At 40.2% G+C, this 138,988-nt stretch overlaps 2 protein-coding genes, 3 long non-coding RNA genes and 1 other non-coding gene across 6 annotated transcripts in view; all 6 read right to left on the bottom strand.

The window, feature by feature from the left end:
- Positions 1–1,875, bottom strand: part of LOC137045500 (uncharacterized) — a 10,992-nt gene extending 9,117 nt beyond the window's left edge. Inside the window, exon 1 of the long non-coding RNA XR_010898783.1 lies at positions 1,346–1,875. This is a non-coding gene — a long non-coding RNA (uncharacterized lncRNA). The remainder of the gene's footprint in view (positions 1–1,345) is intronic.
- A 26,042-nt stretch (positions 1,876–27,917) lies between these two features.
- irf2bp2a (interferon regulatory factor 2 binding protein 2a) lies at positions 27,918–30,791 on the bottom strand. The gene is made up of 2 exons (XM_067420874.1): positions 29,782–30,791; positions 27,918–29,054 (listed from the first exon to the last, which is right to left on the bottom strand). The coding sequence occupies exons 1-2, from the start codon at positions 30,566–30,568 to the stop codon at positions 28,339–28,341; spliced, it is 1,503 nt and encodes a 500-aa protein (XP_067276975.1). The 5' UTR covers positions 30,569–30,791; the 3' UTR covers positions 27,918–28,338.
- A 2,949-nt stretch (positions 30,792–33,740) lies between these two features.
- LOC137045434 (uncharacterized) lies at positions 33,741–118,975 on the bottom strand. The gene is made up of 3 exons (XR_010898772.1): positions 118,730–118,975; positions 118,591–118,627; positions 33,741–33,836 (listed from the first exon to the last, which is right to left on the bottom strand). It is a non-coding gene; the product is annotated as an uncharacterized lncRNA (long non-coding RNA).
- LOC137045091 (uncharacterized) lies at positions 42,060–51,236 on the bottom strand. Its single transcript, XR_010898685.1, has 3 exons — positions 51,143–51,236; positions 50,242–50,359; positions 42,060–43,147 (listed from the first exon to the last, which is right to left on the bottom strand). It is a non-coding gene; the product is annotated as an uncharacterized lncRNA (long non-coding RNA).
- Positions 118,976–128,999: 10,024 nt separating the features above from the next.
- On the bottom strand, positions 129,000–135,927 carry tomm20a (translocase of outer mitochondrial membrane 20). The gene is made up of 5 exons (XM_067421731.1): positions 135,719–135,927; positions 134,971–135,017; positions 133,961–134,042; positions 133,730–133,872; positions 129,000–129,452 (listed from the first exon to the last, which is right to left on the bottom strand). The coding sequence occupies exons 1-5, from the start codon at positions 135,840–135,842 to the stop codon at positions 129,408–129,410; spliced, it is 441 nt and encodes a 146-aa protein (XP_067277832.1). The 5' UTR covers positions 135,843–135,927; the 3' UTR covers positions 129,000–129,407.
- On the bottom strand, positions 130,371–130,504 carry LOC137045743 (small nucleolar RNA SNORA14). Its single transcript, XR_010898836.1, has one exon. It is a non-coding gene; the product is annotated as a small nucleolar RNA SNORA14 (small nucleolar RNA).
- Positions 135,928–138,988: the final 3,061 nt, after the last annotated feature.

Here is a 138,988-nt window from a genome sequence, read left to right as displayed (position 1 = left end):
CTTCATCATAATTTAAGTATCACAGATTTCAGTATTACTCAACTTGGTTGTGTGCCAGTCAGAATTTAATATAAAATGGCTTTTAAATTTTAATTCAATCCCTGAATGTGAATTGAAGTTGCAAATACAATGTGATTAAATGTTTATCTAAGAAAGTAGAGTTTAAATTATTGGAAATTTGAAAGAAATTCAAAAATGGATGGTTGGAAGGAATGGACGGGCGCGGACTGGATGAATGGCTAGAAAGACAGACAGATTGGATGGATGGATGGATGCATAGGCGGAAAGAATGGATGGATAGGCAGACATGATGGGTAAATGGATGGAGAGACAGACAGGATAGATGGATGGATGGATGGATGGATGGATGGATGGATGGATGGATGGATGGATGGATGGATGGATGGATGGACAGACAGATTGGATGACTGGATGGATACAGATTGGATTAGTGGATGAATGGATGGACAGATTGGATGATTGGATGGATGGATGAATGGAAGGATGGATGGATGGACAGATTGGATGGATGGATGGATAGATGAATGGATGGATGGATGAATGGATGGACAGATTGGATGATTGGATGGGTACAGATTGGATTAGTGGATGGATGGATGAATGGAAGGATGGATGGATGGACAGATTGGATGATTGGATGGATGGATGAATGGATGGACAGATTGGATGGATGGATGGATGGATGGATCAATGGATGGACAGATTAGATGATTGGATGGATACAGATTGGATTAGTGGATGGATGGCTGGATGAATGGATGGATGGATGCATAGGCGGAAAGAATGGATGGATAGGCAGACATGATGGGTAAATGGATGGAGAGACAGACATGATAGATGGATGGATGGATGGATGGACAGACAGATTGGATGATTGGATGGATACAGGTTGGATTAGTTGATGGATGGATGGATGGATGGATGGATGGATGGATGGATGAATGGATGGATGGATGGATAGATGGATGGATGGATGGACAGACAGATTGGATGATTGGATGGATACAGGTTGGATTAGTTGATGGATGGATGGATGGATGGATGGATGGATGAATGGATGGATGGAGGGATGGACAGATTGAATGATTGAATGATTGGATGGATACAGGTTGGATTAGTTGATGGATGGATGGATGGATGGATGGATGGATGGACAGATTGAATGATTGGATGGATACAGGTTGGATTAGTTGATGGATGGATGGACAGATAGACAGGATGGATGGATGGCTAGATACATTGGATAAACAGATAAACAGAGAGATAGATTGAAATGCTATTCATTAAGTCCCATTCCTGTGGTGTGTGACCAATTCAAACTCACTCTGATGAACTGAAAGGAAGCCGGCTCTTCAACTCTTCTACTTCACCCGTGAGATTTTCCAGCACAGGACATCTCTAAAACTCCACTGGAGAATTTGCTGGCCTCCCTGATCTCTTCTCCCTGCCGTGGAGTCAGTTTTCCAGCATGCCTCTCCGTCTCACACGGAAAGTATTCCCACCGCTCCGAGAATGCCAAAGGAATTTTCGACAGAGACACACAGATCTGGTAATCCTGGAGTTAAGACCGTCTCAGGGCCAATATTGTGTTCGCTATCCTCCTCCTGAGGCCTTAAAATATCCCGCCGCATCAGCAGTTTCATCTGCGTCTCTTGGCAAGTTTAGACATCGCAGCAGCTGTTGCTCCGCTCACAGTTACCGCTCCGTCTACAATCTCCCCCTCAGATCAACCTGGATGTGACTTTAATCATGTAGGATGTGACTGGAATATCCCGGAGCCCCTAAAGGGACAAAAACTATGAGATGAGAGGAATATATTTCGACTCTTTTGTGTTTTCCAAGTGAACGCAAAGATTCTCAGGCGAACGCAAAACTATACCTCATAATTTTTTCCCTTCATGTGCTGTAGAACAGAGGTTTTCAAGCTTAATGATGCCAAGGACCCCCAATTATGATGAACCTTTATGAGAGACACCTCTTCCTAAAACCTATCTCTATATTTTTCTTTATGAAAAAACAAACAGTAAGTCATAGTAAGTGTGACATTATCAATACAACATATTGTTTCCAAACTTAAACTGGCTATATTTAATGCTGGATGTATAAACCTGAAGAACATTTTCAATTAAAAATGATTTGTATCAAATCTTTCGCAATAAATGCATGTAAACAAGCTTTCATACTGCGTTAGGAACTCTGCCTTAGTGAGATAAAGGGAGAAAACTCACTATAAAAGATGCAAGACAAACATATACAATTCTGGGAAGCGTGTATATGGCAAGAAAGGAGAGAAACATTTAGAAAATGAAATAGTTTATCCATTTTTGCTTAGCCTTTTTATTCCCAGAAATTTTCTGGGGACCCCTTAGAACCTTCTGGAGGACCCCTGGGGGTCCCCGGACCCCAGTTTGAAAACCCCTGCTGTAGGATATATCCTCTTACACTCCAGGGCCATTTTTTGGGGATTTCTGTCTGGATTTGGCCGACCCAAATCGAAAAGCCTCCCATACACACATACAGTGGTCTAGGTTCAAAATGTTGGTGTCATTTTACAGGAAACCCTTTGAAGTTACATAAAACACTGCTAAAAGTGATAAACATGTAAGTATATGTTGTGTAAGCTGTAATATATATATATATATATATATATATATATATATATATATATATATATATATATTTTTTTTTTTTTTTTTTTTTTTTTTTCATAAATTAATTTTTGATAGTGTGTAACTCAGCCCTGTGTGCTCTATGAACCTAAAAACAGTTTGGGCTGTTTCCACTAAATTACAGAAAATAGTGGAAAAAAGAAGTTTGTCTGTGTCATGTCGTATGACAGATTAAATCAAATCAAATGGGTCTGAAGGTATGACCCCCCCCCCCCCCCCCCCGACCCTGCTACCCCCCTCCACCACCATATACAGTGATATAAATGCAATATCCCAGTGTCATTAAATTAATTATACATGCTTGAAGCAGCCCAAAGAGTCTGCAGGGTCCTAGAGCACACATGGTCTGAGTTACACACTTTCAACAATTAATTTATATAAAAAAAATCAAAAAGCGCCAAATTTTTTGGGGGGTTATAACAGCTTAGACAACATATACTTACATGTTTATCACTTTTAGCAGTGTTTTATGTAGTTTTAAAGGCTTTCCTGTAAAATGACACCAACATTTTGAACCTAGACCACTGTATGTGCTTTTCAATTTGGGTAGGCCATATCCAGGGGGAAATGACATCAGAGTAATTTAGTGTAAATACATTACTTTGTGTAAAACAAATGCCAAAGTGATGCATATCTCCAGAAAGTAGACTCTAAGCTTTCAAATGGTACCACATTGACATCATAGCTCCTCCATAAACATTTCAAATGGAAAGTATATACAGGACGATGTCATTCCCGTCCCTGCACAGGGTCCTCTGAGTTTAGGTGGATATAATACATCAGTTCATTCCAGACCAATTATTTAATTGGAGAAGCGGCATAATCAGCATCTTTATCTCTAAAAATATCCTTCAAACAACATGCATTTACCTGAGAAGCAAATCATATAAGAAAAGACGATAAGAGACAGATAAATGCCTTTGTCAAGTGCATTATTAGACTAACAAAGTGTCCAAGTTGCATGTCTAAAAATAAACAAAATGGCTGTAAATAAAATGGCAGAATATCCTCCGGATCCCTGAACATCTGACTTGAATAACAGCACAGGGGAGACATCGATCCGTTAAAAATGGCTCAGAGTATTTTTACAAATCCAATAAACGCAGCAGAGAAATGCACGCGGCGTGCCAAACGTCTGAGCGCCTCACTGGGGTCTGGACGTGTCAGAAAAGAGCAGCCATGAATAGCCTGACGAAACCGGCTGAGAACATAATATAAAATAACCAGATAAAAAAAGTTTGTCTCAACAAACTTTAAGTTGGCTCGAGAAAGCCAGACCAGAAGGTTTGAAAGTTATAAAATCATGGTTTTCAAGTTTGGAAGTAGTTTAAAGTTAGATTAATAGAAAGATTGCTAGCATGTTTTAACACATTGTTAACATTAATTAGCATTTTGCTAGCCTGAATTAACACATTGTTAACATTAATTAGCATTTTGCTAGCCTGAATTAACACATTGTTAACATTAATTAGCATTTTGCTAGCCTGAATTAACACATTGTTAACATTAATTAGCATTTTGCTAGCCTGAATTAACACATTGCTGGTGTGAATTGGCATTTTTTTCAAATTGGAAGCATAAATTAGGAATTTCCTAACATATTTTAACATGTTGCTAACATAATTTAACATAATTTATCTAGCTTGATTAGCATGTCACTAGCATTGGTTTAACATGTCATTAGCATGAATTAGCACATTGCTAACTTGAATTTACAAATTGCTAGCATGATTTAACATGTTGTTGGCTTGATTAGCATGTTGTTAGCATGATTTAACACTGCTAGCATGTTGCTAACACGATTAAACATGTCAATAGCATTATTTAACATGTCAATAGAATTATTTAACATTTCGCTAGCTTGATTAGCATGTTACTAGCATGATTTAACATGTCACTAGAATTAATTAGCACATTGCTAGCATGATTTAACATGTTGTTAGCATGGTTTAAAATTGCTAGCATGTTGCTAACATGATTTAACATGTCGTTAGCATTTGTTAACATTTTGTAAGCTTGATTAAGCACATCACTAGCCTGATTAGCACATTTGCTAGCATGTTGCTAACATGATTTAACAAATTGGTAACATGTCGCTACAATAAGTTAGCATGTTGATAGCATGATTTTGCACGGTGCTAACGTGATTTTACATTGCTAGCATTATTTAACATGTAGATAGATAGATAGATCCCATTGAATTGGACCCATTCAAACAAACCAATTACTGGGTTTGTCTATTTTCAACCCAACTTGAGTTGTTTTTAACCCAGAGTCAGTTTCCCTACACTCTAAAGAATGCTGGGTTAAAAACAACTCAAGTTGGGTTAAATATGGACATACCCAGTAATTGGGATGTTTCAATAGGTCCATTCATTGTGGGTTCAAACATCCCAATTCCTGGGTTTGTCCATTTTTAACCTAACTTGGGTTGTTTTTAACCCAACATTCTTTAGAGTGCCGACAACTTAACAGAGCCATTCCTCGATCGTTCACTCTAAAAAATTCTGGGTTAAAAACAACCCAAGTTGGGTTGAAAATGCACTAACCCAACAATTGTTTTAACCCAATGGCTGAGTTGTTTTAACCCAGCCATTGGGTTGTCTTAAGCAACATTTAACCCAACCGCTGGGTTAAAACAACTCAACCGCTGGGTAAAATCAACCCAATTGTTGGGTTAGTGCATTTTCAACCCAACTTGGGTTGTTTTTAACCCAGCATTTTTTAGAGTGTTCCGGTCAGGCTTTCTCAAGCCAACATAACATTTGTCTTGACTAACTTTCTTATCGTTGTGCTTTTATTTTAACCTGGACAAGAGATTAATCTGTTTATGTCCTCTAGTAGTGCACTCTAAAAAATGCTGGGTTAAAAACAACCCAAGTTGGGTTGAAAATGGACAAACCCAGAAATTGGGTTGTTTGAACCCACAATGAATGGACCCATTGAAAATGGACCCATTTTTAACCCAACTTGAGTTGTTTAACCCAGCATTCTTTAGAGTGTAGAGAAACTGACTCTGGGTTAAAAACAACTCAAGTTGGGTTAAATATGGACATAACTAGTAATTGGTTTGTTTGAATGGGTCCAATTCAATGGGTTCAAACAACCCAATTTATTTTTAACCCAACTTGGGTTGTATTTAACCCAGCATTTTTTAGAGTGTGTGTAAATCTGGTGTGTGATAGAGTGGTGTCAGCACAGGGTGAGGACAGGCATCTCTGCTGCTCTTGTAATGCGTGTCATGCATACTGGGGCAGGGTGCAGAATTTTCCAGAAGCAGCTGCACACACAGGGAATCTCTCGCTCTCCTTCTCCTCTTCCACTGCATTGTTGGCAGCGAGCCGAGGCTTACTAGAGCAAAACTCGTCCAGACCCAGTGACACCAGCCATCGCTCAACACACGCCCTCATCTGACCCAACACGCAGGCGCCGCTGAGGTCTGATCCCTGAGCATCAACTGAGCAATCGCACAGAGATCCGCAGCTCTTGGCCCGGTTCATGTTACTCATAGAAGGGAGGAATGAAAATCCATCACATTCTACTCATCATTCCGATCACGCATTCGGCAGCTATTCCGTCCAACACAAAAGGAAACATTTGAATTTAAAACTCTAATTTAACTATTTAAATGTCTGCAAAGTTCTTCTCTATCCACTTGTTAAAGGGTTAGTTCATCCAAAAATGAAATTTCTTTCATTAACGACTAACCCTAATGTCGTTCCACACCCATACGACATCCGATCATCTTCACACACAGTTTAAAGGGGGGGGTGAAACACTCAGTTTCAGTCAATCTCATGTCAGTCTTGAGTACCTATAGAGTAGTATTGCATCCTTCATATCTCCGAAAAGTCTTTAGTTTTATTATATTTATAAAAGAAATATGGGCTGTACCGAGTCTTTCCGGAAAAAAACGAGCGCCTGGAGGCGTATCAAGTGGGCGGAGCTGAAGAATGATGAGCACACACAAAGCGGTGACGTCCTCAAGCGTGGAGAAGAAAACGCTACCCTAAATAAACCATGGTGGCTATCAATCAGATTCAACTAATACAGATATGATCCAGAATCAGATCCGGAGGCTGAAATAAACTGAACAGGAGAAACAACAGCAGGACATCCGTCTCTGTGGTATGGACTGTATTTAGTGGCCTGTCAACATTTGTGTGTGTTTACTCGCAGTTTATGAGGACATGATTCGGTTTTTGGACTATTGTCTGCGACTAAACCTTAGCAGTAGCAAGCAAAACGGTTTTGCACGTCAGACTAGTGTAACGTTATACAGAGAACAACAAGAACGAGAACGCTAGGTTTATGTTTGGGTGGTTTTACAATAATCAAACTGACACCTATAGTGGTCAGCTAAACAAATGTATTTAAACACACACCATAGATTGCATGCTCCATTGATAAATTAACTGTAACGCTATACAGGATCGTGTCGTTTACTGATGTTTACTCACGCGACGATAGCCAACAACAGACATTTGAAGCAGTTTTACTCATCGCCTGCTTCCAAAGCATGACCGTGAACCTTTATCGCTGGGACCGCTCCGTCAAAAACACACTTCTTTGGTAACTGTTGATTTCGTGAAGTCCTGAGACAGCAGTGACTGTGGAGATCCACTTTTGCGACACGATTAAAGCGTGATGTTGTGACGCTTCCCGTCATTTCTGCGTTCAAATCGGTTCAAATGCAGCGCTGCCTTCCCGGAATGCTGTGCTGAAGCGCTGAAGTCGCTCGACGTCACCCATAGGAATAAAGTGGAGCGCCGGCGTGACAAGTGTTCACAAAGTGCTTTTCGTTTTATTTCGAGTCTGAAGGGGAGTATGCTAATTATGTACAGGAGCTCAATCTTTATCATGGCCGGTTCTGCACTTACTTTCTTAAGTCTGTGAGACAATTTGAGGATCTCATCCCGAGATGGCAGCGCATCTGACGAGACAAACCGCGCACTTCAGGGAACCATTCGATCCGGTCTGTTTCCAGTTGAGTCACAATCTAAACATTTAAGTGCCACAGACATCCTGATGGCAACACATTCACTTTCCATAATCGCGGACATACGGTTAAAAAAACGATTTATAAAAGGTTAACTTAAGTTACAGCTGCAGATGCACAGCTTTGACTAGACCTACAGCTGTAATCTCATGAGATATGCCATACCTGGCAAAGGTTAATGTTGAGTGAATAGCTCGTGACATCAACTGGACATTTCGTCACCTTTGTTTCCTTGTATTTTATTGATTGAAGCCGTTTTTGACGCCGCTAGAGTAAAAAAAAATCGAAACTGAAATGGAAAAAATAAATGTCGCAGCACATTCGCTTTCGGTGTGGAAGCGCGCATTACACAAACAGCTGACCAAAAAAATAAAACCATCGTGCAAATTATTCGTGCGTCAAAATCGCTTCCAGTGTGAAAGGGCCTTTAGTCAGAGGGCTTTCTGTTCTTTGAATGTAAGTGTATGCACACTATACTGTCCATGTCCAGAAGGTAATAAAAACATCATCAAAGTAGTCCATATGAGACATCAGTGGGTTAGTTAGACTCTTTTGAAGCGTCGACAATACATGTTGGTCCAAAAATAACAAAAACTACGACTTTATTCAGCATCGTGTTCCTCAAATAAAGATTCAAACTGTCGTGAATCATGATTCAGATCGCCAAATCTATTTGAGGAACACGGAAGAGAAGACAATGCTGAATACAGTCGTAGTTGTTCTTATTTTTGGACCAACATGTATTGTCGACGCTTCAAAAGAGTCTAACTAACCAGCTGATGTCACATATGGACTACTTTGATATTTCATTACCTTCTGGACGTTTCATTACCTTCTGGGGTCTACGGAAAAAATGGTGTTTGGGGGGTAAAATGTCTGTTATTTTGGCATGGTTGTCTGCTAAAATTCGCATTCCTGGGTCTATATATCCCATAATTGAGGTCACTTCAACCCGCGGACATGGAAAACAACCTGCTGGAAAAAAAAACGCAGACTTGGCCACACAGTGCAGTTGAGAATTTCAGTTCAAAACATTTGACAGCTAACATTATGCGTCGTTGAAGTCTTTCCTAGGTCAGTTGAAACACGCCCCATAATCACAGCCCAATCAGACTCATATTCTGACTATAGTTGAGTATAACCACATCAGGCTAATTAAAAACAGCAAACAGGTTTAGGGTTTTTGGGATTTTGGGCTTAATAAAGACTCTCACTGATTGTTCCAGGTTTTTTCTCATTTAAAAAATGCGAAACTCTGAAGAAGTGACTCAACCAATTCCAGTGAAAGCACCGACTAGCCTGTGATCTCAGCTGTACTGCGGCTCTCTGAACTCACACACCTGCGAGGCTCCGCCCACACGCCGCTATTTTCAGTTCTCTTCATGCCTCGTGATTGTGTAATGCTCTTGAGGCTTCTTTTGAGAGCACACCTGTTAGTGGCATGCGATGACAGAGCTCGACGAGGGCCTATTTTTGCTCTGAAAACTGAGCCGGGTACAACAAAGCGAGGGAGGGGAAACATACAGCAGAACCCCGGCGACCCCGAAGGGAGGAGCGGCAGATGTAGTGTCTTTGATATCTTGGCTGTTGCGGCTGCTCAGTTGATCCTAGTGGGTTACATAACACAATGCTGGCAAGAAGAGTGTCTTTTTTTTGTTCTACACTTCATTCTTTCTCGCCTTTTGATGCTTTAAAGCACAACTGCAACTGATACTTTGATTTGAGCGACAAGTGTACTGTTTTTAAGCATTTAAACGGACAGTGTGTGTCAGAATGAAATACATAGCCGGAGGGTTGAACATGGGCGTCTGAACAATTGTGTGTGTGTGGGACAAGACCCACCCACTTTTTACGACCAATGATATTTGACCCACTCACTTTTATCATCTCTTATACAGCACATGTCTGTTTACCCACCTCTAACTGATAAACACTTATTATTAAACACGTTAGATGCTATTTTCCACTTTTCTAATATTTTCTTCATTTTTATTAAAAATAAATGCCTTTCTGAGATTTGTGATGGGAAAAGGGAGTAGAGCGAGTGTGGCAACAGGCGGATTCAAACTTTGGATCGATTTGCATCAAAATTTGATGACATGTGTCTTACCCCAACAATGAAAAAAAAAAGTTTGTAAAAATAGGGCACAATGTACTGTATAAATATGAAGGAATCTTCCGTATTGGTTTTTTACAGGTGTTTTACCTGTATTTGGAATTACACATTGTATTAGTTTGTGTTTTAAGAGTTAACGGAAATTTCAGTAAAATTATTGGATAATGTACTGGCAGAAAATGACCAGAACATTTTCCGTTTTTATTTTTTACAGTGTACACTATAGCCACGTAGCCTGGACGCCAGCCGAACTTAGTTAACTTAGAAATTAGAAAGTTAGAACTTAGAAAATGTTTAGGTCGGGCAGTTCGGTCTGGCCTCGCTCCATAGAGGAGTAATTATCCACGAACAGAAACGGTTCAGACCAATAAAATCCTCAGGGCGGGCTTTAGACGATGATGGACAGATGATCAACAGTAACATAATCATCACGTCATCAAAGGGGCTTGGGTTATATTTGTTCGAATCCTAAACGGAGAGCTTGTTTGTATCTGCATCACCTTCACTATTCCTCTCAGAAATGATGATCATGTTGGGTAAGTACTCTGAGTATCATTACATTCTTTAATTTTTTTACAAAACCGTCAAAGATCGTTTATTTCAGCGCGTGTGCAGACAGGGTTGCCAAGTTTTTACAACAAAACCCACCAACTACTAGCCCTAAACAATAGCTCCTGGGGGGTTCTCCGGGGAAAAATGGTGTTTGGGGGTAAAATGTGTGTTATTTTGGCAAGGTTGCTGCTAAAATTCGCACTCATGGGTCTATATATCACATAATAGTCTCTTCAACCCACGGACATAGAAAACAACCCGCGGAAAAAAACGCGGACTTGTCAACACAGTGCAGTTGAGCTCTGTTGACATTTGACAATGCGTCGCTCCGCTGCTCTGATTGGTTGTAGGTTCAGAGCCGACCCAAGCCTTCATGGGGCCCTAAGCAGAATTTTATTTGGGGACCCCTTGGTACCGATTGACTATTGTCAATTCTTAATAATAATCGCACACCCATTATCAATTTTATTAGTTGTAGCTGTGTTGCTTACATCATTTCTGTCTGTCATGTTTTTACCCTTATACGGTTTTTAATTGTAAAAGTAGCAAACCCACAAGAGTGCTCAGATGTTCATTTTTACTTTAATATTCAAAGTCTTACAGTACAGTTCAGACTGGGATAGTTTTTTTTTTCACCTGTAAGTCTAATGATAAATATGCTCACAATTCTTTACCCCAGGATTCTTTGATGAATAGAAAGTTCAAAAGAACAGCATTTATCTAAAATAGAAAGCTTTCAAAGAATCATAAAAAAGACGTTTACACAACTGTTTTCAACATGACAATAAAAAATAAATGTTTCTTGAGCAGCCAATCATCATGAGAATAATCTGTGAAGGATCATGTGACAGCGAAGACTGGAGTAATGATGCTGAAAATTCAGCTTTGATCACAGCAACACATTACAATTTACTTGACACATAGCACATATTCATATCAAATATGAATATCATATATATCATAGAAACCAGCTATTATATATTGCAACTGTTTTCACTGTAGTTTTTTATCAAATAAATGCAGCCTTTGGTGAGCATAAGAGACTTCTTTTAAAACAAGAAATGGTGGATTTCTTTCAAATATTAAGCAAAGCTTTTATTTTGGCGGAAATTCACGCAGATGACATTAGTACTTCTATTTGTTGACAACAACATATAAATGATTCTCTTTACGAATTTGGGAAGGTTTTTTTGGGAAGAACGAATTTGCATTGCCTAAAAAAAAAAGAAGATATTTTTGAGCGACTCAAACTACAGCACTTGCAGAGAAGCATATAGAGATGCTTCTCTGTAGAAACTGGAAGCTAAGCTGTACTCCGTCCAAAACATGCAGCCTGTCAAATAAGATATTTGCACTAAACCAAAGCCATTCCCAAATCCATCCATTCATTAAAAGGTTACAGTGCAACTGACGAGTAACGCCGTTTCAGCGCCGATTTTTTTCTCGCACTGTTGACTTTGAACCCTGACGAACAAGCTGTAGCAGTCGATGGCACCGCGAGCTCGTGCAGCGCTGTCTGAATCAATCCGTGCATATATTAGAAAACGTAACATTTTGCAGTTTATTTAGCCTAGTAATTGTTTTAAGGCCATTTTGCGATATCAAACATAAAGGAACATAGCTGCAGCAAGAAGTCATTTTAAGTGCTCTTGGGGGCCCTCCGGTGGCCAAGGGGGCCCTAAGCAGCCGCTTAGTTCGCTTATGCCTTGGGCCGGACCTGTGTAGGTCTATCCAATTAAAGTCTTTCCTGGTTGGGTTGAAACACGCCCCATAATCACAGCCCAATGGAGCATCAGACTCATATTCTGACTAGAGCTGAGTATGACCACGTCAGACTAATAGCCACGGTGAATAACTCAGTGATTTCCGTGATTTTGTCTGGCCCAATCACTCTTTTAGTAAACGGCGGTATATTTGGGTTATTTAAAGTAAATAGCATCTAACGTTACTCCAGTAAAAAAAAAAAATCTGAGAGGACCCACTCACTTCTAAGCCCTGTCCACACGGAGACGGGTTCAGCTGAATACATATACATTTTGTACCGTATCAGTGTTTCGTCCACACGGATCTGCCGTTTTGGAAGCATAAATCCGATATTTTTTGAAACCGGGTCCAAGAGTGGATAAATCTGAAAATGACAATCTTCCGTTTTCATGTGTACAGCGAATCCGTATATTTTCTGAAACGGTGAGGTCATCACACTACGTCCAGCACAGTGAAAGAGTTAAGGGACACTGGGCATGAGCACATCAATATCGCGTCATTTAATTACCGTATCTGCATTATTGTAAGGGTATGTTTTGGGTTGGGGTAGGTGTAAGCATTAATAAAACACATCTGTTAAGTAGCAAATGTATTTATTGTTATTTTATTGTGAGATTTTGCCTCACCTCCGACCACTGCTATACCCCTTCTAGCCACAACTCTTCTTCTCCGTTTTTAGTGTATTTCTGTGGCAGAATTACAGCGCCACACACTGGCCTGGCATGCAAACTACTTCGTTTTTAGTCGGTTTCAGTAATCTCATGTGGATGCATATGTTTCTTGAAACGAGGAAATAAAAAAGATCGGATTGGGAAAGCTCTGGCTTCGTGTGGACGGGGCCTTAATTTGCTTCTGACGCCCATGGTGTTATGTATCCGTGCTCATGATATAAGAGGATTAGCAATCTCTCCCGTATATCCGTACCTTCTCTTAGGGTGCCGTGTGGCCCGGAGCTGATGGACAGGAATAGCTCGTCTCCAATCCCAGGCTCCTTCACGGCAGTGTTATCTGACATCAACAGCAAACGGCCCGCGGCTATTTCAGGACACGTTCTGAGTGTTATCTCGTCTGTCCTAAATGGAGTAGACAAAATTAGTGACATCAATCTTCTGGCATCAGTTTTGGTCTAACAGCAGAATGAGTAATCATAATGATCGAGCGTTAATCAAAGAGGCTGTTTGCATGATCAGATAAGGGCAGTTGTGTTTTGTACAGACTCAGACGCTGTATTCATATCAAACCTTAATGACATCCCTGCATCCACATATTCCAACAAAACTGGAAATAAAAAAATACAAAAATGTAAAGTCAGCAGATTCTTTTCCAAAATGGTAAAAGTAAAATGTGCTAAAATACAACAAAAGAAAAAGATGTAAATTATGTCATATGGATGAAATATTTATTTTTAATAAACTAAATACATTAAAAACAAATTTCTAACAATAATACTTGTATATACCGTATATATATATATATATATATATATATATATATATATATATATATATATATATATATATATATATATATATATATATATATATATATATATATATATATTCAGATTTATATTCAGATTTACATTTATATATTCACAAATTACATATTTCCTGTTTTGCCCTTTCATTATATATATGCAAATATAAATATTTTATATGAATAGAATTTAAAAAAAAGCATATTAAAAACTTTATATATAGAAAATGCACTTACTTTTTACTTAATACTATATGCTTTATAGGTTTAAATTAATACATACGTATACACACAAATTGATAAATATATACAAATTAAATTAATTATTATTAAATATTTATATCTATATTATTTTGTCATATGGATTTTAGCAAAAAAAATAAAGCATTTATTTGTAACAACAACACAACTATATATATATATATATATATATATAAATTGCAAATAAAAATATTAATATACGAATAAACATTAATATATATATATATATATATATATATATATATATATATATATATATACTTTTTATTAATGTTTATTTTTTAATGTTTATATATATATATATATATATATATATATATATACACACACATTCAAATAGATACAATTATATATATATATATATATTTTTTTTTTTTTATATATATATATATATTTTTTTTTTTTATACAAATTGTGGGAAAAAATGTATAATTATGGTTGATAAAAAATATTTATCAATTGGAAATGGTCTCCATTCACCCACCATTGGGCTGGTGTTGCAAAAAGTAAACTAGTCGGACCATTTTCTCTCTCTTCCAGTTTGTGTGAAATCCTCATCAGCACTCTTTTATCCAGTGACACCTCAGCTCAAGTCGAGCACTGATGCTCATAACAGCTGCTCTGAGCGGGACGGCTTTGGATCTACTCATTCAGAGCTCCAGGTTTCTGATTTGGCAGCAGCTCGAGATTCAAAATGGAAACAGTGGAAGCACGCGGGCGCTTTTGATGTCCACAAAAAGAAGTGTGGCGTGTATGGATGGGCTGGAAGACGGAGCTCTAATTTCTATTTTTAAAGGCCTGGTTTTCTAATGTGGTTATAGATGAACTGACAGAGCATTAGAGGTCAGTCCTTATTATAGAAATAGAAAGCACATAAGAGTTCACGCCAGTTCTGCATTCATCACAATAAATGTGTGTAAAACAGAGCCGTGATCAAGTGCACTTCAGTTAAGAATAAATAGATTATACAGTGCAAAAGAACAAAAGTGTTTTCTCCATTCGACTTTAGTGAGGAAAAGAACTACAATCCTATGAAGCATTGCCAACAGCATAACTGAAATAAAAACCATATACATGTGGATTTTTATATATATATACATTAGCAACTCTATCTATCTATCTATCTATCTATCTATCTATCTATCTATCTATCTATCTATCTATCTATCTATCTATCTATCTATCTATCTATCTATCTATCTATCTATCTATCTATCCATCATCCACTCATCCATCCTTTCATCCATCTATCATCCACTCATCCATCCATCCATCCATCTATCCACTCATCCATCCATCATCTACTCATCCATCCACTCATCCATCCATCATCCACTCATCCATCCATCATCTACTCATCCATCCACTCATCCATCCATCATCCACTCATCCATCCTTTCATTCATCCATCCATCCACTCAACCGTCCATCATCCACTCATCCATCATCCACTCATCCATCCATCATCCACTCAACCATCCATCCACTCATCCATCCATCATCCACTCATCCATTCTTTCATCCATCCATCATCCACTCATCCATCTTCCACTCATCCATCCATTATCCACTCATCCATCCATCCATCCACTCATCCATCCATCATCCACTCATCCATCCTTTCATCCATCCATCATCCACTCATCCATCCTTTCATCCATCTATCATCCACTCATCCATCCATCCACTCATTCCTTCCATCATCCACTCAACCATCCATCATCCACTCATCCATCATCCACTCATCCATCCATCATCCACTCATCCATCCTTTCATCCATCTATCATCCACTCATCCATCCATCCACTCATCCATCCATCCACTCATCCTTCCATCATCCACTCAACCATCCATCATCCACTCATCCATCCATCCACTCATCCTTCCATTATCCACTCAACCATCCATCATCCACTCATCCATCCATCCATCCATCCATCCACTCATTCATCCATCCACTCATTCATCCATCTATCCATCTATCCATCCATCCACTCATTCATCCATCTATCCAACCATCCATCCTATCTAGTTTTTAAAACTACTAAAATTTAAACCATTTACAACTAAAAACCTTCAAACTTTAAGCTTTTAAAACTACTTTCTGGCTAGACTTTGTCAAACCAACTTAAAGTTTGTCTACAAACTTACTTTCACAAATAAACTGCAAGACAAGTAACAGATTGAATTAAACATGACGTTTTGATGTATTTTGGATGCTATCTCAGAGTTTTTTCTCAACATGTTCCTTTTAATTCAGTGTGTTACTTGCCATTTCTTTGTAATTGTCTGTGAAATGTACTACTTTCTGAGTGCAAATTGTTTCCGCACCAGTGTAGGTTTTGGAGCAGAGCTAATAACAGAAGGAAAAACCCCAGCTCCTTTCATGTGCACTCTTCTTTAATGTTTAGCAAAATTACTGATTTGGGGCTTCAGCTCTTTTGCCTCATGTGGCAGAGCGGCTAAATACCCGGGAAGGACCCAGCCCAGCTCAACATCCTTGTCCAAGCCTGCAATCAAAGGGGAATTTCTTACATATGCCCCGGATCTAAGCCCACACAACCTAATTGCCAGTTAAAGCTCCGGGAGGAAAAGACTTCGTTAGAGCTCGTCGTGCAGAAGTGGGGCCGAACTCTAAAGGGATTGATGAAAAGCGACGGATTCCAAGGTGTCCTCGATTCGGAATTTGCGGGCGACCTTGTTTTTCCCTTGCAAGCCTAAATTAACCGATGCATCATCTATACTGGGATTTGGTGGATGTGGACCAGATTTTATTTTTGGCGCAGTCGTTCCTCTGCCTCTGTCAATGGATTTATCATGGGCCGTACTGTCACATATATGTCTGCTCGCTCGACGTGTGAGGCGTGCAATAGTTGTGCTCTCTTTCATATCAAAAGAACTATATAATGGCCTAGATTGGACAGAATAGGTGGCCTAGAATTATCAAAATGGATGGCAACAGTGGTGTTGATAAAAGTAGGTGAATGAGCGCAGACAGAACGACGTACATTCATCGCATTTCATGCAATGCATTTGTTTTACGTGTCAGCATTTCCACAAGGGACACTAACACAAACAACCCGTTATGCTGCTTGATATTGCAAATTGATATTTATCATCATATTTTTTTCTTATTGTAATCATAAACAAGGCATAGTTTTATCGTTTGGTGCAGTTTGAGGAGTAAACGGAAACATTATTGCTTTGTCCAGAACTGCTTCACAGCTGAATCGACATTAGCCCTACTCGGACAGCAATTGTTTCTCGTGGGATCATAAGGTATTTTCATCATTTACAAGGGCTAGTCTGTGATTTTATTGCCGTCCGAATCCAGAATGTCAGTGTTTTTCTCCCTAAAAATCCTCGGACGAATGACCTCCTGTTTTTTGACAAACACCAAGGTCGTGTGGTGATTTAAAGCTAGCCTGTGTGATATTTTCCCCCATCTAGCGGTGAAAATGTATATGACTTTCCGGTGAATATTAGTTTCTGTTCCTCTCAATTCTGATTTCGTTTTAACTACGGTGGCCGATTTAGTCCAAGATTAAAATGGCTTCCAGTTCGACCTCGTCCAGGAGTGTTCCTTCAAGTGATGAGGTTACTTTTGAAAACTATTATAATTTGCAGTTATTTAATTTGTCAGTTAACATGTAGGTTATGAAATCTATGTAAAATGAATAATAGTGTTACGTTTCTGTTATTTTTGCGAAGCTTGAATTTACGGGTATGTCCCTCTTTGGCTAATGTACTTTCAAGATGGAGGAGCAACATGGCGACCGGCATTCGAACCCCTCACCCGTATGTATTTTCAATGGCATATTATAAACTTACTAGAATACTTTATTACTTGAAAGAAGTAAATATACATTTATAAACACATATATTTTTGAAAGAACTAAGTGTTTTTAGCTAAGAATAAACTAAAAAAGTTACACAGTGTAGCTTTAATGGCCGTCTGAATCCACGTTTTCAAGAAAAGATCGCTTCAAAATGAAATGTCTATATCCTTTTTGACCACAGCGGAGCACCGTATCGTGCGTTCTGCTGTAATTTGGATGCATTTTAAAGATCTAGCCTACACATTTCTTATTTACAAAAATAAGCTTTAATCATCGCTCAAAAGAGAAAGAAAAAAAAACACAAATATTTGAAATTAGCTGTTATTACGGCAGTAATTAACATTATATATAGGTTAAATTTGCATCATTATATTAACTTATTTCCACTCATTTCCACATTTTTAAAATGACATCTTCCTAATTAATAATTTCCTATTATTAAATGAAATATAATTTTATTCTTATTATTCCAAGCATATGACATTTTTACCACACACAATCATTTGCCTGGCCACGTGAGCAGACGTCTCAGGTGTGCAGGATCACAAAACTCACTCCTCCACCGGGAATAAATCACCATCCGAATGCACGAGTTTTATCACTGAGGTGGCATGCACATTTATTTTTACGGATGTCCACATGAGAATCAAATAGGGCTTTTGTTTCATAATTGAGTAACTTTGCAACACTGAACTGAACTGAATCAACATTGAACTGACTTGAGCTGAATAACGACACTATTAGTGGTGGGTGATATGACCAAAATCTTATATCATAATATGAGTAATTTTATCTCACGATAATGATATATATATATATATATATATATATATATATATATATATATATATATATATATATATATATATATATATTAGGGGTGTCCTCGACTAAGGATTTACACATTCGAATCAGAATTTTCGAATCTCTCTATGGTCGACCAAAAGTCGAATCATCTACGTGTGTGTAAACCATAGACTGGAAAAAATAAACAGTATAAACGGGTTAGGAAGGGCAGGACACTAGTCAGCAGGAGGCTAAGACTATTTTTTATCTTACTTTACACACGGCACACAGCCACCACTTTTAATAAAGTGATCAAAAGTAGGCTACACTACACATTCGTAAATGAACCGTTCTAAATGGTAAATGGACTGCATTTATATAGCGCTTTTATTCAAAGCGCTTTACATTTTTGCCTCACATTCACCCATTCATACACTGATAGCGATGTCAGCCATGTAAGGCGCCATCCAGCTCGTCGGGAGCAGCTGGGGTTAGGTGTCTCGCTCATGGACACTTCGACACTTGGTCAGGTGGAACCGGGGATTGAACCACCAACCTTCTGGTTTGTAGACAACCTACATGAACCACTGAGCCACTGCCGCCCCTTCTCTCATAACATGTTAAAGCCGCGATCGAAACACAGAACATCACACAAATATATAAAAGAACATTTTGATAAATAAACCTAAAACAATACCTGCCTAGAGAGGAAAAGAACACTTTGAGTGCGTTTATATGCACGTTCTTAAGCCGATTGAGCCTAAAGGGGGTCGCACACCGGACTGAAGCTCAGCGCCGTGTCTCAGGATCTCACACCAGGCAGATGTGAACATTATATTATACACGCAAGCTCAATTTTGAATCGACTTCTGACAGAAGAGCTGCACGATGAGTGTATCTTGTAGCACAGGGTGAAATCAGTACATTCACGATTTCAGGGAATTATACATTTAATCGCTGCGGACAGGCGTCGAATGCCGCCATCGGTGTGTTTTCGAATTTTAAAGGTGCGGCGCACCCGGTGCGAAGCTCAGTGCCCTTAAAGGGGCGATCACTCAGCGCCGCGACACGTCTTTATAACACTGATATTGAGCACTCCCATATTGCCAAAATGGTATGATCCTCGTTTCATAACACCCACGAAGATTCGAACATGAGATCAGTGGTCGAATCCGGTCCTGCATATCGATGCATCGAATCTTCGACTATTAGGGGTCACCCCTAATATATATCATTGTTTATCTCACAATATAGTTATTTTTGGTTTTTATATCATCCATTTTTTTTATATATATATTTTCTATAAGTTCTTCCTTTTTGTTAGTGTGTGTTGTGTGCCTGATCGGCTGTGTGCTGGGAATACCATTAAAACTGTTCATTTGGATTTATTATCTTTGTCTGCGTCTGCATTCCTGCAACGACCGTGACAGCCATAGAGATGCTGTTTTCCCGAATATCAGCATGACTGCAAATGTGACAGCCTATTGATTTAATACAACAGTTCAATAAACATGAAGTTATTGAAGGTGACTTAGAGCATTGTCTGTTATTGCATTGTTTCACCAACGAAAATAGTTCTAAACAAGTCCACAGAGTACGTGTGCATCTCGAGCAACACAGTGATGTTTCATTACTAAATTAATGTTGTGGTTTTAAGCCAGTTGTTTGACTAAATGATGGGGTCTAAACTTTTTTATGAAATGGGCCCCCGGATTGCTCTAGTTCATTGTATAAAGCGCTATAGAAATAAAGGTGACGACTTTTATTCTTCTAAATTATTGCAGCTAATGAATCAGAAGCCTTGCACATTCCCTGAAAATATCTTCTGTTTTCTGTTGCATTTTCATAACATTTCTTCTTCAGCGATCTGATTTGTTTTGAATAGAACTGCACGGAGGAATTGCTGAAGTGTGTAATACTTTCTTTCGTGCACTGAACACATGATAAACAACAGAAACACACACTTCCATCGCCTTGGTTAAGAATTCTGCATTTGCCGACTTTTGAGCCGATAATTATTACCTGAGCAGCATAAACAGGAATGAGATCAGATGCATCTGATGTTCGGTTTCACAGACTTTGTGGGGATTTTCCAGGATCAAAAGTTCAGCCCATCAGACGCTTGCTTCCTGTTATCGCCTGAAAACAAAGATAACCTCAATTTGAAGGTTAATGACAAGCAAACTGTTATTAAAGGAATAGTTGTTGCAAAAATTACAATTTGGTCTTATACTCAAAATGTTGATTCAAAGCATTTTATTTCTTCTGAGGAACACGTTTTCAAAGAATATTAATGCTGCTCTTTAAACAACTTATATTTCTGACAGAAAGCTTCAAACGAGCCATACTGACGACTGATATGGTAGTTGTATGCATGTTTAGAGTTTAACAGTGACTTTATGGTTTCAATGCAAGGAAAAGAGCAGAATGCACTTTCGTCAAAACATCTTTTGTGGTGCACTGAAAAATCATATAGATTTGGAATGAATAAACAATACATTTTACATTTTGGGTGAACAATTCATCTTTTGGTTTGCAGTCTCAGACAGACCAGTGTCGGGCAAAATCTGCACAGTAACTCAAGCAGAAACAACAGAAATGTTAATAGCACAACAAAGAGAAAAAGCACCGCAGGACAAAGAAGTGCTGTCCTCTTACGAGACGCTGCCTCACCATCAGCAGCTTCAAAGCACACATGATGGCGGTGACGTGTGGACGAGTGTGGTGGGAATCGACAGATAAAACGGTACAGCTCGTCTCATCCCTCGTTTTTACAAAACAAACACACACACATAAAACCCACCCTGCCCTCCTGTCTGAAGCTGAGTCCTTTGCAAAAGATGCACCGTTGCTTGAGATAAGAAAAATTCATTCTCTTAGGAAATTACACTCCAACCCATATTTAAAGGCCATAAAATGTTTATAGCTGTACCTAAATGGATGTTATAGTGATGTGATTTTAGTGCATTTATCAGGCCCAGAACACCTGCACTTCACGGCTCACGTGGGAAAAATAAGTGGTGCTTTTACAAAAGCTTTGCAAATAGTGTGCATTTTTATTTTTATATTTACAATCAAAAATATCTTTTTTTTAAATTATTAAATGAAGAAAAAAAATACATATAAATAAAAATGTCAATTGTACACACACACACACAAACGCACGCGCACACACATTTATATATATATATATATATATATATATATATATATATATATATATATATATATATATATATATATATATATATATATATATATATATATATATATATATATATATATATATACACACACACATATACACACACACTCACCCAAAGTATTATTAGGAGCACACACTAATACTGTGTTTGACCCCCTTTCACCTTCAGAACTGCCTTAATTCTACGTGGCATTGATTCAACAAGCTGCTGAAAGAAATGTTTCTTTAGAAATGTTGGCCCATATTGATAGGAGAGCATCTTGCAGTTGATGGAGATTTGTGGGATGCACATCCAGGGCATGAAGCTCCCGTTCCACCACATCCCAAAGATGCTCTATTGGGTTGAGATCTGGTGACTGTGGCGGCCACTTTACTACAGTCAACTCATTGTCATGTTCAAAAAAACAATTTGAAATGATTTGAGCTTTGTGACATGGTGCATTATCCTGCTGGAAGTAGCCATCAGAGGATGGGGACATGGTGGTCATAAAGGGATGGACATGATCAGAAACAATGCTCAGGTAGGCCGTGGCATTTAAACGATGCCCGATTGGCACTAAGGGGCCTAAAGTGTGTCAAGAAAACATCCTCCACACCATTACACCACCACCACCAGCCTGCACAGTGGTAACAAGGCATGATGGATCCATGCTCTCATTCTGTTTACGCCAAATTCTGACTCTACCATCTGAATGTCTCAGCAGAAATCGAGACTCATCAGACCAGGCAACATTTCTCCAGTCTTCAACTGTCCAGCTTTAGTGAGCTCGTGCAAATTGTCGCCTCTTTTTCCTATTTGTAGTGGAGATGAGTGGTACTCGGTGGGGTCTTCTGCTGTTGTAGCCCATCCGCCTCAAGGTTGTGTGTGTTGTGGCTTCACATATGCTTTGCCGCATACCTCGGTTGTAACGAGTGGTTATTTCAGTCAAAGTTGCTCTTCTATCAGCTTGAATCAGTCGGCCCATTCTCCTCTGACCTCGAGCATCAACAAGGCATTTTTTGCCCACAGGTTTTTCCCTTTTCACGCCATCCTTTGTAAACCCTAGAAATGGTTGTGCGTGAAAATCCCAGTAACTGAGCAGATTGTGAAATACTCAGACCAGCAGTCATCCAGTTCCAGTCATAAATTACATGATATTATAAATGATTCTAGTGAAAGAATGGGACTTAATAAAATAATGTAATTACAAATTGTGCGTTATTGTATAAAAGCACTCCAGGTTGTGCTGTATATAATTCTAGCTCTGACTATATTCACAATAAGCATGGCCTTTTGTAAATTAATTATAAAATTAGAGATATATAAAGATCATTATCCAGGCCAATCTCATAATTTTGTTTGCGATATATGCGGATACATTTTTTTGTGCTAACATTACTCATCCACCGCAGCACAGACATTACATCAATTCAATTAAAAAAAGTCTTGATTTAATCTCACACAATTTATTTGCCACAACATCCCAAACCAGCATCAATACAGAGATTATTGAGACTAGCAGGCGAAGGCGTTTCACAACACAACAGGCAGATGCATGCTGGGAGCGTCTTACGGGCGGCGGGCCAAAGACGGTGGCGCGGCACTTTTATGCTGAGTTGCGAAATGCAAATTGGTTTATAAAATACGTCTCGCTGGGTGACAAAAAAACGGCGGCTGTTCAGGAAAGCAACATTCCTGCATGAAGAGTAAAGTTTTGCCACAGTTACAGAAAGGAAATAGGAAGCACAATTAGTCAGTTGACTATTTTTAGGCTGTTATGACAAGATACCCACATGCATCTAAATAAAAGACTTATTGCAACAATCAGATCTGTGTTAACCAGTTACATCAGTTCTTTAAAAGGTCACTCACGGTTAACCTTTACACCGCTTTGAGCTCGTCTAAAATATCAATGATTTATTGCATCTCAGTGGCTTTCTGAGCAGATAAGAACACAACATCCGGGTTCAAAGGACAAGTCTAGTTTAATAGCAGACATGAGTGTGCTTTCCTCATTACAGCATGCTTTCGGAAACCTGACACTGATTAACCACTGAACACAGAACCTTATCCGCCTAATGAAGGACCACTAGGAAGCTCAAAACGCTGCCAGTCAAGTTGATTTCACAGCTACATTTGAACGAGGAAATCTAGCATTTTGGTTACTGGATAAAAATACAGCATTGGTTGCGTTTGTGTGTCTTTATTTATGCTGTCAAAAGGCGGTAAGGCTCAGAGGATTGATGTTTAACCGTATTGAAAATGCCTCAGAGCACCAGGATACGTTGTGTTTACTACACAACTGTGAAACCAAGCAACGAGCTCCTGGGTTGGAGACAGGGATCAGGGATGCATGCAGGACTCATTAAACACACTCACAAAGGCCAACAGATTTCAACAGCAAATATTCATGCAAAACAGGTTTTTGAATGAAAGCGCATCTGATTAATCACCCGTGCAAACCTTGGCCACCGCGAAGTTTTGTTGCTTTTGAGTTACTAGGTATACTAGTTTACCAACATTTAATACTTAGAGTCATTTGCTCAAGCAATTGTAAAAGCGATGCTTGCCTGAGCAAACAGCAATAACAGCTGGCTGGATGTGTGTATTTTTAGGGATGCACTATATATATTATTATATATAGGCCACCATATCAGTATCAGTATCGGCCGACATGTTCATTTATAAGTTTATCGGCCCAATTAGAAAATTTGGCCAGTATTTTAAAGCCCATAAGTAGCTGAGATAATGGTTTTGAATTGCTTGAAATATGATTGGAATATTTCACTCCAAAAAGGAAAAGATGGTTAATGTGCGGCTACATAAAATTATAATGAGAATATAATTGTGTGCTTGGGACATGGGACTTAAATGCTGAGACTTGTTTTTGTGATCAGGCTCTCAAAAATTATATAAAATATGTAATTAGATTTATCGGCTAATATAGTATTGGACAAAATGTTCATATCTGTGCGTTCCTACCGATTTTGTTTGTCTGCTCATCCCATTTTTAAAAAAATGAACTAGATCTTTGTTGCATGCTTTTGGTTTTAATAAACTAAACTTGTTCATCCAATTGATTTTGTGTATTTGAAGTGAAAATATTAAAAAGGTTATATCATCTTTTGGGAAGTAAGTAAATCTAGGGATGTATGATTCATTTTTAAAGATATCGTTATCGGCCCGGTAAGAATATTTATCTGATACCTTAAAGCTGATAAATAATGGAGTATTTCCTTCAGCTGAGACACTTCAGATGTTCAACGTGGTGGTTTTGAATTGCTTGAATTATGATTGGAATCATTTCAAAAGAGGAAAATAGAATTAATGCAACATGTGAACATAATTGTGTGTTTAGGACATGGCTTTAATGGTGAGACTTTAGTTTTTGTAATCAGGCTCTCAAAAATGACATACAAATTTGGATTCAGATTTAATCAGCAGATATATCGGTTATCGGCTTTCAAATATAAAAAAATATCGGTTATTGTATCTGCCAATATGTTGCATGCCTAATCTTTTGGGAAGTAAAACTCAAAGCCCAAGCGAAAAAGAAACAAAATATGAGTTGAGATTTTTTACAGTGCTTAAATGCGTTACAATAACACCGTTGAAGCAATCCCAAGATGCTAATTGGATTACAGAACGATTAGATTTATGCACGCACTTTAGTTCTGTTTACTTGCACAAAGAGCACCAATAATAATGAAGACACATGAGTGGAAGGAAACTCAAAGCACAGGCCGACTGTGGGGGGAGGAGAGCAAAGGTCACGTCAACACTCACGCAAGACGCTGATCAAACACACAAGCAGCTGTTTATCTCTCAAAGTTGCAAGCCGTGGAAAATATTTCCATTGGCCAGACCGCAGCTGAGAGCACCACAAGTTATTTTGAGACTTTCCCAATGCTTCACGCTCCCTATTTCTCATCTTCCTAATTCGGCATTGTCATGCCTCGACGAGTCAGGGTTGCATGATCTTCCCTTTGCCGTTCCAATTACAATATCCATCTGTGGTGGAGACTGTACGGCTTCATCTATGCATTCCTAATAATCCTGCACTAGATAATGAGCGGTTTGTTATCCAAGCGTGCATTTCCAGTAACAGCCCCTGCTGAAACCACTAATGGCGTTGATGCATCTCTAAATTGACCTTACTTTAGGTTTCTTTCGGGTCGAGAGATGTTACTGTTGAAAGGCTGGATGAATATGCAATATCCAGTAATTTCTCGTTGTGCTTTTGTCACCCTTTCAGATCGATTGCATGAGATTATTAACATGCTAAAACAACCGACAGATAACATGCATGCCATGATAGATGACTAGTCAGGATACAAAACAAGAGGAAGCACTGACCCGGCTATTCCACAGTTGAGCAATGTGTTGTCATCGCATTTCTTTTGAGGCTCAACACGTGTTGGGAGAGATTTATATTCATGCACTCCTCTACATTTTTACCACTTTGCATTGTTGCACCGCTCTGTTTGCATTGATGTTTTACAGCAAAATATGACGCACGTATGCATTTAAAACTGCTATAAATGAATGCATTGTAAACTATTTGAAACATGCTAATTCAAACTAAATCACCCTACAAGTCTAACAAACATAAATCGCACTCTTTCTTTTGAGGCTCTGTGCATGTGAGATTTATATTCATCTAAGCCAATCCACGTCAATTGCATTTGTGCAACTCTCCTGTTGTGACCACGTGTATTGATATTTTGCACACTGAAATATGACGCACTCAAAACTGCAATCATCCTCTTGCGAGCATTATTCCTGCTCATTTGCAGGGTCTGCTTTCACACACTTAAAACTGCAATAAAAGCATTGGTGGATATTTTTAAGAAGCTAATTCAAACATAAATCACCCTATATGCAAAACTTATATGTTACGTTAAATGACAAACTATAAGGTATCATGCTCATCGCGTGGGATTTATATTCACGTACGCCAATCTACTCCTGTTATGTAACTGCTTGCATTGATATTGCAAAGTAAAATACGATGCTTGAAAGCATTCAAATGGTTATATATTAATGCATTGGATGATATTTTAACATGGCAATTCAAATACAAAACCCCCTTTAAAAAAAAAAAAAACATGCATACCATGTTAAAATACTATAGTCAAGATAACAAACAGTGACATGGAAATACCAGAGTTGGGCATGTGTTTTTACAACCTACCACATTCATTACATTTCTTTTAAGGCTCTGTGCATGTGAGATTTGTATTCATGTACGCCAAATCACTCCATCGCACTGCTCTTGTTATGCAACTGATCACATTGATATTGCAAAGTAAAATATGACGCATGCATTTAAAACTGCTATAAATGAATGCATTGCTTGATGTTTTAACATGCCAATGATGCCATGTTAAATGCTAGTCAAGATCACAAACAAGACGCGGGAACACCATGTGGTTTGACACGCATTCGTCGCATTTCTTTGGGGTCTCTGTGCACATGTCGGGAGAGATTTATATTCATGTACGCCAATCCACTGCTCCTGTTATGTAACTGTTTGCGTTGATATTTTGCATGTATTTACAGTTGCATTGATTGAGATTTAAAAAAACCTAAACAGTGTTAAAATACCATAGTCAAGATAAACATGAGGGGACATTTAGGGATCCCAGAGTTGAGCATGTGACCGTATGCTGTTTTACAAGCCGTCGCATTTCTGTCGAGACCCTGCACGTGTTGGGAGAGATTTATACTCATGCCTAACCATTGTTGCACTGCTCTTGTTATGCAACTCTTTGCACTGATATTGCGCAGCAAAATATAATGCATGCACGGGAAAACCGGTTTATACGATTCAAGTGAAAAAGTCATTTGAGTAGCTGATGTGACGTATGCAGATTTTTCAGCATTAGTCAACACACACACACCATTTTCATTCAACTCCACCCATGTCTGACGAGGCAATTTCCTGCAACACACAATGCACAAAGCCCTCCTACCTAACGCACCCAAACACGACCCAGATAACCGGTTACGGTAATGATTTACATGTCAGTGCACATATTACATGTCTCAGATCCTCCAGGGAAGTGTTATATATTAACTAGGCTGCATTCTGATTTTTAGTACTGCAACATGAACACTGGAACTTAAAGTAAATGAATAATTGATCAGCACATCCGAGAGGACGCACGTTGGCCCTTCATAACACGTCCCAAATCAAAAAAGCTCAAGCACTCGGACCCTCAGAAGAAGCAAGCAGAGACTCTCCATTAATACAAGATCAGAAAATGTATTTGGCAATTTTAAACAAGTGCATACAAGTACAGCTAGAAGCGTTTTCCAATGTTTGCCAAGTGCTCGTAGAGTTTGCATTAGTCACATTCTACGTTTAACAGGAACTGCCACCATACCTAAAAGTACATCAAGAATCGTTAAACATCGACAAAGAAGAACGTAGTCCGTTATAATGAGTACATACCTTTTATCTTCAAAAAATATAGAAACACAATGTATTCAAAAATCAAAAAATGTACAGCAATGTTTACGAAGTATGCATGTCCCTTATGTCCATTATATACAAGTCCATTAGTTTCTGTCTGGATGTATGCATGTGATATTCATATGTATATATTTATATAGACCAATATTTTTGAATATGTTCAAAAAAAAAGGGCAGGAACAAAAATGAAATCAAGGGTCCCTCTCCTTTTTTACTTTGACGTCTCCGGCGAGAATGGTGGCGATTTCACCTTGCATGAAAGCCCATGGTACGTTCGAGCCCACCAGGGGGCATTTCTCCCCGCTCGGACAGTACACTTCTCCGGTAGCGCCCTGTTGTTTGATGCTTTCCCGGGAACACGGGAAGCAGAATTTGTGTGATGGCACGGAAGGGCACTGCACAAAGTGTGTGTCCTCAAGCCTTTCGTGGCAAAGTGTGCAGCACAGCGGGATGCTATTTGGAACCGACGAATCCGGAATGCTTTGAGGATGCACCGGATCCATTCCCGGCACATGAGGCGTTCCGGAACCTTGAGCCAGCCGCCTTTGGTTGGGCGAAAGCGGGCTGCTGCTGTTTCGGCGCGTCGTCGAGTGGACCTGATTGGCGTCCTTGGGCGAGCTATTTCCGCCGGCGTTATCTGCGGCCATGATTAACGCGGCCATTGGAGAATGTCCGTTTTGAGTGGCGGCGGCGCCCGAGCTGGGCTCTGGAGGGGTGGTGCGGGGGTGTGGGGATATCGTGGAAGGCGGGGAGGTGAAACTAGGCGGCTGCACCGGGGGCATTTTCAAACCTCCTTCCGCAGCCGCGGGGAGCCACTGTCCTTCTCCGTTAATCTTCCCGCCGCTGCCCTCCCCATCCGGCTCCGGCGAAGCTTTTCTCTTCAGATTCTTGGGATGTTTGCCTCGATCTGCAAAAAAGCATGAGTGTGCATGAATGGGCTGCACTATAAAGCGCCTTTATGCAACAACAATGTAGCAGACGCAATGATGCATTGTAGTGCCAGACGTAACAATGAGGCTGACTGCAAATGCACCACATGCAAATACACGTTGAGCTTTGATCAGCGGAAATTTTCTTGCAGCTGACTCATGCCATAGGGCTCCCATTCAAGCCAGACCATTTAAGAGACTATAGTGGCATTCTGCTGTATACATTACATAGGCCTATATATAAATTGTCTATATATATATATATATATATATATATATATATATATATATATACACACACACGTTCTTTAATTATTTTTACACACATTTCACTATGCATGGTTGAAAATTCTAAATATTATATAGTGTACCAAAATACAAATTTGTATTGCATGCATCTAGATACACACTGTAGAAAACGCTGGGTTGTTTTCAAAGGTTAAATACAACCGTTGGTTTACATTTTTAAATTACATTTTTTAAACCCAACGGTTCAGTTTGTCAACCGTTGGTTTAAAACTTTGAATGATTACATTTTAAAACCCAACGGTTGGTTTTGTCCATATTTGACCGTTGAAACAACCCAGCATTTTACAGATATACACATATTTTACCATTCAAGATTGACAAAATTACATTCCCTAAATGCAAGACATTCTATAGCCTACAAAACATAAATTAGCATGTATATTAATTTCCACATACCTGATTTGGAAGCAGGAGCGTTGGTCTCGTACATGACTCTCTGCTGCATGTGCTCCTTCTTGTATCTGCTGTCGTACGGGTTGAGCGTCATTAATTCCCGGACCGTTTTGTTCTTGTTGATCCAGTCGTCCGCCCGGGTCTTGTGGCTGTCGCTGATGTCCGGCGTCATGCTGTCCGGTCGGTGCTTGTCCTTGTCGTGCTCCGTGCTGGAGACCGAGGCTGGCCGTTTATTTCCGCCGAGGTCAGCAGGGCTGAGACCCGACATCTGTCCCGGTCTGCCGTTGATCGCGTGCGCCATGCTGCCGTTCACCAAAGGCACTAGATTAGGCGGCACACCGCTAGTCCTCCGCGGGTTTGGACTCTGGCGGTTGAGCTCCGGCGGATCGTCCGGTTTTGAGAATCCGTTCGGGACCGGGATGCCGTTGGCATGCCGCGCGGACTGGTATTCGGGTCCGAGCCTCGGAGGACGGTCGGAGGAGAGCGGGTAACGGTCAAGGGGCTGCGGTGGGCGCGAACCCGGGTCTCCAGACGCGTGATTTAACGCCTGGATCTCCTTCCCCGACAACGGTTTTCCCGGTCCCGCCGGTCTGCCGTCCTGAAATCCATGGGCTCTTTTGAGCTGCCGAGCGGTTTCAATGACAAACTCGATCCTGTCGGCTCCTTCGTAGTTCACACATCCTCTGCAAACGGGTTCGGTAAAATCCCAGATCATAGCCCACGGCATGCGGGGCAAGTCACATAAATAACACGACTGCCTCCTCGAAGCAGCAACCGCCGCGGACGACATCGCTCTTTTTGGTGAAAACCCCTCCGAAAATCAAGCGCAATCCTCTTTTGAAACGTCCGCGGATGCTCTGGAAGAAGAAAAAAATTCGGTAGGCTCCTCTCGCGCTCACACAAGTAATAATTAAGTTACAAACAGAACTTCATAGTAGCGTGCGCTTTACTACGACGTGCGCGCGATCTATCTCACTCACTACTACCGCGGCCAGGCTGGAGCTCAATGTGGAGCAGTGACGTCACCGGCCGCCCCGCTCTGACTCTATTTACTTGATTCTTCGACAGAACTCCCCCTCCGGCGCATGCGCGCTGACGGCGCTCTCTCTCTGCGCCCCGCCCCTACCCGTTTTTCCTTTATTCAACTATATTTGAATCGAGGCCAGAAGCTGCGACGACGACGACGGCGAGAAGTAGGAAATATGCGAAAAGCGCTTTCGATATCATCGCCGCGTTGGAAACCATTCGAAGTCGCAAGTTCTGTTTAGACTCGCTGACGCACGAGGACGATATATGCAAATCAGGCAAATTCTGGTGAGCTGTCAGTCACCATTACATCTTTTTTTAAGCGAATGTGGTTCCCAGGATCAATGAGGGAATTGCGATTGACAGGCACGGGGGAAATGGAAATTAATGAAATGTTAAAAAGTCGTTTGTAGTGGATATGCAATTTCTTGTTATCTACTAGAAATTCATCCATTAAAATCACAAACGACTGGGGCAAGTAAAAGGTGTGGTTATTTATTTATGTATAATTTAGGTTATACAGTGCCTGATAGATGTGTAATTAAAACGATGTCATTTTATAATTAAATGTTCGAATGTATTATTAGAAATTGAGAGTATAAATTCAGAATCTAAGATCAGCTTGTGTCCGCTCATGCATTAAAAATAGCAATAAAGTATGTCAGGCTTTTTCTGGAGATCCCCTACATTCCACTACTTTGCCATTTTCCTACAGCCTTCAGTTGTGTAAACATGTAAATATTAATCATTTCACAATATTAAGAATATACATATTCTATTCGTCATGCTCAAAAGATTTACACTTTCGTTTATACCACACTATACACACATCAAATCACATTTCCCCCCCTTCTAGTTTATATGGTCATACACATGTGATCGTGTCTGGTTACTGAGTACATAATGTCCACAGTGTGAGAAGAACCAACAAATAGCTTTGCAGGTCCTTCCCTTTTGTTTTGGATCTGTTCCAAATGAGTGCAGCTTCAGGGCTCTTTGGGTGAAGCAATGCGTCTGAAATCTGCAGACACAAGGCAGGATGTGTTTGTGCAAGCCCTCGTGACGTTGGAAAGAGGAAGTAAGATGTTTAGTCACGTACCCACAGCTTGCCTCGCCCTTCTCAACGAACATCAAATCTGTTGGCCCAAAGCCAGGGCGTATGATCTACCCTCCTAAAGGAATTGCAGCACTAGGGCGTGTTTTGTACCCGAGTAACTGTAAATACCGTCTTTTCTTTCCGGCCTGACGACTAATTCCTAACCCTTTGCATTCTGAGCAGGCCGATCGGATTTCACAAGATTGTGTCACTCAAGGTCATGTTGTTTTTGTTATATCAGTGGCTCTCAACTGGCGGTCGTGACTCAAAAATGGGTCACAGTTTGGTTCAGTCAAAAAACAAAGCTGAATGGAAATAATAGAAATGCTTATATAATCATGCACAGTTGGGAAATCAAACTATACTGGAAAAAAAAAGTCCAGAAGGAGGATAAACAGGGTTTGTATGCAAGCTTGTTTCTGCCACAATAATAATAATAAAAAAAAGGTAATTGCAACTTTCTCACAATTCCAACTTTTTTCTCCGATTTGTGTGATATAGTTGCAAATGCAAGTTACAAAGTCAGAATTGTAATATAAAGTCAGAATTATGTGATATAAAGTCAGAATTGTGTGATATAAAGTCAGAATTATGTAATAAAATCAGAATTATCTTTTAACATGTTTTATTCTGTGGAGGAAACATGCTTCCATAGGGTTGTGTCGACCACAATGTGTTTAATGATGTGAATTATTCAATGTCTTAAAGGGTTAGTTCACCCAAAAATGAAAATTATTTCATTAATTACTCCCCCTCATGTCGTTGGACACCCGTAAGACCTTCGTTCATCTTCAAAACACAAATTAAGATATTTTTGATGAAAGCTGAGAAAGGCTTCAGAAAGGCCTCCATTGGCATTAAAGAAGTCGTTAACAAAGTCCATCTCACTACAGGGGCTGTACAATAATTTTACGAAGCAATGAGAATAGTTTTTGTGCGCCAAAAAAAAAAAATCTAAATAATGACTTTATCCGGCAAGTTATTGTCTTCCGTGTAGGTCTCTGACGTGAACTCAGGCGATAGCGGCTCCTCCTCTTCTGGGTCATGTATTCGAACGGCGGAGCTGCCTCATATTCTCACGCATGCTTCGAGTTCAAGTCAATAACTTGGAGAATAAAGTCATTATTTTGATTTTTGTGCGCACAATAACTATTCTCGTCGCATTGTGAACTTATTGTACAGCCGCTGTAGTGAGATGGACTTTGTAACGAAGTTTTTAGTGCCTTTATGGGTCTTGTGAGTGGAAATGTACTGAATGCCAATGGAGGCCTGTCTGAAGCCTTTCTCAGCTTTCAACAAAAATATCTTCATTTGTGTTTTGAAGATGAACGAAGGTCTTACGGGTGTCCAACGACATGAGGGTGAGTAATTAATGAAATAATTTTCATTTTTGGGTGAACTAACCCTTTAATATTAAAAATGTGCAAATAAATATTTTTTACAATTTTGGTGCTTTATTAGGTCACCTCCACCATATAAAATATGCCACTTAAATTGAATAAACTTGACCAGTCTTGGCTCTTGCAAATGATTCAGCTCCACTCAGACTTTTTGATTTCATCATAATCCAGGAAATAAAACATTTCAGTGTTTGGTTTACCTTCGTATGATTTGCAATGTTGCTCAACACATGATGTCAAAATAAAATTCCACGTCCTGGAGCAAAACCAGTTGAGAAACACTGATCATGACTCAGCACTTCTTAAGCAATGCCTCATTAAAATAACACTTCAGAAGGAAACGTATTGCAAGGCTTAAAAAAAAAAAAAAAAAAAACCTTTTCAGTGGTTTGTTTGTGTTTAAGTCCATGCTTTATTCATCACCAGTGTGGTGCATTTACCTCTCGTGTGCTTTTGGGTTTTAGTCTGTCTTCCCTTCCATGAGGTGGCCCATTTTCTACGTTATATAACTCACACAGATGTTCAAGGACGTGGTACTGTACATGAAAACAACACAAATCAAATATTGATATGGTTATATAAGGTCACATATGCAAATATCACAATCTCTCACTCTCATATAAAATGCTTCACATCTTGAAGCATCATTAAAACCGCTGCTAGTGTTCATTTCAGGACTCGGAAACCCAGCCAGACACATTAACAGAGACGCAGACAACATAAAACAACACTAGCCTCAACTATAAAACGAGCATGCTTTCTAAAGCGTGTGCCGTGCTTTTGGGTTCACCGAAGTGTGTGAGGTGAACCCACTGACACAATGTCACTCTGCCCAGCGTTTCCAAGTGCAGACAGTCTGTAAAATCTCTTTTCCTTCTGTTGATTGGCTGTAAATTTCTCAGGAAATGGTAACTATGGCAACCCCTGCGCTCACCAGGATAGCCCCGCTGACAAGCAACATCCTGTTTACTGTGTTGCTATTTTTTCTCTGCCTGGCTCACAAATTCAACTGAGAATGTTTTTGTTGCGAGTTACGAGTCTGTTGTGCAAACCGCAGTAGTGTGATTACGAACACAGCTACAGTCTGTGCATGTTGTACATAAAGTATTCATTGCACACACTTAAATATTACATCCATTCAGCATTGATTTCACAAAGAGGAGCATGTGCACTCCCAAAACAGCCAGATGTCTGAATTATTTGCATACTACCCCACTACTGTAACGTGTAATTTATGCATTTAGCATACGCTTTAAGTGACTCAAAAGCAATCCGTACATATTGTGTATTGACATTGATTTTTGACAAAAATAAATATAACATGTTTGTATGGTGAACCTGAGTGTGTGTATAGAACTTATGGGTAACACGTTTATTAAAGCATTTATTTAACTTTGTTAATGTTAATGTCACCATTTATTAATTATTAAAATCTTGTTAACATTAGTTAATTGACCGAGAACTAACATGAACAGCTGTATTTTTATGAACTAATGTTAAAGATTAACAAATACAGTAACACATGTACTGCTCATGGTTAGTTCATGTTAGTTATTAATACATTAACTAATGCTATCTAATGAAACCTTATTGTAAAGTGTAACCAACTTAGGATAGATGCGATTAATCGATTTGACAGGACTAAGAGATATATATATATATATATATATATATATATATATATATATATATATATATATATATATATATATATATATATATATATATATATATATATATATAAGATAGATAACTCTGATTAATCACATTCACCATAAGTTTGTAAATATAGAGTATATGGGTGTGTGTGTGTCCTGTCATATTGATTATTCACATCTAACATAAGTTTGTAAATATAGAGTATATGGGTGTGTGTGTGTCCTGTCATATTGATTATTCGCATCTAACATAAGTTTGTAAATATAGAGGATATGTGTGTGCGTGTGTCCTGTCATATTGATTATTCACATCTAACATAAGTTTGTAAATTTAACACACACGAGATGGAAGCGATTAAATCGCAATTAATTGTTTTGCCAGCACACACACCAACTTGTGTTTGATAAATTACCAATTAAATACTAATAAATTACTATGAACAGTAAGACATATATTCATCTGGTTGTTATGAACCGTGCATGTTAGACTGACAAAAAATACTGCAGCATTCTCACTTTGTCGGTGCAAACAGTAAACATTTCGTGACATGGGGAGGTAGAAGAGCAATTATAAAATGGAGGAATTTAGTCAAAATGGAGGGCCTGAGAGAGGAGCAGAAAAAAAATGTGCTCGGCGTCTGGAATCTGGGGGCTGGAGGCTGCAGAGGTGATGTCATTGGAGCAGAGGAGCTGGGAGAAAAACAAGTCTCTTTCTTTATTCAGATCCTCTTTGCAGTCCCAGCAGGGGTAGGAGGGGAGGAGAAGGGAGGGCGGCTTGGCAGGCGGCCGTGGCAGGGGCTGCTGGGAAATGGTAAAGGATGCCAAGCAGGCTCTGCAGCCAACATTAGTGGCTCACATCTTTGTTCTCTGAAACCTGGTGTGCTGCCAAAAGCCTCATTTCAGTTCCCCGCCATGATTACACTGGGTGTAGGCCAATTCCTGAGAGCTCGCAATCCTCTCTGTGGCTCTCGCTCTCCTTCAAAGGCTCGCTGCCAAACATGCAGCAGTTTCCATGGCGACGGCGAGTGGAACATAAAAAGTAAGTAATGATTCAGGCAGAGAGCCAGATGTGCCACATGTGCAACAGTTATAAAAAAAAAAAAAAGGCATGATGAAGTAGAAAGGGCCAGTCTAGTCTGGTAGTCGTGCCTTACTTAGGAGAGTCGAAAATGCTGTTAAATCAAAGCTAAATAGAATTTGGAACTGCACTAGATTGCTACATTTTTGAAGGAGAAGAAAGAATGTTGTCAGCGAACATTCCAAAGCCTGGATACTAAGTAACAACACCTCGCAACACAATACATTTAAATATATACTATAAGTGATGCACGCTTTAGTTAACATGAGCTTATCTGGGAAATACCAACGAATACAAGTGAAACTTTCTCCTTAAAACCGGTCTGGCAAGATACATGTTCTCATGTTGTCGTCGCAGTAGCTCATGTAAAGCATGCTGTCATTGACAGACGAGAAGAGATGTGGTTTCCTGTCAAAATCCCCTGTCATTTGCACACACAGCATGACATACCCTCTGAAAAAAGCACATTTAAATATTAGAATGGACAGACTGAAATAGCCAAAATAAGGCCTCAGTCAGCTCAGTTAAGGCCAAGATTTCGGCTGTTAAACCATAATATATGCTATTTAAGGACTCATACGTAATAGTAAAGAGTCATGAGTTTTATATTAGTGCTGTCAAGTTGATTTATTGCATCTAACATATACATTCATACATATACACAAACATAGGTATTACACTTACAAACGTTATATGCAATTAATTGATTTGACAGCACTATATTGTGTATATACACAAAATAAATAAGTACATTTACACTATAAACACATACATGTGTATATATGCAGACACACAACGTATGTTAGATACCATTAATCGATTTAACAATGTATTGTGTGTGTGTGTGTGTGTGAGAGAGAGAGTGAATATAATCTATCTTTACAGTCTTATGCTAGATGGAATAGATTTGAGACTAAGCTATTTATACAGATAGATCATTGCAATTAAATAGCCTCTAACATAAAAGTTTTTGTGCACACACACACACACACACACACACACACACACACACACACACACACACACACACACAAACTTGAGTTAGAAGCCATTAATTGTGATTAATAGATTTGACACGCACACACAAAGATATACATTGTGGTCAAATCAATAAATTGTCTCTAACATAAAAGTACGTAAATGTAATGCTTGTATATGTATATATGTAGGTTACATATAAAAAAAACAATACACACACACACACACACACACACACAGACACACACACACACACACACACACACGCACAGACACACACACACATACATACACATACATACACACACACACATATATATAAACAAACAGGAAGCAACATGATCAAACAACACACACAATTTTACAGATATTTTGTCACATTTAAAAGTGCATCAGATCTAACCATGAACTGTTGTTCTGAATGTCACATGACTCTTGCACATCTAACATCATGAGGTCTGTGAGTTGGCAGGTGTGTGTGATGACATACAGCGCTATGTAAATGAAGTGTGGGTGGTATAGTCTCTTTCACACTTTTGCTTTCACATGCATTAATGGAACAAGCCTGTTTTTAGGGAACAAATCACTAGAAACCAGTTCACTATTTTTGCCCGATAAATTGCAGGGACATTTTGTAATTTGCACAATCATATATTTCATAATAACATCAGGGCTTTTTTTCTATAGTTTTAGTTCTCATACTTTCCAAATGTTAATAATTACTCAAGCCTCATATGACTCAATGAATGAGTGCATTTATTTTACAATGAGTATGTCTGTCAACGTGTCAGTCACACCTATATTTCTGTCCAATTGCTGTGCATGTAAATAACCTGATAATTCCAAATCTCATGTAAATATGCCCTGTCTGGCTTTTCCGTTGATTTTAATCAGTGTATTGTTATGCATGGACACTCAATAATGCTCATTTACCACTACTGAAGAACACATGATATTACCGACCACATATCAGTTCATGCCTAAAGTCATGATATAACCAGCTTACAGTGTAAAAGTTAAAGAATTTGAAGAATGTGCTTATTTTATATTAAAATGACTTGTGAAAACTGGTAATTCAGAGGTAAATAGAATTATAAAATACCCCAAAATTCATAAATATAATGTTTTTATTTTAAATTTGGCATGAAATGGCAGTTTTAATGTACATCGATCACGCATATTATAATAACCAGCTTCCTAATATTGTGTTGGTCCCCCTTTTGCTGACCCATCGAGGCATGGCCTCCTCTAGACCCCTAAAGGTGTGCTGTGGTATGTGGCACCAAGATGTTAGCAGCAGATCCTTTAAGTCCTGTAATTTGCGATGTGGGGCCTCCCTTGTTTGTTCAGCACATCCCACAGATGCTCGATTGGATTGAGATCTGGTGAATTTGGAGGTCAAGTCAACGCCTCAAACTGGTTGTTGTGCTCCTCAAACCATTCCTGAAAGCATTTGTGCTTTGTGTCAGGAGCATTATCCTGCTGGAAGAGCCACAGCCACCAGAAAACATGTTTCCATGAAAGGCTGAACATGGTCTCAGCAATGCTTAGGTAGGTGGAGCGTGTCAAAGTAACATCCACATGGATGGAGGACCCAAGGTTTCCCAGCAGAACATTGCCCAAAGCGTCACACTGCCTCCGCCGGCTCGCCTTCTTCCCATAGTGCATCCTGGGGCCATGTGTTCCCCAGGTACGCATATCCATGGGGAATTGATTGGATGCACGGGTGGCCAAGGCTCATTGATGCACGTGGGGAGCGAAGGCTGGCCCGTGGGGACTGGTCAAACAGATGAGCTACTGGAGCTCAAATTGATCAAGAAGTTAATGCTGGTTCTGATAGAAAGCTGTCAGAATACACAGAGCATTTGTTGCGGTATAGACCAGTCATGGTGCCCATGCTGACCCATGACCCCGCCGAAAGCACCAACACTGAGCATCAGAACTGGACCATGGAGCAATGGAAGAAGGTGGCCTGGTCTGATGACAAGGGCGGGGCAATCCATCACTCAAATAAGACCAGCCAAAAGCAACTACAATATCACACATTATCATCTTTATGATCGACTGAATTCCTGAAAGATCTCCAATCATCCATTTCACCTCACATAAAGTGAACGTGGGTGAGAGGGCATTAGTATGGCATTAGTAAGTGGGATACTGGCATTAGTAACCCACTTTCAATTGTGTCAAAAAGTACTGGAAACCATTGTCGCACCAGCCACTGATATGACTGACACATGTTGAGAAAGAAATGGAGAGGGAAGATGTGTCAGAAGCATCCGGATATGGCTGTTAGCGTCTGCGCCCCTCTTGCTTGTAGACTTCAAAGTGTGGATTTTTTCAAACCAGATTTCTCTCGGAAGCGAGTGACAGAATGAAATTGAGGGAGACACTTGAAAGGGAATGTTATGGTGTGTGCGATACGTGCTTGAGCTCTCTGAATAATCTCTCTCTGGGCCGCTTTCATCTGCAGCCACGGCTGTCATTACCCATGCTAGTGCCGCTAACTAGCGTTAACCCACTTTACCAGAGCTGGTAATAAACGTCTTGATTAAAATGCCAAATGTGATTGTATATAGTCAGACTTTGGACCTGCAGCACGTCTGATCAACTGTGAAGTAAGATGGGAGATTAAAGATCAGACACATAAGACACTTTGATCTGTCATATAAGAAATGCCATAAAGATAATAATAATATAGCCAGACTTCAGAGCTTAAGAAGTGTCATGCACGATTATGATCTACTGACATGCATTCCCAGATAGCAAAATTGCTCTGGCCCAGATCCGGCCCACACTTTACACTTTCATCTGGCCCACTACCCGCGTGGAATGATGGCACTTGGGCGGTCCGCTCCCGTTTGCCAGATTTAGGCCGCAATCAAGCCATAGCAACGCCGCATGTCAGCCATGAACAAAACGCATGAAGCAGAACTGGCCCACATCTGGCCCAGATAGCAAAATTGCTCTGGCCCAGATCCGGCCCACACTTGACACTTTCATCTGGCCGACTACCCGCGTGGAATGATGGCACTTGGGCGGTCCGCTCCCGTTTGCCAGATTTAGGCCGCAATCAAGCCATAGCAACGCCACATGTCAGCCATGAACAAAACGCTTGAAGCAGAACTGGCCCACATCTGGCCCAGATAGCAAAATTGCTCTGGCCCAGATCCGGCCCACACTTGACACTTTCATCTGGCCCACTACCCGCGTGGAATGATGGCACTTGGGCGGTCCGCTCCCGTTTGCCAGATTTAGGCCGCAATCAAGCCATAGCAACGCCACATGTCAGCCATGAACAAAACGCATGAAGCAGAACTGGCCCACATCTGGCCCAGATAGCAAAATTGCTCTGGCCCAGATCCGGCCCACACTTGACACTTTCATCTGGCCCACTACCCGCGTGGAATGATGGCACTTGGGCGGTCCACTCCCGTTTGTCAGATTTAGGCCACAATCAAGCCATAGCAATGCCGCATGTCAGCCATGAACAAAACGCATGAAGCAGAACTGGCCCACATCTGGCCCAGATAGCAAAATTGCTCTGGCCCAGATCTGGCCCACACTTGACACTTTCATCTGGCCCACTACCCGCGTGGAATGATGGCACTTGGGCGGTCCACTCCCGTTTGTCAGATTTAGGCCACAATCAAGCCATAGCAACGCCACATGTCAGCCATGAACAAAACGCATGAAGCAGAACTGGCCCACATCTGGCCCAGATAGCAAAATTGCTCTGGCCCAGATCCGGCCCACACTTGACACTTTCATCTGGCCCACTACCCGCGTGGAATGATGGCACTTGGGCGGTCCGCTCCCGTTTGCCAGATTTAGGCCGCAATCAAGCCATAGCAACACCGCATGTCAGCCATGAACAAAACGCATGAAGCAGAACTGGCCCACATCTGGCCCAGATAGCAAAATTGCTCTGGCCCAGATCCGGCCCACACTTGACACTTTCATCTGGCCCACTACCCGCGTGGAATGATGGCACTTGGGCGGTCCGCTCCCGTTTGCCAGATTTAGGCCGCAATCAAGCCATAGCAACGCCACATGTCAGCCATGAACAAAACGCATGAAGCAGAACTGGCCCACATCTGGCCCAGATAGCAAAATTGCTCTGGCCCAGATCCGGCCCACACTTGACACTTTCATCTGGCCCACTACCCGCGTGGAATGATGGCACTTGGGCGGTCCACTCCCGTTTGTCAGATTTAGGCCACAATCAAGCCATAGCAACGCCGCATGTCAGCCATGAACAAAACGCATGAAGCAGAAATGGCCCACATCTGGGCAACAGTTTATTTGAAATCTGGCCCAGATCCGGCCCAGATGTAATATCTTGCTTTGGCCCACATACTGTGTGAAATGATGGCACTTGGGCGGTTCGCTCCTGTTTGCCAGATTTGGGCCACAATCAAGCCATAGCAATGCCACATATCAGCTATGAACAAAACGCATGAAGCAGAACTGGCCCACAACTGTTGCCCAGATGTGGGCCAGTTCTGCTTCATGTGTAGGTATTAGATCCGGCCCAGATCTAATACCTTGCTCTGGCCCACATACCACATGGAATAATAGCACTTGGGCGGTCCGCTCTTGTTTGCCAGATTTGGGCCACAATCAAGCCATAGCAATGCCACATGTCAACCATGAACACAACACATGAAGCAGAAATGGCCCACATCTGGCTAACAGTTAAATTTAATTCTGGCCCAGGTCCGGCCCATATCTAATACCTTGCTCTGGCCCACATACCGTGTGAAATGATGGCACTTGAGTGGTCCACTTTTGTTTCCCAGATTTGAGCCACAATCAAGCAATAGCAATGCCACATGTCAGCCATGAACAAAACACATGAAGCAGAAATGGCCCACATATGGCTCACAGTTAAATTTAATTCTGGCCCAGGTCTGGCCCAGATCTAATACCTTGCTTTGGCCGATATAAACCAGAACTGACCCTAATGTGGGCCACAGTTGGTCTTTTACACAATCCTCATGTGGCCCACATGCTGTTTGCCAAATCTGGTCCACAATCGGGCCATTGCACAATTCAAGTTACCTTTCTTTGTTAATGCTTTATAAAGTTTCAAAGCAGATTTACAGGAATAAACATGAAAATAATTATTTAATTATTCAAACAGAGTTAAATTCTGCAGTAAAGCAGCCCTAAAAAGAAAATAGTGTCACAGCTGAAGTCAGGTCAGTGTTGATTCAGTTCTGTTCAATAACTGTGTAAGGTTCATCAATTATGAAATCAGTTCAATTTGCTATAAAGCAGCTTTGCAGAAAACATGATCCAGCGCAGTTCAGTTCTCCTCCAATAGCATCAGTGCAATTAAATCAATATTATATAGACATTAGAAATACCATAGACATTTTGTAATTCTTGCTGCCAATGATACAAAAAAATTGTGCTTAGAAACAGTCTCTCTGACAGCGTGCACATGTCGTCAAATGAGGTGTCTTTCACTGCTTACTGCACTTTAGCAGTTTAAAATCCCTTGTTTTTTAACCATAATGCTTAAAAATGCAGGCAGATGATAAGATTTCATTACCACACAAGCAGAACAGCAACGTAACTACGATAGAGATGATGGTCCAAAATCAGTAGCAGTTGATACATTTCTACCAGTTAATCATATCTACCAGTATATAGCCCACCCCTATTGTAGAATATTAAGCGTCCCAAACTAAGCAAGCCTAAGGCGACAGTGGCAAGGAACCCAAAATCCATCAGGTGACAGAAATGGAGAAGAAAAAACCTTGGTAGAAACCAGGCTGAGTTGGGGGACCAGTTGTCTCTGGCCAACGAACATGGTGTGAATATGATTCAGGCTGCATTACAAGTCAGACTATGGATTGCAATAATTCAGAATATTTCATCTAGATCCACCAGCTTGAAGATCAGGATACAACATGCCGACATGGAGTTGAAGCTGGCCTTAGGGGTCTGTGCAGAGGACAGAGGATCTGTGTTGATGGCTGTTAGCAAGTTCCTCACAGGGGATCCGTCTCTAGGAGTTGTCTAATTGACATGTTATCTGTTGACATTTAGGGCTGCGTTGATGTCTAGGTGCAGGTCCACCATCTGATCTGGATTTGGAGCAGATCCAGCTGACAATGGTAACCTCGGGATAAGAATGAAAGATTGTTAGCAAAGAATACACCAAATAAAACCATTACTGTACCTTATCGCTGCCATATTTATATAAAAATGTGTATGTCACTTTTATGTATATAGATTATAACATCCTAAACACTAAAATTAGGGTTTTATTGACATGATTTATTATTTTGTGCAAAAAATACTGAAAATTTGGCTTCCCAAACGTTGATTTTAATCGTGTCTGGATTTACTTTCAGTGCAGAAACAACTACTGATCCTTGTATCATTTGGTTAATTTCTACAATTCAGAAAGATCAAACAGATCTTAATATTAATCTGCACAAGCGACAATCAGGTCAGTTTTGGGAAAGATCTTGGGACATGTGGTCTTCACCTCACAGCCGGTAGGAAAAAAATCGGGATAGGACTCAGAAATCATGTTCATGGAAGTGATTATTAACGTTTAGGGGTGTAACGATACACTCGTGTCACGATTAAATATGTATCTCGATACTGAACTCCCGACACGATATGTATCCCGATACGATATGTATCCCGATAAGCCGAAATAAAGTTTTTATTTTTATTTTGTACTTTTTTATTGTTATTATATTATTATTTGTGTATTATTATCAGGACCCACAAATATTCCCCCATTGCATTATTATTAATTATATTTAACATTATGTTTTGTCATTGTATGATTCTATGTAATGAGATTATTAATGTAATAGTGTCACTGAAACTCTGTAAATTAAAAAAACAAAAATCCCTCACGAATTACTCGCACTTTAAATGCAGGCAGCATTGCTCATGCTCACTATGTCCTGCTGTTCCTGCTATTAATGCAGTATAAGAATGAACCATCTAAACTGCTTTGAATAATCATACTACTAAAACTAAATGTGATCTGGTGATTTAAATTATGTTTGCGCTTTCACTAAGGATTGCCGCTTTAAATGGTGTTTGCGCTTTGACGTTGGAGGAGTGCCACTTTAAATAATGTTTGCGCTCTCACTTTGAAGAGGGTCATTCCAGCAGTGCATGCATTTCAGATGATCAATGCAATCAATCACAGTTCTAATCGCAAGAAAGTGTGTCAAAATGGCCGCTCTCAAACTGTAAATGTTTAGCTCATCCAAGAATTTTACCTCACTTTCATGTTGTTTTCGCACGTCACGCAATCATTTGAACGTCTGTGTTTACTACAGAATGTTCACTGTGTTAAAGCTACACTGTGTAACTTTTTTAGTTTATTCTTAGCTAAAAACACTTAGTTCTTTCAAAAATATGTGCTAATTAATGTATGTAATGTGATGTAATGCACTTCTTTCAAGTAATAAAGTATTCTCGTAAGTTTATAATATACCATTGAAAATACATACGGGTGAGGGGTTCGAATGCCGGTCGCCATGTTGCCCCTCCATCTTGAAAGTACATTAGCCAAAGAGGGACATACCCGTAAATTCAAGCTTCGCCTTTCGCGTTTTAACACTCGATGGCACTCATGGACGAGGTTGAACTGGATGCCATGTTAATCTTGGACTAAATCGGCCACTGTAGGAGTTAAAACAAAATCGGAATTGAGAGGAACAGAAACTAATAATCACTGGTTGGTCAAATACCTTTTCACCACTAGATGGGGGAAATTATCACACAGTGTAGCTTTAAATATTTTCACCACATAAAGCCATTGGCCCTCATTTATCAATCTTGCGTAGAAACGGGTGTATATGTTGGTGTAAGATTATGCGTACACTCCTCTCACCGCCTGATTTATGAAGCTGTGCGCACCTCTGCAATCCAGGTGTACGCAATACCTGCCCTTGATAAATGCGGCGGCTGAAAACGATCGTCATTAGAATAACACGCCCCTATATATTCAAGTCTCCGCCTCCCCCACGCCCTCATTTTACGCCAGGGACAAACAGAAGACGGCAAAGAAGCGAAACTTCTCCGACGTGGAGATCAGGCGCGTCTCAGTCATCTCACGAGTCCACTAGTCAGGGCACTGATTAGGGCATAAGTCAATGGGCTGACTCCCGGATCAGTGCTCTGACTACTGAACTAGTGAGATGATTGAGATGTGCCCATTGAGACCATCACCAGGGAAGTGGAAAAAAAAACCCCGAAATTGTTTTATTTGAGAGTTTAAAGAGTGGGAATAAAGGCACCTACAAAAACAAAATATTGACACAAATAACGAGTACTGTTAATAGTGTGGGGGTTGAGAAGCGCACTCCAGCAGTTTAAATAGCTGTTCGATGATAGATAAAGCACCATCACAATGCATTATTTTACAGCACGTTTTGAAACAATTAGCATTTAATTTCGTATCACGGCACATGTATTGGGGTGTACAATAGTGATGATGATGTGATGTGGAGTCAGATTCATTCACATTAATAATTACATGACAATTAGTATGATTCTTATTCTTATTATTCTTATTCTTAACGACGCTTGTTATTTAGAAGAAGAATGTCGTTATTATTGATTTTAATATTATTGAAAAGAAGAAGGTAATTTTTATTATTTTGTCAGTCTGAATTATTATTATTTTATTATTATTAAATTATTATTATCTATATTATTATTATTATTTTAGTCCCAGTCCGTGCGCAGCTGCCGGGCCAGGCGGGCCTGAAACGTCAGATAAAGCGCTCAGGCTCGCGACTGGAAGAATACATATGCCTACAAATCAAACGCTTTGGTAAAGTCACACAAATTAAACATTGACGTTCATGTTGCACAAAAATAAACACTGAATGTTGTTGGTGTGGTTTTTAACAGTGGGTCATATAGCATATCTTGTCAGTGCGTTTTGTGGTGTTAGGAATTGTTTTTCTGCGCATTTTCCCACTAACTCAAACGTGCGTACACCACCTCCTGAGCTGGCGTAGGATTTGATCGTGCCGTACGCCAACGTCCATATTGATAAATCTCAAAGTCACCGTGGGTTTGGGTGTACGCAAGGTGTACGCTGGAAATTTGGTGTACGCACTTTTGATAAATGAGGGCCAATGTGTCTATTCAGAAGACTTGAAGATTTCAGAAGATTTGGATTAGACCACTTGATTACTTTATTTTTTGCATCGTTTAAGTTTGAGAGTAATGGACTTTAAAATGGGTTTCATAAAGAATATCTTCATTTGTGTTTGGAAGTTAAACGAAAAACGACATTATGGTGAGAATTATGACAGAATTTACATTTGAGGTACATTTGTAAATTTGTGTCTGGGTAAATTGTACCTTATAAATAGGCTTACTACAGCAAGTTGAGCCTTGGATAAAACAACTATATTGCAAATCATATCGTTTCCATCAACGATACATATAGTCACATTTTATTAATGCGATATAACAATTTATCATTACATCCCTATTAACGTTACTGCAGTGTGAAGCAGAGCAGGAGCGAGTGTTGTGGAGCTGAGCAAGGCTGCTGGAGTGATTGTTAATGAGATGAACAACACAAGCCTCACGAGCAGCGCGAAAAACTTTGATTATGCCATAGTCGCCGGCACTATTTCTGCTTTTCTGGTAATGAGTATGAGGTAACGCAGCTCTGTTTATCATATAACACATTTGAGTGAGTTTTAAATTATGTTATGACGTTACTCTGTGCGTTCACTCAGCGGCTGCTGTGACACTTGTTAACACTACAGTCGGAGTAAAGCGCATCAGCAGAATAAAACCAGAAACCGAGGGTTAAGAGATATGATGACATCATTAGGCGACGCCCTCACACGTCCCGGTTCCTTGGTTAAAATAGCAATTTTCTCACGATTTACAAATAGTTGGAAACATTTGGGATATTGAAGGTTCTCAACTGAACAAAATATGTAGTATTGGCCTAGTGGTTTTGGGATATCTTACTGCAAATGTTACATAATGCTATTTTACAAATCTAGACGCACCCTAGCGGCAGCAAATCTAATTTGCCATGAGTTTAGTCTAGCAACTCTAAATACACTTCTGAGCTGTAAAAACCAAACTCTGGTCAGGCCAAACACATTGTGTGTAGAGCCAGTGGGCGGGGCTTAACATAATGACGGCAGAGAAGGTTCTGAGAAGGTTGGTTGTAGCGCTATCCTATCGCGTGCAGAGGTAGTTTGAAAGACAACGTTTATCCCGCCCCTCGGACTGAGCCCTGTCAATGGTGAGTTCCCAGAGCTAACTTCCTGATGTGGCTCTGGCTTGTCAGGCTAACTTAATGCAGTTTTAAGTGAACATTTGGGGAGCAGTTGGGGAAATGATGTCTAACATTATATTAGATCTGTGAATTAGGTCTTTATATTTATGTTAATGAAACAATAAAAGAAAAAAGGTAATCACTCACTGTTCTTAACTGAACTACATTTGTAGCTTTAATAATGATCAATTCATTTGTAATAAACACACTAAAGACTAAACATTGATTTTTATTTTATTTGATTATTTGTTTTTCTTCCCTAAAAAGTTTAGGTAAGTAAAACACTAAAATATATCTATACAGCTCTGGGAGGAAAAAAAATTAAGAGACCACTGCAATTTTTTTCTTAAATCAGCATCTCTACAAGTATGGAAGCCTGCAAGTATATTCTGGCTTTACTGGCATAGGGATACAGTGAGCGTCGGGTTGCTTCCATCCTTAAAATTTTAAAGACAGCGGTTCATAAGAACAAGGTCAAGCAGCAGACATTGGGGACAACAAAGTTACAGACTGGCAGAGGGCGAAAACGACTCTACACTGACTGGAATGACCACCAACTCATTCGAATGTCACTCAACAACCATAGGATGACCTCAGGTGACCTACAAAAAGAATGGCAAAAGGCAGCTGGGGTGAAGTTCACGGCGAGGACAGTTCGAAACAGGCTCCCAGGGGACAGGGCTGAAGTTGTGGAAAGCTAGAAAAAAGCCCTTCATCAATGAGAAGCAAAGAAGAGCCAGGCTGAGGTTTGCAAGAGACCATAAGGATTGGACTGTAGAGGACTGGAGTATGGTCATCTTCTCTGATGAATCCAATTTTCAGCTTTGTCCAACACATGGTCTTCTGATGGTTAGACGGAGACCTGGAGAGGCCTACAAGCCACAGTGTCTCACACCCACTGTGAAACTTGGTGGAGGATCGGTGATGATCTGGGAGTGCTTCAGCAATGCTTGAATTGGGCAGACTTGTCTTTGTGAAGGACGCATGAATTAAACCACGTACAAGGTTGTCCTACAGTCTAAAAAATGCTGGGTTAATAACAACCCAAGTTGGGTTGAAAATGGACAAACCCACACATTGAGTTGTTTGAAAAGGTCCATTCACTGGATTCAAACAACCCAATTTCTGGGTTTGTCCATTTTCAACCCAACTTGGGTTGTTATTAACCCAGCGTGTTTAGAGTGTAGAAGAAAACATGCTTCCTTCTGCTCTGACAATGTTCCCCAACTCTGAGGACTAGTTTTTTTGCAGTGGTCTCTTAATTTTTTTCAGAGCTGTATATATATATATATATATATATATATATATATTAGGGATGCCACAATACTCAATATAATATTGAACCGTTAGGTACGGCATTCATGGTTCAATATGCGCTGGTGAATTGTGTTTTTTTTTTCTTCAGTTTTGCATTTAATTATTTATTTCCATTTCCCCCCGTTTGAAATATTCCCATAGACAGTAAAAGAAATGGACAGAGCTATCCCATTGACTTCAACGGCGGAAAAATGAGGCCAATCAGAGGCACTCACTTCCTGATGGCTGAGCGAACTGCGCAGACTCAGACTGAGCTTGAGGACGTAGATGTGACGTGAGCCTCCTGTCTGACAGCTGTGAGTCTTCTAGTAGTTAGTTGGGCTGAATCCTACTAGAGTTCGGTTCCTCTTTGGTGCGGTTCGTTTGGTCAGGTCTGAAAGCAGCGATCGCACTGTGAGTCTTCTAGTAGTTGTGGAAAGTGAAATCTGAATCACATTGTTTAAATATTTTCTCCCATTGCTTTTGGCTCACTATGGGCTTCTCCCCATTCTTCCCCCTTGACTTTATCAGACTTTATGTCTCCACGTCCCCCCGACTGTCTCATAGACAGTAAAGATTGCCTGCGAGCGTCTCCTCAGGTCTATACGGTAATTTCTCAACTGTGTGACAGAGTCGCGTTGGTTATGACGCAATAGTTAGCCTATTTTTACAAAAACGTATTCTGCGGGGCGATAGTGTAAGATAAAGGTAATGGAGCCTTTTATGCATCGTCGAGTTTCTTTAGAAATAAACAATGGACAAATTGAGTCTTTAAACGCCTCAGATGTAAAGTTATTCACTGTCAAAGACGCAAAAATGAATGGGAGTCAATGGGATGCTAACAGCAGGTTATGGCTTGGTTAGCAATGGTCTGATCAAGTCAAGGGAGAAGAATGGGGAGAAGCCCATAGTGAGCCAAAAGCAACGGGAGAAAATATTTAAACACCCTATGGGTGGAACGCTTTCCGAGCGCTAGATTACCCCCTTGAATATTCCTCTTTATTTATTCTGCTCTTTTTTTAATGGTTTGCCTGAGTCTATGCGCTGATTTGAGCAAATATCCAATCATATGCACTAAAGTTAAGGGTGTTTACCCGCATTTACGTTTATACTCTACATTTATTCATTCAATTTCATACTTAAATGCTACTGTACATCTCTGAGCTGCCACTGTAAATCTTTATATATATTTATTTTATTTAATACAATACACTGGGAATGTATACATTTTTTTATGTAAAGTTTAAGTAAGGGTTTTCAAGTCTTTTAAGTAAAATAAAGAAAGAGTATTGCAATAAAAACCATTTTCTCCTTAACCTTTTTCTGTTCCTGTCACCTAAGAATAGAAGAGCAAAAAAAAAACCCCGAACCGAACCGGAAAACCGTGATTAAAAACCAAAGTAATGTTATGTATTGAACCGTGGACTAACTGTATTGTTGCATCCCTAAAATATATATATATATATATATACAGTTTCTATTACTGTTTTTTATTGCATATTTCTTCTAATTTTTATTAACAAAGATGAAATAGATGAGATAGACCTAACAAGTGAAGTGAAGTGTAGTCCCGGATTTACTCCAAATGATTACAAACAATTAGTAAAATAGACTGTGTAAATTACTTGCGTGTCCATTTTCGTTACTCCTTTTCTCTTCTCCCTCTGTCTCACTTGCAATTTGAAGCCATCTGTTGAAGTGGGATTCTACAGCTTACTCGCTTGCTCTGTGATCCTGTTGTTTCTGTAATACAAGTAATACAACTAGTTAGTGCAGTTTAATGTCAAATTTATACATAGATGAATTTCAAATTATACATTATAATTATAACATTATAATTGGGAAAATACGTTGACCATACAGAACTGACTGCAGGTTGGTATACAGTGAGTGAAAGTGAAATCATGCTGGTCTATGCTTTTTTTTCAGCAGAAGACAATGTGATTTTCAGTTCGAAGGACTTCTTTTGGGAAGATCAGATCATTTTACTGACTTGGATCTTTAAATCATTTAGCAATCACGTCAAGTAGCGCAAACTTTGATAACAACTTCATATTTAAAATAAATAATAAAATAATGATAATAAAAACTATACATATTGCAGGCAAAATAACAAATTATGAGAAACAGATGATTCATTTAGGTTATTCTGGTAACGTTAGGCCTTGTTCATACTTTTGTCACGTGAGAGCCGCATAGACTAACGTTAGTACAGCAAACAGACAGAAATTAATATTTTATCAGCATTTATTTAGCAGTTAGTAATTATCAAAAATCACGTGACAAATGTATGAAAGAGAGGTGAACTAACGATAATCAACTTGAATTGCTAACGTTATGTCACTTACAAAATCCTTCAGGCAATGGCAAAAGTTTTGAATTGACAAAATAACTAATGTTTGATAGCTAACAATTGTAGCTTTCATTAGCTAACGTTTTAATATCACAACATGCAGTAAGTTACTCCAACTGAATATAACGAAGCAATCCCCAAAACGAAGCAATATTTTTTTTATTAAATCTTACCTTAACTTTCTTTGCCGTTTTCCACCGTCAAATCTCCAAACAATAATCCCCCTCTGCAGCTCCGTCTTTTGGGCGCCTTTTCCGCGGCTATTTTTTAAATTTAAAGGGCCGGAAATAGGAACTCGAACCAGTTGATTTTATATATATATATATATATATATATATATATATATATATATATATATATATATATATATATATAATATATATATATATTATATTATATTATATTATATTATATTATATTATATTATATTATATTTATTAATTATATTATATTTATTAATTATATTATATTTATTAATTATATTATATTTATTAATTATATTATATTTATTAATTATATTATATTTATTATATTATATTATATTTATTATATTATATTATATTTATTATATTATATATATATATATATATATATATATATATATATATTCTAGCAAGGGATAAAAAATGTTTTTTGTAATGAAAGCATAACAAAAAAAAAAGGGTTGAAAAAAGTTGGCTTCAAAATAACAATAAAATGTTCTCATAGCAGGTTTTGCTGATTTGTCATTCATTTAGCCTACTCTTAAATGCATATCTCAATTAATATACTGACAGGTTATAGGACAGGACATATATGATATAGATAATATTCAATATTTAAGTCAATATTTAGCAAAAATGAAAGACAAATTGAGTATTTTATTTATAATAATTTAGAATATCAGGGTCACTTGAAGCGGTTTATAAGATGACACTGCCTGTCACGGTTCATGGATTCCCTGTCTCACTCTTGGGTGCGTGTTGAATGTAGGTGAGGGCGGAGCCTGGGATTGGCTCATCACGCACCTGTGGCTGATCACCTGCACCAGCTGCAACTCATCACCTTCACCCTATTTAGTCTCTCTGTTTCTCTCTTGTCTTTGTCAGAGCGTTGTTGGATGTTCCCCTTGTGTCTCCGTGTTGGTTGTCGTTTCCCCCTTCTGTGAAACGCTGGATCCCTTCCCGGATTACCTCAACCGCGCTCCCGAGTCACTGCTGCTCACAGTCTGCCCGTGTCGCCAACAGAGTCTCTCTCACTGCTCCGTCTTATCCGGACTTCTTCTGTGTTCTGAGTTTTGGCTTCTGTGACACTTCTGTCAATAAACTGAGTTACTTGCAATTGAATCCTGCCTCTGTGAATCCGTTACAGAACGCTCTGACCAACCATGGATTCAGCGAGTATCAACGCCCTACTGACCAGCAGCAACGAGAGACTGGACCAGCAGGAGGCGAACTTAACTGCCACAGGACAGGCAGTACACACCTTGGTGGCACGGGTGGCCGAGCTGACCCAACAGATGCAACAACTCGTCGGTCCCACTGTGCCCGACCCACCGCCGATTCCCCACACACCATCTGCATCGTGGCAACCGGAACCACGTCTGCCTACCCCCGAGAATTATGCCGGTGAGAGCAATTATTGCAGAGCCTTCCTTACCAAGTGTTCCTTGTTTTTCGCTCTTCAACCGCAGACTTTCAACACAGAGAGATCCAAGGTGGCATTCGTCCTCACCCTGCTCTCCGGACGAGCCGCACTTTGGGGAACGGCGGTGTGGGAGAACCAACATCCTTGCTGCTCCTCGTTCCAGACGCTGGCGGCAGAGATGAGAAGGGTGTTTGACCGAGCGGTGACCGGAAGAGAAGCGGCACGTCAACTCGCAGAGCTCCGCCAAGGTAACCGCTCGGTCTCGGATTATTCCATCGAGTTCCGCACCCTGGCCGCCGAGTGCAAGTGGAACGAGGAGGCACAGTGGGACATGTTCCTGCATGGGCTGGCTGACCGCATCCAGAAGGAGATATTCGCCATCGACCTTCCGGAGAAGATTGACGGTCTCATTGATCTTGCTTTGAGGGTGGACGCTCGTCTGAGTCGGCTGAGGTCCAGGATGGAGCCTCAGCATGGGAGTGTCGAATGCCCTCAGGCCAGCGCTACGGATGCGGCCAGCTACACCTTCGACCCGGAGCCCATGCAGGTGGGTCGAGCTCGGCTCTCCCGGGAGGAGAAGGCGAGACGGAGATCCCGTGGTCTTTGCCTGTACTGCGGCGGGAACGGACACCTGCTAGACTCCTGCCCGGTAAAAGACCACGCCCGGCGGTAAAAGGAAGGCTACTGTCGGGCGGGATCTCCGTGGAAAAGACCTCATCCTCCACTCTCCTCCCGGTGAGATTGCTGTGGGCAGCTCAGGATTATTCCAGCCTCGCCCTCCTCGACTCGGGAGCGGAAGGTAACTTCATTGATTCTGCCCTTGCTCACAAACTTAACATACCCACCATTGCACTCAAGAACACCATCTCTGTCAACGCACTCAACGGACAAGTTCTCCCTGACATTTCATTCACCACTGAACCACTTACACTGATCACTTCCGGCAACCACACCGAACGCATTTCATTTCTCATCCTGGACTCCCCTTTGGCTCCCGTTGTCCTCGGTCACCCTTGGCTGGAGTTACACAATCCAAGGGTTGACTGGGGACAAAACTCTGTGTCTGCGTGGAGTGATAAATGTTATGAGTCTTGTTTGGTGTCTGCTTGTTCGTCTGTTTCTCGTTCTGTTTTTCAGAGTGAGACGGTGAATCTGTCTAACGTGCCTCCGGAGTACCTCGACCTGAAGGAAGTGTTCAGTAAGTCCCGAGCTGCTTCTCTCCCTCCGCATCGTCCCTATGACTGTGCTATAGATTTACTCCCAGGTAAGTCTCCGCCTAAGGGCAAACTATACTCTCTTTCTATTCCAGAGAGGGAGGCCATGGAGAAATATATTTCTGATTCTCTAGCCTCCAAATTCATCCGCCCTTCCTCTTCTCCAGCGGGGGCGGGGTTCTTCTTCGTGGGGAAGAAGGATGGTTCTCTGCGACCTTGCATTGATTACCGAGGGCTGAATAACATCACGGTAAAGAATACCTATCCTTTGCCGTTGATGTCTTCAGCTTTCGAGAGGTTACAGGGAGCATCCGTCTTCACGAAGTTGGACTTACGTAACGCTTATCATTTGGTTCGCATCAGGGAGGGGGATGAATGGAAAACCGCATTTAACACCCCCAGGGGGCATTTTGAATACTTGGTCATGCCTTTCGGCCTTTCCAACTCCCCAGCGGTTTTCCAGGCACTCGTCAATGATGTGTTGAGAGACATGGTCGACCAATTCATATATGTCTACCTGGATGACATTTTGATTTTTTCTTCGTCTCTCCAGGAACATGTTCGACACGTCAGACGAGTGCTTCAGAGGTTGCTAGAGAATGGGCTTTTTGTCAAGGCGGAGAAATGCGCTTTTCATGCACAGTCTGTTCCTTTTTTAGGGTACATCGTGTCATCGGAGGGAATGCGCATGGATCCCGACAAGGTTAAGGCTGTGATGGATTGGCCAAGTCCAGATTCCCGTAAGGCCCTACAGAGGTTTCTGGGGTTCGCCAATTTCTATCGGCGTTTTATTCGCAATTTCAGCCAACTAGCCGCACCTCTGACTGCCTTGACCTCTCCCCGAATGACGTTCAGGTGGTCCGATACAGCCGAGGCTGTATTCGCCAAACTGAAAAGCCGCTTTGTTTCGGCTCCCATCTTAGTCGCCCCTGATCCCACACGTCAGTTCGTGGTAGAGGTCGACGCGTCAGAGGTGGGGGTAGGAGCGGTTCTTTCACAGCGCTCTCCCTCAGATGACAAGATGCACCCGTGCGCGTTTTTCTCCCATCGTCTTTCTCCTGCCGAACGCAATTATGACATTGGTAACAGAGAGTTGTTGGCCGTCAAGTTAGCGTTGGAGGAGTGGCGTCATTGGCTGGAAGGGTCGGGGGTACCTTTTATTGTATGGACGGATCATAAGAACCTTGAATATATTAGATCTGCTAAAAGACTCAACTCCAGGCAGGCTCGGTGGGCACTTTTTTTCGGACGTTTTGACTTTGTTCTCTCGTACCGCCCCGGGTCTAAAAACATCAAACCCGACTCTTTATCTCGTATTTTTGATGCTTCCGAACGCCCGGTTACTCCCGAGTGTATTTTGCCAGAGAAGATAGTTATCTCTACACTCACATGGGAGATCGAATCGAAGGTCAAAGTGGCCTTAGAAGGGGTAACGCCCCCGCCCGGCGGCCCACCGAGTTGTTTATTCGTTCCGGAGGGGTTAAGATCCGAGGTCCTCAAATGGGGTCACTGCTCCAACATTGCCTGTCATCCAGGGGTAAACCGCACTTGCAGTTTAATAAAGCAACGATTTTGGTGGCCACTTATGGCTCGCGACATTCGCAGTTTCGTTTTGGCTTGCTCGGTCTGTGCGGTTGGTAAGACATCTAACCAACCTCCCCAGGGGTTACTTCAGCCGCTGTCTGTTCCTTCGAGACCCTGGTCCCACATCGCTCTAGATTTTGTTACCGCCCTCCCGCCCTCCCAGGGCAAGACGGTCGTTTTGACCGTCGTGGACCGATTCTCGAAGGCAGCACATTTCATTCCCTTGCCCAAATTACCCTCAGCCAAGGAGACAGCGGTATCTGTAGTAGATCACGTCTTTCGGTTACATGGCCTCCCGATGGACGTGGTCTCCGACAGAGGTTCCCAATTTGTGTCCAAATTTTGGCAGGAGTTTTGTAAATTACTAGGAGCCACGGTTAGTCTGTCTTCGGGTTATCACCCCCAAAGCAACGGTCAGACCGAGAGAGCCAATCAGGATCTGGAGAGAGTGTTGCGATGTTTGGTATCCAAGAATCCTTCATCCTGGAGCCAGCAACTCTCTATGGTTGAGTACGCTCATAACTCGTTACCAGTGTCATCTACGGGCCTTTCGCCATTTGAGTGTAGTGTAGGTTACCAGCCACCTATTTTTCCTAGTCTGGATTCCGAGGTCGCGGTCCCCTCTGTTCACGCCTTTATCCAGAGGTGTCATCGCACATGGACCAGAGCCCGTGAGACTCTGCTCCAGGTGGGAGCGCGCACCAAGGCTAAAGCCGATCGCCACCGGTCTAAGCCTCCCGTTTACGTCGTCGGTCAAAAAGTGTGGCTTTCTACCAAGAACATTCCTCTCCGCTCCGTATCTAATAAACTTGCTCCCAAATTTATCGGCCCGTTCACTGTCACCAAGATCATTAGTCCGGTGACAGTCCGCCTCAAACTCCCTCCGGCGTACAGGAGGATTCATCCCGCCTTCCATGTATCCAAAATCAAACCTGTTTTTCACTCCCACCTTAATCCGCCAGTCCCGGTTCCCCCACCGCCGCGACTCGTAGATGGGGAACCAACTTATTCGGTTAATCGCATTCTGGATTCTAGACGGAGGGGACGCGGTTTCCAGTACTTGGTGGACTGGGAAGGTTACGGTCCGGAGGAGAGAAGTTGGGTTCCTGCTAGGGACATTCTGGATCACTCCCTTATTGATGATTACAATCAACAGGTAAGGTCGGCTGGGAGCGTCAGGGGACGCTCCTAGGGGGAGGGGTACTGTCACGGTTCATGGATTCCCTGTCTCACTCTTGGGTGCGTGTTGAATGTAGGTGAGGGCGGAGCCTGGGATTGGCTCATCACGCACCTGTGGCTGATCACCTGCACCAGCTGCAACTCATCACCTTCACCCTATTTAGTCTCTCTGTTTCTCTCTTGTCTTTGTCAGAGCGTTGTTGGATGTTCCCCTTGTGTCTCCGTGTTGGTTGTCGTTTCCCCCTTCTGTGAAACGCTGGATCCCTTCCCGGATTACCTCAACCGCGCTCCCGAGTCACTGCTGCTCACAGTCTGCCCGTGTCGCCAACAGAGTCTCTCTCACTGCTCCGTCTTATCCGGACTTCTTCTGTGTTCTGAGTTTTGGCTTCTGTGACACTTCTGTCAATAAACTGAGTTACTTGCAATTGAATCCTGCCTCTGTGAATCCGTTACACTGCCTTAGTTCCATACATTTACAGGTGAATGTGATTTCAACAAGACTGTTTCTGGATATTTATAACATTGTTAATCCTGCATTCCAATCAACAAATCATATTTCAGTGACAAGCTTAAAGTTTATGTCAAGTTTATGTTTAAATGCAGGGTTTGGTGCTAGTTATTTACCTATCATTTCCCTCTGGGTTAGGTTAGGGTTAGGGGGTTAGGACTATGTTTCATGACAGGAATTGTGTTCCAGGATAAATATATACATATGTTGACCCAGGAATATGTCCTGCTTAAAATCATGACAAAGATTTTCACATACAGCAACTCAAAATGTATCTCAGCCAACTATTCAAGTCAGGAACATTAAAAACAGTTCACAAATTTGACCTGTTGCAAACAATTCATAATCAGACACACACACACACACACACACACACACGCACACACACACACACACACACACACACACACACACACACACACATGTTGGTCTATGTGGTTTACAGGGACTCTCCATAGGCGTAATGGTTTTTATACTGTACAAACCGTATTTTCTATCCCCTTACACTGCCCCTAAACCTACCCATCCCACACACACACACACACACACACACACACACACACTGCCCCTAAACCTACCCATCCCACACACACACACACACACACACACACACACACACACACTGCCCCTAAACCTACCCATCACACACACACACACACACACACACACACACTGCCCCTAAACCTACCCATCACAGGAAACATTCTGCATTTTTACTTTCTCAAAAAAACATCATTTAGTATGTTTTTAAGGCCATTTGAATTATGAGGACATTTGATATGTCCTCATAAACCACATTTATAGTGTAATACCAGTGTAATACCCATGTAGTTATACAAATTTGTGTCCTCATAAACCACATTTATAGTGTAATACCAGTGTCATACCCATGTAGTTATACAAATTTGTGTCCTCATAAACCACATAAACAGGCTCACGCACACACACACACACACACACACACACACACACACACACACACACACACACACACACACACACACATTTTCAACCTACTGTAGCTGTCTGTGTGTACACAGTATACACACAAACATGATTTTTATACTGTAAAAACTGTATATTGTATCACCCTACACTAAACCTACCCCTAAAACTTCTACCCTTCACAGAAATCTAAACTTTTTTTTTAAATTTCAAAAAGCATAATTTGTAATTCAGTTTTCTTCATAGAGACCAAAAACATCCCCACATGGACAAGGATTTCAAATATTGCCATTTTTGTGTCCCCATAACATAGGGTTTACCTAGACCACACACACACACACACACACACATTGTTTTTTGTGTGAATTGTGGGGACTTTCCATAAGCGTAATGGATTTTACACTGTACATTATATCCCCCTACTCTGCCCCTACCACTAATCACAGGAAACATGCTGCAGTTTTACATTTTCAAAAAACATAGTATGTTTATGAATCCGTTTACATTGTGGGGACCTGGTGATCTCAGGTTTATATGACATTGTTTGGTCCCTACAATATAATATAAACAAGTACACACACACACACACACACACACACACACACACACACACATTGCCCCTAAACCTACCCATCACAGGAAACATTCTGCATTTTTATTTTCTCAACAACAAAAAAAACTCATCCTGTATGATTTATAAGCATTTTGAAAAATGGGGTCATGGGTAATGTCCTCATATTTCACCCTCTCCCACATGTGTCATACCCATGTCATAATACACATTTAATCAGTGTCCTGATATTTAACAAAAACATGCCCACACACACACACACCTCACACACACACACACACATACAGACACACACACAATTAAAGTTATGTACTTTTTTTATCACAAGGCAGGCCAATCCACAACTGATATAGTCTTTTTGTCCAGATTAAACTGTACAATTAAGAGTTGCATCCTATCAAACATAGCCCAATTTCGTTACAAAGTATTATGCCATATTTTCAAATGTGGGCATTTTTAGCTATACATCTAAATTAACTGTAATTATATTTATGGCATATTTTCCATGTCAACTAGCCTAGAAATCTAGACACACCCTAGCGGCAGCAAATCTAATCTGCCGCGAGTGTCGTCTAGCAACTCTCAATACCCTTCTGAGCTGTAAACGCCAAACTCTGGTCAGGCCAATCACATCGTGTATAGAGTTGGTGGGCGGGGCTTAAAATAATGACGCCAGAGATGCGCTTGCGTGCTTCTAGTAAACACAGAAGCTGGCGAACGGCGGTCTTTCGAATCAGCTTTGACCGCGACTCTGGAAGACTTGGAGTTAAGCTTTTCTCTGAGAAAAGAACAAAGAACAGCACTGAAGTCATTCTTAAGAAGGGATGATGTGTTCGGAGTTTAGCCGATCGGATACGGCGAATGTTTAATCTATCAAAGAGCTCTGCTTCATCTTCGTTGCTCTGGTTGGTTGTAGCGCTATCCTATCGCGTGCAGAGGGAGTTTGACAGACAGCCATTTATCCGCCCCTCTGATTGAGCTGTCAATGGTGAGTTTCCAGACCAAACATCTTGATGTGGGTCTGGCTTGTCAGGCTACATGTCAACTGTACTGTATATTTGGCAAACATGGCTGTAAATGTTATTAACTATTAACAGGCTCACACCCTGGTTAGCCAGTGCTGACTTTGCTGTACATTTACCAAATGTGGCCCAAATTTGGTGTAATGTATTCGGGCCATACTTGCTATGCCATGTCTGGGCCACTTTAGGTTCACATTCAGATTTGCCAGTGATTACTGTCCCTCACCTTTGCCAAAACTGCCCCAGATATGTTTTAACATAATTGGGCCTCAATTGCTGCACTATTTATGGGCCAGTTTAGGTTTACAGCCTGGTTAGCCAGTGCTGACTTTGCCATATATTTGCCAAATGTGGCCTAAATTTGGTGTAATGTATTCTGGCCATATTGGCTATGCCATGTCTGGGCCACTTTAGGGTGACAATCAGATTTACTGTCCCTATTGGCCAAAACTGGCCAAAAACACATTTGCTGCATAATATGTGGGCCAGTTTAGGCTCACGCTCTGGTTAGCCAGTGCTGACTTTGGCGTACTTTTGCCAAATGTGGCCCAAAGTTGGTGTATTATGTGCAGGCCATATTTGCTATGCCATGTATGGGCCACTTAAGGTTCATATTCAGATTCACGAGGGATTTCTTTCCCTCACCTTTGCCAAAACTGGACTGGATATGTTTTTAAGAAAACTGGACCATATTTGCTGCATTATATGTGGGCCAGTTTAGGTTCACACCCTGGTTAGCCAGTGCTGACTTTGCTGTACTTTTGCCAAATGTGGCCCAAATTTGGTGTAATGTATTCGGGCCATATTTGCTATGCCATGTGTGGCCCACTTTAGGTTCATATTCAGATTTGCAAGTGATTTCTGTCCCTCACCTTTGCCAAAACTGGCCCAGATATGTTTTAACATAATTGGGCCTCATTTGCAGCACTTAATGTGGGCCAGTTTAGGTTCAAGCCCTGGTTAGCCACTGGCCAGTGTTGACTTTGCCATATATTCCAAATTTGGTGTAATGTATTCGGGCCATATTTGCTATGCCATGTCTGGGCCACTTTAGGTTCAAATTCAGATTCACCAGTAATTACTGTCCCTCACCTTTGCCAAAACTGGCCCAGATATGTTTTAACATAATTGGGCCACATTTGCAGCACTTAATGTGGGCCAGTTTAGGTTTACACCCTGGTTAGCCAGTGTTGACTTTGCCATATATTTTCCAAATCCGGCCCAAATTTGGTGTAATGTATTCGGCCCATATTTGCTATGCCATGTGTGGGCCACCATAGGTTCACATTCAGATTTGTTAGTGATTACTGTCCCTCATCTTCTCCATAACTGGCCCAGATATGTTTTTAAGAAAACTGGGCCACATTTGCTGCATTATATGTGGGCCAGTTTAGGCTCACATCCTGGTTAGCCAGTGCTGACTTTGCTGTACTTTTGCCAAATGTGGCCCAAATTTGGTGTAATGTATTCGGGCCATATTTGCTATGCCATGTGTGGCCCGCTTTAGGTTCATATTCAGATTTGCGAGTGATTTCTATCCCTCACCTTTGCCAAAACTGGCCCAGATATGTTTTAACATAATTGGGCCACATTTGCAGCACTTAATGTGGGCCAGTTTAGGTTCAAGCCCTGGTTGGCCAGTGTTGACTTTGCCATATATTTTCCAAATGTGGCCCAAATTTGGTGTTATGTATTCGGGCCATATTTGCTATGCCATGTCTGGGCCACCATAGGTTCAAATTCAGATTCACCATTAATTACTGTCCCTCACCTTTGCCAAAACTGGCCCAGTTATGTTTTAACATGATTGGGCCACATTTGCAGCACTTAATGTGGGCCAGTTTAGGTTTACACCCTGGTTAGCCAGTGTTGAATTTGCCATATATTTTCCAAATCTGGCCCAAATTTGGTGTAATGTATTCGGCCCATATTTGCTATGCCATGTCAGGGCCACCATAGGTTCACATTCAGATTTGTTAGTGATTACTGTCCCTCACCTTCTCCAAAACTGGCCCAGATATGTTTATAAGAAAACTGGGCCACATTTGCTGCATTATATGTGGGCCAGTTTAGGCTCACATCCTGGTTAGCCAGTGCTGACTTTGCTGTACTTTTGCCAAATGTGGCCCAAATTTGGTGTAATGTATTCAGGCCATATTTGCTATGCCATGTGTGGCCCACTTTAGGTTCATATTCAGATTTGCGAGTGATTTCTATCCCTCACCTTTGCCAAAACTGGCCCAGATATTTTTTTAAGAAAACTGGGCCACATTTGCTGCATTATATGTGGGCCAGTTTAGGCTCATATCCTGGTTAGCCAGTGCTGACTTTGCTGTACTTTTGCCAAATGTGGCCCAAATTTGGTGTAATGTATTCGGGCCATATTTGCTATGCCATGTGTGGCCCACTTTAGGTTCATATTCAGATTTGCGAGTGATTTCTATCCCTCACCTTTGCCAAAACTGGCCCAGATATTTTTTTAAGAAAACTGGGCCACATTTGCTGCAATATATGTGGGCCAGTTTAGGCTCATATCCTGGTTAGCCAGTGCTGACTTTGCTGTACTTTTGCCAAATGTGGCCCAAATTTGGTGTAATGTATTCGGGCCATATTTGCTATGCCATGTGTGGCCCACTTTAGGTTCATATTCAGATTTACGAGGGATTTCTATCCCTCACCTTTACCAAAACTGGCCCAGATATGTTTTAACATAATTGGGCCACATTTGCAGCACTTAATGTGGGCCAGTTTAGGCTCACATCCTGGTTAGCCAGTGCTGACTTTGCTGTACTTTTGCCAAATGTGGCCCAAATTTGATGTAATGTATTCGGGCCATATTTGCTATGCCATGTGTGTCCCACTTTGGGTTCATATTCAGATTTGCGAGTGATTACTATCCCTCACCTTTGCCAAAACTGGCCCAGATATGTTTTAACATAATTGGGCCACATTTGCAGCACTTAATGTGGGCCAGTTTAGGTTCAAGCCCTGGTTGGCCAGTGTTGACTTTGCCATATATTTTCCAAATGTGGCCCAAATTGGGTGTAATGTATTCGGGCCATATTTGCTATGCCATGTCTGAGCCACTTTAGGTTCAAATTCAGATTTGCGAGTGATTTCTATCCCTCACCTTTGCCAAAACTGGCCCAGATATGTTTTAACATAATTGGGCCACATTTGCAGCACTTAATGTGGGCCAGTTTAGGTTCAAGCCCTGGTTGGCCAGTGTTGACTTTGCCATATATTTTCCAAATGTGGCCCAAATTTGGTGTAATGTATTCGGGCCATATTTGCTATGCCATGTCTGGGCCACTTTAGGTTCAAATTCAGATTCACCAGTAATTACTGTCCCTCACCTTTGCCAAAATTGGCCCAGATATGTTTTACCATAATTGGGCCACATTTGCAGCACTTAATGTGGGCCAGTTTAGGTTTACACCCTGGTTAGCCAGTGTTGACTTTGCCATATATTTTCCAAATCTGGCCCAAATTTGGTGTAATGTATTCGGCCCATATTTGCTATGCCATGTCTGGGCCACCATAGGTTCACATTCAGATTTGTTAGTGATTACTGTCCCTCACCTTCTCCAAAACTGGCCCAGATATGTTTTTAAGAAAACTGGGCCACATTTGCTGCATTATATGTGGGCCAGTTTAGGCTCACATCCTGGTTAGCCAGTGCTGACTTTGCTGTACTTTTTCCAAATGTGGCCCAAATTTGGTGTAATGTATTCGGCCCATATTTGCTATGCCATGTGTGGCCCACTTTAGGTTCATATTCAGATTTGCGAGTGATTTCTATCCCTCACCTTTGCCAAAACTGGCCTAGATATGTTTTTAAGAAAACTGGGCCACATTTGCTGCATTATGTGTGGGCCAGTTTAGGCTCACATTCTGGTTAGCCAGTGTTGACTTTGCCATATATTTGCCAAATGTGGCCCAAATTTGATGTAATGTATTCAGGCCATATTTGCTATGCCATGTGTGGGCCACTTTAGGTTCACATTCAGATTGGTTAGTGATTACTGTCCCTCATCTTTGCCAAAACTGGCCCAGATATTTTTTAAGAAAACTGGTCCACATTTGTTGCATTATATGTGGGCCAGTTTAGGTTCACACCCTGGTTGGCCAGTGCTGACTTTGCCATAAATTTGCCAAATGTGGCCCAAATTTGGTGTAATGTGTTCGAGCCATATTTGCTATGCCATATGTGGCCCACTTTAGGTTCACATTCAGATTTGAAAGTGATTACTATCTCTCACCTTTGCCAAAACTGGCCCAGATAGGTTTTACCATAATCGGGCCTCATCTGCTGCACTCAATGTGGGCCAGTTTAGGTGTACACCCTGGTTAGCCAGTGCTGGCTTTGCCATATATTTGCCAAATGTGGCCCAAATTTGATGTAATGTATTCGGGCCATATTTGCTATACCATGTGTGGGCCACCTTAGGTTCAAATTCAGATTTGTTCGTGATTACTGTCCCTCACCTTTGCCAAAACTGGCCCAGATATGTTTTAACATAATTGGGCCTCATTCGCTGCACTTAATGTGGGCCAGTTTAGGTTCACTCCCTGGTTAGCCAGTGCTGACTTTGCCATATATTTTCCAAATGTGGCCCAAATTTGCTGTGATGTATTCGGCCCATATTTGCTCTGCCATGTGTGGGCCACAATAGGTTCACATTCAGATTCGTCAGTGATCAATGTCCCTCATCTTTGCCAAAACTGGGCCAGGTGTTTTTTACTTAATTGGGCCGCATTTGCTGCATTATATGTGGGCCAGTTTAGGTTTACACCCTGGTTAGCCAGTGCTGACTTTGCCATACATTTGCCAAATGTGGCCCAAATTTTGTATAATGTATCCAGGCCATATTTGCAAATTCCATGTGTGGCCCACTTTAGGTTCATATTCAGATTCGCCAGTGATTACTGTCCCTCACCTTTGCCAAAAATGGCCCAGATAGTTTTTAACATAATTGGGCCTTATTTGCTGCACTATGTGTGGGCCAGTTTAGGCTCACACCCTGGTTAGCCAGTGCTGACTTTGCCATATATTTGCCAAATGTGGCCCAAATTTGATGTAAAGTATTCGGGCCTTATTTTCTTTGCCAAGTGTGGGCCACTTTAGGTTCACATTCAGATTTGCCAGTGATTACTGTCCCTCATATGTGCCAAAACTGGCCCAGATATGTTATAACATAACTGGGCCACATTTGCTGCAACATATGTGGGCCATATTTGGTTTACACCAAGATTAGTCATTGTCGGTTTTGCCAGATTTTTCCCATAGGTGGCCCACATTTGGTTTGTGATATTTGGGCCATATTCATTAATTATCATATGGGCCACTTTAGGCTCATATTCAAATTACACATTGCCATGAGTGCCGCATCTTTGCCTAAAAAGGCCCACATGTGATTTAAAATATTTGGGCCATATTTGCCATTTTACTTGTGGGCCACATCAGGCTCACATACATTTTATCCGGGCCATAAGAAGGCCTGCAGTGCCGCATCATTGCCTGAAGTGGCCCACATCCGCTTGCTATCTGGGTTGTGGCTAAAATATGATCAAGTTATTATGGTTTGACGTCACAAAAACACGGCGCACACAGATATCTGTTTACATATGATGCAATATTCAGACAATTGCTACCAATAAAGCAATAAACGCAATTGCACACTGCATTTACCCGATTAAGAGACACTCCTAGTTACTTGACCTTTGCCTTGATAGTCAAATATGCAGGGAAAAACAACGCTGAATGAAAATGATAAAATGCTACTAGCCGTATATTAGATAAAGAGATTTTATTTTTTTAAAGAGAGGAGAAATGTCTTTTCTGTTTCCATCAATGGTCATATAAATCAAACTCTATTGTCTTGTTAATAGTGATTGCTAATCATTTTCTTGAGCAGCAAATAAAATCTGAAGGATCATGTGACACTGACGACTGGAGTAATGATGATAAATTCAGCTTTGATCACAGGAATAAATCACACTTTACTATAAATTCTTAGTTATTTTAAATTAAATGTTATTGCCATTTTGATCAAATAAATGCAACTTTGGTAAGCAGAAGAGACTTGATAATTATATCAGGGTTTCTGCAGGTTTTATGACGGTAATATAAGTCATTTTTAAAACCAGTTTAAGGAATAAGTTGAAGGGAACACAACACATCAAAATGTTCCCTAATGTAAATGTCTAAGCACACAATGAGTTGTATTAGTGACACTTATACAAGTCTGTTATGGTAACAAATCTCCATAACTTTCTAATGATTTATTTTTTACAAAAAAATAGCTTAAAGTTTGAGATAAGAAAAGTGTGTTTATGCTTAAAACCAGAACAAATATCTGCCAAAGAGTTCATAAAAATAATCTTAATTCAAAAGAAAGCAATTTTCATACCCTAGGACAGATATTTGTTCTTGTTTAAAGATAAAACTCACTCAAATTCTCAGAAAACAAGACATAAGTTCTTCATTTTGCATGTCAAGTTTGTACTTGTTTTAAATTTGTACTGGAAAACAGAAAACCTGAGGAAGAATGTGTTTTGCAGTGCCTGCAGTTTTTTATTTATTTTGCAATTACATTTAGGGCCCTATGAAATCTGCTGTTTTGTAGTTTATTGTTGTTGTTTTTTCTGGACTCTGCTTTAATGGTTAAAATACATTTTACTGATTTTCGTTCATATTCGAAACACAATTAAAGATATTTTAAAGGGGGGGGTGAAATGCTGTTTCATGCATACTGATCTTTTTACACTGTTAAAGACTTGGAATCCCATACTAAACATAGACAAAGTTTCAAAAGTTAAGGTGGACGTTTGATGGGAGTATTTCTTTGTCAAAAATACTACTTCCGGTTAGTCATAAGTTTCGGCAAGTTTTTTTCGATCATGGGTCCCCTTTGACGTTAATGGGGGCGGAATTTCCTTGTATGGGCCGTACGGCCAATTCTACCGGAAGAGCGTGAGAGAGAGAGAGGGAGAGAGAGAGGGAGAGAGCGAAAGCAACAGGCTACGCCCATCAAAGCGGGGCTCGTAGGCTGCGCTGCACAGGTGATGTGACTTCAAGAAATTAACAATGTCACCAAAAAAGTGCGTTAAGGCAACAGTGGATGTAATTTGCTTTTCCGGATCAGCAACTGAGTTGCGCGAATGTTTATATCTGTTCGCTGCATTTCGGTGCCGACTGTTTCATAAACAAGGCCCAGCTCGACGCCGGATTTTCCGATCGCCTAATGCTGAAGGATGGAGCAGTCCCAACGTTAGAAGGGTGAGTGAGACTGCTTCAAATGTCTGTGTTTTTGCCTATGCTCATCAAGTAGCCCAAACATGATCACGTATAGTTAATTGATCAATGGAGCATGCGATGTGTAGTGCGTGTACATTTGTTTAGCTGGCCACTATATGTGTAACTTTATGTTTGTGTATTGTAAAAGCACTCCAAACAACAATACACAAAGAGGGGGGAAATATGTTAAACTAAATAAGCACGCTTCTTCATTCAAATGCGCTACTATTCCGTGTCTTTCTATGTAAACACTAACTTAACCTGCCGTGCAAAACCAGTCCGCTTACTAACGTTACAATTGTCTACACAAACCACGCGTAAACACACACACACGTGCACAACTGCACTTCCCACATGTACACCTTCAAAGACAAAAATACGACGATATAATTCAAGTATAAATATGTAAATAACACAAGCCGCTAAGCATATTATATAGTTAGTGTATAACTTGTACCACATAGAGACGTCCTGCTCTAGTCGTTTTTGCTGCTGCTCCTGTTCAACTGCAGCCTCTGGGTCTGATTCCGGATCATAGATGTATGGCTGTATCTGATTAAAAGCCATATTTTTATTTTGAATAAAGTTTTTTCCCGCTGTTAGGGATGACACAGCTTTACCACGCACTCAACACAATAACAGCGGCGCGCACACGTCATTATTTAGCTCCGCTCACACGATACGCCCCCACCCGCTCGGCTTTTTTTCGGAAAGACTCGGAACAGCGCATCTTTCTTATATAATTATAAAAAAAATAAAGACTTTTCGGAGATATGCAGGATGCAATGCTACTCTATAGGTACTCAAGATTGACATGACACTGACTGAAACTGAGTGTTTCACCCCCCCTTTAATGAAACCGGAGCGATTTCTGTCCCTCCATTGACAGTCTAAGCAACTTCCACCTTGACGCATCAAAAAGTTAATAAAGAGATAAAACTAATCCATATGACTCAAGCAGTTTACACAACATTTTCTGAAGAGACTCAATGGCTTTATATGATGAACGAGAGTCTTACGGGTTTGGGAACGACATTAGGGCGAGTAAATGATGACAAGATGTCCTTTTTGGGTGAACTGTCCCTTTAAGTGAACTGACCTACTCTTGATTTATTCATCCAAACTTTGACAAATTCTGTGACATTCTGCATTACACAGTAAATAACATTTTTATGAATGGATTCTGCATCACATGAACCATAGGGCCCTAATTTAATGCCATGATATTGAATTTAAGACTTCCTGCTTCAATTTAAGATATTAAAGCCTTAAATCATGGAAGGTCAAATTAAGACTTTTTAAGGAAACCCTGTATATGGACAATTTCAGACAAAATCTACAAGAGTTAAAAGGTTTAAATGCATGTCCTGTCAGACTATTACCTTCAACCTATATAAATTATATATAAAATGAATGAATAAATATGCCATTGAGGAAGGTCATGTGACATAAAACAGGTCTGCAGCATTAACCGTGTTAAGCATTAACAGCAGTCACCTTTCTCCCAGGTCTCCGGTCATCACGTTGGTTTATCTAACCTCATTAGACGTACATGCAAGTCATTTGACCACAAAGGCCACGAGGTTGAACAAAGCAGCCCTTGTTCGAGCATATCAGCCGATCGGCCACACCCAGAGCAGTGAGAGATGCAGAGCGGCGGATGAATGAATGGCCACATCAGCACAACGGAGGATGTATAATGGGCGTTTGCAGGTTTGCTGTAGATCTCCATTTGACAAAGCTGGAGTTCAGCGGGAGTTCAAGCCGCATATCCATTATTCATGCGACCCATGTGCACTTTTTGTGTAGGACGGTGGCTTATCTTGATCTCTACGGGAGAGGGAAATGATGTGTGGAAGCACAAACAATAGTATTTGAGTGTACAATAGTAAAATGGCCCAAACACACGTTTGCCACCAAAACAACGCTCCAGCTCTGATCACGAGGAAGTTGTTAGAGTGCAAAGTGGGTGAAATGTACAGGAAGACCCTGTCAGAGAAATGACAAATGTTACAGTACATTCAGTCCTGGACAATATCAATGCAACTGGAATGTACAATGCTGAATGTTTTTGCATCAGACATTCCTGTACAGTGTAAAAAGTGGTAAAGATCTGTTTTTTTTACTTGGTTTAACCCTTAAAACAGTGGTTCCCAACCACATTCCTGGAGCCCCCCCCCAACACTGCACATTTTGCATGTCTCCTCAATCAAACACACCTGATTCAGGTCATCAGCTCATTAGTAGTGACTCAAAGACCTGATATGGGTGTGTCAGTCAAAGGAGATATGCAAAATGTGTAGTGTTAGGGGGGCTCCAGGAATGTGGTTGGGAACCACTGCCTTAAAATACCAATTTATTGTCATAAATTAGGGATGCACCGATATGAAAATGAACTGAAGCCTCCAAACATAATCAAAAAATATAGTTTTTCTAAAAATGACATGTTCGTGTTTTGTTTGACTGATACGATAACCAATATTTCTTTATATTTGAAAGTCATATATAACCGATATATTGGCCGATAAATCAAAATTCAAATTTGTATATATTTTTTTGAAAGCCTGATTACAAAAACAAAAGTCTCACCCTCATTATAGCACATAATTATGATGTTCTCATTATAACTTTATGCAGCCGATATGACAGACTTGCGCTGCACGTGTTGCATTTACTGCATTTTCCTTTTTTTAAGTAATTGCAATCATAATTCAAGCGATTCGAAACCATTATGGTGAACATCTAAAGTGTAAAATAATCCATAATTTATCGGCTTTAAGATATCAGCTAAAATTTCGTATCAGGCCGATAACAGTAACGTTAAAAATGAACATATACCGACTGATACCGATGCGGTGGCCAATATATATTGTGCATCCCTAATATAAATGAATGCATTTAGGTTAACAGCAATATTAAATAATTTTTGTACAAAATTTTAGCACCCAAATCATTGAACGAATTCTGCAAGTCTGGTAATAGTAAAATAAATTGTACACACACACATAACTGAACTTTAATTTTTGGGTGAACTTTCTTTTTAAGTGTCCAAAAAGTTTTTGGTGCTATAAATACCGGTATGTGTTTATCTTTGCGGTTTGCTCTCTGATAAATGAGCAGTTATGGGTGGCATTCACGTCTCATCGTTGTAGCTTAACCGCAGCTTTTACAGTTGCTGTGAAAGTGAGAATGTGAGAGAGCCAGAAAAACTGGGCCAGCAGTAGATATATGAGCACATTAAGGGAAGTCCAAAAGAAAAATCCCCACCCAGTTAAACCACAGGGCCTGCCAGCAACTCATGACCTCATGGAAGCATTGCTTTGTTATCGCTCAAACATTTAAAGCAGCACATTCCCCTCCCCCTCAAACACACTCACACACACACACACAAACAAACCGCCGAAGGGTTTCAGTGACTGTTGAAATAGAACATAAACAAAAGACATGCATGGTCGCTGTAAAGAAACAATTAAAAGGCAGACGGCATTTAACACTTCTACTTTACTCAGATGATCAATGCTTCAATGAAGCATCAACTCTGTCTCAAATGTTTCTCCTGAAATTCATTAGGAGTAGGGCTGCACGATATTGAAGAAAAACACGATTTAACGAGTTAAATATAACAATATGGTGATGCGTTAAGTGTGTAAAATAAATGTAATGCCACAATCTCAATATAATGCTATAAACACATTTCACAATTAATTAATCTCGACTGCTCTAGCAGTAAAAACTTACTAAAACATTTCAAGAGAGTTCCACACGTAATACTTATTTCATATGTCAGCCAATCACAGCAGTGGGAGTTTACACTGAAGCCTCACAGCGGCCAATCACAGCAAGTGGGCGTTTACACTGAAGTCTCACAGCGGCCAATCACAGCAGTGGGCGTTTACACTGAAGCCTCACAGCGGCCAATCACAGCAAGTGGGCGTTTACACTGAAGTCTCACAGCAGCCAATCACAGCAGTGGGCGTTTACACTGAAGCCTCACAGCGGCCAATCACAGCAAGTGGGCGTTTACACTGAAGACTCACAGCGGCCAATCACAGCAAGTGGGCGTTTACACTGAAGTCTCACAGCAAGTGGGCGTTTACACTGAAGTCTCACAGCGGCCAATCACAGCAGTGGGCGTTTACACTGAAGTCTCACAACAGCCAATCACAACAAGTGGGCGTTTACACTGAAGTCTCACAGCGGCCAATCACATCAGTGGGCGTTTACACTGAAGTCTCACAACAGCCAATCACAACAAGTGGGCGTTTACACTGAAGTCTCACAGCGGCCAATCACAGCAGTGGGCGTTTACACTGAAGTCTCACAACAGCCAATCACAACAAGTGGGCGTTTACACTGAAGTCTCACAGCGGCCAATCACAGCAGTGGCCGTTTACACTGAAGCCTCACAGCGGCCAATCACAGCAAGTGGGCGTTTACACTGAAGTCTCACAGCGGCCAATCACATCAGTGGGCGTTTACACTGAAGTCTCACAACAGCCAATCACAACAAGTGGGCGTTTACACTGAAGTCTCACAGCGGCCAATCACAGCAGTGGCCGTTTACACTGAAGCCTCACAGCGGCCAATCACAGCAAGTGGGCGTTTACACTGAAGTCTCACAGCAGCCAATCACAGCAAGTGGGCGTTTACACTGAAGTCTCACAGCGGCAAATCGCAGCAGCGGGCGTTTACACTGAAGTCTCACAGCGGCAAATCGCAGCAGCGGGCGTTTACACTGAAGTCTCACAGCGGCCAATCACAGCAGTGGGCGTTTACACTGAAGTCTCACAGCGGCCAATCACAGCAGTGGGCGTTTATACTGAGTCTCACAGCGGCCAATCACAGCAGTGGGCGTTTACACTGAAGTCTCACAGCGGCCAATCACAGCAGTGGGAGTTTACACTGAAGTCTCACAGCGGCCAATCACAGCAGTGGGAGTTTACACTGAAGTCTCACAGCGGCCAATCACAGCAGCGGGCGTTTACACTGAAGTCTCACAGCGGCCAATCACAGCAGTGGGCGTTTACACTGAAGTCTCACAGGGGCCAATCACAGCAGTGGGCGTTTACACTGAAGTCTCACAGCGGCCAATCACAGCAAGTGGGCGTTTACACTGAAGACTCACAGCGGCCAATCACAGCAAGTGGGCGTTTACACTGAAGTCTCACAGCAAGTGGGCGTTTACACTGAAGTCTCACAGCGGCCAATCACAGCAGTGGGCGTTTACACTGAAGTCTCACAACAGCCAATCACAACAAGTGGGCGTTTACACTGAAGTCTCACAGCGGCCAATCACATCAGTGGGCGTTTACACTGAAGTCTCACAACAGCCAATCACAACAAGTGGGCGTTTACACTGAAGTCTCACAGCGGCCAATCACAGCAGTGGGCGTTTACACTGAAGTCTCACAACAGCCAATCACAACAAGTGGGCGTTTACACTGAAGTCTCACAGCGGCCAATCACAGCAGTGGCCGTTTACACTGAAGCCTCACAGCGGCCAATCACAGCAAGTGGGCGTTTACACTGAAGTCTCACAGCGGCCAATCACATCAGTGGGCGTTTACACTGAAGTCTCACAACAGCCAATCACAACAAGTGGGCGTTTACACTGAAGTCTCACAGCGGCCAATCACAGCAGTGGCCGTTTACACTGAAGCCTCACAGCGGCCAATCACAGCAAGTGGGCGTTTACACTGAAGTCTCACAGCAGCCAATCACAGCAAGTGGGCGTTTACACTGAAGTCTCACAGCGGCAAATCGCAGCAGCGGGCGTTTACACTGAAGTCTCACAGCGGCCAATCACAGCAGTGGGCGTTTACACTGAAGTCTCACAGCGGCCAATCACAGCAGTGGGCGTTTATACTGAGTCTCACAGCGGCCAATCACAGCAGTGGGCGTTTACACTGAAGTCTCACAGCGGCCAATCACAGCAGTGGGAGTTTACACTGAAGTCTCACAGCGGCCAATCACAGCAGTGGGAGTTTACACTGAAGTCTCACAGCGGCCAATCACAGCAGCGGGCGTTTACACTGAAGTCTCACAGCGGCCAATCACAGCAGTGGGCGTTTACACTGAAGTCTCACAGGGGCCAATCACAGCAGTGGGCGTTTACACTGAAGTCTCACAGCGGCCAATCACAGCAGTGGGCGTTTACACTGAAGTCTCACAGCGGCCAATCACAGCAGTGGGAGTTTACACTGAAGTCTCACAGCGGCCAATCACAGCAGTGGGCGTTTACACTGACGTCACACAGCAGCCAATCACAGCAGTGGGCGTTTACACTGACGTCACACAGCGGCCAATCACAGCAGTGGGCGTTTACACTGACGTCACACAGCGGCCAATCACAGTAATTGGCGTTTACACTGAAGTCTCACAGCGGCCAATCACAGCAGTGGGCGTTTACACTGAAGTCACACAGCGGCCAATCACAGCAGCGGGCGTTTACACTGAAGTCTCACAGCGGCCAATCACAGCAGCGGGCGTTTACACTGAAGTCTCACAGCGGCCAATCACAGCAGTGGGCGTTTATACTGAGTCTCACAGCAGCCAATCACAGCAGTGGACGTTTATACTTATTTTATTTTAACAGAGCATTGTAGTGTCACTGAGGAAAAATTACACTCATTCACTACTATAGGAGGAGAAGAATTGGCTAAACTTGTAAAATCATCAAAATCAACAACATGTATGCTTGACCCTATACCGACTAGGCTATTAAAAGAGATACTTCCAGAGGTCATAGATCCTCTGCTTAGTATCATTAATTCATCTTTGACATTAGGATATGTACCGAAAACTTTTAAGTTGGCTATAATTAAACCACTTATTAAAAAACGCAACTTGATCCTAATGAATTAGTCAATTACAGGCCAATCTCGAATCTACCGTTTCTATCAAAAATACTAGAAAAGTCTGTGTCTTCACAATTATGTTCCTTTTTAGAAAGAAATGGTATATGTGAGGATTTCCAGTCAGGATTTAGACCGTATCATAGCACTGAGACTGCTCTAATTAGAGTTACAAATGATTTACTCTTATCATCTGATCGTGGTTGTATCTCTCTATTAGTGTTACTCGATCTTAGCGCTGCATTTGATACTATCGATCACAATATTCTTCTGAATAGAATCGAAAATTATGTTGGCGTTAGTGGAACTGCTTTGGCATGGTTTAAATCGTACTTATCTGACCGTTATCAGTTTGTAGCATTAAATGAAGAGATGTCACACCAATCACAAGTTCAGTATGGGGTACCGCAAGGCTCAGTGTTAGGACCGTTGCTTTTCACCCTGTATATGCTACCACTGGGAGATATCATTAGGAAGCATGGCGTTAGTTTTCATTGTTATGCTGACGATACTCAGCTCTATATTTCCTCACGCCCTGACGAAACCTACCAATTCACAAGATTAACGGAATGCATAGCTGATATAAAAAATTGGATGAATAGTAATTTCCTGCAACTTAATTCAGATAAAACTGAATTTTTAATTATTGGACAGAAAAGCTCCACAAGTAGTAACCGAGAATACTGTCTAGCACTTGATGACTGCTCTGTCAAGCCCTCATCGTCAGTGAGGAACCTGGGTGTGCTCTTTGATACCAATCTTTCATTTGAAAGCCACGTTTCTAGCATCTGTAAAACCGCATTCTATCATCTTAAAAATATATCTAAATTACGGCACATGCTTTCAATGCAAAATGCTGAACAGTTAGTACATGCGTTCATGAGCTCAAGGCTAGATTATTGTAATGCTCTACTGGGTGGTTGCCCTGCTCGCTTAATAAACAAACTCCAGCTAGTCCAAAATGCAGCAGCTCGAGTTCTTACTAGAACCAGGAAGTATGATCATATTAGTCCAGTTCTGTCAACACGGCACTGGCTCCCTATTAAACATCGCATACATTTTAAAATAGTTTAGCTCCCCGGTACTTAAGCGAGCTCTTAACGCATTATACTCCATCACGTCTATTGTGGTCTCAAAACTCTGGCCAGTTGATCATACCTAGAATATCTAAATCAACTGCAGGCGGTCGATCATTTTCCTATTTAGCTCCTAAACTGTGGAATAGTCTTCCTAGCATTGTTCGGGAAGCAGACACACTGTCAGTTTAAATCTAGACTAAAAACACATCTCTTTACTATGGCATACACATAGAACATTTTTAACTTTCATTATTCAATTCAATTGACTGATTGTTAGGCTGCATTAACTAGGTCAGCCGGAACCGGGAACACTTCCCATAACACCTGATGTACTCGTTACATCATAAAAAGAGTGGCATCTACGCTAATGTTGTCTCTCTGTTTATCCCGAGGTTTATCCCGGATCTGGGCCGTGTCCGGATCGGATGGTGGACCTGCCTGGACATGACCAGCTCATCCTGGAGTGTCTGCTGAGCCGTGTCAAATGGTGTCTCCTCCAAATTTGCCTCACTGGCACGACATGCTCAAAACCCGTCTTCGGCGCTATAATTCCGATCTTTCATGTATTCATACTCTTGTGTAATCGACGCACCATCCCATCATTTATTTCCAAATAAACCCGTCTCTTCCGTGATACCCTGAAATTTTGAATATTCCAATCTAATATGATTTCTGACCTGTAAGGTTGCCAGAATAATAATCTTACACGGTGTGTTAATAGGCCAGAGGAGAACTGGCACCCCGACTGAGTCTGGTTTCTCCCAAGGTTTATTTTTCTCCATCACGCCCTGATGGAGTTTTGGTTCCTTGCCACTGTCGCCTTTGGCTTGGCTTGCTCAGTTGGGGACACTAAAATATGATTAAAGTTATTCAACTTATTATACAAATAAAATGTATGAATTAGGTCTTATTTAATTCTATAAACTTAAAGGGGCGGTGAAACACTCAGTTTCAGTCAATCTCATGTCAATCTTGAGTACCTATAGAGTAGTATTGCATCCTTCATATCTCCGAAAAGTCTTTAGTTTTATCATATTTATAAAAGAAATATGGGCTGTACCGAGTCTTTCCGGAAAAAACCGAGCGCCTGGAGGCGTATCGTGTGGGCGGAGCTAAAGAATGACAAGAGCGCAAAGCGGTGACGTCCTCAAGCGTGGAGAAACCCATCTATCTCAGCTAATAATCTCGATAATAAGTTATCGGCGTCCGGCATGATGTTGGGATGTTCCGCTTCTCGGCTGCGCCGCTGTTCCGTCCTGCATTGCGGCCGTGGAGCGGCTTGGACTTCTGCGCCGGCCCCGGTGTGTCCACAGAAGTGCCCGGAAAAATGTTCTGCCTCCTGCATGGTGCTGCGGCGATCCCCATCGTTTGAATCGTCATGAAGACCCATCATCTGGTCTTCAGCTGTCCTGCCTCGGCGATGTCATCAGGACACACTGCCGCTGGGAGAAATTTAAAACATGGAGTGGACCACAGTGTGCTGCGGAGCTAACAGAGACTTCCACCATCAGCTGTTTTCTGTCCACCATCAGCTCTGTTTCTGTTCACCATCAGCTCTGTTTCTTTTCACCATCAGCTCTGTGTCTGTTCACCATCAGCTCTGTGTCTGTTCACCATCAGCTCTGTTTCTATTCTGTTTTCTGTTGTTGGTTGATTGTTTGTAGTATTCTATATTTTTACTTTTTATTCATTTTTTGTGTTATCCCCCCCCCCCCTTTGTTGCACTTTGAGATTCTTCGGAATGAAAAGTGCATTATAAATAAAATCTATTATTAATCTATTAATACAGATAATGATCCACAATCAAATCTGAGGGAGAAATAAATTGAACAGGAGAAACGGCAACAGCAGGACGTCCGTCTCTGTGGTATGTAAGTTACTGTATTTAATGGCCTCTCCACATTTCTGTGTGTTTACTTGCAGTGTATGAGGACATGATTCGGTTTATGGACTATTGTATGCGACTAGACCTTAGAAGTAGCAAGCAAAACGGTTTTGCACGTCAGAATACTGTAACGTTATACAGAGAACAACAATGGAGTAACCGTTAGCGCATTTGAATGACGAAGCACGCGATCGTGTCGTTTACTGATGTTTACTCATGCGACGGTAGCCAATAGCAGAGACATTTGAAGCAGTTTAAGTTAACTCACCGTCGAAGCTTTATCGCTGGGACCGCTCCGTCAAAAACACACTTCTTTGGTATGATTTGGTAAAGTCCTGTGACAGCAGTGGCGTGTAAATCCATTTTGAGACGCAACTGAAACGATGTTGTCAAGCTTCCCGCGTTCAAATCGGTTCAAATGCAGCGCTGCCTTCCCGGAATGCTGTGCTGAAGCGTTGAAGTCGCTTGATGTCACCCATAGGAATAAAGTGGAGCGCGGCGCCGTTCACGGACGACTGGATCTGCAGCTGAGAGACTGTTTACATCGTGCTCTAGTCACGCGCGCGCGCACCCTACCGGGAGAAGAGCCCGTACGGCCCATACAAGGACCTTCCGCTCTTATTAACGTCAAATAGACCCATACTCGAAAAAAACTCGCCGAAACTTGTGAGAAACCGGAAGGAGTATTTTTGACACAGAAATACTCCATCAAACGTCCAACATTAGTTTTTGAAACTTTGTCTATGTTTAGGATGGGAATCCAAGTCTTTAACAGTGTAAAAAGCTCAGTATGCATGAAACAGCATTTCACCCCCCCTTTAAATACTGATCTGCCAACATTGTTGCTATATGATAAATTAAAATAACCTGATAACATCACTGTTTTCTCCAGTACGACTGTGCAGCCAAATCTAATTTTGTCGCAATATTATCCTGTTTGACACTGTGAAGCTGCTTTGACACAATCGTGATTGTAAAAGCGCTATATAAATAAAGTTGATTGATTGATTGATTATACTGAGTCTCACAGCGGCCAATCACAGCAGTGGGAGTTTACACTGAAGTCTCACAGCGGCCAATCACAGCAGTGGGAGTTTACACTGAAGCCTCACAGCGGCCAATCACAGCAGTGGGCGTTTACACTGAAGTCTCACAGCGGCCAATCACAGCAGTGGGCGTTTACACTGAAGTCTCACAGCGGCCAATCACAGCAGTGGGCGTTTACACTGAAGTCACACAGCGGCCAATCACAGCAGTGGGCGTTTACACTGAAGTCTCACAGCGGCCAATCACAGCAGTGGGAGTTTACACTGAAGTCTCACAGCGGCCAATCACAGCAGTGGGAGTTTACACTGAAGTCACACAGCGGCCAATCACAGCAGTGGGCGTTTACACTGAAGTCACACAGCGGCCAATCACAGCAGTGGGCGTTTACACTGAAGTCACACAGCGGCCAATCACAGCAGTGGGCGTTTACACTGAAGTCTCACAGCGGCCAATCACAGCAGTGGGAGTTTACACTGAAGTCTCACAGCGGCCAATCACAGCAGTGGGAGTTTACACTGAAGTCTCACAGCGGCCAATCACAGCAGTGGGCGTTTACACTGAAGTCTCACAGCGGCCAATCACAGCAGTGGGCGTTTACACTGAAGTCTCACAGCGGCCAATCACAGCAGTGGGCGTTTACACTGAAGTCTCACAGCGGCCAATCACAGCAATTGGCGTTTACACTGAAGTCTCACAGCGGCCAATCACAGCAGTGGGCGTTTACACTGAAGTCTCACAGCGGCCAATCACAGCAGTGGGCGTTTACACTGAAGTCTCACAGCGGCCAATCACAGCAATTGGCGTTTACACTGAAGTCTCACAGCGGCCAATCACAGCAGTGGGCGTTTACACTGAAGTCTCACAGCGGCCAATCACAGCAAGTGGGCGTTTACACTGAAGTCTCACAGCGGCCAATCACAGCAAGTGGGCGTTTACACTGAAGTCTCACAGCGGCCAATCACAGCAGTGGGTGTTTATACTGAGTCTCACAGCAGCCAATCACAGCAGTGGGCGTTTATACTGAGTCTCACAGCAGACACGCCCCTTCAAACGGAGTGTTCAAGTCAGAGGCTAATCAGGGTAGGAAAAAAGCCTTTTTATTTCTAAATTATGACAATTTTCAATGTAAAAATCATACTAACATAAGCGCTTCACAGGAAACATTATATAACAATGCAGTTCATGACCCTTTTAAATCTTCGAACTGCAAACTGTAAAGTACTTTGGCAAAACTGCTGTTTTGAGTTTAATGATAAATGTTTTATTTGATAATCCATGAGATCTCTCTTGATCTGAGAAGCATCTGAGCTGTTAGAGAAATCTCAATCATTCCTAAGTGCCGTCTCTCAAACAGGGCACTGCTGCATGCAGATTAATATTTCCATCAGATCATTAGGTGCTAGACGGGAATAGAGCGAGTCCAGGAATCCGATAAAAGCAGTAGTAGAAATATGTTAGGAGACGTCCTTCACTCCCAAAGCACAACTGACCTAGAAAACATGTGCTTATTATTGGTGTAAAAAAGGTTAACCCTCAATTTCCTGCCAGTGTGTTGATATTAACCCTCTTCTACATACGCTAGTCATATGACCATTTCATAAGCTCAGGCATATTAATCAGGATAATGGATTAAACAATCCTTTAAACCAAGCATGAGTGCTCCAGTCCAGTTCCGGAAGTAAAAATCTCATTTAGTTCAATTGATTTTGAACGATAACCTTTCAAAACGACGAGGTTGTTAATCGATTGTTAAAGCCAATGGCCCGCATTGATTCAACCTGTTTTTCTAAATAATCATGGTCATAATTCCTGATTAAAAACTACATCAACCACGATTCTGCAGAGAAATCATCAGAGGAGTGAAACACTTTCAAGCCCATTTCCGAACTCAGTTTTTTTTAAATTTATAGTTCTTTCCATGCATAATAACCTTTTGAAATCAATAATTTTATATAATCAAAAACATTTTCAGTGTATGTCATCTGCAATTCTTCATACAGGCGTAGTTCGTTCCCATCTTTGTCTTTTTGTCCAATTTCAAAAACTATAGTTTGTAGTAGGGATGTGCCGATACGATAACCGATTTGAAAGCCGATAACCGATATATTGGCCGATATATTTAAATCCAAATTTGTATGTATTTTTTGAGAGCCTGATTATAAAATCAGAAGTCTCACCATTAAAGCCACGTCCCAAACACACAACTATGGCCCCATTTACACTGCATGGTTCAAGTGACCCAATTCCGATTTTTTCCATCTCATGAGGCACAGGTCGGATGAGACATGTGAACGTGTAAGCAGGGAAAAAAAACGTATGAATTACGATATCCTCAGATCGGATTCAGGCCTCACTCATATGTGGTAATAAATCCGATATGATTCGGATGCGTGCATTAGCGTCTGCCATGTAAGCGGTCGAATCGGATATTCCCCTGTAAATACGAGTCGTACGTCATTGAAAAAAGGAAGGAGGCGAATGATGTCAACTCAGGTGGACACAAACTGCGATCAAGGCCCAGTGTTGCCAAGTCCGCGGTTTTCATGCAGCATTGGGATACTTTAACACAGTTTTGAGTTGCAATTGGGCGGGTTTTGTTGTGAAAACCTGGCAACCCCATCAAGGGCTCTCCTCTTTTTCTCCGCCTTACGAGAGAAATGTTTTGCCGACCTTTAAGGATGTGTGGAATAGGGATGCGCGGTATACCGGTACTGGAAAAATACCGGTATATATTTTATTTAAAACGGTACGATATCATGATTTTGCACATTTCGGTATATGCTGCTTTTCCGAAGTTCACCGCTAGATGGCAGCGCTCTACCCAAACTGACCCGAAACAACCGGCAAATGAGACAACAACATAGACGGACAAAATGGATAAAGCAGTTGAATCTCACTCAAGATGCCCAAAACGAATTAATAAAGAGAGGAGTAGAAGGGAAATTTGTAATTACTGCTTATAAAACTGATGAAGAACCATCAAACCTAGCCAAGAAGCATCTGTCACTATCCTGACTTTAAGACTTCTGAAGAGATCGACAGGTCAGTGAATCATTCAAACCATCTCATTTAGACATTTATCTTCTTTTTACACTAATTAACGCACACACACAGCCTAACATAAGATCGAATATCACAAAATCTCCAGCGTTCGTTTCAACCAATGACATTTAGATCTCACTATATTTGCACGCGTACTATTGCACTACATTCGCGTTAGACACAACCGACTGTGTTTATGAATACTCACTAAAGACTGACATTTGCACATAATTCTGTGTATTTGACTGTTTAAGGAAACTTAATGTGTAATGTGTGAGCTCTAAGTTACATGCGTGTGTGTGTGTGTGTGTGTGTCGTTATGAGCTCATATCTCCTCTAACTGTTATTACGAAATGCTATAAAATCTCTTGCGTGTTCAAATGATTTCCGTTCTCCATCCCGAGACCAGCGTGAAATGTTGAATCGGATTATGCAGATTGCTTTAGTGTAGTGCGACGTCTTTTGAAACCAGAAGCAATTTGCTAATTTTGAGAGATTTTTGCTGGAATTATTTCTCACAAAGTTTTCAAATGACTGATTTGATGTGATAAGATTTGCTGATTAATTTACTAATAAACATTTGTGGTAATTTCCCACTTTATAAACTCAAAACTTGCATAATTGTTCTCGTTCTCATGCAATATACCCGCGCTAATATCAGACCTTGTGGTATCGATTTAATATCGGTACTTCGGTATTAGATTGTGGTACCGTACCGAAGCCAAAATTGTGGTATCGAGCCATCCCTAGTGTGGAACAGTGCAGACAGCAAAACATTGTGCAATCATTTTGTCTGCGTCCATCGCATATCGCGGAAGTTTTACTTCCTTTTCCGGTTAAGAATGTCTTGGGCTGTTTTGCCAGTGTACAGTGTAAATGCAAATATCGGATACGGGTCGCTTTTGAAAAGATGACGTAAGTGGGTCGTCAAAAAAATCGGATATATTCAACAAATCGGAATTGTGCATCAAGACCTGCCGTGTAAATGCAGCCTATGATGTTCTCATTATAACTGTTATGCCTGTGTGACAGACTTGCGCAGCACATGTTGCACTTAATCGTATTTTCCTTATTGTAATGATTTCAAACATATCAAGCTATTCAAAACCATCATGTTTAACATCTGAAGCGTCTCAGCTGAAGGAAATAATCCATTATTTATCAGCTTTAATATATCCAACACATTTTCTTAGCGGGACGATAACATAAAAATTAAAATATATTGGCCGATACCGGTATGGTGGCCGACATATCGTGCAGCTCTAAGTTATAATGTTGTAGCTAGTTGGTTTGGTTCATGGTTTATAACTCTTAAACGAAGACTTTTAAAAATCCCTTTGGAAATAATACTTCTGAAACCAAGGCTGCGGAGAGTGGAAGGCCACTGTTATGGTTATTCTCAAGAAATATCGGTCATTTGTTTAGAAAATATTACATATGCTTTAAAATGCATAGTTTTACAGCTAATAGCCAGTTTGTTTCAGTTTCACTTCTATGAATAAAACAAACTTTTAAAATTCACAACTTAAGGGATAGTTCACCCTAAAATGAAAATGGAGTCATTGTTTACTCACCCTAATGCAGACGTTCTTTCTTTTTCAGACCACAAAAGGAGATCTTTAGAAACAAAAGTCCCAGTCAGGGCTTAACCTTAACACCCGCCAACCTGCCAAATGTGTGTTTTTTCAGCAGTGCTGTGTAACACAATGACTATTAGACACTGAGGGGTTGAATTTGATAATACTTTTTTAAATTGTAGTCTTTTAAAAAAGGCATCTGAAAAATATCAAGCTTAATGCAATGTAGTGTACAAAAATATAGATACACATCAATACCGAAATACTTCATAACACTCATTTTCCACAGATACATGATGCCAGCTGCTTTCTCTCCCTAACCCTAACCCTGATCCTGGGTCAGACGTAACAACCCAGTGTTTGGTTAGTTTCGTGTAGCCCTGATCCTGGGTCAGACGTAACAACCCAGTGTTTGGGTATTTTTTGTGTAACCCTGATCCTGGCTGGGTCAGACATAACCCAGTGTTTGGTTAGTTTTGTGTAACCCTGATCCTGGCTGGGTCAGACATAACCCAGTGTTTGGTTAGTTTTGTGTAACCCTGATCCTGGCTGGGTCAGATGTAACAACCCAGTGTTTGGTTAGTTTTGTGTAGCCCTGATCCTGGGTCAGACGTAACAACCCAGTCTTTGGTTAGTTTTGTGTAGCCCTGATCCTGGGTCAGACGTAACAACCCAGTGTTTGGTTAGTTTTGTGTAGCCCTGATCCTGGGTCAGATGTAACAACCCAGTGTTTGGTTAGTTTTGTGTAGCCCTGATCCTGGGTCAGACGTAACAACCCAGTGTTTGGTTAGTTTCGTGTAACCCTGATCCTGGGTCAGACGTAACAACCCAGTCTTTGGTTAGTTTCGTGTAACCCTCATCCTGGGTCAGACGTAACAACCCAGTGTTTGGTTAGTTTTGTGTAGCCCTGATCCTGGGTCAGACGTAACAACCCAGTGTTTGGTTAGTTTTCTGTAGCCCTGATCCTGGGTCAGACGTAACAACCCAGTGTTTGGTTAGTTTTGTGTAACCCTGATCCTGGGTCAGACGTAACAACCCAGTGTTTGGTTAGTTTTGTGTAGCCCTGATCCTGGGTCAGACTTAACAACCCAGTGTTTGGTTAGTTTTGTGTAGCCCTGATCCTGGGTCAGATGTAACAACCCAGTGTTTGGTTAGTTTTGTGTAGCCCTGATCCTGGGTCAGACTTAACCCAGTGTTTGATTAGTTTTGTGTAACCCTGATCCTGGGTCAGATGTAACAACCCAGTGTTTGGTTAGTTTTGTGTAGCCCTGATCCTGGGTCAGACGTAACAACCCAGTGTTTGGTTAGTTTTGTGTAGCCCTGATCCTGGGTCAGATGTAACAACCCAGTGTTTGGGCAGTTTTGTGTAGCCCTGATCCTGGGTCAGACGTAACAACCCAGTGTTTGGTTAGTTTTGTGTAGCCCTGATCCTGGGTCAGACTTAACAACCCAGTGTTTGGGTAGTTTTTGTGTAACCCTGATCCTGGCTGGGTCAGACATAACCCAGTGTTTGGTTAGTTTTGTGTAGCCCTGATCCTGGGTCAGATGTAACAACCCAGTGTTTGGTTAGTTTTGTGTAGCCCTGATCCTGGGTCAGACTTAACCCAGTGTTTGATTAGTTTTGTGTAACCCTGATCCTGGGTCAGATGTAACAACCCAGTGTTTGGTTAGTTTTGTGTAGCCCTGATCCTGGGTCAGACGTAACAACCCAGTGTTTGGTTAGTTTTGTGTAGCCCTGATCCTGGGTCAGATGTAACAACCCAGTGTTTGGGCAGTTTTGTGTAGCCCTGATCCTGGGTCAGACTTAACCCAGCATTTGGGTAGTTTTTGTGTAACCCAGTTCTTGTTAAAAAAGCTTATTTTTTGTCAATATGTATTAAAACGATATAAAATATGTACTATTGTAAAATATGAGCAAAAAAAGAATTATCATGCAAGTCAGTGGTTGTGTGGAGTATTTTAAAAAGAGGATTTAAGTTAATCCGTAGACATTAATTCATGTATGAAGTCAAAAAAAGAAGAGGGGAAAAAAGCTAGCAATATAGTACAAATGAATCAACTATGATGGTTTAACTCAAACCCATTATACTGGGTTAAATAAACAACCCAACTTGTTGGGTAAAATGTACCCAACTTGTGTTCTATATTTACCTAACCCAGCCCTTAGGTTGTTTTTAACCCAGTACTTTTTTAGAGCGATATCTTAAAATATATCAGTGTTATTGTTTTGTCTCAAGATGTACAGCAGTAAGTTGTTTATAAAAGCTACTGTACTTACATGTCCTAACTGAAGGCCTAATCCTGGCTTAATCTAAGCCCTGCCTGTGAAACAGGGCCCTAATGTCTATATTTACATTCAGATCGGAAAGGCTGACGTGTTTTCCACTGAGTTCCTCCCCGGGCCTCACTGAGCATGCTCAGGCTTACCGACCGCTGGCAACACGTCAGACTTCTCCCATCTGCTGATGCAGGAAGCTGCCCACTCATACAAACACCCATTTCCCCCTCAGGGCGCATTTCCATTCAGTCTAGTGAGCAGCCCGATCGATTCACTGTGTGGCCAGAAAAAAACCCAGCATGCATAGCAGCCACACCTCCCTGCAGACTCATATAGCCGAGGACGGTATAGCAAGCATGCACTTGTTTACTTTATCCGAACGCATTAGTCAAGCGCGCATGCATGCGTCACTCACACACACACAGGATGACTGGTGACTCAGAGCTCGAACACCTTCCCTCTCCTGACCTCATAACCCGCGGCTGCCATCTTAAAGGGGAAGTCTCTCGTTTCCACTTTGGGCCTAAACCAGCAGAATGGAAATATGGCTTTAGGTTAGTCATGAGGTTGACATTAGAGCGGTGATCTGGCAGCTCTCCCCTCCTCCACAGCAGAAACCACCACAGCTATGAACACACTTCAGACGATCATCATTAAAGTCAATCTAGGGCTGTGTGAGTCATCGAAATCAAACGGAAACTGCAATATGGCAGCATGGACACAGTGCAATTATCAGGCTTTTAGTAGCATGTTTGTTATTTGATATTTGAGTGTTGGTTTAGTGCAGTTAAGAAACTGCAAAGGCAAGAAGTTATTCTTAAATACTTATTTTTTTATTTTACAGTGAAATATTGCAATATTAATATATAACTTAATTTGTTTAATATTTTACAAATTAATAGTAGTTTTTCTTTTCACATGTTATTTTGTTCTATTATGTATAATATTTTATTTCATAATAATAATAATATGATTTTTGGTAGTAGTAGTAGTAATAATAGTAATATGTTTTGTTATTATATTCATATTGCTATATAATTGTTGGCTTCGTTATCAAACAGCAAAGGTTGAAGTAAAACATTTTCTTAAATACTTTTATCTTTTACAGTGACATTTTGTAATAGTAATTCATGTTTACATTTTTATTTAATAATTATTATTATTATTTTTATATTGGTAGTAGTAGTAGTAATACATTTTTGTTACATTCATATTGCTAAATAACTGTTGGCTGGTAGGCTGGAAGTTTATTATTTATTAAATATTTTATTGTTTTATTTTACAGTGAAATTTTGCAATAGTAATGTGTCTTGTTTTGCCACATTATGTGATTAAAAAATTTTTAAATAAAAAATAAGCCATAGTGTCCATACATTCTTGCATGAACATGAATTCAACAAATGATCTTTACATTTCTTTAACAATACACTTTCAGTTTCATATTCAACAAGGCACACAGGAAGCTCATGCATTTGAAAAGTACACGCTAAAAAATGCTGGGTTAAAAACAGCCCAAGTGGGGTTAAAAATGGACAAACCTAGTGATTGGGTTGTTTTAAGCAAACATGTAACCCAACCTCTGGGTTAAAACAGGCCAATTGCTGGGTTTGTCGGTTTTCAACCCAGCATTTTTAAGTGGGTTGAACTTTTAAGTGGGTTGAAGTGGGTTTTTAAACTCTAAAAAAAAAATTTAGAAAAAAACAACCCAATGTTGGGTCAAATATGGACTAACCTAGCAGTTGGGTTGTTTTAACCCAGCGATTGGATTGTCTTAAGCAAATATTTAACCCAACCGCAGGATTAAAACAACCCAATTGCTGGGTTATTCCATATTTGACCCAACATTGGATTAAAACAACCCAGCATTTTTTTGGAGTGTATGCAATGAGGAGGAGGACATAAAGGCTGATGTCATCTGTGCCAAACTGTATTAAATATATATATATAAGCCAACAATAAACAAAAAGGTACTCATGTTATGGTTTACAATGCCTAATTATAGGCTCTTGTATTTCCATGCTCACCACTCTGCACTTTCATAGGCACTCTAAAAAATTCTGGGTAAGAAAACAACCCAATGTTGGGTCAAATATGGACTAACCCAGTAATTAGGTTGTTTTAAGCAAATATTTAACCCAACCGCAGGGTTAAAACAACCCAATTGCTGGGTTAGTCCATATTTAACCCAACATTTTTTTGTGTGGAAATGACGCACTTCTGAATATTGAACAGTGTTTTAGTGTCACGAGGACAGTGTGTTCGGACAATCACGACCCATAGTAATAAATGTAATAAATAAAGCCGCTTGAGGAACCCGTCAAGTCAGGTAATGTTAGTTCAGCATTTCCATTGATCCAGCCGTACATGAAAACAAGAGGCCGAATACGCTGACGGCAAGGGATCCGCCATGAACAAGCCTGAAGAGAGATATTCATCTGCTCTGTGCCAGTGAGATCAATGACACTGCACACACACTGACCCACTGAAGCAAGATTAGGCCAGAGATCGACTTCAACCCATCACATCTGTGAGCTGAAGGAGAGCAGAGGCTGCATTCAGGCCACAACTGGGTTCCTGTTTAAACCATGAAAAAAAGCACCATAAAAGTAGTCACTGAGCGCAATCTTACAAGTCATCATGATGTTTAATGCTGTCATTTTCCTTACAAAAAAAACAATATAAGATGATGTAATGTTTCGACAGAACGAGGACACTAGAGCAACTATAAAATGATCATAAACTATATTAATGATCCAAGTAATGGCACCTGACTGTTTTGCAGCGTTATGCTATTGTACTTTTGTGTATTGGACCAAATATTTATTAATATCATGTTTTTATTTATTTTTAATATCTTTTTAAAAAAATATATATTATTGAACTTGAATCTTTAAAATAAAGTATTCGAAGAAAACATTTGTAAAAAATATTCTGATTAATTAATTTAAAACAATGGAAAAACTGAAATAATATTTTCACAATATTATAGTTTTTACTGTATTTGTGATCATTAAGTGCAGCCTTGGGGAGCAGAAGAGACTTCTTACAAAAGCAGTAAAAATGAGCCTGACGTGCTCATCCTCAGCTCTAGTCAGAATATGAGTCTGATGCTCCATTGGGCTGTGATTATGGGGCGTTTCAACCCAACCAGGAAAGACCTCAATTGGATAGACCGACAACCAATCAGAGCAACGGAGCGACGCATTGTCAAATGTCAACAGAGCTCAACTGCACTGTGTTGCCAAGTCTGCGTTTTTTTCCGCGGGTTGTTTTCTATGTCCGCGGGTTGAAGCGACTATTATGTGATATATAGACCCATGAGTGCGAATTTTAGCAGCAATCTTGCCAAAATAACACACATTTTACCCCCGAACGCCTTTTTTTCTCCAGAGAACCCCCCGAGAAGCTATTGTTTTGGGCTAGTAGTTTGCGGGTAGTTTTGTCGTAAAAACTTGGCAACCCTGTCTGCACGCGCGCTGAAATATACAATCTTTGCCGGTGTTGTAAAAAAATAAAAGAACTGAATGATACACAGAGCTCTAACCCAACATGATCATCATTTGTGAGAGAAATAGTGAAGGTGATGCAGATACAAACAAGCTCTCCGTTTAGGATTCGAACAAATATAACCCAAGCCCCTTTGATGACGTGATGATTACGTTACTGTTGATCATCTGTCCGTCATCGTCTAAAGCCCGCCCTGATGATCTCATTGGTCCGAACGGTTTCTGTTCTGAGATAACTACTCCTCTATGGAGCGAGGCCAGACCGAACCACCCGACCTAAAATTTTTAGCGGGGCTAAGTTCAGCTGGCATCCAGGCTAAGTAAAAATATTAATTATTTCACACTTTGGAAAGGTAGTGTTTCATTCATTCATTCATTCATTCAGTGTTTCATGTTCAAATTACTACACAGAAAGGCAAAAATGTCAAATATCTGCTATAAAAAAACTAAACATTTGTAAAAATCCATTTTGTTCACTCCATTAAAATCATAATAAAAGTAAAACCCTTATTTAAAAAATAAATAAAATTATATATATATATAATTTGTTTACCTGCAAGTTATGCGACAATTAACTGACATCAGAGCAGTTATTTTATTATCATATTTGAACAAAAAAAACAAAAAAACTGAAATAATATTACTGTATTTGTGATCATTAAGTGCAGCCTCGGTGAGCAGAAGAGACTTCTTACAAAAAAAAGGAAAAAACATATGAATTATTCCAAACTTTTGAACGGTAGTGTTTTTTAATTTTTTTATTAATGCATGCATTTCATTCATTCCGTTTTTCATGTTAGAAATACCACACAGAGAGGCATAACAAAAATGTCAAAATATCGGCTATAAAAAAATAATTTGGCATGAACGAACTAAACTCTCTCTTTCTGTGAAGATGATGTACTGCAGGAATAAACTCTGCTGATGGCTACATGGCGATAAAGAGGAAAGGGGAAGTGAAAGTAAATAACGGCCACTGTATCAGCAGAACTTGACACGCAGTTGGCGGGATTTGGCAGCGGCGCGGCGCTCCGGACGGCATGATGGAGGGGGAGGTCGAGTTAAAGCGAGGCCACTGTGAGCGGAGCGGGTTCGGCGCACTAACAGGAACAGAAAGGTCACAGTTTAAGCAGATAAATACGAGGGAGGGGGAGGTGACTGAGCCGCTTCCAGGCCAGTGAAGTCAGCTGATGCCTGCAGCTGTGCTGGGAACATCAATTTGAGCCTTGTTCTCCCTCCCTCTCTCTCTCTCTCTCTCTCTCTCTCTATCCCGCTCCCCCTCCTACACGGCGCTGATTTATGAAAGTAGGCCATCTGCATCAAAGCTCATGGCTGGAGTCTCCTGAAATCATGAGCCTGCTCTGTTTACATCAGCGCCGCATTGCACAATCACCAATGGCAGCAGCGGTTATATAAAGCCCACGCACATTTACATGCTTTTTTTTCTCATTGTTGTTGTTGTTGTGTCTCTGCAGAGCTGAGACTCCACCTGATTCACAAGCTCAACCTACTTTCTGTAGGAAACGGAGACTGATAAAGCGACCTTAAAATCTATTTGAGCTACTCATCTATTGAGTTGATAAACTACAAATCCCAATTGGATCAATGTGGAACAAATAGTCTTCTTGGCAGCTTTATCTTTTTCTTTTTTTTTTTATTAAAAGAGGAAATAAATAGCGCTTTTGAAAAAGTTTGGGTTAAATTGTTCATATTAAAAAATTATATATATATAAAACGATTCAAAGTGATTAATCGATTTGACAGCACTACTATATACTCTATATATATAGATAGAGAGAGCTAGAGAGTTTGTTAGATGTGATCAATCGATTTTCAAATCGATTAATTGATCAAAAATCTATTAAATCACATCTAAAAGTGTGTGTGTGTGTGTGTGTGTGTGTGTGTGTGTGTGTGTGTGTGTGTGTGTGTGTGTGTCTGTCTTTTGATCAATCTAAAATAAGGAAACATTATCAGCAATATTTCTACAAACTTTAAATTAAACTTCCAAACAAAAAAAGGCAAATAATCAAATGAAACAAAGATCTTCTGATATATTAATGCATATATATATATATATATATATAAAATTTGGTCAAACAATAATCAGTATAATATTTTTTCTTTTTATAATAAACCACAATTTGCCAAAATTTTTTCACTGGATTATTATTATTATTATTTTTTTACACATTTATCAAAATATATACATATAATATGTGCTGGTGCTCATTTCTTAAATTATCCAGTTAATTAAATATTTTGCTAATTAGAAGTACTTCATCTCATTTGATTATTTTCTCATAAACATGAATTACGACATTAGTGCATATACAGTAAATATTACACAGATTAAAACAGCCAAATTAATATTATAAAACTAATATTAGTATTAATATTATAAAATTTGTGAGCAGTGTTTGAAGCCGAACTGACTTGAGGCTGTGGGTTTCAGTGATTGTACCGGAGATATAATACCCTTTAAGCATGGTAAAATCACTGTAACACACTGTCGTCACGTGGCTGACCGCTTTATTAACAGTTGTAGGTCATTCGGCGTGAACCATCCTGCTTTTTCGAGCTCGGCTACAACACAAACTCTGCTTTTGAGACCTTGAATCAGTCTGTTGGTTTAGGTGGAAAGGCTTGTGAATGCTTATATTGTTTTGTTCTCTTATCCAGGGTTGGCAGGTTGTACGGGATGAACAGGGTCATTGTGAAAGGCATTATTCAGCCATTCTCTGGGCTCAAATGTGCATATTTGCACGTTTACAGTCTGGGATTTAAAACTGCTGTTATCAGCGTTGAGCTTCAACTATTCGTTAGCCGTGAGATTCTTACTGAACGTTTTATAGTAATAATTAAAAAAAGACAACACCCTAGCAACACCATAAAAACCATTCAAAACATTGGGCTAAATGGATTAGCAAATGCTGGGATTTGTCAGGCTGAATGCAACATCACGGATGAGTTTTGCACCACTAACATTTCTGTCAAGCATCCTCAATATCAAATGCAGACATTCAAACCACGGACATTCCCCTTTTCACTGGTAAGCTGTGGAGTGAATTTCTCTAAAACTCTTTAAAGCAGACAAACGGTCACAGTGAAATGAGTCAGCTATGAATTTCTAGTTAGCTCGCCTCTCATGAGGTCACACACACACACACACACACACACACAAAGAGAGAGATTATGAAACCAAGCGCCGCCCCATGTGCATTTCATCATCTGACTCAAGTCTCGCAGGTGTTTTCCCAAAGCTAAAACTTTTTTTTTTTTTGCTATAACAACGCAACGGGTGTTTGAAATTCCCCACGAAGCAAACGGTTCATCTCTGGACAGACGCAGCTTTCACTCTCAGATCAAACACAAATAACACATCTGAAAGAGAAAGCAAAGGAAACTCACAAACATCTTGATTGCTTCACAATATATTCACTCATTCACTTCTGCTTTTGTTTGCAGACATCACTTCTACATTTCTGTGTAAGCGATAACATGTAAAAAAAAAAAAAATGTATATGAAAAATCCCACTAATTTACCATAATTGTTTATATGATTTTTTTTAAACTTTTAAGCCTGTAAGTGTTTAATCAAATCTATTTAACCCAAATTACATCATCCTCCAGGGAGTGACATCATTTTGGTTTGAAAACAAAAGCTGTTTTCAACATAATATTGTAGATACCTCCACCCTCACCGATCGAATCACCTCCACCCTCACCGACCGAATCACCTCCGCCCTCACCGACCGCATCACCTCCGCCCTCACCGACCGCATTACCGACGTTATCACCTCCGCTCTCACCGACCGCATTACCGACGTTATCACCTCCGCTCTCACCGACCGCATTACCGACGTTATCACCTCCGCTCTCACCGACCGCATTACCGACGTTATCACCTCCGCTCTCACCGACCGCAATACCGAAGTTATCACCTCCGCCCTCACCGACCGCATCACCTCCACCCTCACCGACCGCATCACCTCCACCCTCACTGACCGAATCACCTCCACCCTCACCAACCGCATCACCTCCGCCCTCACAGACCGCATTACGACCTCCGCTCTCACCGATGTTATCACCTCCACCCTCACCGACCGAATCACCTCCGCCCTCACCGACCGCATCACCTTCGCCCTCACCGACCGCATCACCTCCACCCTCAAGGACTGCATTAACCCAACCTCACCGACCGCATTACCAACGTTATCACCTCCTCTCTCACCGACCGCATTACCAACATTATCACCTCCACTCTCACCGACCGCATCAGCTCCACCCTCACCGACCGCATCACCTCCACCCTCACCGACCGCATTACCGACGTTATCACCTCTGCTCTCACCGATCGCATTACCAACGTTATCACCTCCGCTCTCACCGACCGCATTACCAAAGTTATCACCTCCGCTCTCACTGACGGCATCACCTCTGCCCTCACCGACCGCATCACCTCCGCCCTCACAGACCGCATCACCTCCACTCTCACCGACCGCATCACCTCCGCCCTCACCGACCGCATTACCGAAGTTATCACCTCCGCTCTCACCAACCGCATTACCAAAGTTATCACCTCCGCTCTCACTGACGGCATCACCTCTGCCCTCACCGACCGCATCACCTCCGCCCTCACAGGCCGCATCACCTCCGCCCTCACAGGCCGCATCACCTCCACTCTCACCGACCGCATTACCGACGGCATCACCTCCACTCTCACCGACGGCATTACCGACGGCATCACCTCCGCTCTCACCGACCGCATTACCGACGGCATCACCTCCACTCTCACCGACCGCATTACCGACGGCATGACCTCCGCTCTCACCGACCGCATAACCGACAACATCACCTCCGCCCTCACCGACCTCATCACCTCCATTCTCACCGACCGCATTACCGAAGTTATCACCTCCGCTCTCACCGACTGCATCACCTCCGTTCTCACTGACCGCATTACCGAAGTTATCACCTCCGCTCTCACCAACCGCATTACCGAAGTTCTCACCTCCGCTCACCGACAGCATCACCTCCGCTCTCACCGACAGCATCACCTCCGCTCTCACCGACAGCATCACCTCCGCTCTCACCAACCGCATAACCGACAACATCACCTCCGCTCTCACCGACCGCATCACCTCCGCTCTCACCGACCGCATAACCGACAACATCACCTCCGCTCTCACCGACCGCATCACCGACGGCATCACCTCCACTCTCACCGACCGCATAACCGACAACATCACCTCCGCTCTTACCGTCCGCATTAACGACGGCATCACCTTCGCTCTCACCGACCGCATCACCTCCGCTCTCACCGACGGCATTACCGACGGCATCACCTCCACTCTCACCGACGGCATTACCGACGGCATCACCTCCGCTCTCACCGACGGCATCACCTTTTCTCTCACCGACCGCATAACCGACAACATCACCTCCGCTCTCACCGACCGCATTACCGACGGCATGACCTCCGCTCTCACCGACCGCATTACCGAAGTTATCACCGCCGCTCTCAACGACGGCATCACCTCTGCTCACCTACAACATCACCTCCGTTCTCACCGACCGCATTACCGACGGCATCACCTCCGCTCTCACCGACCGCATAACCGACGGCATCACCTTCACTCTCACCGACCGCATTACCGACGGCATGACCTCCGCTCTCACCGACGGCATGACCTCCGCTCTCACTGACCGCATTACCGACGGCATGACCTCCGCTCTCACCGACCGCATTACAGACGGCATCACCTTCACTCTCACCGACCGCATTACCGACGGCATGACCTCCGCTCTCACCGACCGCATTACCGAAGTTATCACCGCCGCTCACCGACAGCATCACCTCCGCTCTCACCGACCGCATCACCTCCGCTCTCACCGACAACATCACCTCCGTTCTCACCGACCGCATTACCGACGGCATCACCTCCGCTCTCACCGACCGCATAACCGACAACATCACCTCCGCTCTCACCGACCGCATCACCTCCACCCTCACTGACCGCACTCTATGAATTGTGCGCTTCACACAAACATTTACAGGCACGAATATAAAAGACATTCCCACAGCCAATCCAATATCTTAGATACCTCATGCCAAGGAACCGTTGTTTTTTTTTTTTTTTTTTTTTTTTTACCATGCAAGACTCTCATTCTTTGCAGAAACGCTTCACACACATCCTCTATGTCTGCCTCATCCGGCTCATAACTCAGCTGTTACTTGGCAACATGGTGCCAGTGGCCACATTTAGCCTGGTTGCCATGACAACGGAATTACCAAACATGGAATGGTGGAATGTGCCTTTGTACCAGTTCCCTTGGAGAGATCAGCACAAGCTCACTGCAAGCAAATGCTGTTTGGCATCATAAACAATATAATAGTAAAATATGATACAATTCAATTCAAGGTGGAAGTGATTACACAGACACGCTGTAATAGAAGCACTGACTTCTGTCATTCCAATTCATGTGATGTTTGACATTGTTCTTGCATAAGATTTTCATGTTTTTTAAAAGTCTCTGCTCACCAAGGCTGCATTTATTTGATCAAAACTACAGTAAAATTGTGAAAAATTATTACAGTTTAAATCAGCAGTTCTCTATGTGAATATATAGTAAAGTGTGATTTATTTCTGTGATCAAAGCTGAATTTATCATCATAACTCCAGTCTTCAGTGTCACATGATCCTTCAGAAATCATTCAAAAATGATAATTTAATGCTCAAGAAACATTTATGATTATGATCAATTTTGAAAGCTTATTTTTGTGTGGAAACGGTGATAAATTAGATTTTTCTGGATTCTTTGATTAATTGAATGTTCAAAAGAATAGCGTTTATTTGAAATATCATTTTTTAACATTATAAATTTGTTTACGGTCACTTTTGATTACTTTAATGCATCTTTGCTGAATAAAAGTATTAATATCTTTTGAATAGCCACACACACACACACACACACACACACACACACACACACACACACACACACACACACACACACACACACACACACACACACACACACACACACACACACACACACACACACACACACACACACACACACACACACACACACACACACACACACACACACACACACACACACACACACACACACACACACACTATTCTAGGGCAAAAACACACTATGCAAGTACATGACTACTTGTGAGTGATTCTATTCGCAAAACGCAACGCAAATATATTTTACATTTTCAAAAGTATTCTTTTGAAAAGTGAATTTCTGGCCTAAAAACAAGCTATTAATAATGTTTATTAGAAAGAGTGGGTGATTATTGCTAGATTACTCCTTAACCGCAGCAGTGATAAACACTTCAACACTTAATGTTGGTGACACATAACAATAGTTATTTTACATATAAGACACTTTCACCCTTCCCAACGGATGACGCTGTCATTGTGTGTTTAAGACTCGGCTGAAGCGCTCTGCTTTCAGCCCACGTCTTTCTGCTTCTACTTCAACACATCAATTATTCACATCCCAAAGCCTACCTTCACTCAGGGAGTGTAGACTTGCCTAGTCTGTCAGACTCCTCTAAATGAAATCATTACAGGCCCAGAACCCAAGAGAGACCAGCACTGATTCCCCACAAGAACGAACAAATGAAGCATTCCAGCCAGAGTATGTCGAGCACTTGGCCAAGATTAGCCGGACATGAACAGAACGAGTCACAAATGCTATTATGGGCTGACAGCTCCGTCAAAGGACCCTCATGAGATCTGAGAGTTGATCTTACATTTAGAGAATCAACACCTGGAATACCAAAGGCTATCGGGTAAATCTAACGAAACCGGTCAATATCAAGTCTGACAACATTTCATCTAAAAATAGTGCTATCAAATCGATTAATCACAACTGACATAAGTTTATATGCACATACACACACAAACACAGTTTTATGTTAGATGCGATCAACCGTTTTGACAGCACTACCAAAAATCAAATTATACAATAATCCTCTAAGAAAATGAAGCATATTTTAGATTTTTTAGATTATTCCTATGCACATACTGCATATGCACTGGTGTTTTGTCTTTAATTTATAATTTTTTGGACGTTTAAAATAATACTTTATTGCAATATAGTAAAAATAAATACTGCAATACAGTAACCAGTCCAATCAGAATCAGTTAATGTTAACTAAAAGAAGTTTTCATTAACTGAAATCAAATACAATCTAAATTTTAGATGAAAAACTTTACATTTCAGTTAGTTGCCAATTCTTAATTTTAAGTACTAAAGCTAAACCTGAAATAAAAGCTACGCAGAATTGTTTAAACAGAACCAAAAACTAATAAAAGTTACAAATATCACACAACATATACTTAAATTACTAAGTTAAAGGTAGACATTAAAATACCAAGTTAAACTAAGATTGAAAAATAAAAGTATAAAATAAAAATATTATACTATAAAACTAAAATTACACTCCTAAAAAAAAAAGCATTAAAAAAAAATCTGGATGCATTATGGTAATGACATTGAGGAAAAACCCAAAAAGGTTTTAAATGTAAAAACCCAATGGTTTTCTTTTGATTTAAAGCTGTAACTTTAATACGCAACTTTTTGCACTCTAGCAGTTAATAAACTGAACTGTATGCGTCTTGCAGAAGAACATTGCAGCCGGAGCTACTTCTCTTTTATGGCGGATCACGCAGGGACTGTGTCTAAAATAGTCCCAGTATAAACAATTATTATAAGTGTACTATAATGATTCAGGGTAAGACAAAAACACGGTTTGGAAGATGGATTTATGTTGTGCATTCTCATTATATAGTTTTTTGTAAATCTAACACACACACACACACACACACACACACACACACACACATCCGGACAGCATATAATGAAATAATAAGAGTTCAGTACATGGACATCACATACTGTGAGTCTCAAATTTACAAAACGATGTAAATCTCGTAAATCAAAAACTCAACAGAAAAAAAAGTGCTTCTCAACATAAACCCAACCGTGACGTAAGCGTTGGGGATCATTTATATGCACGCCCCCAACATTTACATCTGTCCAAACAAGCCGAATCTACTGATGGTAAACAAGACACTCGACGATAGCAAACACGGCTCTCATGACACACGGCTGAGGTTTATTATAATCGGACACCACAACAAATCGTTCGTTTGTTCGGCCCATTTCAAGCAAGCTTCGCTCAGCGTCCTAAACTGAAGAAAGGGGCGACTATATTCCTGCAAGCAGAAGTAATTTATCCGCTTATTGACTGTTTAAACAATTTCTGATTAAATTGAAAGTTTCTTAGAGAGACCGGATTGTCTAGATGACGCAAGATGCTTACAGTAACAATAGGATACTCCAAGTACCACACAAAACTAAATAGCGTGTCTAATGACAAAGGGTAATATTATTTTGTATTACAAAATACAACCGTAGATACTTTGGTTACAGATCGTTCACGCGATCCTTCTAGCAAACGTCACCTTTTCCACCATATAAGTTAAAACGATAGTCAATTGAGATTGATAAAATGCAGCTTACTTGTTTATTGGTGTTTTCAGATCACTGTGCGCGAGAGAGAGCTGGTGTGCATATGGTTGCCAGATTGAACATGTTTAGGTAAAACACTGGATAGTATACGAGTTCTTTTCACAGAAAAGCTCTGTTTGGGGGATTTAATTACTGAAATCTGGCAACCGCACGAACGCAAGCTCTTTCTCACGCGCAGATGATCTGAAAACAACAAATAAACAAGTAAGCTGCATTTGATCAATCTCCATTTGAGATGTCCTGCTTAAAGTGTCATTCAGTCGGTCTGTGTAAATGGACCTGTAAAACTGTATCTGGACAATTTTTGCCCTTAAATAAGCCACATACCCTCTATGTGGATATCAGAGAACAATTTAACATATCGCTTCAAATCATTCTAGGGAACCTTTCAATATAAAACGCTGGGTCGGTACAGGTCAGAAAGTGACATGCATGCAATGCCATAAAAATATTACCAAGTTCTAATGCAAAATGTGAATTATAACTATTGTGGCTTTATTCTGCCATCATTGGTTATTCACACTGAATCTTGGGGCCATTTTGAACATTAAATATGTCTGAATTTAATGGATACTGTAAATGTGCTATTTTCATCAGACATAAGAGTCAACCCCAGCCATTAGGAGCTCTGAAACAACAGACGAAGAGGCCTCCTCTCAAAGGAAATGACATCACTGCTCTCCATCCCTGGCCTCTAGCACTAACAAGACTGCACACTGATGGAAGAAATACTTCACGGCGCAGCTTAAATCAATATCAATCGAGTTTGCATCCCTGCAAAGTTCAGCCACTTCCTTCACGAAACTAAAGTTGTCTCCTCTGGTTTAATTTAATTGCTCATAAGAGGACCACAAGGTTTTAAGACAGGAAGTTGAGGAGTGCATGACGGAAAATTGCCAGGTCTACATTTCAGACACATGTATCCTGTTACAACAGCACGATTTCCAAACAGGCCTGTTTTAACTGAATTTGGGCAGGTCATTTTCTGTACATTAGATTAGGATAAATCAGTAGCTGGAAGCCCGACTGGTGTTTTTCCTCCATGTAACAGGTATATTCTTAGGGGAATACGCATCTAATAACTAAGATGTTGATAATAATAGTAATAATTCCATACATTTGGATTGGATATTGCATGCTAGGGGGAAAAAAAGTATATTATATATATATATATATATATATATATATATATATATATATATATATATATATATATATATATATATATATATATATATATATATATATATATATATATATATATATATATATATATATATATATATATATATATATATATATATATATATATAAATAAAATATCATATATAGATGAAAGAATCGATATCGGTTTCTCTGTTAATCGATTCTCATTTTTTAATGAACCGATATCGATTCTTAAATCCCAAGAATCGAATTAGTCCTGTTTTCAGTGATGAATTGTAGGCTAGCGTGCCTCCCATCCAATAAATCACAATAATATTTGTGCTTTGTTACTTTTGATTTGAAACCAAGCCTCAGATTTCAAATTACGTCTTATTACGAAATGTGGTTTCATGTGGTTTGACAGACCGCAGTGAGCGGCGGCACATGAACTGATCTTCTCCTCCGCTTTATTACCAGTTACAGCACGAAATAAACATTAATGAACATCTGAAAGTGTGTTAAAACTACAGTACAACTCATGAATCTATATCATGTCTCATGTAACTGCTCAATCAGTGTTTAAACCGCGGAAAGACGTCCATAAAGAAGCTTATGAAGAACAATACAATACATTTTATTTGTAACGCACTTTATTTTAAACAAAATCTAAAAGTGCTAATGTCACATACTGTCACATTTACCTTAGAAAAACCATATCCAGTGTGTCCATAAACTCATTAGTCAGCTCAAAAAACGAACCCTAGAGAGGAGCATTTGGATAACCACATTAGATAGGCTATTCATTATTTTTAATGTTCTTCAATATTAAAGCATGTTTGAATAAATCTGTCAAGTTATGACAGCCGCCATTTAAATGTTTACATTTAAAAACAACTAATTGGAGTATAAATATGATCACATAATTGTAAAGTTAGTATCATAACTATTATTGTAAAAAACATCCTTGAGTGTAATTTATGTTTGCATTTAAAATCATTTAATTTGACCCTTAATAGTAGTGTAGTACCAACTGACTGCCATGTATAGTTTACAGCATAGTTAGAAAAACTGCCATCTACTGTATCTGGGATATATTCACAATAATTGAACTGATTAATGAAATTTGTCAATACTCAGCCTTAGTGCATGCAATAATGACATGCTGTAAATGTCTCCGTCCCAAAACCTAGTGCAATGACAATCCCACAATGCACTGCAATAAGCTCTGTGCGCAAAAAAAATAAAATAAATAAAAATATTGAAGATGGTGGACAGAGTGGGAAAATAAATATAGAAATTGCTTGATCTAATTTAAAACGTTTTCTACTCAATATTTTAGGGCTGGAACTAACACTTATCTTTCGATTTTCGATTATTTAGGCTTAAAAAATTTTTTGAGCTTTGAAGAGTCAAACAGAAACATACAGACCACAGTTGCACATTTAATTAAAAATGTTTGTGCTGAAAACATATGACATCAAAAGAAAATCTGCAACTGATTTTATGTGCTTATTTTTGCATGTTTTTTGGACCACAAAGATAGATAAGATGTTTGTAGAGTTGCCTGCTGTCCTTCAGCATAAACACAAGTATATATATCAAAGGTTTCTCATATATAAAGAAACGCTGCTGTTTTAATGCATTTCTGGAAAGCATGGCTAATGGGTTTGGTAATGCAAAATGGTTTGAGAAACAATACTGCAAGTAAATGATGAAATATACTAGAAATGACAGGCAAAGCAAACATTCAGTAATTGTTGTATGATTAATCCTCGCTGCAACACGTTTAGGCAAGCCATGCATTAAATCAAAACTAATGTTACACTTTCCGAATACATCTTAATGTGAACGATTCATCAGTGCATGTTAATGCAAATAACAAAATGCTTGCCTTATCGAAATGCAATTAACTTCATGCATCTATTGTAAAATCCTGCGATATGCAGGAAGTAAAATGGGTTGCAAACGCCTTTTCATGTTGACTTTAACATTCATGGCTCTGAATGAAGGACGGAGTAACATCAACGCTGTAATGTGAAGTGGCCGCAGCTGTTGAAAGGTCAAACGCACACAAGACATTCTCAGTAACGTTCAGATGTGCTCAAGTGACCTCGAGGTCAAAAAATGGGCCGCCCCGCCGCCACAAGATCCATCCCTTGATCTCTCCGAATAAAGCAGATGTGTGTGGAGCAAAGCATGTGCTTTCCAAGCAGCTTTGGAAGTGTGTGGGAGAGAGGAACAGATCTGTGCATCCCTGTGGGTTGGCTTTCACTATACTTATAAGGCCATGACTAGGGTTGTGCCAATAGACGATAGTATCGTGTATCGACGATAGGCAGAGAGATCACCGAAAGCTGAAGCTGTTGGCGATTTCAAGGCGATATTTGGCTCGCTCCCCATGAATATAATAAATAAATAAAAAATCATTATTAAATGAAAATATTATGATCATAGTTATTATTATTATCATCATTACATTAATTGTACTTATTCTGCTTAGCCTTACTATTCACATAAACTTCACGGCGCGTGGTGTTGCACTCACAGGCTATGTGCCGCATATATACTGCGAGTGCAACAACACGCTTTTAAAATGAAAAAATGAGTTACTCTTCAGTGAAAAAATGTTTTTTTAAAGACTAAAAAACTACGTTTCAGAATTTAATTGCAAGGTGATCAACCTAGCCCTAGATTCACAAATTCACATAAGCCACGGCGAAAACGGCCTCATCATCATCATCAGGCTAAAGCATTTTTTTTTTCATAAATGTACATTTATTTTATACTTATAATAATACAATAACAAATGGCTATAGGCTATAGCCTATAAATTTGAACAGAGCAATCAGTCAAAAAGTAAAAGCAGCTTTATTTCGAACGACTTAACGACTGAACAACAATGAACAAAAAATATTGCACTGGCCGTTAAGCTAAGATTTCTTGTTAAAGTGCAGTGAAATACTTAAATGTCAGCAGACATTTTCTAATAATGCGTTTTAGCCCTTGCCCGCTGTATGGGCTACAGAAATAAATAGTCCATTAAAATAGACAGGCTGCGACACCAGGTTGACGGTAGCCTAAAAATAATAAATAACGAAATAGGCTTTAATAAATAAAAAACACAATGAAAGAACTCAAATAAAACGGCAAAACAATTAAATCACCTCAAATGTAAGCTACTCGAATGAACGTATTGCTAAAACAAACACAACGCCAGAAACAATTAAGACAACAATTATTGTTATGCAATTCAGGTATCTATTCCCAAAAATGTTTTGTATAAAGAAAACCAGCTGGTTTACTCTCTCGGGTTTGAGAAGGTTGCGGTGGGGAGTTATGTTGCCCGCTGCACTGAACACGCGTTCGCGTGGAGCCCGTTTCACACATACTCCGTCTGCAGTGCGTGTGCGGCGCGTATTTTTTTCAGTACCCATGTTAACGGATGACAGCTTTCACACTGCACGCGGATGCGGTCCGTCAGTCCGTTCCAGGTGCGCTGCGTCTGCAGCCGTGCACGGATCGTTTTCGTACCGAGTCTATTCTTTGCTGCGCTGCGTTGCTGCATTAAAACGACAGAACATTGTTCGCATTAAAATAAACATGTACTGACGCGAAAAGTAATTTCACCACAGATGCATATCATTTAAAATATAGGCCTACTCTTGTTTCAAAGTCAACACATGGCTTTTTTTCTCAAGTTAAGCAAGAAAACGAGACTGCAGGATTTCCTTTAAAAGGTTTAAAAACGAAAGAAAAGACGAGAGTCGGCTGTTTTTGAATAGCCTATTGTAAGTGTCTAATTTAAAATGTTTGTGATTTAGGCTATAACCTATGTTTAAATGTTTTGCCACTTGTGTGAGCTAAATCTAAATATGAATAAATGAATTGAATAAAATGCTGTTTATGCAGGCTAGTACGTTAACCTGACTTAGAAGAGTAAACAAAGAGAATTGCAATTCTGACGAGCCATGTTCAGTAGAAACTTTTGGATTTTAAATAAAAAATCATGAATAAATGCTGTGTTTGTGGTATGCAACAGCGGACCAGTTGCACACGGATTGCTTCACGGATGAACCTAACTAATACAAACACAACACATGGTTAACTAGAAGAGCATCATTTCGATTGTTAAATAAGAGGCGATCTGGCGCTCGTTGCCGCTGTTTTCAGTGGTGCAGATTTCTCTCGTGGCTCGTGCATGTGCAGAGCACTTTAATCCAACTTTTTTATTCATTCCGGTAAAATCACGAAACAAAATGCACAAAAACTGTCCCTGCTCTTGATGTAAATCACTGATTATATTCGGTTTTAATGAGAAAAAAAATACGAGGATTTATAGGGTGCAAATCTATGCCTTTATTCACGTGAAAAATCTGGACACTAACGCTATATTGTGTTTAGATGCATCCCCTTATAATACGCCATAAAGTGTGTATCATATGCACACAAAAAACTGCGTAGCCTACCATTTGTAAGCCAAAGCTCATTTTGACGTATACATTCCACCAGATTGCACACTCGTACTATTTATAAGCATTTTCGTGAGACTGTCCCACCCACTTTTTAAAACAAAGTTATGCGACTGATTGCTCCGCCCCGACACGATAAGATCGTGTATCGGCGATCTCACAGGCTGACGATATGACGATTGGAAAATTAGGCATATCGCCCAACACTAGCCATGACCCTTCACTATGGAATCAATCCTTTAAAATGCATTAAAAGCCCTATTCTGAAGGTAATTGTTTCTCATGTGGATGTCCGTAAAAATAAATGTGCATGCCAGCTCAGTGTAAAACTCGTGCATTTGGATATCGTTTTATTCCGGGGTGGAGGAGCGAGTTTTGTGATCCTGTGCACCTGAGAACGCCGCTCACATGGCCAGTCGAATGCTTAGAATAAGAATAAAATCCTATTAAATTTAATAATAGGAAATTATGAATCATTTAATTATTTAAAATAGGAAGATGTCATTTTAAAATGTGGAAATGAGTGGAATTAAGTTAACAATGCTGCAAATTGAACCTATATAACGTTAACTTCTGCCGTAATAACGGCTTATTTTAATTAATTCACGTGTTTTTCTTCTTTTTCTCTTTTGAGCGGTGATGAAAAATTATTCTTGTAAATACTTTTCAGCATTTCAGTAATAAAAGTGTCAGCTAGATCTTTAAAATCCATCCAAATTACAGCGAAGTGCAACGATACAGGCTGTGGTCAAAAAGGATATAAACAGTTCATTTTGAAGCGATCTTTTGTTAAAAACTCATTAAGCCATTAAATCACCACACCACCTTGTGTTTGTCAAAAAAACAGGATGTCATTCGTGCGGGGATTTTTACACGAGTGGTGGGAGAAAAACACTGACATTCAGAGCAGGACCGAGTGTTGAGAAGCTGAGCAACACACACCTCACAAGCAGCGGGACTATTATGACGGGACACAGTTGCGGGCGCCATTTCCTCTTTTCCGGTCATGAGTATGAGGGAACACAGATCTGTTCATCATATTAGATACATTTAAGTGTGTTTAAAATGATGTTATGACGTAACTGTGCGTTCGCTCAGCGGCTGCTGTGACACTTGTTCACACTGCTAAGAGTAAAGCGTTTCTGCAGAATAAAACTGGAAACCGAGGGGAAAGCAGATATGACGCCATCGACAGGCAACTCCCTCAGACGTCTCAGGTCCTTGGTTAAAATAGCAATTTTCTCCCAATTTACAAATTGGGATATTGTAAGTACTCAACTGAACAAAATATATAACACTGGCCTGGTGGTTTTTGGATATTTTACTGCAAAAATACTACATAGTGCACCTTTAATATGATTTAATCTGCAAGTACAGTTTTTTAAAAACATTGTAGTACACTACAAGCACACTTTTCCATCCCCATTTCAGTCCTAAAAAAACAAAACACACAGAAAGTTAATGAGATGTAAGACTGCACACACAAAAGCATCTAATTCTAAAGCTAAAACAGGGTGGAATCCATTTTCAGTGTCAGTTTGAACAGCAACAGGCTTTCACACAAGACACCTGAGATCGGCTTCAGTGCATAAAAGGCGGCATTTTATCCGTCCTTTGAGAACAGCTTTCATGTCTTTTCATGTTTTAAAATGCTCTTGATTTATTTGAAACAGATTCCGGTTTCGGTTTATCCTGAAATCTTGAACCAAGTCAGCCCTGTCCACAAAATAAAAATCACACAATACAGCTGTTTTTGAAAGCCTTGCATAATGGGTTAACATGTATGCGTGCATCGATCAACAGCCCAACAATGGCCAGATCGCGCTGAGCAGGATTAGATGCTCCACACAGCGCCGCATTCATGCGCTAACAGATCATCCATTCATGCATTCAGCAGTGTTGTGTGTCCCTCTGATCGCTCAGGCCCAACAGCAGCAATGGAGAGCTGCAATCCGACACTAGACAGTGGCTATCACATGCTCCCGTCCCTTTAAGAGACAGAGAGGCCTCATTGTGGATGCCAACTTTATCCTTCTGTTGCTTTGAGGAGGAAAAAAAACACTTAAATCATGTTCCCAGAAACAAATCCAAAGCGTTTGCCTTTCTGTCATCTCTCATGACCAGACAAGCTCATAGAAGTTCAAACAAACATTAGGAACACATACTGAAACTAGATTTTTACAGTTTCTGAAGAAAATGTAAAAAATGTTTTGTGGTGGGTGGTTGCTAAAGGTATTTTCAGTGGTTTTAGCATGTTTATATTGGGTTTCTAAAATATTGTGAGTTGTTGCCAGGGTGTAACTATGCGGCTGCTAACATTTTCTGAGGGGTTTTATTATATTTCTCTATAGTTGCTAGGGTTTTGTAGGTGGTTGCCAAGGCATTTCTATGCAGTTGCTAAGGTGTTCTGAGGGGATGTAACATGTTTTGTGTTTTGTATATACTGTGATTCCTAGGCTGTTGTGGGTGGTTGCCAAGATATTGCTATGCAGTTGCTAAGGTGTTCTGAGGAGTTTTAGCACGTTTCTATGTAGTTTCTAAAGTGTTGCAAGTTGTTGCCAGGGTGTAACTATGCAGTTGCTAAGGTGTTCTGAGGAGTTTTAGCATGTTTCTATGTAGTTTCTAAAGTGTTGCAAGTTGTTGCCAGGGTGTAACTATGCAGTTGCTAACATATTCTGAGGGGTTTTACTGTTTCTCTGTAGTTTCTAGGGTATTGTAGTTGCCAAGGTGTTCAAGTTGCTAAGGTGTTCTGAGGGGTTTAACATATTTCTATGTACTGTGGTTCCTATGCTGTTGTGGGTGGTTGCCAGGGTGTTGCTATGCAGTTTCTAAAATGTTCTGAGGGGTTTTAGCATGTTTTATGTAGTTTTTAAAGTGTTGTGAGTTGTTGCCAGGGTGTTGTTATGCAGTTTCTAAAACGTTCTGAGGGGTTTTAGCATGTTTTTATGTAGTTTTTAAAGTGTTGTGAGTTGTTGCCAGGGTGTTGTTATGCAGTTTCTAAAATGTTCTGAGGGGTTTTAGCATGTTTTTATGTAGTTTTTAAAGTGTTGTAAGTTTTTGCCAGGGTTTTGCTACAAGGGTTGCTAAGGTGTTCTGAGGGGTTTTAGCAAATTTCTATGTACTGTGGTTCCTATGCTGTTGTGGGTGGTTGCCAGGGTGTTGCTATGCAGTTTCTAAAATGTTCTGAGGGGTTTTAGCATGTTTCTATGTAGTTTTTAAAGTGTTGTGAGTTGTTGCCAGGGTGTTGCTATGCAGTTTCTAAAATGTTCTGAGGGGTTTTAGCATGTTTCTATGTAGTTTCTAAAGTGTTGTAAGTTTTTGCCAGGGTTTTGCTATAAGGGTTGCTAAGATGTTCTGAGGGGTTTTAACACGTTTTTATGTAGTTTTTAAAGTGTTGTGAGTTGTTGCCAGGGTGTTGCAATGTGGTTGCTAACATATTCTGAGGGGTTTTAGTATGTTTCTATGCAGCTCCTGTTGTGTTTTGGGTTGTTGCCAGGGTGTTGCTATGCAGTTTCTAAAATGTTCTGAGGGGTTTTAGCATGTTCCTATGGAGTTGCTAAAGTATTGTTTTAGCATGTTTCTATGTACTGTATTTCCTAGGCTGTTGTGGCTGGTTTTTAGCATGGTGTTGCTGAAGTATTCTGAGTTTGTTTGTTTCAATGTTTATTCTAGGGTGTTGTAGGTGGTTGCCAAGGTGTTGCAAAGATGTTCTGAGGGGTTTTAACATGTTTCTATGCGGTTTCTAAAGTGTTTTTGAGTTGTTGCCAGTGTGTTGCTAAGATGTTCTGAGGGGTTTTAGTACCGTTGGTGTAATACATATATTCTTCACTATAAAACAAATAAATAATAATCGTTTGAACTCTGAGTCAGTGTTTGTGCTGCCTTAAAATGTAAGTTTATTCAACTTGAAATGTGAAGTTGTACATGTGACAAATTTAAGGCAGGACAAGTATTTTTAAAGGAAGTGTATGTAAGATTGTGGCCAAAACTGGTACTGCAATCACTATCCCCTCTCCCTCCGACTCGAGGTTGCCAGATTGGCTGCAGGATCAGCAGGAATGTTTGTAGATCTGCAGCTGCGGTAACTAGAGCAGATCTGGCAACCCGGATGCAGAAACACTACTGACTTTGTGATTGGTTGATAGGTGGAGGGCGGAGCTTCAGGCCAAAACACAAACATGTCAACATCAACAACAACTTATAAGTGAAAATATCCAGGCCGGACTACTGTTGTCAGTGATATAAGTATTTAAAATGAACATGATTTCTTAATGTCTAGTGACATATCAGCGCCATTTTATCATTCATTGAAATACATTTCTTACATACAGTTCCTTTAAAGTTGAAACTACAGTGTTGATGTGAACGGGCCTCTAGAGTCAAAATTACTAGTAATAGTGACCTGTTCTCCACAATCTCTTCCTGTCTAGAGTGTTTTCTAAACGCCTCATCATGGCCAGCACAGTACTGCAGGCTTCAGTTCCCCTGATGTATTATTTACATTTCCCCCCTCAGAGATTTAGGGCATGAAACAGGAGCTTAGATTGGACCCTGGCGTTCAGCTTTAGCTCCTCTCTCTCGGCTGGGATAAAAATACAGTACGGCTGGGGCCGTGACAATGGGAAAACGGGGAGTCCCGCCCTCACCATTAATCCCTTCTGACACGTCTCCTGAGGGCAGGGATTTGTTACAAGTCAATGCAGCACCTACAGTATGCAAAACAACATGGGCTGTCTCGGGATTTCAAAAGCAGATGAGACAGGAAGGCGGTTAAAAAGAAAAAGAGAAAGGAGGGAGACAAAGAGGAGTATTTATTTAACCTGTTGTTTACCTCTTCTGTCCCAAAACGTAACGACAGAAAGGAAGGGGAAAGAAAAGAAGGAGTTCCTGCCAAGATGAGTCAGATAAACCTGACAAGCGTTGACAGAGAACAGCGCTTGAGTTTTATATAATGTCCTTCACTTTGAGGAGGAAGAAAAACATCTACGCCTTTTATGTTTTCGCTCAAGGCCTCGTCCCCGTGTGGTGCAGTCATTTAATCTGCCGTGCTGAACTTTCAGACACAGCTATGTAATGATCTGTCGGGGTGGATAAGCGTCAACAGAGCAGTGACTCAAAGGGGGCAAAATTATTTTGAGGAGCCCCTACGGTCCGATTTAAAGCGGTGAATGGCATTCCTGCAGAGCGACTCTAGGCAGGGCACGTCGTGTATGCGTGCACGTGTTTACCTCAGATACTCTTTCAACCAATCAGCATGTCATGAAGGTTTCTGAAACGCGACTCTGCATTTGCACTGACCTTCAAAGCATGTGGCACCTAGTTGACCTGAACTGAGCAGTCCTCTTTAAAGCTGAGTTCATGCTTGTTGCTCGGTTTACAATGCTGTCATTTCAGATTAGGGATGCTGAATAAAATCAGCCAATATGTTAATTTATGTTATCGGCCAATAAGAATAAGAATTGGCCTATGTTAAAGCGATAAATAAGGTATTATTTCTAGGGATGCACCGATATGAACATTTTGCCCGATACCGATAAACAGTAATTATACATATTTGAAAACCGATAACCGATATATTGGCCGATAAATCTAAATCCAAAGTTTTATATTCCAACTGGATTTTTAGAGAGAATATGTAGAATTTTAAGGGTAAACATTCAGATTTTTATATTCAGAATTCCGTATAGAATCTGATTAGGTTTAAACCTCTGAAATTAGTGATGTGCCGATAACCGATAATACAGTTTATTTGAAAGATTATAACCGATATATTGGCCGATAATTCTAAACCCAACTTGATCTATAATTTGAGAGCCTGATTGCAAAAACAAAAGTGTATTTCAAGCATTATATTTAAAGCAATTCAAAGCCATCGTAGCGAAATGTCTCAGCTGAAGGAAATGATCCATTATTTATCGGCTTACAAATTTATCAGCCAAATGTTCTTAACAGGCAGATAACTTTAAACAATAACATAAAAAAACATATATAATGGCCAATACCGATATATTGTGCATCCATGATTATTTCCTTCAGCTGAGACACTTGAGATGTTCGCCATGGTGGTATGGAAATTGCTTGATATAGGATTGGAATCACTTCAAAAAGTAAAATACAGTAAACGTGAAAACACAAAAACATGTGCAGCACAATTCTGCCATATTAGCAACATAAAATTATAATGAGAACATCATAATTGTGTGCTTGGGACGTGGCTTTCAATGGTGAGACTTTTGTTTTTGTAATCAGACTCAAATGATATAAAAATTTGGATTTAGATTTATCAGCCAATATAATCGGTTGTAAACTTTCAAATATAAAGAATTATCGGTGCATCACAAATTTCAGAGGTTTAAATTTTAGAAGATTCTGTACAGAATTCTGAATATTTTCTCTAAAAATCTGAATGTTTACCCTCAAAATTCAGCATATTCGCCCCAAAATCCAGTTCGAAAACCAGAGCACAAAACATTGAAATTCAAAAGGCATTTGATCCCAAAAGTGAATTCCCGTGTTGGATCAGATGGCACAGCTGTTAGCACTCCAAGCACGTACACCTCTCTTTATTTTTAGGAAGTGCCAAGGATTTTTCCCCCTCCCCGCTCTTGTATTTTTTGCAACGCATGACACAAGGCTTAAGACTGCTTTGGTAATTAAAATCCCCCCTCCACTGCGCCTGCAACACGCCGCCATTATTATTAGCACGACTGTGACTCGGTTTACATTTCCTCAGCGCCTGCTGGCATGACAGCGCTCAGCTTTTCTCCTCGGTTGCACCATGATCCATTTCAGTAGGCAGCAAGGGCTGAATGACAACACATGAGTTTCTGATTATCTGTGGTGGCCTGTTTTGAAATGCGTGCATTGTGCAAATATAGCTTATATGTGCATGCATGCAAAGTTAAAATACATGTTTTACCCAGTCATTCACATGCAGAGATTAACTGTCACTCTTCAGTTATTCAGTGAATGTTAATGCAATGCAAACACACAAAGCGCTTTATAAACCTGAGTTTCTTCACTTGTAAAATAATGACACCTCGAAGGTCATTTGGCAGACATCTCCTGTAATCACGTCGCCTACATATTTTGGTGGAGAACTAGTCAACGGCACCAGGACTAGAGAGCCGGGGAGGTTAACTATAGGAGGCTGGAGCAACAGTGCCCCCTGTTGAAACTATTACAGACTCGCATTCATACAGCCAAGTTTTTTGCAGCTGGTACAATAACCAGCTGTTTTTTGTTTTGTTTTGTTTTTTAAATTGTGTAAAATTAACATTAGTTGCAGATAAAACTGATTCAATTAACACTCAATTCAATTCAATTACATATTTCTCAAATTATTATTTTTTATCTGTCAGTCACTTTGTAAAAAGATGTGTTAGGGATGTAGTTTATATATATATTATATATATATATATATATATATATATATATATATATATATATATATATATATATATATATATAGCAGACATTTGCTAAAATCATTTAAGCTAATCATTTTTCTCATAAATGTACAACAACCCATATAGACAGAAAAACTCAGAATTGTTGATTTTTTGCAGATTTATTAAAAAAAGAAAAACTGATATATCACATGGTCTTAAGTATTCAGACCCTTTGCTCAGTATTTAGTAGAAGCACCCTTTTGATATAATACAGCCATGAGTCTTTTTGGGAAAAGATGTAACAAGTTTTTCACACCTGGATTTGGGGATCCTCTGCCATTCCTCCTTGCAGATCCTCTCCAGTTCTGTCAGGTTAGATGGTAAATGTTGGTGGACAGCCATTTTCAAGTCTCTCCAGAGATGCTCAATTGGGTTTAAGTCAGGGCTCTGGCTGGGCCATTCAAGAACAGTCACAGAGTTGTTGTGAAGCCACTGCTTCATTATTTTAGCTGTGTGCTTAGGGGTCATTGTCTTGTTGGAAGGTGAACCTTCGGCCCAGCCTGAGGTCGAGCACTCTGGAGAAGGTTTTAATCCAGGATATCCCTGTACTTGGCCACCTTCATCTTTCCCTCAATTGCAACCAGTCGTCCTGTCCCTGCAGCTGAATAACACCCCCACAGCATGATGCTGCCACCACCATGCTTCACTGTTGGGACTGTAATGGACAGGTGATATTATTCTTCACAGAGTTAAGGTCAAAAAGGTCTATATTGGTCTCAACAGACCAGAGAATCTTATCATCTTCGGGTGTTTTTTAGCAAACTTTCATGTGTCTTGCACTGAGGAGAGGCTTTTGTCGGGACAAGGTGGAGGGCTGCAGTGATGGTTGACTTTCTACAACTTTCTCCCATCTCCCGACTGCATCTCTGGAGCTCATTCACAGTAATCTTTGGGTTCTTCTTTACCTCTCTCACCAAGGCTCTTCTCCCCCGATAGCTCAGTTTGGACGGCCAGCTCTAGGAAGGGTTCTGGTCGTCTCAAACGTCTTCCATTTAAGGATTAGGGAGGCCACTGTGCTCTTAGGAACATTAAGTGTAAAAGATTTTTTTTGTAACCGTGGCCAGATCTGTGCCTTGCCACAATTCTGTCTCTGAGCTCTTCAGGCAGTTCCTTTGACCTCATGATTCTCATTTGCTCTGACATGCACTGTGAGCCGTAAGGTCTCATATAGACAGGCGTGTGGCTTTCCTAATCAAGTCCAGTCAGTATAATTAAACACAGCTGGACTCAAATGAAGGTGTAGAACCATCTCAAGAATGATCAGAAGAAATGGACAGCACCTGAGTTAAATATATAAGTGTCACAGCAAAGGGTCTGAATACTTAGGACCATGTGATTTTTTTAATAAATCTGCAAAAATGCCAACAAATTTGTATTTTGAGTTTGCCGCAAGTCAACTCGATAAAAGCTAGTTATTTTAGTCTATAAAGTTTTAAATATGGATATTTTTCTTACACAAACGTATCACTTCAGAAGGCCTTTATTAATTTTATTATTATATGATATCATTATGTTGCCGTCTTGCTGCATTGCTGATCGTGCTTTTGAGTGTCGATGCATTTGCCCTCTTCAGGGAACACACAGTAATCTCAGACAATTTAATACAGATATTTTAATACAATCCACAAATTAGTTTGAAAAACCAAATTAGCCAGAGATCAGTTATCACGATTAGAAGATCTGGGATCTGTTATTAAGCGAGGTACGAATGACTAACACTGAAGGAGTTAGTAGACCAATCATAACATAGGATTTACATTACATTGCACTATCCCTTTAAGGCCAAAATCAAATCAGCAGCTTTCCTCTTAACACACTTTTCCCATCTTATAAAAGTAAGGGAGGGGAGAACTCTGGTATGAGTGCATGAGTTCATGGAAAATACACCGTCTGTCATTATGTTTTTATTCGACGGTTCTTGGCTCCAGTTACATTTTCATATTGTATTTTCTCTCTTAGAGAAGTATTTTCCAGTTCCTGTCTCTTGGCAGTGCCGAGCACCAGACTACACGTTCCAAAACACAGTATAAAAAGAAAGAAAGAAACCAGCTGCAGACTTGGATAAAAATAATTAGGCCTGTATTTGTCTTCCAGCAGGGAAGCTTCCAAACGACCGAACCCTTTCCTCCACTGTGGTCATTATAAGCTCTCTGGAGCTGGACTGTGTTCAACTGAGATCACTTACAGTCTCATGTATTCAGGCATAGAGTCTGCTACGCTTTACACTTTAAACTGGCTAAGAAACGAGCATCCAAAGATCATCTGACCGCCATGAAAAGTTATCTGAAATGGAGTAGATCACCTGTCTCGCTCTCACGCTATTCTGTAATGAGTATAACACCCTATGACGCCACATATTGTTACAGTAAACCTATAGTACCAAAGAGACCAAAGGCAAACTCAGACACGAAAACCGCCAACAAAAACATGGCATCATTTTTAGGGGAGGTTACCGTTATTAAAGCAAGTTAGAAAGGACATATCTGAAATAATTATCGGGGCCAAGCACAACAGAAGCAAACAAGGAAGCTAGCAGCAGACCAACTGCAACAATGAGCAAAGAAATTTGGAGGTTGTATAGAGCAAAGGGCTGCACAATATATCCAAATATCACAAATGTGAATATCGTGATATGCATAATCATAACGGCATGCAATATCTGAATGATTTTAATAGGCTACTTCAAGGTTGTGAAAAGTGTACGTTTTAGGTCCACACATAGCAGACGACTGTTACTAATATGACTTGTTTGATGTTAAAGAGTTATTAAACGCAATTACTTGCGAAAAACAACTCATTGCAGTCTCGTGCTGTGTGACACACACACACACACGCTTGTTTCACTATATTAGTGAGGACATTACATAGACTTCCATTGATTTTATATCAGGTTAATGATACTTTTTATCCCCTAACCCAACCCCTATCCCTAAACCTACCCATCACAGAAACATGTGTGCAAATAAAAGATGTTGTTTTATTTAAAACAACAGATTTAAAAAAAAAATTATGTTAATAATGTTTTGGGCGACAGTCCAATGGCCTCACTAGTGAGTCATTTTCATATTTTACTATATAAGTGAGGGCATTTTTGTCCTCACAAGTATTGCCAAACAAGGAACACACACACACACGCACACACACACACGCACACACACACACACGCACACACACACACACACACACACACACACACACACACACACACACACACACACACACACACACAAGCTGCCTCTCTGAGAGTGTGTGATCAGTTCTGTTTAGTGTCTTGTTACACACATGAACTGTCAAATACATACAGAGTAATGTCAAAATGGCTGTCTTCATGAGTATTCATGTAAATCCAGTCGGTTATGCTTAAATGAACGATATCAGTCGGGAAAAGAAGCTGAATGCATGTCAATACGATCCGTGCATTAGCTCTTAAAGTGACAGGCGGCTAATACAGTAAACCTGCCGCTGTCTGTCAAACAACAGAAGAACAAGAGAAAATCACTCAGTGCTCTTGGCTGAATAACCTGAGCTTTATCATCTATCAGTGAATATCTAATTCATGTGAAGACTACTGTTTTTAGTTCTTATTTTTAATAACAAAGATAAATAAATAAATAAAAATATTTTTAAAAATTAATTATTTTAAAATAAGTCCACCCCTAGTTCAGATGTCTTTGTTTATTTGGATGTTCTTGATGTTCAGTTTTAGATTTATATAGCTATATTACCAAGTGAAGCAAATAGTTTTTGGTATTTAAATATTGCATTACATTTTTTGTTTGTTTACACTGATGTTAAAACTATTATATCGAATATCGCATTATTTAACAAGGTATTGCATATCACTTTTCTTCAATATCGCACACCCCCAGTTCAATTATAGGGCTGTGTTGAAAAAAAAAAAAAAAACGATTCACCAATTCTGAATCGATTTTCATATTAATTTCTAAAGATCGATCCGTAACTCAGAGGATCGATTTAATAATAGGCCTACATTGAATTTTAAATTTGCCGTGTCATTGAATTCAAGCATGCGCGCAGGGTGGAAGGACATTAACACAACGAACATGGCAGCTTTGAAAACTCCAGAAACGCCGCGGACAGAGAATACTGGCTGGCGTTTTCAATTGTTTTCAATGAGAGCGCCGCGTTTTTAGAACGCCTGGAGCGCACCGAGGCACTGAGCGAGCAGGATTTTCCGTATCATAACAATAAGCAAGTCTCAACTGAGGAGAAAAACGCTGCCTGCCAAAACGCTGTCAATCGCTCACAGCGAGGAGTTTTCAGCTGGCTAAAAACGCTTTGGGGGACACACAGCGTAACGTTATACCGCCGTCACCGTGCTGAAGAACACAGCCGTTCTCACTGCATCGCGCTCTTACTGCCAAGGAAGTTGTAATGGCTGCGTTGTCATGACGGCGCGCGACAGCACAGCTCCACAGTGCGCGTTCGCTGACTAGAGCAGCCTGGAAGGGGGATTGTTCTTTACAACCATCAATACTCCATTAATTTGCAGTTGAATGTCTATAATAATAGTATCAATATGTTGCATAACTACAGTCCTATTATTATGGTAACAGCTGGAAAAAATGCTTTCTTCAAAAACACTTATCTAAATCTCAAAGATCGGATCGGATCAGATCGGATCGAATTAAATACTGACAATCGATTCAAGATCTTGAGAATCGGAATCGATTCTTGAAATTCGAAACCCAGCCCTATTCAGTTATAGCGCCACCAAGTGGTGCAGTCCCAGCTCTTTTCGTGTGTCCTCAGAGTGCCCATTACAAAAGCATATCAAATATCTCATTTCATTTAGGAGTTATAGACATTTGTATTCATGAGCATATAAAAAAATAACTCACACCTGACTTTGCATTTTTTTGCCACTTACTATTAATATTGACATATGGCTGCCTCAATTCAGTCAACCCGTTATGATTTCAATTTTTCCTCTTGATCGAACTAACAGTTTTCGAAGATATTCACAAAAGTTGTTTAAATACAAAATCCCAACGTTGAACAAACCATAGGGCTAGCATGTTTGGTATCGTAGGACTCAGCAACGATTCGGGAATCTAAGGATGTGACTCCCGTGAAAAATAAGTCAACCAAGTTATAAGTATGTGAATATTTGAATATTTGAAACTTCTCAGGTTCCTTCGGGGCATCGTTCAGATGACCCATACAGAGTTTCGTAACGATATGCTAATGCATTCATGAAACACAGCACTTTACTACAAAATTCTAATTGGCCAACACACAAAATGGCCGAAAAATCGGATATCATTTGACTCAGCATGCCATCCCGAATCTAACGAGACCACTTTCAGAAGTTACAAGCACAAACTGCCCACTCATCTCTGGACCAGTAGGTGGCGCTGTGCCGAATGTTTAATGTTGCACTGTAAAATGTTTTTATGTACAATATGCATATTTTGCAATAAATAAATAAAAATATAGACAACATTGTCAACATGCTGTATTCTGCTATCAGGCCAGTAGATGGCGATGACACTTTGTAAAGAAACACTTGGCTCCTATCGTTGAACACGCGCATGACGTCTCCATTTTCACATGTTTGTAAGTTTACACAAAGGCGATAACGGTAACGATAACGGTCAGACCCCAAAACGCTGTTGTCGTGTAAATGAACATCCAAAGGGTCGAATAACAACAGACATGACAGAAAAACTCTTAAATATATATTTTAAATTAGGCTACATTTTACATGCATTAGCTCCTCAAAACTAATTGAAATATACCGTTCTGAATGTGTATTTCTAGTATGTTTGTTACTACATGCTTTAACTATTTCCCGGCCAAACTAGAGGATGGATAACCGACCCGAGCCCGACTGTACCCAACGGGCCGAGTCGGGTTCGGACAGATATTTAGAAATTATGTTCGGGTTCAGGTCGGGCTCGCTCACGTCAGCTAGATAAGGCATTAAACCTTTTAAATTTAAAACGGCTTATTATGTTAGTAGCCAATGGGCCTGTTTAACCTGATGCAATGGTTTTTGTGATTAAAATGTATAATATTACCCTAACATCCATGTTCCTGTGTGTGGAAATTTGTTTATGTCGCTGTGACAACAACACGCAACACGTGCGTGCATATTGCCATCGGCATCCGCAGCAGTAGCAACGAGCGCAACTTAAGCGCTGCTGGCTGGACCATCGAGAAGAGGAGGACAGCCTTGAAGCCATCCACAGTTGATGTTGCAATCCTTTTTCTGCATAAAACCTTGATTAGCCTAAAATTTGATGGAAAAATTATGTAAATAGATCCCATGTTTCATTTTAGGAACTATACACATGAGAAAAATGGTAAGAGTGACTTTCATTTCAATAAGCATTTCAATTGTGTTCTGTTAATGTTTTGTTCTGTTAGTTTGGGCCATTTTTAGTAGAATTTGTTTATTTAATTTCAGTTGGCTATTTGATTGGGCTCTGTGTAACGTTTGATGCCCATGCTGATGCGCTTGTTTGTAAACATTTCAGAATGCCTTCCTGCAGTTGCTTAACAAAAGAGGGCTTTCCACACAAACAAACATAGCTATATGTGTCATTAGTATATGAGGAAAAAAAAAAAACTGTTGGGCTTGGGTCGGGCTCGGACATAAATATCTTAATGCTTGTCGAGCTTAGGTCGGGTTCGCTTACTGCTCTGTCAGACACAAAAATGCGGCACGATCCGCACTCTAGGCCAAACACAGAATTTTCCGGTTTTCCATGTTTTTACTGTTAGACTCTAGAGGCGCTATTACGCATCTTCTAAATGAGTACTGAATATCCTGATCAAAACACCTGAGGAAGACGCAGTAAAACAAGCGATCGTATGTAAACAGATATGCAAAATAACGTGATCATCAACATTAAACATCATATCTAATGCAGATATCTAATGCTTCTGAATGAGATGTGGAGCCAGGACGAGCTCCAGGACTGAAGCATTAGAGGTGTTGATGGACTCGATCTCCTCCATCTGTGTTTGATCATCTCTGAATCTGATCTGGAAACATGATTTTCTCAGCTTTTTGTTCAAAATGTTGCTTTATGAAACTTACCCATATTTAAGTGTTGATAAAAAAAGGAATGCATGAAGCTAGAATAAAAAGTTTTAGTTTTTTTGTTTAAAAGAAGAGGTCCAGCCAGAGTCCTGCACGGGTCCGATTTTGTAAATCCACACCCGCCCGTATCCTGGGTGCGTTAAACCGCATCCGACCCGTTTTCCGACACGGAGCACTAATTAAAATCTGCATCCGACCCGACCCGCCTCTTCTGTCAGAAGTGGATTCAAAGCTGAGCCCGAGCTTGGAATATATAATGTGCGCGTCCGGCGCTGAGCTTTGAGTCCGGTGTGCGACCCCCTTGAATATAACCTGATATTATTTTTAAATTATTTGATTAACTTGAAATACAGGCAAGACATATTTTTGTGGATGTATTCCTAAAAAAAATGCATACATTTTTACGTTCGCAAGTGACTGTTTTAAACCCGTGTTAGACCCGTTTTTCTCCCTTGTCCGACCCGACCCGTATCCAACACAGTTGGATGTTTTTCACCCGTTTCGCAAAATTTGCGGGTCGACCAATTGGGTACCTGCTGGGGTCAGCTTTATTGATATATTGCATGCTCAGAATATTCTATGGGCTATACAATTTTGGTGAAAATAGTCAAAAACCCTGACGGTGGCTGGCGACTTTTTAAAAAACAAACACTGGCAGGGAAAGAGTTAAGGGATAATTCACCCAAAAAATTATTTACTCACCCTCAAGTTGTTCCAAGCCTGCATACGTTTCTTTGTTCTGTTGAAGACAAAACAAGATATTTTGAAGAATACGGGTAACCAAACAGTTCTGGGGCCCCATTGACTTCTATAGTAGGGCACAGTAAAGGATGCCACTAACCTAGTAATCCAAATCCTTAATCCATTTTTAGCCAAATCCAGTATCTATATCACAGCTTATCTGTTTCATTGTTGTGACCTTTTGCTTGTTACTCTGTTTGCCTGAATTATCCGCCCTGGTGGATTGTTTTGTCTGTGTTTATGAGCTCTTGCCTGTTGTACGGATTACACTAATAAACTACAGCACTTATATCCTCAACTTTTGTGCCTCCGAGCAGTATGTGACAAGACTTCACAATGAGTGACTGAATAAACAGGACTTATACAGGCATGGGTAATGACACACAGGTGGAAGTGATCAAACAGTAATAAGTCCAGGCAATGGGTTATGGGTAATGAAGTTTGGAAGGAGTGCCCTCTGGTGGCTATCTTAGGCACTGCGGCTGGCAGGTGTGACACTGTGGTCCAAGACCCTGGGACTTTTGTTGAATACGTGAATACTAGGGCTGCACGATTAATTGAAATCGAACCGCAATCACGATTTGGCTCATGCGCGATTATGAAAGTGTAAAGGCTTTGATTTTAATGAAATAAATAAATACATGCCCAGTATGTTAGGGAAGAGCGGCTCTGTGATCAGAAGTGAACGCTGCTCCGTCTGAAAGACTGAGTTTGAGTCGCTTATAGCAACACTGGTCAAACATCTTCACAGACAAGAAATACGAAGCGTTCATAAACCTGTTCAACAAAATACAACGTTTAATAGTTTAATGACACGTTTTAACTCACTTAATTTCGTCAGTCGGGTGTTTGTGAGCTGATGTGGCTTCTCATCACAGAATGAGGCACATTATTTTATAGTAATCTATACAGTAATGAAGTCTGTCAATCCGCACTGCTATTATGATATACTTTATTATTATGAAAATACCCAAGAAGGCTTGAAGAACTCAAATACAGCATAATTGATACAGTTTAATCAGTCAAAGCGTTTCTATCTCTCTTTTATTTAGCTACAGCATTAGCTTCACATAAGTGATATCCTGAAAAACTATTACTTCTCTGAGGTGTATGTGGAGTTTCTGCTCAAGAGCGCCCTCTGGATTCCAGTATGAATTAAACTTTTGGGTAACAAATAAGAAAAATAATATACTACGTAATAATAAAATACTTCTCTCTAAATAAATTAATATGACAATTCATATGATTTTCTCCAGTGTACAGGAGTTTTCCCCCCACAGTTGGTGCATAAGAGGCTAATATTTTTATATTAAAGACACTTGATACAGAAAAAAAGCAGAAATTGATACAGATAAAAAGCACAGATTTGTATAATGATTATATATATATATATATATATATATATATATATATATATATATATATATATATATATATATATATATATATATATATATATATATATATATATATATATATATATATATATATATTAGGGCTGGGCGATATGGCCAAAATTTCATATCCCGATATAGCTCAGTTGATATCCCGATAACGATATAGCAATTTTTCTGTTAATTCAGTTTATGAATAGTCTATACAAAATTGCAATGTGGAAATGCAGTTTGAAATGATATACAAAACAAAAAAAGGTAGTATGGACAACATTTTTATTTTATTTAGAACCTTTTTTTAAAGCAAGACTGTTGGTAAAGTTAACACCTGCCTAGGGATGTTAACCGATGAACGTTTGACCGATGGTTGACCGTATCAACGTTAACCGATCAAAGTTGTCGGTTAAAATAAATAAAAAAGTGATCTCTAAATTAGGCTATTATAGACAGTGGACTAAACGCTACTACAGTTGGCCGTCTCATTCCAAAATCTTTTTGTGTGAAGTGAACATATCCCTCGCACTCAATTTTTCATAACTCGCCTGTTTGTACTTAATAAACCAATAAAAACATTTGGCGCGAGGTCACAGCGTTTGGGTTTGCGCGCTCACAAGGTTTGCAAAAAGTAAACACTCAAGGTTAGAGTCAGGGCAGACTACAGTATGAAGCTTGCATTTCGCTTAAGATGGGCTTACATTTGGAAATATATTACATCTTCATTTCAGTGGTAACACATAAGGTGTTGATCGTCTTTCTTTATTATTGTTAGCACTAACTCGAACTAAAGCGGCATCTCTTCGGAGCTGTCATTTTCTTAAATGAGCCGCGGCAATGTTTCAAATGAGCTTCTAACGCTGGACAAACGCCTTTATTTTCAACGCGATCACCTTATACCCAAACCATTTCGAAACTAAGGAGCCATTTGTCCTCTGATTACAAACAAGCTCCTCTGCGGCGCGTCTGCGGCGCGTTTGCGGGACTCGCGCTGTGGGGGATTTTAAAAAAGTGAAGTGAGTGGAAGGGAGGCGGCAGCGCGTGTGTGTGTGAGTGAGAGAGCGAGAGAGAGACAGAGGGAGCGCGGCTCGCGGCTGTTATTTCAAATAGCGCAGCATATTTTAAACTAATCGGTTAACCGGCTAATGAGGCTCGGTGGTCGGTCGAGAAAATGTTTAGTTTTCGCCATCCCTACACCTGCCATTAAAATATTTCAATATATGGCTATAGTGTGCCACGCGTAAAAGCCCGTTGCAGCGTCTGTGTCTGAAGTTTGTTTTGAGCGCTTATACCACTATTCTGGCATAATTACTCTGAGAATTACCCTGGTCTGAACCGCGTCTACTACCATCTTCCTTCATGTTTGTTTATGTATTGCAGCGTGCATGGGCATGCCGTGGCGTGAGGTGCATCTTGACGTAAAATTCTGCCATAAACGCCTTATCGTGGCGTAAGCGATAGAGCCTTATATAAAACGATAGACATTTTCTATCGTCCAGACGATATATTTCGTCATATCGCCCAGCCCTAATATATATATATATATATATATATATATATATATATATATATATATATATATATATATATATATTTTTTTTTTTTTTTTTTTTTCTTTTTTTTTTTAAATAAATCCTTAGACCTTTTTAATGATTTTTAGTCATAGACTGTCTGCATATTAACAATAAGTAAATACGTTTTCTGTAAATATAAATATTTTTTATTTTTATTATATTGTTATATTTATTTTTAAATACTCTATTTTTTAATAATGAAAAAGTTTTTGTAATAGTAATATTTCTTATTTTGTTAAATATTTGTATTTAGCAATAATAATCATAATAATTATCATTAGTCATATTAATATATAATCACAAAATGTTATATACACACACTTTTCATTTGTAAAAAAATTTTATTTATAAAAATCGCATTTTAAATTGCAAATCGCAATTTTTACCAGAATAATCGCAATTAGATATTTTCCTCAAATCGTGCAGCCCTAACGAATCCACACACCAAAAAAATACTGTAATCAAATAGTTTTGTGGTTGAAATTTAAAGAAGTAACAAATCCTTCCCTCCCGTGTCAATTTGACCCCCCTCAGGAATGAATGCACCACTTGAAGGAAATAAATGTTGTGATGCATGAAGAAGTACGTCAAGATCTTGTATTGACAATGGAAGAGTGCAGCACTAAAGTCTTTTCCAACACATCCCAAAGACTTTCACTGAATTTAAGGCCAGGATGTGTCTCCGTACATCCTTCCCTCTGGTCTTTTTGACCCGATACTCATTTTTAAAAACGGTTAAGTGTTCATCTGAGTGGTCCAAGAGCCTAGGACTTTTGGTGCACTTGAACCACGAATACACAACAAAAAAATATGTTTGATTGTGTGGTTGAAATTTAAAAAAAGTAACAAATCCTTCCCTCATGGGTCAATTTGACCCCCCTTAGGAATTAATAGAATGCTTTACATAGAAAAACCAAAAAATGCTCAAACTTTACCCAAAAATGATGTTATAATGTCTAATGTGTATCTTAATGCATTCTGAAGCGAAAACTGACTTTAGGACCCAGCGGAGCAGCTCATTTGCTCCATATAAAGCTAGACGGCCATCTAGAGTCATGAACTATGTCAAATTTTATTTTTCCACAAGAGGTCAGCAGAGACACCCAACGTAAGATATTTTAAGCTAAATTAAAAGGTTCATTCATGAAATTGTGAGTTATTTTGAATTTAAGTTGAAAGAATGTGCTTAACTTATTATTTATTGATTAAATCTAGTAATTGAAAAGGTAAATAAGTAAAAAATAACAATAAATCTAAAAGGAGAATGCATTCAAAAATAGATAAAATATTATGAAAATTAAATGAAATAAGCTTTCTGCACAAAGAAACAAAAATAAGTATAGTTTTAGGGCTTTGGGTCATTTCGACCCGCGAGGGAAGGGTTAGTTACGAAGTGCGAGAAAAGAATGAGGGCTAAAAACCACTTAAATTAGCGATATCAGGATGTGAAGAGACTTTTAACCAGCATAACAAACTGTTCTGGACAAATCGCCTACCCTGCCTTTAATGTCCTTGCTTGGTTCCCTGTATTGCAGCTCAAATGGCTTAAAGTTTAGATGCAAACTGATGAACACACACTGAAGAGTCAAATACACTCTTAAAAATAAACGTTCTTCATTTTTGATGGTCCCATGAAGAAGAACATTCATGGAATATTTCCATTGCACAAAAGCTTCTTAAGTGGAATTTTTTTTTTTAGATATTATTTTTAAGAGTGCAAGCACAAAAATGTAAGCGATTAAAAGGTAATTCAAAATATGAATAAAGGCTGTAATAGTATAAATGTCAACAAAATGAGTTGTGAATGTAATTGCATATTTACTTCAATGGTTACTTCAGCGATTAGCATATGGCTTTGTATCAGTAGAAACCCTGGAGTATATTCAAATGATTGTGCTTTCCCCCCTCATATCCCCCTGAGACAAGAGATTTATGCATTTTATTTCTGGAAAAATTCCTCCTATGATGCAAATTGACGATATTTGCATCATAGGAGGAATGTTTGCCCAAAGGCTAAAGACTACAGCCAGCAGAGGGAGCCATTTCCGCATGTTTTGAATCCGCGCATGGGGGATGGAGATCACACTCAGCTGGCAGAGAGAGCTCAGCTTGCAGCTACAGGGCACTCATTTAAACGGAGCTATGGTGAGCAATGTAAGTCTTTTAACTTCTCAAATTAATTTCTATGAAAGTTAAGCTTGTAAAGGCATGAACTGAAACGCGCCAGACTGAACTCGCGTTGTGAATGTATGCCGCGAGTGTAGTCGCGATTACCTCAGCTCTCATCACTCGTGCAGTTAGTGCTCAGTGCTGTGATACTCGCGCGGTGACTCACTCATTATATTGAACAGACACGTTCAGTCTTCTCTAACTCTGTCACAGTAATCAAGTTGGTGGCTTTGGGAATGGCCTCACAGGAGAGCAAAGCATTCTGGGAATTGTAGTCTTTCATCCCCATGGGACAAAAATACATTTTCTGTCTTTTCTCGGTCTAGGAGGCACAAAATTCAAAAATAATTTCACATTTCTACTGCATTGATGACCCAGTTTAAATACAGATTCATCTTCCCAGCGCTGAAGTACCCCTTTAAACGAGCAATTAAAATGTACCACGTTCAAACAATGTCTTGACGTGTTCATCTGCAAAACATTTGAGGCTTAGAGTAAAATTAGGTGTCAGTGTGATGACATTAACACTGATTTCACGTTTGACATTGAACGAGTGTGATCAATGCTCACTAGTCTTCCAGCAGAGCCGAAGCCACTGGCAGTCTCCATTTATAAATCTGACGACCACATTATTCCTGGAAAATCTGAGCGGAGTTGGACGGAGAAGTGGATTTATTTCCCTTCTGCTGTTTCTTCCAGCGAACAGTTCAATTATCCACGAGTGCCAGATTCCACGTTGTAATGACGGTTTCAAACCCAAAACACATAGATCAGCTCACTGGCAGAGAGAAAACACCAACGCCAGCCCATCATAACTTCCACCGGAGCTCCGCTTCTCATCACAGACACGTTGTCAGATTTATGTTCAGTATTTCAGCTGGGAATAATCATGTCTAACCATTTGTGCTCGGACTAAACCACACAAGACTTTAAATAACCTAGTTCATAGTTAGAGAGAATGCAGATTATTCCTACACATTTCTATTGTATCGTTTTCAAAGCAACTTCCTCCATTTAAAAGTTCTTTGCAATTGTGTTCCACATTTACCTTTTAAAGGTGCACTATGTAGTATTTTTGCAGTAAAATATCCAAAAACCACTAGGCCAGTGTTATATATTTTGTTCAGCTGAGTACTTACAATATCCCAAATGTTTCCAACTATTTGTAAATTGTGAGAATTGCTATTTTAACTAAGGACAGGGACGTTTCAGCATAGCGTCTGAGGAAGTCGCCTGTCAATCGCATCATATCTGCGCTTTACCCTCAGTTTCGGGTTTTATTTGGCAGGAGCACTTTACTCTTAGCAGTGTGAACAAGTGAACGCACAGAGTATCGTCATAACATCATTTCCAACACACTTAAATGTATCTCATATGATAAACAGAGCTGCATTACCTCATAATCATAACCGGAAGAGCGGAAATACTGTGCGTGTGCCCGGCGACTGTGTCCCGTCATAATAAAAGCCCCGGTGCTTGTGAGGCGGGTATTTGTGCAACAATCGCTCCAGCGGCCGTGCTCAGCTCCACAACACTCAGCTGCACACTAAAGTAACGTTAATAACCGCATCCATGAACATGATTTCTGCCTATTTTCTACCGGCTGTGAGGTGAAGACCACATGTCCCAAGATGCTGCGCTCACACTTGGCGTCATCAAACTACGTCTTTGTTTAGAATAGGCGCCCTCTAGTGGACGTAAAGTTGCATAGTGCACCTTTAATTGCTATCATTTTTTTCCCCCAAAGCACTTTTAAAGCCACAACACTCTAAAACATTTGGGTTGAAAATGGACAAACCCAGAAATTGGGTTGTTTGAACCCAGTGAATGGACCTAGCCTGACGTGGTCATACTCAGCTCTAGTCAGAATATGAGTCTGATGCTCCATTGGGCTGTGATTATGGGGCGTGTTTCAACCCAACCAGGAAAGACCTCAATTGGACAGACAACAACCCGCGGAAAAAAACGCGGACTTGGCAACACAGTGCAGTTGAGCTCTGTTGACATTTGACAACTAATGTTATGCGTTGTTCCGTTGCTCTGATTGGTTGTCAGTCTATGTCCGCGGGTTGAAGCGACTATTATGTGATATATAGACCCATGAGTGCGAATTTTAGCAGCAACCTTGCCAAAATAACACACATTTTGCCCCCGAACACCATTTTTTCCCGGAGAACCCCAAGAAGCTATTGTTTTGGGCTAGTAGTGTGCGGATTTTGTTGTAAAAACTTGGCAACCCTGTCTGCACACGCGCTGAAATAAACATTCTTTGCCGGTGTTGTTAAAAAAATTAAAGAATTGAATGATACTCAGAGTACTAACCCAACATGATCATCATTTCTGAGAGAAATAGTGAAGGTGATGCAGATACAAACAAGCTCTCCGTTTAGGATTCGAACAAATATAACCCAAGCCCCTTTGATGACGTGATGATTATGTTACTGTTGATCATCTGTTCGTCATCGTCTAAAGCCCACCCTGATGATTTCATTGGTCTGAACAGTTTCTGTACGGGGATAATCACTCCTCTATGGATCCAGTCCAGACCGAATCGCCTGACCTAAAAATGTTTCAACCCAAATTGGGTTGTTTTTAACCCAGCATTTTTAGAGTGAACCGATTCATTCAAACAGCTGATTCATTCAGGACCATTTGACATCTTTGGCTGAATCCGAGATTGCTCTCTATACCCTTAAATAGGGCACTATTTGAAAGGACAGCCATTTGTAGTGGTGTCTGAAACCATAGTGGACATTATGGAGTGCACTCATTCAATCCCATAATGCACCCCAATAACGAGTGAACAGTCGATGTACACACAAAGGCTGTTCGACTTCACACACTCGTTTACTATATTAGTGGCTTAACGTAGGGAAGGGAACAGTGAATGAGTGAATGAGAGTTTAGGGGGCAATTTCAGATTCAGCCCATGTGGTGGTCAGAGAAGCACAAGTCCTGTGGCTTTGTTTTGAATGATTTTCATTGGCGAAATAGATCAAAAACAGGCAATCTGGTGTTTAAAATTGTTAAAACAACAATTACAATATTATTTCAGGCGCATCAATTATATTACAATATTATCGGAGACGCAGATGATATTGCACACCCTACAATGAACTCTGGTCAATAAAAAATGTAATACTCACCTCGTGATCAGGGTTGCCAGGTTTTCGCAACAAAACCAGCCCAATGGCCAATCAAAAATAGCCCAAAAGTAGCCCAATGGCCAATCCAACTAGCCCAATACCAAAAAAATCTAAATATAACACTCCAATACACATTTTATGGTAGTGTTATGCACTACACACCATTTATACTAAAAGATAATTGTATAAGTAATTATAAACAGTCTATTTTATTCCTCATATATTCCTCATTAAATGTTAATTTACAGAAAATTCTTCTGTGTATGACATTTATTTTTTAAATTATTATTTACCAGCAACAACCCTGGAGAGCACGCATTCGGTTACCATGGAAACGAAAACAGCCGGTGCGCGCGCAGCGCGCCGCAGCACACACACACACACACACACACACACACATATTAGCGAACAAGCCCAGCAGTGCCACTGTACCTCACAAAGTGTGCGCTTATCAGCACAGTTATGCTGATACGATATTGCTTATGTCATCATCCTAGAATCCTTGTTATCATTGGTGGAATATGAATTGGCTAAAGTAAAATATTTATTTCAACACAACCATTTCAGCTAAATATAACTGATGCAATATGTTAAACCTTTAACCCGCGGAATAAAAAATCAACCCGCGGCAAGTGGTTAAAAGTAGCCCAATTCCGCGGGAAAACCGCGGACTTGGCAACACTGCTCGTGATGTTGATTCTTGTTTTATCACGAGCTCCGTGCCATCCTCTTTTCTCCAGCTGACTCTCCTCTGTTCAGATTTCCTGGAGGTTGTCGATTTAGTGAAAGCTAACCTTTGTCACCCCCAAACCAGAAACACATCTAAACATCTGAGGCAACTTTCCCAGTGAATGTCTTGTTATTTGGGAGATTGGAGAGGATTTGTATCTATCTCTTGGAGAAAGCTTAACGGCTAACTTGGATCACGTGACGCACCTCAGCCAATCGGCAGTGAAGTTATAACCGTTCAAAGTTTTTTGACAGTTGATTAAATCATTTATTTTTATATGTTGATTGATATTATTTATACTGTTTGTAGCATGAATAATTATAAAAAGACAGACGAGTACAGTTTGCCACAGTTTCTTAGTCTTGTGAATAAAATTTTTATATTTGGTGATAGCATCACTAGTAAAGGCACAGTAGTTTGAGCTTTACTGCAAAAAAGATCGCGAATATCTATTAGCTGCAAATTAGTCACTGTATGTATTTATTTAGATTAATTCATTATAAGGTGTTTATCAGTAGGCACACAGCAGTCATAAATCATGTCTAACCAGGAAGCGATAAAAGTCACTTCATTATTTTCATTAAACATACAATATAACACACAAATGATTAATTTTCTCTTTATTCATTAAAATGCATAGGCTAATATCAATTTCACCATCCTATACATACAGTAATAATAGACATTCAAATTCAAGTCTAGGTAAAACCTGAAAAAGAAAACTGTCATCTATATTTTTTATTTTATTTCTTTATACAATATACACTCAATATTATTAAATTGTAATGCCGTAAATACCTGTCACGTCATTACATTCCCTTATAAAATAATTACATAGTACAATCTATATTTCCCACAAAAGTATTGTCTAGCATAAAACATGTCGAAGATTAGCAAACAGGCAGGTTCGACTTCACCATTTATGGATATGACGAGACACGTGACGCATGTAGTTTCCAGCGAAAACTACACCGACAGGTCAATATAAACCATTCAAATGGCCTTACCATAGTGAATCAGGGAAAGACAAAACGTTTTGGAATAAAGATTTATGATTTCACCCATATAAATGTTGTTGCCTTTTGTTTTTCACGCAAAAAAGTGATAGTGTACCTTTAACAGCCTTTGCTTATTAAACCAGGATAGATGTTTTAACACTAAAAATGTCCATGTCTCTTCAATCCCCCATAACAAATGTTCAGTGTATAAGAATCTGTGTGTCTGCACTGCCTCCTGGAGGAAGAGAACTGCAATCTAGAAATAATCAGCAGCATTGCAGTGAAACGTGCATCTGAAATACAGCAAAAACGTAAATAAAAAAAACATAAATAATGTGAGTGAAAAGACTTTTGTGATGATTTTGTAAATTATTTAATGAAAACAAAGAATCTGTTATTTAAAGTTCAGTGCATAAAAAAAAAATATTCATAAACAAACACATCTGATAAATATTGCAAATAGATCCATCCTTAATATTTATCAACCATTAAACATGAGAAACATCCAAAAATGACAGTGAGAACTGATGCCCTTTATAATTAGCTTGTCATTAAAATAGCATTATATGGTTTTCATTTGCAGTCAATTGTGATTGTTAGATCATGTTAGGAATAAAAAAAACATTTTTTACAAACAATGTCAATCCAAACACCAGGAACAGACGGCGAGTGCAGTGGTCAGGAGATGTGCAACCAAAAACAGGAAGAAACATGATAAATAAAAGACGAGAGAGAGACGGCGATCAGAAGGCCTGTTGTTGGTCCGTGACGTTTCACTCGACATCATCTTCCTCCAGACTCTGGGAAGTCACTATCCGCTGTGAACAGGTCAGCACAGGGTCAGCACTAGTGATATCACGGCAACAAAACCATAACATTTTACGGTACTTGGTACCAATTTCGGTACCACAGCAAAAAAAAATGTTTTAACTATTATTATTTTTTAAAATGTATTAAGTTTTTTATTTATGATGATAATCCTTTTAAATAATTAATACAAGCATTTAAATGCTGAATCATGTTTAAAAGTAAATAAAAATACTTCTATAAAAAAGATCAAGTGAAAAATAATCAACCATCTAGGCATAATTATTATGAGTAGAGAAGTATTCTTATTACATAGACGTGGCTTAATCGACTACAACAGTAACCTAATATATTCTGTCAATTTAAAAAAAAAGTCAACAAAAAATAACCGCACGTATTTTGACAGGTTGCTGTGAAGAGCTTTGAGTGTCTGTGTTCATGATTTGACAGCTTTCTCAAATGAAACGGTAAATTCTCATGAAGTGACAGTTTATGTGTTTGTGACCTTATATAGTGACACACAGAAGAGACAACAAAGACTGTCTGTGTGTGTGTGTGTGTGTGTGTGTGTGATCTGACTGCGTGAGTGTTCTGACTGTGAGTGTTCTGACTGTGTGTGATCTGCCTGTGTGAGTGTGTGTGTGTGATCTGACTGCGTGTGTGTATGTGTTCTGACTGTGTGTGTGGGTGGGCGTGCACAAATTCATTCAGAGACCCAGAACATACATGAGTAATATTTAAATAGTATTTTGCAGTTTAATATTCACATACACTAGTGTGTATATATATATATCCGGCTTCAATCCGGCGGCCTGAGCTTATAAACACAGAAGCGACTAAATGCAGTACAGTGGGAGTCGGTACTAACGTTACTACAGAAATCAGCTCTACAGACAGCACGTGATGCATAATGTCAATGACACACACTTCAATGTTCAAGAGGTGAAATAGCTCAACGTCACTGCGAAGACATTAGGCTTTGGATAGTTCTTGGTTTTTCTCTCGCATTCTTTCTTGTCCCACAAAGCGACACGCAGCTCGTGGGGGGTTTAAAAGAATGCTTAAAAGGTTTCCGCAGGTTTTACAAGACTGATTAAAGAAAACATAAGGAATAAATATAAGGGCACGTAACATGTCAATATGATTAAAACCAGAACAAACATCTGCCAACGGGTTCATAAAACATTTTCATACCCATCTTGTAAAACAAACTCAATTTTGTTTAATATTTCAGAAAACCAGACTTAAGTTTCATTTTGCATGTACTTTGTAATTTGTACCGGAAAACTGAAATCCTGAGGAATCATTTGCAGTCCATGCAGTTTATTATTTTGCAATTCAATTTAGGGCCCTGTGAAATCTGCTTTATTTTTTTTGTTTTATAGTTTAATCTGTTTTTAATTTTTCTGGACTCTGCTTTAATGGTTAAATGAAATTAAAGGAAAATAAAACAATGGTTGGATATTAATAGATTATCGATAAATTTGAGTAAAACAACGTTCATGATATTTGGAAACTGTAAGCCAAATCAACAAGTACAAATACAGATAGAGGGGTTTAACTTAGAAAGAGTACATGAAAATAAGTTTCTCGGAGTAATCATAGATGAAAATATCTGTTGGAAGCCTCACATAAAATACATTCAAACCAAACTGTCTAAAAGTATCGCAATTCTGGCTAGAGCTAAGTATATACTGGATTTTAAATCTCTTCGCATCTTGTATTGTTCATTATTGTTACCGTATTTGAACTACTGTGTAGAGGTGTGGGGAAGCACTTACCGATATTCACTACAGCCGTTAGTAATAATGCAAAAACGAGCTATGAGAATTATTCATAATGTTGGATTTTGTGAACATACAAATTCATTATTTTGGCAGTCGAGATTATTAAAATATTATGACCAAATTGAATATCAAATTGCTGTATTCATGTTTAAAGTAAGAAATAGACTATTGCCTGGGAATATACAAAAGATGTTTTTTGAGAGGGAGGGAGGGTACAACTTAAGGGGATGTGGAAACTTTAAGATTAATAGATTTAGAACAACAAGGAAAAGACTTAGTTTATCAATATGTGGAGTTAAATTGTGGAATAAAATAGATGAAAATTTAAAGCAATGCTCCAACATATTCCTCTTTAAAAAAATGTATAGAGAAAAAATTCTTAAGAAGTATCAAGAAGTACTGTAGGAAAATGGGAGCGCTCCTTTGTTAAGAGTTATAACATTTGTTAGTGGTTATTTTGAATTTATGCATGTATGTATATGGCATGTGGAGGTATGTGTATGTGTCGGTGTATATAGGGGTATAGGTATATATATGGGTGTATGTATGTATAAATACAAATGTGTACATGAGTATGTATATGTGTTGATGTATATATGTGTATGAGTAGGCGTAGGCATATGCATGTTATTTAAGGAAAAATAATAATTAAAGGGGTAGGAGTATATAAGTTTTACTTCATCCTACTCCTTTTTCGTTCATGGGATAGAATTAATTAATTTTTTTGTCTTTCACCTTTATTTGTTTCTTTTGATAATGTCTGAATATTGTTGTATTTTTATTTCTCTCATGTTCGAAAATAAACAAATAAAACTAAAACTAAAACTAAATGTACCTGACTTTAGTTCATCTTTGAACCACAAATGAAGAGAGAAAGATTTCTGTCCCTCCATTGAGAGTCTAAGCAACTTCCACTTTGACACTTCAAAAAGTTCACGAAGAGATCAAACTAATGAATCAAGCGGTTTACTCAACATTTTCTGAAGAGACTCGATGGCTTTATATAATGAAGGAAAGTCTTAGCGTTCATTCACACCAGATGCGACTTGTTCTATTGTAGACTATTTACACATAGTTGGACACTTCAACATTGAGTTCTCTCGCTTCATTCGCGCGTGACATTCGCTTCACAACAGATGTGAATTTGCATCATGGGAGGGGCTTCTGCCAGACGGCTCATCTCGTTGTGAAATGGCTGCCATGGATTGTTTTAAAATACGACGACTAAGCTCAATTCACCGGCTTTAGTTAGCTTTGAGTCTCAATATGTTGAGCTCAAATTGAGTAAAGAGACTGTCTGACCTCACTCCCTTTCTTCCAAGCAAGATCCTATTTATTCCCGTTTTTATAAAGTACCAAGATGTATCGTACAGCTCCGGGTATCTATATGTGATTGTCCTCATTGTTGTCACTACAAGATCAAGCTCCTGATTGGTTAACAAATATCCAATCAAATAACAAATATAACGAATATCCGCCCAAATTCAGATTTTCCAACTTGCGTGAAACGCTCAATTTGCACCGCAGAATGTCTATTTGCGTCTTTGCATTGACTTAATATGTAAATTACTCACGCTTAACGCTTTATTTGCATCTGGTGTGAACCAAGCGACAACCTCCCCCACTTTCTGTTGAAGCCAATACTAAAGTAACTTAAACTGCAATTCCTCAACAGGCTCCAGAAGGAGCAGAATCTCATTGAGCTCATGTTAAAATGCCCAACTTTACAGCAGATAAAAACATGTTTACAGTCTGGGACAAATTGTGGTTTTGGTCTATACGGCTAATTTTGACCTTCATGACGACTGTGAGGGGGTAAAAAATTTGGAATCTCGTTTGTTTACGTTATATAAAGCCTTAAAGTTCTGCATAATTAAGGGCGTGGCCACTTTGAGTGACAGGTGGATAGCCATTTATCCACTGTCTATAGGCCATCGTGTCACCTAAGCCCCGCCCACATCCCGCCTCTTTGCCCATTTTCTGTTATCCGGGCGTGATGTGCTGCTAACATGGCGACGGCCAGCTTGTCTCTACTTTACGCTTCAGAACGGCTCTTCAGAATCATATGGGTGACGTCACGGACACTACGTCCATATTTATTTACAGTCTATGGTGTGAACGCACCATTACGGGTTTGGAACGACATTAGGGGGAGTAAATGAGGATAAAATAAGTCGCTTTGGATAAAAGCGTCTTCTAAATGATTACATTTAAATGATGACAGGATGTCCTTTTTGGGTGAACTGTCCCTTTAAGTGAACTGACCTACTCTTGATTTATTCATCCAAACTTTGACAAATTCTGTGACATTCTGCATTATACAGTAAATTACATTTTTATGGATTCTGCATCACAGGAATCATAGGGCCCTAATTTAATGCCATGATATTGAATTTAAGACTTCCTGCTCCAATTTAAGACATTAAGGCCTTAAATCGTGGAAAGTCAATTTAAGACCGGCAGAAACCCAGTAATGCACAGGAGTGTGATGTGTGGCTCACCTGACTGATGGACGGGAGTTTGGTGAGCAGCATCTGGAAGACCGGCGGCGGTAGAGTCTGCTGGAGCACCTGCAGGAGCTGCTGTGGTTGGCCACACACAGCGATGGCGTTGGTCAGGTGATCCACACCCTTCTCGTAGTCTCCTGAGGAAGACATTCAGGCATTTAGCGCTTCATACCAGACTGTGTATCGCTACACCCAGTGCAGATGATATGGAGACGGATGTCCCACCCTGTGCCAGCAGCTCCTCGCCCAGCTGAATCTCATCCAGGAAGAACTTCTGCACGGCTCCGGGATCTTTGAGATCTGGCAGCTGGAAGATAAAGTCCAACAAACTCACGCATACGGGCAAACTTTCACCTTTATAAGGCATATGGGGGGTGGGGGCATAGAAAAATGTAGAATAATTTAAAAAAAAATTAGGATCTAACAAAAAATGTATATATATAAATATATAATATATTAAAATAAAATTAATGAGATTTTTAATGTTAATTTTAAAATTAACAAAATTAATTTTAATTTTTAAATGAAAACAACAAAACATAAATAAATTCATAACAATTCATAAAGTTAGGAGTTTCATGGACATTTTTTAGATTTTTTATAAATAAATAACTCAGCTAAACATTTATATTAAATTAAAAAAAAAGATTAAAATAAATGGAGGAAAAATAATAGTAATTTAATAAATTAATTTTAAAAAAAAAGTGAGGGAGTCCATGGAAAAATGTAGAGAATAAAATAAATACTATAGTAAGAAATAAAATAAATAAATAAAAATATTCAAATTAATGGAGGGGATTGGCATTTAAATAAAAAGGGCCCATGAAAAATTGAGAGAAAAGACCTAACAAAAAAAATAATAATAATTAAATAAAAAAATATATATATTTAAATAAATGGAATAATGTTCAATAAAAATTAAAATAAACAAAATAGTTCAAATTATTTAAAACCAAATAATTAGAAAATTAATACAAATTAGATCTAACTAACTATAAAAATAAATAAATAAAAATAATAACGGTTTATATAATAAATAACACGCATACATAGTTAACAAATATAACATTTTAAATATAAATTGGGTCTTTATACATAAATATTGAGTGGTCTTTTAAATCTAGGATGAGATTTAAACTATAATCATATTTTGGTGTCCGCGGCATTAATAAACGACGGAAAACCGCTTGAGGAAGGAGAGGATTGACCGATAACTCATCAGATGCTTGACCTACTTGAGCATGTCCAGATTTATCTTGAGCGGCTCGTTGCTTCTTCCTTCCTGAAAAGAACAAAATACAGCACATGAAACTGCAGCTTTCCCATAATAATAATAATACAATTGTTTTCTGAAACAATATTGAACGAACAATATTGAAACCGTTATGACGTAGTGAAGCATCGTTTCCTGAAATCACGTGACTTTGGCAGTTTGATTCGCGAATCAGACGGAGCTGATTGTGATTCAGTTCAACCGACTCTTCTTCATCAGAAGCTATCCTCACAATTATAAACAACGGGAATATTTATCAACTCTTGGTAACGTCGGATCGCCCAGCTTTCTAATCATAAACTCGCTTTACGACTCGCATAAGTGAAGTGTTCATGAGTTATCCAAAGGAACCGATTCAATGTATCATTAGTGCGTGAATCATATTAGGGGTCAAAATAAAGGTTTGTTCGAGATCCATCGGCGAGACCGATCGGTGTATGACATCAAAGTACCGCGAGAGAGATTCAAAAGCATAAAGAATAGTTTACTCTCCAATCGTTCTCGCGGTACTTTGATGTCATATGTTGATCAGTCTGCGCAGCGCTAATGGACCTCGAACAAGCCTTAAGTCTCCTATCTGAACGTGATCACTTATTATCAAGACACCGAACTTTAATCTAAACACCAGCCACGGCATGGAGCGCAAACCGGGCCGGTCTCCCGTTAACAGCGTTATTGTGTAACCGAATCTCGTCGATCTCGTGACTCACGTTCACGCAGTCTGGTTCTGAAGTTCGGATCGCTGCGTCGTTTTCTGTCGAAATAGATACAGTACCCGATGAAGAGCGCGCCGCAGACACCCGCCGCGATCGCGCTCGGTTTGCTGCCAATCATCGCGCCTCCGTTACCGGAGAGCTTCTCCTTCTGCTGCACGTGCTCACAAAGAGCGGTGCAAGGACCCCTCTGAGTGACGAAAGCACGGTGGAGGAGGAAGGTGTTCGCCCCAGACGCCTGAAACAATAAAAACACTGTCGTATGGTCGTATGTTCTTTCTGGCTTCACTGATTCTGAATATTATTAAAAAAAAGTGCTTGTTTAATTAATTTACTCTAATATTCTTTTCACCTTTACATTCATAAACGCAAGTGTACTAATAAAAAAAGCATAGGCCGTATTGCGATATTTTTATTTTCTTATATGTTTTTGATATTTTTTGTACAGTATTTGCATTTGAACGAAAGCACTTGTATAATTTTATTGTTTGATAAATAATTATAATAAATACAAATGAATAAATAAAAATCACAAACTTCACATTTTTCAAGTCATTTATTTATAGAACTCCTGACTAAAATAGACGGAAATTGCTTCAAACAAAAGCATTTTTCAGTCAGTTAACCCTTTAAATGTCACTACTAGCACCATTAATAACATTGCTAAATTTTGAATCCTGCTTATTAATGTAATAATATCTTCATAACACACTCAATTGACTTTTTCTAGCTCTAAAAATACTATATATATATTGTGCTGGTCCCACTTTTGCTGCCAAAACAGCCCTGACCAGTCGATGACTCCTCTAGACCCCTGAAGGTGTGCTGTGGTATCTGGGACCAAGATGTTAGCAGCAGATCCTTTAAGTCCTGTAAGTTGTGAGGTGGGGCTTTCATGGATTGGACTTGTTGGTTCAACACATCCCACAGATGCTCGATTGAATTGAGATGAGGATTGAGAGGCCATATGTTCCCCAGGTAAGCCACACACACGCACCGGTCACACACGTGATGTAAAAGAAAACGTGATTGCTCAGACCAGGCCACCTTCTTCCATTGCTCCGTGGTCCAGTTCTGATGCTCACGTGCCACTGTGGGTGCTTTCGGCGGGGTCAGGGGTCAGCATGGGCACCCTGACTGGTCTATGCCGCCCCATACACAACAAACTGAGATGCTCTGTGTATTCTGACAGCTTTCTGTCAGAACCAGCATTAACTTCTGGAGCAGTTTGAGCTCCAGTAGCTCGTCTGTTAGATCGGACCACACGGGCCAGCCTTCGCTCCCCACGTGCATCAATGAGCCTTGGCCGCCCATGACCCTGTGGCCGGTTCTCCACTGGTCCTCTTGGAGCACTTTTGATAGATACTGACCACTGCAGACCGGGAACAGTCCACAAGAGCTGCAGTTTTGGAGATGCTCTGACCCAGTCGTCTAGCCGTCACAATCTGGCCAAACTCACTCAAATCCTTACGCTTGCCCATTTTTCCTGCTTCTAACACACCAACTTCGAGGACAAAATGTTCACTTGCTGCCTAATATATCCCACCCACTAACAGGAGCCGTGATGAAGAGATCACCAGTGTTATTCACATATAGGTATATCAGGGTGAAGTCAGCAAAACTGGATCATTTTTTTGGACACTATTATTTTTTTAAAGAAATGCTCAAGGTCTCTTGCATCTCCAAGTATACATTTTAAAAGGAATATCAATGTTTGTTTTTTTTATAGTTTCAAAAATTATGATAAGAACCCAATTTTATTCTACAGCCGTTTTTAGGTAAATTGGGACAGTGCGATATTGGTAAAGTGGGACACACATTTTCATCTAGTTTGTGCTTGGATAATACAATTGCTTACAACAGGATATTCTAAAAAAAAAAAAATAATTCAATATGCATTTTTCAAAATGTAAAAGAATACGTGTTTTTAAAATCAATAAAGTAGGATTTCTTCAACAGAGAGTGTTGCACCTTTTTCCAATTTACATGATTTTTTTATTCTTGTTTGCACCACCTCTTTTGTTGGTAGAGCATCTCATAATTTATTTATTTTTTGCTTTGTGACTTTCTGTAAAAAAATAAAAAAAATAATTCTCACATTAAAGGTCCCGTTCTTCGCGATCCCATCTTTCCCAACTTTAGTAAGTGTGAAATGTTGCTGTTGGAGCATAAATAAGTTCAATGCCAAGCGAGATATTTTATTTAACAGAAGTTCCCTTTCAAAGCCTTCAGCGAACGTCCGGTTTGGACTACACCGCTGCACTTCCTGCTGTAATGACGTCACTAGAACCGTTTGCTGACTGCCTAGTCCACACGTACACGGGTATTTTTATTACCGGAGTTTTTCCTCCGTTTTAAAAAACAATCGCGTCCACACAAGCACGGTTTAAAAAAAAATTCTATCCACATGAGAACGCAAAACTACGCTATGATTGGCTGCCTGATTTCCATATGGGTCCCATTCACTGCACCGATGCACATTGCACTGACTGAGGGATGCCATGGGCTCAAGTGAAACACTTCCTACAAGTTCCTTTGCTTTGGACTCAGTGACAGGTAACAGTATTGCTTCAGGTGCAGGGCCGAAGTGGACTGTAATAGCTTCACACACTTGCTTTACTATTTTGTATTATTGCATTCTGGCGCCTTTGTTCTGCAATACAATGAAATAACTGAACATGTATCTGTAGGATATACGTGTGATAAGCGCTGTTAGTGGAGTCCACCGCATAGACTCGACTCACGTAAATCAAAAGGAGATGTGGAAAATCTGACGTCAAACAAAGGAGAGAACGGCGCGCACTTCAATTTAAAAAACCGAAATCTCCGGTTTCACCATCTACACGACAACGCTGTAACCAGAGTTTCTAAAAATCTTCACCCTGGCCGGAGTTTTCAAAAAAGTCCGGTTTCAGTAACTGGATACAGCGTTTGCGTGTGGACGAACAGCCAAACCGCGTAGAAAAAGCTGCGGTTTTGAAAATACCCGTGTTCGTGTGGACAGGGCCTAACCCTCCGCCCACAAGAACATGGACCTTTCCAGGCAAAGTGCGCTAAGCTGCTGTCCAATCACAGCGCGGGAAGCGCTGGACCAATCAGATCTCGTTACGTGTTTCTGAAGGAGGGACTTCATAGAACAAGGAAATCATCAGGCCGTTTTTAGGACAGAGGAAACAGCGGTATACAGATAAGTCAATTGTGTAAAAAATACTGTTTTTTTACAGCGAAACATGAACTCATGTTAAGCCCCGTTTCCACCACAGGAAC

Source organism: Pseudorasbora parva, chromosome 17 (genome assembly GCF_024679245.1).
Source record: "Pseudorasbora parva isolate DD20220531a chromosome 17, ASM2467924v1, whole genome shotgun sequence".
In the NCBI taxonomy this organism is placed as follows: Eukaryota; Metazoa; Chordata; class Actinopteri; order Cypriniformes; family Gobionidae; genus Pseudorasbora; species Pseudorasbora parva.
This window is presented reverse-complemented; position numbering and strand designations above follow the sequence as displayed.

Coding starts and splice junctions, on each gene's coding strand:
- irf2bp2a (XM_067420874.1), bottom strand. CDS start 30,568: ATGTCGTCCGCGGCGGTTGCTGCTTCGAGGAGGCAGTCGTGTTATTTA. Junction 29,055..29,781: donor CGCTCCTGCTTCCAAATCAG/GTATGTGGAAAT, acceptor GCTTTTTTGCAG/ATCGAGGCAAACATCCCAAG.
- tomm20a (XM_067421731.1), bottom strand. CDS start 135,842: ATGATTGGCAGCAAACCGAGCGCGATCGCGGCGGGTGTCTGCGGCGCG. Junction 134,043..134,970: donor ATAAATCTGGACATGCTCAA/GTAGGTCAAGCA, acceptor TTTATCTTCCAG/CTGCCAGATCTCAAAGATCC. Junction 133,873..133,960: donor CGAGGAGCTGCTGGCACAGG/GTGGGACATCCG, acceptor TGTCTTCCTCAG/GAGACTACGAGAAGGGTGTG.